Raw genomic sequence first — 144179 nt, 5'->3', positions numbered from 1 at the left:
ATACACCTAATCTGTGCTATGAGCGAATCCTGCGTTATTGCTTGTTGTCACTCCTCTGTGAATTGAGTTAAATAAATAATTTCATGGTTAAGTTCAAGAACTACTGGCACCCTTCTTTGTGAACACTGGTCTCCACCATATGCGAGGACTCACACATCACTCTGGGAAAAGTATCGGTGTATCTTACAGTTGTGTGAGTACCAATTTTTTCCTATAGTTTGAATTGGTCCAGCTAATAAAGGCTTCCTTTTTAACAGACCCAGTTCTAATAATGTGACTATTGATAGCTGCTTACATGATAGATTTTGCCAGACCAACTGAATTTCCTTCAATGAGGAGGTGAGCAGATACCTAGACATTGGAGCGGCAGTATAATAAGTAATTACCGCAGGGGTCTGTCCTTGGCCCTTTGCTGTTTAACTTGTTTATTATTAGTCTTAGGTTGGCATCATAATCACTGTCCCTATATTTGCTTATGATACAAAACTGTGCAAAACTACAAGTTCCAAGCAAGATGCTACTGCTTTGCAGAGAGACTGGAACTGGGCAGCAGACTGGAAAATGAGGTTCAGTGTTGATTAATGGAAGGTTATGCACTTTGGTAGAAATAACATAAATACTAGTTATACACTAAATGGCACTGTGTTGGGGGCTCCTTAATTAAGGTGGATTTGTTTTTTTTGTGGATAACAATCTGTGTCACTCAAGGCATCAACGGCTGCTAAAGCAAATAAAGTGCCGTCTTGTATAAAAAAAGATCATTAGCTCGAAAGATGAATCTGTAAATTTGCCTCTTTATAGAAACTATGTACTTATGTTAGAATGAGTTACTGTGATACCCTTTGATACAGTGAAATCTGTTTCTACAATTGCCAATGGTATATAAAAAAAGATATATGTGATTAATTCTATTCTCACAGACAGAAGCCCAGATTTGTTCTGAATCCCATTCAAACATGTTAAGAAACCCTATTCTAATCCATCACAGTAGATTCTCATTGCTCATACCATACCAACTGATAAATATGTTTTGTTGATATTGTATCATCTTAATAACCATACCTGGGGGTGTGGACCAGACCATCTCCATAAATCTACAGGCAGTCAGGACTCTCTGCTTGTTAAGGCCCTCATTGTTGCTGGCAGCACCTTAGTCTTATTTTACTGCTTTTAATTTATATTATTTCACCCATTCTTTCTGTATTTTTTTATTTCTGATAGAACCCACACCATTCTCATAACAGATGAACACATTCAGAAAGAATGATTTGTGCCCATACACAAGTATAAAGCATTTCATATCTCTGGCAGATGGTTGGCAGCTATATGTTTCTTTTGAATCTGCAAGACATTTTCATTTCTTTAATTCTTGGCAAACTTAGAAAGCACAATAGCAGACATGGAAGGTGTGTGGCTCCTTTCCAGGTTTCTGCACGTCTGGATGTCAGCAGAAGGCAAAGACAAATACACACACAGAGAAAGGGAAATGCAGACCAAAGCCGACAAATATTTTTCACTTACAGAATAAGAAGAATGACATTTTATCCGCTAGATGCAGTGAAATGCACTACCAATATGTGTTACAAATGTAAAGAATGAGTAGGGGAGAGTAGGTACTTAAGGACTATAGCTATGTGGTTACCAGCTCTACACTTTTCTAATGTGTCTTTTGAGTAGAGTAGGAGTAAAGGAAGAATCCTATATTTTACTGATGAAAGTTAGGCCTTATTTACTGTTTGGGGCTCATATAAAAGAACAACTGTAGGAATCTATCAATTACTGGCGTAATTATAGAGTAAGCAGACCCTGTGGTTGCGGCGGGACCATGGGGTTTGCTTCCCTAGAGTAAATTAAAAATATCCAGAGCAGAGAGAGAGAGTAAGACCAGTTGGTTATCTGATTAACAAAAAATTTGGCAGATACTCACAAGTCCCGTGAAAACGTCTTATTTAAACAAATGTAAGACATATAACAGCCTTATGCATTTCATACACAGGGCTCTTAAAGAGACACTGACACCAGAAAGCTTTTTTACATCTATCATAACACTGTCTTTGCATGCTATTTATAATTTTTCCTTAAAAATATTTGCCCCTACCTATCCTATCCCCCATGTTCCCCTATGAGGGGGCGGCCATATTTGTGCAGCAGTAGGCTGTTAGAAGCTGTAACTGACAGGCTGAGAAGGGACAGTCAGGTTTAGGGACTTCAGGTAACAATTACTTACAAAAGCAGCCCTATCAGTTAAAAACCATCAACATGACCTATAGGGAACTTTTAATGTACATTAACATTTTGAAGAGTCATTTTTTAGTGTCAGTATCACGTTAATCTTAAGTTATAAAACCCCCCTGAGGGGCCTACCCAGGGGACGACTCTGACAGGGGTGACTGTGACGCAGTTGACCAGTTTGAATGTTAACCAGCCTCTCAGTCTTCCCCTGTTATGTTTTTCCCCATTTTACCCTATTAACCTTCCTGCCCATCTTCCCTTGTCAACTTACTGTATCTCCCCATCTTGCCCTACTAACCTTTCTACCCATCTTCCCCTGCATCCTACCTAACCATTTTTGCCTGTTAACTAACTTCCAGTCTTCCTTTGTAACCTACCTCACCATCTCCCCCTTTTAATGTATCTTTCCATCTTCCCATTGTTACCAACCTCCTCATGTTCCTCTTGTTAACCTACCTTGCCAAGCAGAGCCTGTTTCCTCCAGGCTTTATCATTATGTGTGATGGCTTTGGAGGTGGGTGAGGGCAATGCAAGTGGCCCGTGACTGGCTAATCTCCAGTCTAAGGGCAGTCACAAGCCACCAGTGGCTAATGCATAACCTCTTCTAACCTCACCATTTTCCTGGTAACCTACCACCCCATAATCCCTTTAAAGTGCCTCCCCATATTGCCCCATTAACCTACCTCCTCATCTTTCCGTTAACTTTCTACCCATCTTCCTGTTACCTACCACTCCAACTTTTTCTGTTAACCAACCTCTCAATATTTCCCCAATCGTCCTGTTACCTACCTCCCCATCTTTCCTGTGAACAAACCTCTCCATCTTTCCCTGTTACTTAACTCACCATCTTTTCATGTTAACCAACCTCTCCATATTCTTCTTTTAAACTATCACCCATATTTCATGTTAAACAACCTCCTACATCCTACCCTGTTTAACTACCACCATGTTTTGCTACCTTACCAACCCCTCTTCCTATTTGAACATACCTCCCCATCTTCCCCTTTAAATGTTTATTCCCATCCTTTACTGTTAACCTTTCTAAACTAATTCCCCTGTAATATTTCACCCCATCTTTGCCAATTAACCTTCCTGCTCATTTTCCCCTATTACCTTCCTCCCCATCTTTTAATTAAAGAACCTCCCAATATTCCTGTTACCCTTCTTCCCCATCTTCCCCGTTAACCTACCCTCATCTACCCTTTTAACCAAACTGTCTTCCCCTGTTACCTACCTCCCCTATTTTACCCTGTTAAAGTACCTTCCAGTTTCTTTTGTTAACCTACCTCTCCATCTTTCCCGGCTTGTTAAACTATTATTTACATCTACCTTATTACCGTATCTCCCCGTGCCCCTTTGTTAACCAAATTCCACATTTTCCCATGTGAATTTACCATTCCCTATTCCTTGCCAAGCACAGTCTGTTCCCCCAGGCTATATACAGCACAGTCTGTTCCCCCAGGCTATATACAGCACAGTCTGTTCCCAGGCTATATACAGCACAGTCTGTTCCCCCAGGCTATATACAGCACAGTCTGTTCCCCCAGGCTATATACAGCACAGTCTGTTCCCCCCAGGCTATATACAGCACAGTCTGTTCCCCCCAGGCTATATACAGCACAGTCTGTTCCCCCAGGCTATATACAGCACAGTCTGTTCCCCCAGGCTATATACAGCACAGTCTGTTCCCCCCAGGCTATATACAGCACAGTCTGTTCCCCCAGGCTATATACAGCACAGTTTCCCCAGGCTATACAGCACAGTCTGTTCCCCCCAGGCTATATACAGCACAGTCTGTTCCCCCCAGGCTATATACAGCACAGTCTGTTCCCCCCAGGCTATATACAGCACAGTCTGTTCCCCCCAGGCTATATACAGCACAGTCTGTTCCCCCCAGGCTATATACAGCACAGTCTGTTCCCCCCAGGCTATATACAGCACAGTCTGTTCCCCCCAGGCTATATACAGCACAGTCTGTTCCCCCCAGGCTATATACAGCACAGTCTGTTCCCCCCAGGCTATATACAGCACAGTCTGTTCCCCCAGGCTATATACAGCACAGTCTGTTCCCCCCAGGCTATATACAGCACAGTCTGTTCCCCCCAGGCTATATACAGCACAGTCTGTTCCCCCCAGGCTATATACAGCACAGTCTGTTCCCCCCAGGCTATATACAGCACAGTCTGTTCCCCCCAGGCTATATACAGCACAGTCTGTTCCCCCCAGGCTATATACAGCACAGTCTGTTCCCCCCAGGCTATATACAGCACAGTCTGTTCCCCCAGGCTATATACAGCACAGTCTGTTCCCCCAGGCTATATACAGCACAGTCTGTTCCCCCAGGCTATATACAGCACAGTCTGTTCCCCCAGGCTATATACAGCACAGTCTGTTCCCCCAGGCTATATACAGCACAGTCTGTTCCCCCAGGCTATATACAGCACAGTCTGTTCCCCCCAGGCTATATACAGCACAGTCTGTTCCCCCAGGCTATATACAGCACCGACTGTTCCCCCAGGCTATATACAGCACAGTCTGTTCCCCCCAGGCTATATACAGCACCGACTGTTCCCCCAGGCTATATACAGCACCGACTGTTCCCCCAGACTTTATTAAGCATAACTAGTGGCCACCAGCGGTTCTCCTACAATGACATCACACATCACAAACTACATCCACCCTTTAAGTTGACTGTGCAGACAGGTGTCACCACAAGCTCACAACAAGCCACAACACGGACAAATACAACTCATTAAATGATTCCCTTTTCTCTGTAATAATAAAACAGTACCTGTACTTGATCCCAACTAAGATATAATTACCCCTTATTGGGGCAGAACAGCCCTATTGGGTTTATTTAATGGTTAAATGATTCCCTTTTCTCTGTAATAATAAAACAGTATCTGTACTTGATCCCAACTAAGATATAATTACCCCTTATTGGGGCAGAACAGCCCTATTGGGTTTATTTAATGGTTAAATGATTCCCTTTTCTCTGTAATAATAAAACAGTACCTGTACTTGATCCCAACTAAGATATAATTACCCCTTATTGGGGGCAGAACAGCCCTATTGGGTTTATTTAATGGTTAAATGATTCCCTTTTCTCTGTAATAATAAAACAGTACCTGTACTTGATCCCAACTAAGATATAAATAACCCTTACTGAAGGGCAAAAATCATATTAGGTTTATTTAATATTGAAATGATTTTTAGCAGACTTAAGTTATGTAGAACCAAATTAAAGAATGATCCCTTATCCAGAAAACCCCAGGTCCTGAGCATTCTGGATAACAGGTCCCATACCTGTATAACAATTAACAGAAGAAAATACACTGAACGCCAATCAGAAAAAGTGGGTGGAGCCACCAACTGTCAATCAGATTTCAATCTTTGACTTTCAGTGCTGCCATTCAGACTATTAAAACCAGGGTCCCCAAACTTTGCACAGTGGTTTTTACTATATAACTGTGGGTCCAAGGTGAGAAAAAGTGGGCGAAGTTTTTCAACCCAACATGAAGTTTGTTCTCAAACTTCCCTTTCTAGTTATTATTACATTTATATCAGTTGTTCTCAAACTTTGGGGCTGCCCCCCCTCCAAGGGGCCCGACCAGCAGGGCTCTAGTAGACTGGGCCGACTAAGGTAGAATCCTGCTGTTCGGGGCCCCCTTGCAACCACGGGGCCTGCTGTATATATAGTTACGCCACTGCATACTGTATATATGTAGATAATAAGAAGGGGTTTGTTAATAACCGTCCCCCCCTAGTACTGTATACTGAAGGCTATTGCATTACAGACCATTCATACAGCAGGTGTGTTATGCTGCGCAGCTATGTTCTGCAGCTTATTAAATTCTATATAAATGATTAAACAGTCCATAGAACATTACACAGTTCACAAAGTTAATGACTGCAGTTCACAGACTGGGTCAGGTTTAATTAGACGATACATTAAAATAGATTTGCAGAACCACTTATTCTGATTTAATTACTTAAAATGATAGTGTAATGAGCGCGCTTTCAGGAGAGGGAAGAAATTCGAAGTATTTTAATGGGCTCTTTTGAAGTTAATAAGAGGAAGAATGAATCTTTAACTGAAAATGGTGTCTGACAAGTTCATTTCTGAAACCATTTTCCTGAGCCAAAATAGTTTTATTGCATTCAGGTCGGAAGTGGCTGAGATGTGGGGGCAGAACAGGGGTGTTACTGGGTTTAACCAGGGTTAGCCTTGTATTAGCTGTCAGCCCAAGGGTGGTATTAATACATCTTTTACCTGGAAAACATCATGTCCAAATGGGAATAATTAAAATTTGTCCCCCACACAACACAGAAACCCCTAATATCCCTATGACTATAATCTGTTCTTTCAAAAAGTAGGAATAAATACCATTTTATATGCTGAAATCCAGCTGCAAAACAGTTCTTCTCTTTCCGCATCAGTTGAAATCCTGGCAGGGGAGGAGGGACTAAAACACTGATGTTACAAATTGTAACAACTTCTCCACAGCTTACAGACAGCATGCAGAAACTACATAACCCACAATGCATTGCACTGGGATGTTCCTTTCCTTATTGACATCAGTGTGCAGCAGGGAATTGTGGGATTGGGAGGATGCAGGCTGAAGGCTGGGGACAGGCGACTACTGTTACATTTTATTTGAGTCACAAAGTAGCCAGCCAGACCAGCAGGGGAACAGGGGGCGGGGCTTAGGGAACTGTTCCAAACCTCATTATTACATTAAAAATCAAAAAGTCTGCATATTTTTTAAATGGTTTAAAATGCAGAGTCGAATTGGGGCTGCTGCCCTAGGGGCCCCAAGGGAACTTTGGCTTTCCTAGGGTAGAAAGCACAGTTGCACTAGAGATGCAGCTCCCTTCTTGACATACTCCGAAGCTAAAAAGTTAATTGCAGGGGACGATTGGTTGGTGGCCCTGGGAAAGCCGCCTAGGGACGGCACAGAGACCAGAATCACCCCTGGTTACATTACCAATCTACAACCCCCGGTTTTGTGACTGTTCTCACAAAGACCAAACATGGAGTAACTTCCATTCTCATTCTCAGCTGCAGGCAGGGCAAATGGTTATCCCGAGTAAGATATGATATCCTGGTTGTCAGATGTTTTCTGTTGAAGCCCCTGTAGAGGGAAAACACTGGTCATGTAATCACTTAGCAATGATGGCCAGGTCTCCATGAAACTCGCTGGTTGGGTGGGTTTGGGCAAACAAACCATCACTGATATTGCATCACTGGTGATTTGTGATCCTCATTTCCTGAATGCCCTTCTTTACTGGCGACATTGTTGCCCATTCTCCAATGTATGAACTTTGCCCCTGGCCATCTCTGATGTCACCTGAGGGGTCATTGTAGGATGTTCCCTTTGGACTATGTTGGCCAATACAGTTACTATTAGTGATGAGCGAATCTGTCCCGTTTCGCTTCGTCATAAAATTTGCGAAACAGCAAGTAAATTAGCGAAGCGGTGGTAAATTTGCAAAACCGCATTTTGTCGCCCGCGTCTTTTTTGGTCGCCCTCGTCTTTTTTTTTTTGTTGCCCGTGCTTTTTTGCTGCCACCGTGCCCTTTTTTGCCGTGACTGTGCCCAATTTTGACGCAATTTTTTTTATGCGTGCCACATTTTTCGGCCAATGGCGAAATGCGGAAATTCGCTGCGAATCCATGCCTGGTGAAAAAAATAATTCATCACTAGTAACTATACAGTTCATTGAAATCATTGGTGTATCAGTCATTCAGCCATAATTCCAACAATAGATTTCACCCAAACTGACCATCAGGCTGAGCCCCTTTCTGCCAATAATCCAAGCCCAACCCTAGGGGGGGGGGGCAGTCTCACAGTTTTGGAGCCCCTGCTCTACACATTGGGGAACCCCTCGGTCTGTTGCTCACATCTAATGCGCTGGCAGATTAATTAGGGTAAATTACGTTCCCATATTCTGTTATTCCACTGCACACATACAGCGACTTGTGTATTATTGCTTATTATTTTGCTTTTGTGTTTGCAAATACTTACAGTTTCCGTCACAAAGACAATATTCCCTCTGAATACCCAGAGAGGCAGCATTAATTAGCTCTGGCTGCCTTACAGCAGAGTCTGACAGCCATACTGAGAATGTGCCAGAAGTAGACGGATGAGCAACTTGGCAGAAAAAAAAAAAATTAAGATTTTACTGTTTTGTCACATGAACATGGTTAGCGTAATAAAATTACAGCTTTTTGAAATGTACAAAAAAAATGACTGCAAAAAGCAATCTGTAAGAGGTTTTATTCATGATGGGGTCTTTAAGACATAAAAATGGATAAAAAGGCATTTCTAGGCAGTTAACAGATGGCTCCACTCCAGAAAACTATACCCCCTGAATTAATACTTAACCAACAGTATTTTACCAAACTGGAATATATATCAGTAAATATTGCCCTTTTACATCCTTTCCCTTGAGCCGCCATTTAGTGATGGGCTGTGTGCCCCCTCAGAGATCAGCTGACAGGAAGTGATGCAGCTGTAACTGTAACAGGAAGTAGTGTGGGAGCAAAAGGCAGAACTCTGCCCATTCATTGGCTGATGTGACCTAACATGTATGTGTGCCCTTGGTTTGTATGTGCACTGTGAATCCTATGATCCCAGGGGGCGGCCCTTAGTACAGGTATCGGACCCCTTATCAAATAATTCAGAATTTTAATACTGATTTCCTTTTTCTCTGTAATAATAAAACAGTACCTGTACTTGATCCCAACTAAGATATAATTACCCCTTATTGGGGCAGAACAGCCCTATTGGGTTTATTTAATGGTTAAATGATTCCCTTTTCTCTGTAATAATAAAACAGTACCTGTACTTGATCCCAACTAAGATATAATTACCCCTTATTGGGGCAGAACAGCCCTATTGGGTTTATTTAATGGTTAAATGATTCCCTTTTCTCTGTAATAATAAAACAGTACCTGTACTTGATCCCAACTAAGATATAATTACCCCTTATTGGGGGCAGAACAGCCCTATTGGGTTTATTTAATGGTTAAATGATTCCCTTTTCTCTGTAATAATAAAACAGTACCTGTACTTGATCCCAACTAAGATATAATTACCCCTTATTGGGGCAGAACAGCCCTATTGGGTTTATTTAATGGTTAAATGATTCCCTTTTCTCTGTAATAATAAAACAGTACCTGTACTTGATCCCAACTAAGATATAAATACCCCTTATTGGATGCAAAACAATCCTATTGGGGTTAATTAATGTTTTATTGATTTTTTAGTAGACTTACGTCAGTGATCCCCAACCAGTGGCTCAGGGGCAACATATTGCTCCCCAACCCCTTGGATGTTGCTCCCAGTGGCCCCAAAGTAGGTGCTCATTTTTGAATTTCTTGTAAGGAGGCAAGTTTTGGTTGCATAAAAACCAAATATAATGCCAAACAGAGCCTCCTGTAGGCTGCCAGTCCACATAGGGGCTATTAAGTAGCCAATTATAGCTCTAATTGGCACCCCCAGGAAAATTTTTCATGCTTGTGTTGCTCCCCAACACTTTTTCCATTTAAATGTGGCTCACGGCGTTTAAAAGGATGGGGATCCCTGACTTAAGGTATGGAGATCCAAATTATGGAAAGACCCCTTATCCAGAATACCCTTGGTCCCGAGCATTCTGGATAATGGGTCCTATACCTGTACTTAAATTGGCAATTCTTTAGTAGGATAATTTATAAAATGGAAATTAAAAGTGTGCAAAGTAACATTTTGCCCTCTTTATAAACTTGCAGGCCCAGACCAGAGTATGAAACTGAAAAGTGGAGTTAAACCCAACCCAGTCTGTAGTTTGAAACCCAATAAACGAAATGCCCCGGCGGTGCTTTAAAACCCAGTGGGCAAGCTTCAGCCTTTGGAGTTTTACTTGTAAACAGACGCGTTATCCTGACACTTCAGTGCTCAGTTCTATCACTGCCGTCTTATTGACTCATAGAACTGCAGGGGGTGCTCTGGTTACACAATGCTCATATTAGCAGCGTAACAACAAAATCTAAAAAATATTCTTATTTCAAAAGTGCTCAGAGCAATTATACATTGTTATTTGTAGGGTGAATGTTCCCCTTTGATTCTAATCACTGCACTGATGCACAGTTTTGCCTGTATTGGGATTATTCCATATTAAAGGGGAAGATAAAGTATATGTGTTTCAGAGGATCGCTACTTGGCAGAATCCAGGACGTGGTAGAACTGTGTAAAGCTGGCCATACACGCTGAGATCTGCTCGCTTGGCGAGGTCACTAAGCGAGCGGATCTTCTCCTGATATCCCCACCTATTGGGTGGGCAATATTGGCCTAATTCAGGCTAATTCGAATTAGAACGACGGCATAGGCGCAGTTGGTTCAGGGACCACATCAACGAGCCGATTAAATCTTTTAACCTGCCCAATCGGTATCTTGCCAATTTCAGGCCAGATATCGGTCAGGCAGGCCCGTCGTTAGTGCCCATACACGGGCCGATAAGCTGCCGAATCGGTCTAAGGGACCGATGTCGGCAGCTAAAATCGGCCCATGTTTGGCCTCCTTTACACTAGATTACCTCTGGCAGAGTGATAACACGTTGGGTATATATGTTTATATGCACAGCATGTTGCAATGTGCCAGCCTTCCAATGTCCCTAACTCACCTGCCTGGCACAAAAGCTAGTTTTTTATTTTTAAAAAGAAAAACTTAGCTTTTATAATAACTCTCTGTAAAGGCTATGAGCAAACTTAGGGGGCTGTTCCTGCTGAATTGTGCTTAGTACAGGGGAATCCCTATGCTGCCATAGTTTTATGGTATCTCTCTGTACAGGCTATGGGCAAACTTAGGGGGCTGTTCCTGCTGAATTGTGCTTAGTACAGGGGAATCCCTATGTGCCATAGTTTTATGGTATCTCTCTGTACAGGCTATGAGCAAACTTAGGGGGCCGTTCCTGCTGAATTGTGCTTAGTACAGGGGAATCCCTATGTGCCATAGTTTTATGGTATCTCTCTGTACAGGCTATGAGCAAACTTAGGGGGCTGTTCCTGCTAAATTGTGCTTAGTACAGGGGAATCCCTATGCTGCCATAGTTTTATGGTATCTCTCTGTACAGGCTATGAGCAAACTTAGGGGGCTGTTCCTGCTAAATTGTGCTTAGTACAGGGGAATCCCTATGCTGCCATAGTTTTATGGTATCTCCCTGTACAGGCTATGAGCAAACTTAGGGGGCTGTTCCTGCTGAATTATGCTTAGTACAGAGGAATCCCTATGCTGCCATAGTTTTATGGTATCTCTCTGTACAGGCTATGAGCAAATTTAGGGGGCTGTTCCTGCTGAATTATGCTTAGTACAGAGGAATCCCTATGCTGCCATAGTTTTATGGTATCTCTCTGTACAGGCTATGAGCAAATTTAGGGTTGCCATTTTTTTTGAGAGCCAGTGGGGGGTGGGGACAAAGGGGACGGTCTGTGACATCAAAGGAGTGGGGCAATGACAGAAGGGACTGAGCTATGATGTCACTGCTGAGTCAAGGAGGATCAGGGAAGACAAGAAGGAAGAGAAAGGGTAAATTTCCACTAGCAGTGCTTCTATACACATGATAGAACTTCAAGGTGACTTATGCTCGTATTGGGAAGTAAATGGTACCATATTTCTTCTAATACACACATTTCTGTGATTCATGTGACTCAGGAGACATCACTATGGGGGGCATATTTTAGGGGTATATAATTATTTTAAATAATGCATAGAGAGTGACTGTGCATGAATACAGACAGGTGTATGAAATACGTCCCTGCTTTATGGCGCACCCATGAGCAGAGAAAAGGTTAATTAGAAAAGCGGCGGAGAGAGCGCTCAGTCAGGGAAGGGAGTATATTTAGAAAGTAGCAGTGAATGTGCGAGACGGGGGGCTGCGCTCTGCATGTGGGATTCCTGTGGATCGCAGCCAGCGCCGCTCAATCAGCCCAGGTGTTTGCCAGGCGAATACAAATGAGAATTCTCTAATCGCCGCTACACGGCGCAGCATTGCTTAATATGGAAGGCTGTTTATTTCTAATAGGAAAATAAGAGCTCAGCTGTGCCTGCTTATCACCTCCCAATTATCTCTGCTGTTCTCCGAGGGAGAACGCGGAAGGTCAGCGCGCATCTGCATAGTATCCGCCATATATTTTCATTAATGGAAACAGTAAATTCTGACAGCCAGGAGGCTGACGCCTCTTTATATCCCAGCTGTACTGATAAAGCCCTTCGTTTTTATTGAGCCCCACTCGCTTGTGTAAAGCAGCGGAGCCTCTCATTCACTTTCATTGCTCTGCGGCTTCACCACTAAAATATTTACCATTGGAATCAAGCAGCACAGAGAACATTTACCCCCATATGTATTAAAAGGCACTAAGTTTGCCCAGGAGCGGTAACCCATAGCAACCAATAAGATGTTTGCTTTTAAACAGGTGACCAGTAAATTCTACCTGCTGAGTGGTTGCTATGGGTTACTGCTCCTGGGCAAATGTAGTGCCTTTTATTACATAAGCCCATTAGGCCCATGGCACATGGTGCGCATTCTCCACCTGGTGCCTTTGTGCTGGCAGTCACAGGCTTGAATGTGGCATATGGAAATCGTGTGACACTGGCTGCGACAAGTGGATTTTGGCCACGGCCAGGTTCAGGTGCTTCTTCGCTGGTATAAAAAAAAACCATATCAGGGAGCACTTCAGCGAACAGTAGGCCTACAGTATTAAGTATCTCTTTTTCCTTATCCCATATGGCAGCATGTACAGGTATGGGATATGTTAACCAGTTCAGAATTACAGGCCATCTCCCATAGACTCCATTTTAATCAGATAATTCAGATTTTTACTCTGTAATAATAAAACAGTGCTTTGTACTTGAACCCAAATAAGATATAATTACCCCTTATTGGGGCAGAACAGTCCTATTGGGTTTATTTCATGGTTAAATGATTCCCTTTTCTCTGTAATAATAAAACAGTACCTGTACTTGATCCCAACTAAGATATAATTACCCCTTATTGGGGGCAGAACAGTCCTATTGGGTTTATTTAATGGTTAAATGATTCCCTTTTCTCTGTAATAATAAAACAGTACCTGTACTTGATCCCAACTAAGATATAATTACCCCTTATTGGGGGCAGAACAGCCCTATTGGGTTTATTTAATGGTTAAATGATTCCCTTTTCTCTGTAATAATAAAACAGTACCTGTACTTGATCCCAACTAAGATATAATTACCCCTTATTGGGGGCAGAACAGCCCTATTGGGTTTATTTCATGGTTAAATAATTCCCTTTTCTCTGTAATAATAAAACAGTACCTGTACTTGATCCCAACTAAGATATAATTACCCTTATTGGGGGCAGAACAGCCCTATTGGGTTTATTTAATGGTTAAATGATTCCCTTTTCTCTGTAATAATAAAACAGTACCTGTACTTGATCCCAATTAAGATATAATTAAACCTTATTGGAGGCAAAACAATCCTATTGGGACCACATTGGCTCGTTGATGCGGTTCTCTGTCTGAAGGCGCCAGTGGGGAAAGAAATTGCACAACCGCCCTCCCAACCTGATTATGTGTTCATTCATAAATATAATTTTATGTTAAAAATGTTTCTATGGTGAAAACAAACTGTTGCAGCACAAATTATACAAAGGGGTGGAATGTGTTGTTCCAAAAAACTAAGCATAACTAAAAAAAAATGATGTTAATATTTTGAAAACGTTTGATTTGACAACTAATGAATGGATGGGCGGAATGCTGGGATACAATGAGAGGCTGGGCAGCTTGTTATCCAAAAAAGTTCTCTTTTCTCTTCTACTGTTACATACAGAGAATAATTCTAATAAAATAGTGCTGAGGCCTACCCGCCAACCAACATATATCTCCAGTGTTGAGTGCGATAATTTATATATATATATATATATATAAAATTTGAAAAAGATGCAGCACACGGGTTACTTGCAAAAAAAGTGTATTAAAAAGAATCACATCACATATGCGACGTTTCGGACAAACTACATGCCCTTTATCAAGCCTGTAATAACGTGATCCATCCAGTGAATCACATTTAAAGGGATATACAGGAAATGACATCATACATTGAGCGTTACCATAGCGATACATTTCAAGTCATAGCAAACATTTTACATATGCAGCATATCAGTCAAGTAGCAGCATTACATGGAGGAAAACTATATAAATGCATACAGATATTTACAAAAAAAGAAACAAGTCATAATCCCTATTCAATCCTGTCGGAGAAAGCGATTGTAATTTATTAATCCACCACACCTCCCTTTGTTTCAGCTTAAGTTCCCTATCCCCTCCTCTTTTAAGAGGCGGTATAGATTCCAATACCATGAACCTGAGCTGTTCTGCAGTGTGGCCTTTTTCACAAAAATGCTTAGACACCGGTAATGTAGTATTTCCCAGATTAATAGCTGATCGATGTTGTGATATACGGGATTTTACCATCTGTGTGGTCTCCCCCACATAGATGAGACCACACGGACAGATCAACACATAAATTGCATATTTGGTGACACATGTAAAGTGTCCCCGTAATTGTATCCTTTGGCCTGTTTTTGGATGCACAAACTGGCTCCCTTTTGAAACATATGAACATTGCGTACAATTTAGGCATGGATACATGCCCTTAGTTCTAGCTCCTAAAAAGGTATACCCTAGTTTGTTTTTTGTTCTCAGTGTAGTAGAAGTAACCGAAGCACCAATGGTTCTCCCTCTGCGATATGAAATCATAGGGGGTGCCTCAAATTCTTGTATCAACGGATAAGCCCTTCTAAGGATATACCAATGTTTACGTAACGTTTGAGCAACAATTTCACTATAGTCTGAATACTGTGTGACAAAAGGTATACGTCCACCTCCCTGTTTTCTCCTTCCAGTAGAATGCTGTACTCTATATTGTGCCTTGTTAATCACCTTCTCAGGATATCCCCTATCTCGGAATTTCTGGCACATCCTATTCTCCTGTATTTCTCTTTCTCCTGTCTCACTTACCAATCTCTTGACTCTAGAAAGTTGACTCACAGGAATTGAGCTTTTTGTATGTGGTGGATGTTGACTTCTAAAATGTAAAATCTGGTTTCGATCTGTTGGTTTGGTAAAAAGAGAGGTGCACAAACGGCCTTCACTATTTCTATATATTCGTACATCCAAAAAGTGAATTTGTTGGAGATCATGAGTAAGTGTCAAAGTGATAGAGGGATGTATATCATTCAGTTTACTGTGGAACCGTTTCAGGGAGCCAACGTCACCCCGCCATAGTACAAACACATCATCGATGTATCTCCACCAAGCCAAGCAATGCTCTGTGAAGTCTACATCGTGATAAATGTACTGATCTTCTAGCTTGGCCATAAAGGCATTAGCATATGATGGAGCGACGTTGGATCCCATCGCGGTTCCACGCAACTGTGGATAAAACTGATCCTTAAAAGTGAAATAGTTACAGATCGAAACCAGATTTTACATTTTAGAAGTCAACATCCACCACATACAAAAAACTCATTTCCTGTGAGTTAACTTTCTAGAGTCAAGAGATTGGTAAGTGAGACAGGAGAAAGAGAAATACAGGAGAATAGGATGTGCCAGAAATTCCGAGATAGGGGATATCCTGAGAAGGTGATTAACAAGGCACAATATAGAGTACAGCATTCTACTGGAAGGAGAAAACAGGGAGGTGGACGTATACCTTTTGTCACACAGTATTCAGACTATAGTGAAATTGTTGCTCAAACGTTACGTAAACATTGGTATATCCTTAGAAGGGCTTATCCGTTGATACAAGAATTTGAGGCACCCCCTATGATTTCATATCGCAGAGGGAGAACCATTGGTGCTTCGGTTACTTCTACTACACTGAGAACAAAAAACAAACTAGGGTATACCTTTTTAGGAGCTAGAACTAAGGGCATGTATCCATGCCTAAATTGTACGCAATGTTCATATGTTTCAAAAGGGAGCCAGTTTGTGCATCCAAAAACAGGCCAAAGGATACAATTACGGGGACACTTTACATGTGTCACCAAATATGCAATTTATGTGTTGATCTGTCCGTGTGGTCTCATCTATGTGGGGGAGACCACACAGATGGTAAAATCCCGTATATCACAACATCGATCAGCTATTAATCTGGGAAATACTACATTACCGGTGTCTAAGCATTTTTGTGAAAAAGGCCACACTGCAGAACAGCTCAGGTTCATGGTATTGGAATCTATACCGCCTCTTAAAAGAGGAGGGGATAGGGAACTTAAGCTGAAACAAAGGGAGGTGTGGTGGATTAATAAATTACAATCGCTTTCTCCGACAGGATTGAATAGGGATTATGACTTGTTTCTTTTTTTGTAAATATCTGTATGCATTTATATAGTTTTCCTCCATGTAATGCTGCTACTTGACTGATATGCTGCATATGTAAAATGTTTGCTATGACTTGAAATGTATCGCTATGGTAACGCTCAATGTATGATGTCATTTCCTGTATATCCCTTTAAATGTGATTCACTGGATGGATCACGTTATTACAGGCTTGATAAAGGGCATGTAGTTTGTCCGAAACGTCGCATATGTGATGTGATTCTTTTTAATACACTTTTTTTGCAAGTAACCCGTGTGCTGCATCTTTTTCAAATTTTGTATGGTGGAGGGACGTAGCGGCGTCCTGAAGTTGCGGAGCACCGGGGTTCGCATTATGGATGAGTGCGGTGACAGTATTATATAAGTATATATATATATATATATATATACACACATATATATATATATATATACATATATAGTTGTGGTTATATATAACAGCTACAGCCTACCTCCCCCATGAGATTGATAGAAAAATCTGATGTGTAAACGACACAGGACGCAAACGCTGCTTCCTATGGTGTCGGAAAGATTCGTTTTTCTCATTGACTGTTGGATGTAGACGCTTTAACCAAAGACTCTGACTTTATCTGATCCGAATTATATTACAGCTGTGGGGATCAGGTTTTATAGGATTCTAAAACACGTAATGCTGTTGCATTGTAAGGCAATCTGATCATAATCTCCTGTGTAGTTTAGCCCAAATAAGCCTCCAATTGAACACAGTTACAGAGCCCTTAAAGAGATTGGGCTCAGCAAGAGCTCTGTGCAAAATACTTGATGCATTTTGGGGCCCCAATTTAAGTATTTTTAAATAAAATCAGTTCCCTAAGTTTTCTCTTTAAATCAAATTCAATCACATAAGGGGGCTGAAATCTAAAACACAGGCTAAGTTGCCAGCCAAATTTTTAATAAAGATACTGTACGGTCAGGCACAGTCACAGTGCAGTCAGGCGATTGGTGCTGCCGTATTCGGCCCGCGGGCCTTGTGTTTGTTGTGCTTTAAGTGCAGTAACCATGCATTTCCTAGCAGTGTATGTTGCCTAAAGGAAAAACAAGAAAGTAGAATTGACGGTGCTGGCCCACTGGTGCTTCATTGTCAGAGCCATAGACTCTATGATATGCAGCACTTAAGGAGTTAAGTTATTGGGTTACTTGTATTTTAGTTGCAGTTTTAGAATCATGCTCATTAAGTATGTCGCTTGGGGTTGCCAACTGTCTTGTTTTGACCCGGACAGCCCAGTCTTTGGAATAGCTGTCCGGGTCAAAACTGCCCGCCCCGTTTCCCCAATTTGGAAAACCAGGCAGGACTCTCTGGACTTGATGTGGTGATTGGCCAATTGCTGATCGCCATGTCATAATCCCACCCCCAGTGTCACAGTTCTACCCACATCACAACCCGCCCCCCTGGCCAGAGATAGCAACCCCAAAAAGGTGGCAACCCTAATGCTGCCTTGACAGGGGCTGGCCAAGCCGACCGGGCGCCCTAGGCAACCCAGTCGCCCCCCGGGCTTTGCCGCGCATGCGAGTTCAGGGGGGGGGGCAATGAAAAGCGGCGGGGGCAATGACAAAGGAGGAGGACTAGGGGTAGGCAGGAGAGGCTCCTGTCTGGCGCCCCCTAATCATTGCGCCCTAGGCAGCTGCATCTTCTTCCTACCCCTAGTTCTGGCCCTGTTCCTACGCAATGGCGTAATTAGATATTCCCAAGCCCAATTCTACTAAGATATATTGGAATTGCTCTTTAATTTTGGCCTTACTGGGCCCCCCTACTCGGGGGGTTGCCACCGGCCTGGCTGGTTAAATTGTTGCTTGATGCCAATGTTACAAATAGGGGAGAAATTACAAAAATATAGCAAGGTCGTAATTTTTTTTCCAGAAAAGATGGCATCCCTACCTGCGCCCCCTGCAACAACAGGGTGTGCTTCCTCTGTAGTTACACTCCTGCTCTTATGGTAATTGGTAAGTGAGACAATTTTGTGCCATAGGGCTCATACACATGGGCATTTCGGCCTGTGTAACCAGGGTTGGACTTGAGGGTTCAAGGGCCCCCTCCACGTGTCTGACCCCCCTCCTCCGAGAGTGCGTAAATGAAACTTACCTTCAGGGAGTCGAGGGAAGGAGAGCTCCCTGCAGGGATTGGGTCTTGGCCGCCGGGGCCCACCGGGTCGGCCCAGTCTGACCCTACGTGCAACATGTATGTATAACTTTATTTATAAAGCACCATGATGCATTCCACCTGCGTTTGGCGCTTACATGCGCCTGTGTCAGTACAGGCCAGCAAGAAAGAATGGGCTGGGTTTTGTTCTGCGGTGGAACGCAGGAGAAAAGGCGAAAAGCCTGTGTGTATGAGCCCTTATGCTGACCACACTTGTATGGCACATAGTGCTGCCACCTCACCCCTTTAATACTGGCCACATATAGAATCCATATCCTGCATGGCTAATTAGCAATTAATTTAGTTGCATGCTGCAGTCCGAACTGATTTATGTGCAGCCATGCAGTATGCATCTAAATTAATTGCTATTTAACCACGCAGGATGTGGATTTTGTATGTGACCGGTATTAAATGGGTGAGGAGGTTGCAACCCCAATGGCACATACTGTAGAAGGAAACCGCACACAAACAGGGAGCTTCAGCCTCACAATGAAAATGTGTATCACTTTAAAACGGCTCTCTCTCTGCCCGGGTAAAATGAAATCTCATCTGCCCACTCCGAAGAACAGAAACGCGCCATCATTCCAAGTGATAACATTGGAACAAAGCCTCTTATAACTATTTCATCGCCGCTGCCTTTTCTTCTCGACGGTATGGATCAAAAGTAACTTGGAGCTAGCGCCTCGGTACTTTTATGCCGCTGCTGTAGTTTTTCCATTTGCAAGCAAGTAAAGAGTTAAACACACAAGTGCAAACATTTACGGCTCGTTTCCAAACAAAGTGATCTCTTTACATAGAGATACCTGCAGAAATGCAAATATTTGTAGATTGTAAGCTCTTTTGGGCAGGGCCCTCTTCACCTCTTGTATCGGTTATTGATTGCTTTATATGTTACTCTGTATGTCCAATGTATGTAACCCACTTATTGTACAGCGCTGCGGGATATGTTGGCGCTTTATAAATAAATGTTAATAATAATAATAAATACTCCCCGTTACAGGGAGCGCTTTCCCTTTCGCTGCACTAATCCTTTGATGCAGTCACGGCACAGAGATTAATGGCTAACGTTTGCGCAGGGGTTTGGGAAGCCCCTTGGAACCGAGCGGCTTGTACATGCTAATGCATTTGTTTAGTATTACCAGGGCTTGAGTTTCACAGCTTGGCAGTCCCGTCCCGCCGCCGTAACCCGAGTACGAGACGCAGAAACTGTTGAAACAAGTAACGCTTTTACAGTGTACATTTCCCTCCAGCCTCATACAAATTAAGATTTAATCGCTGGCATTTATAAAATAACAGCGCGTAGCTTTCCTTTGTAATTGCAAAATGATTCTGCAGAATAAGGGTAAGATGTGATGAGTCAATAAAGCTAATTGCAAACACATGAAACTGGGGATTAAAGGGGCAGTTAAACTTTAAAGAAACTTTAAGTTCATGCCATTCTTTGCAGCTTTATTTTGGGTCTCCATTTTTTCAATTATTTGCCTTCCTCTTCTGCCTGTTTCCAACTTTTAAATCGGGGTCACTAGGCCCGGACTGGCAATCTGTGGGTTCAGGCAAATGCCAGAGGGGCTGCTGTAAGATGCCATAGACAGTCACTATTTATTGGGCTGGGGGGGCTGTTTGGGCCTCTGTGTACTTGAAATGCTATTTTATATCCTAGTCCGGATAGGGTTGCCACTTTACCCCTTTCATAGCGGCCACATATTGAATACACATCCTGCATGATAGATTAGCAATTAATTTAGATGTATGCAGGTGGAACACAACATAGATTATACTGAGGTACAGGTATGGGATCCCTTATCCAGAAACCCGTTATCCAGCTCCGAATTACAGAAAGCCCATCTCCCATATACTCCATTTTAATAAAATAATTCAGAATTTTAAAACTGATTCCCTTTTTCTCTGTAATAATAAAACAGTACCTGTACTTGATCCTAACTAAGATATAATTACCCCTTATTGGGGCAGAACAGCCCTATTGGGTTTATTTCATGTTAAATGATTCCCCTTTCTCTGTAATAATAAAACAGTATCTGTACTTGATCCCAACTAAGATATAATTACCCCTTATTGGGGGCAGAACAGCCCTATTGGGTTTATTTCATGGTTAAATGATTCCCTTTTCTCTGTAATAATAAAACAGTACCTGTACTTGATCCCAACTAAGATATAATTAACCCTTATTGGGGCAGAACAGCCCTATTGGGTTTATTTAATGGTTAAATGATTCCCTTTTCTCTGTAATAATAAAACAGTACCTGTACTTGATCCCAACTAAGATATAATTACCCCTTATTGGGGCAGAACAGCCCTATTGGGTTTATTTAATGGTTAAATGATTCCCTTTTCTCTGTAATAATAAAACAGTACCTGTACTTGATCCCAACTAAGATATATTTACCCCTTATTGGGGGCAGAACAATCCTATTGGATTTAATTAACGTTTTATTGATTTTTTAGTAGACTTAAGGTATGGAGATCCAAATTACGGGAAGACCCCTTATCCAGAATACCCCCGGTCCCAAGCATTCTGGATAATGGGTCCTATACCTGTAGTTTTACCAATTTATATACACCATTTGTACATAATTCTGCATCTAACAGCTCTGTTTCTAAGGTTCTGTATATTATTTAGCCTGTACATTTCTGGGGAAAGAGCCATCCCAGCTGTGTAAATAGGGGCCCATAGGCTCAAATGCATATTTATTTTTCCTACGGTTTTGCTTAAGAGTTGAATGTGTATAAACAAAAATGTTTTTGGTGTATTTTCCCTATGAAGGTGCTACTGTCTCAATGCAGTTTCAGCTTCGCAAGCTCCATATATTAGGAACTTGTATTGATAAAGGATAATAATTAGTCCAGGGGAGTGACATAATATTTGGGGTGTGCCAACTGACCAGGGCTGTAAAAGGCACCAGGTACAGACTCAGCTTCAAAATAGGCCCTGCCATTCCAAGTACACAGAGGCCCAAACAGCCCCCCCCCCCAGCCCAATAAATAGTGAGTGTCTATGGCACCTTACTGCAGCCCCTCTGGCATTAGTCAGAACCCACAGATTGCCAGTCCGGGCCTGAAAGTCACTCTGTGTAGCACAGAGCCATAGCAGGGCATTTGATGCAGGATAGGTTACTATACAATTCATCTACGTTATATTCAGGATTTAGAGAAGTTTCAGACGTTTCTAGAGGCAAATAATGTGCAAGATATGAAGAAATGCTCTAGGAGATTATATGGAAACATAGGGAGTGCAGTTCTAATTTCTTTTACGGTGCCTGCTGGAGAAAGTAATAAAACAGCTAATTTCCTTTTGGCTTTTCGCCTCATCCACAGCGAGGTTCTTTCCAACCTCCTCTCATTCGCAGCTCCGTGCCTTTTCCTATGCTGCTCTGTTAATCAGACGATCATCCGCGCTCCTTCGATCCCTCCAGCCGTCGTCTTATCACAACAGATGCAGCTTCGTTCCTTTCCAGTTCAGATACTGGGAATGATTCCCCATGGCGTATTCTCTCAGTTTTAACTTCTTAATTATGAAATCAAGCAGGGAAGCTTCTTCTTGCTATGACTGATGAGTCTGTTGTGTACAAAGCCCGATGCCTCGGCACTCCTAATGCTATGTTACAATATGAAGAATGGAAAAACCATGTAGAGGCATTGCTAATCATGGACATTTAGGGCTTGTCTGGTAGGCATGGTTTTATTCTCCTTTCAAATAAAGCAAATGTTTAAGAGCAAACGGAAGCAAAAAACTCATCCAGAGCTCTAGAATGAATCACCTAGAACTTGGCAAAGCTGTTGACAACTAGTCGCTTCTGAAGAAGGGTGAATATGTTGCCCATATGTCTGAGAACAATTATGGACCCATCAGCACTAACAGAAGAACCTTGCACCAAAAAAGGAAGATAAGATTTGGTTGAAGTTTTGCTAGAATGAAGTCTAGATTAAATTCCTTCAGTAATCCCCAACCAATGGCTTATCAGCACATGTTGCTCCCAAGGTAGGTGCCCAATTTTCAAACCTTTGGCTTGGAGACAAGTTTTGGAAGCAAAGAGACACAGTTTTACTCCAAGCAGCGCCTCCTGAAGGCCATCAGTCCACATGGGGCTACCAAATAGCCAATCACAGCCCTTATTTGGCACCCCCAAGGAACTTTTTTCGTACTTGTGTTGCTCACCAACACTTTTTACATTAGTAAAAAAAGGTTGGGGATCCCTGGTCTACAAGAATGCTCACCAGGAGGCCAATAGGATTCAGCAGTGGCTCAGAAGTAAATGTACCAGGACCACAGCACAAGGATAAGAGTCTCTGAGAACTCTCTGGTAGTTTCACAAAGACTGGGTGAATCTAAGAGACAAATATTACGGTGGGAAATGGTAACAATCTAAATGGAAACGCACACAACCCTCTTTACTGCTGTCGCTGACACCTTTGTATCTCTGATAGGATTTGTCAGTATCAATATCGCTCCATTTGCTCAGGACATGGTTACTGACAGGTTCTGCTGTTAAAACAAAAGCACTGGATTACATTCAGTAAGCTGGAGTACTATTTTCTACCCTATACTTGGATATTTCTGCATCCAGTGCAACATGACTGACAGCATATAGGACTTCTAAATCAGAGTTTAGATATATCAGTGGGCCGGTAATGAGCAAAGAGTTTATATTTAACAAAAATACAGTACCCTGGTTATTTGTTAGTGATACTGCTCATTATCACCAATAGGAAGGTATTAGGCCAATGAGACACAGATTATTGTCTCCACTTGTGTAAATATGCAAGCGGAGAAAACCCATGTCCCTAGCATGTACTGTATGTGAACTGGGAGGCAGGGGTTCAGCCTTTCAACACACACACACAGGGTCGGACTGGGCCACCGGGAAAAATCCAGTTCGACCCATTCCGGCACTTCCCCTGCCCGACTATTCCTCCCCTGACGTGTTAATTTTATATGCACTCGGGGAGGACATCTGGTAGGGGCCCTGGGGGGGGGGGTTAAGGGGGCCCCTGGGGGGGGTTAGGGGACACGGCTGGCGGGGGCACCTACAGGGCCCCTGGGCCGGGAGACCTGGTGGGCCCTGCACCCCCCAGTCCGAACCTGCACACACATAGAGCCTTAGTAGCACTTTAAGTTGCCCTTTCTTTTTAGTCTTGCAATTCTGACTCGGGGAGGCCGGGTTTATATATCATAGTGGCGGTCAGCACCTTGTTCCATAGGCCAAGCTGTTGGATTAACTGTAACAGGTTACAGTGATAGGGATATTAGGGGTTTCTGTGTTGTGTGGGGCTCTTTTACACATTTTGGTTGGGAAGCCAGAGCTCCCCTTTAATATTTGTTAGAGTCAGCAACTGGACCAGGAACGTTGAAGGCTCAGCTTTGCATTCGCATGTAGTATGAATCTCACTTATTTGCTAAACTTTAAACAAAAACAAACAAACAAAAAAAATACTAAGATATAAATAAATTTTACTATTTTATTTGTGGAAAAAAACTACAAGCAGGATTCATAAATAGACATTTCTAAGTAAAGCAAAAAAAAAATAAAAAAAGAATAAAATAAAAATAAAAAAAGAATAAAGTGGCCTCTAGGACAGCCGTGCACATGCTAGCAACAGGAATATATTAACATCTCTTATTTGCTAGACAAAAAGCAGTGTTCAATAGAAATTTCCCCAAAACATTAAAAGACCTGTGATTTTATTTTTTGACCAGTTCACAAAACCACCATTGACACTTTTAGCATGAAAAATGGGAAAAAATGAAAAGCAGGGAAGAAAACCCCCCCTAAAAAAACAACTGTTAACGGTAAAGACTATACAGGGGGGGTTTGTAAAGCAGAGTACGAGCGGCTTCCGGGGGAACTGAAATACAGAATCCATAGGTTACACCAACGAAGAATAGAAACGAGAGATTATGCTTTGACAGAAACGAGCATTCGATAGGAGCCTCCCATGAAGTCAAAATGAAAATCTAAGGACAATAATGTAACCATTTTTACACAGTAAATAAAGGTTACAGATCATTCATAATAACAGGACTGCGCGTTTATATACGGCTCCGCTCCATCGCCATAGCTCCTAACGGGCACGGTAATATTCCCACCTCCCCTCCAGCTGTTTGAACTGCGACACGGGGCTGTTAGCTCCCTACTGGCATCAGGACTGGGATTTAAATGGACCCTGGCATTTAATGTACACAGAGGCCCAAACAGCCCCCCCATAGGCCCAATAAATAGTGACTGTCTGTGGCACCTTACAGCAGCCCCTCTGGCATTTGCCTGACCCACAGATTGCCAGTCTGGGCCTGGTCGTCACACCACCATACAAAAGAGACATGATGGCTCCTATGTGAAATGGGAGGCGTGTCGATTGGTTGATTGACAAAACATAGTATTACCCAGGGATATCTCCAAATTAAGCGACATTCTACTGTAAATGCCTTTTGGCCTAAACGTAGGACATTAACTGACAGAATTAACAAGACTGTAAATGCCCTGAGCCATCTAACAGCTGGAGGGACACCAGTTAGAAATCCCTACGCTAAAGACAGCAATTGATCTTATATAAGAAAGCAGTTTCAGTCATTCATACAATCCCATTCATGACATTTTCCATACGTTGATAGCACTTAAATTTAACAATACTCGCAGGACACTGGGAGAAATCTGATGGAAATTAAAGACTAAATATAAGCATTTCAAATTTTTGTATTGTGCCTGAAATAATCGAGTTAATGTGGCCATAGACTGCGAGACCCACTCACTTGGAAAGGTCCAAAGTAGGTCTGATTTGGACACCCATATGCAGCACAAAATTGGACTGATCCAATTGTTGCCAATCGGGATGCAGACTAGAGGGCTGTGGATACCTGTCCAAGAAATATCTTTCTGATTTCTGGCCAGAGGGACACCATACACAGGCCAATAAGCTGAGACTCGGTCTGTGTATTTTTTTTTTTAAAGACCGTTACCTCTAATACATCTAATCAAAAGGGGCAAAGACCAGTGAAGTGTTTGACCTAATTGTCCATTAAAATCTGACTCCATCTCCTACATTAATAGAGACAGATCTGGAGTGGGGAGGGAGATACTATAGACTAGACTGATTATTTCTGAAAAAATTACTATATTGAAAAAGTCTCTTATTTCAATGAAATAACGCTCGTGGTCAATTTATGTTTATTGACAGTCTATATACATTCCCTCTGGCTGGGCTGGCAGCAGTAGATAGTTAAAATGAGATGACATAACCTACCTTTCTAAAACCAGCATAAACAACAGATTTTAGCTTAAAGGGCAACTGAAGCACTCTCAGCAGTTTGCTTCAGGTAAATGTACCCAAGTCATACCACCAAAGCAACATGTCCAACCAAAGCAACATGTATCAATGTCCATTGAATGGTTCACACCTACCTACATTCCTAATGGAAAGTGTAGAGCTATTTAACCACACCCCCAATACACAGCCTAGGTATGTCATGGAATGACCCCACCACACTCTAAACTCCGCCTACTTTCTGCTTATCCCACTCCTATTTCTGGGAATAAGTCCTGTTCTTATATTGTTGAGTGGGTTGACCCAAAACCTCTGGCACCCATGGGCTGGGTGAAGAAGGCAAGCCCAGTTGCAGGTTCAGGTGTGGCAAGTCAAATATCAAGCAGGGCCCCTCCATGTTGATGATGTTATAGTGCTGACCCCTCTAATGTGGTGGCTGATCAAACCCATATATGAGCCATCAGAGCAGAGTTGGGTGTGGACCAAAAGGTGGGCGGCAGGCAGGTACCCATTCTTTCACTTATACCCCTATTTCCATGCCTTTTACCCCCACTGCACACCCTCCTCCAGCAGCCCCCGCCCCATGTGTGTGCATAAGTGCTCTCTCACGCGCATGCACCTACGGGAGTGGGGTGGGCCAGCTGTCTGGGTTCCCTTGGGCGCCCAGCTGGCTTGGCCCAGCATTGGACTTCAGGCAGGGTTGGATGCAGGTTGGGAAGTAATGAGTTGGTGGGAAAAGTACAGAAAAGATTTAGCACTCACCCATGTGCAGGGAGCACCTATGATTATGCACCAACACATAGCAATATGCATTATAGATTTCTTGTTTGGTAAGACTGTATGACTACGGCACATTTGTTTAAAGCTTGGTATTACTGAGGATTTCTTTGCCCTACGCACTGTTTTTTGCCAGAAGACTTAAAAATTCTCTTCCATATCGTGTGTTGCTGCTTCTTAATTCCACTGGTACAACATATATATCTGGCAGCTCAGACATATGGGATAGGGTCGGCCAATTAAAGTGAAAAGAGCTTGAGCGGAACATAGCTTTTGCCTATTGTTTTATTTATGAAAGTCTTTTTTTATTGCACTAAACAGAGTTAAATGTGAAGTTAATAGGAAACACCCACTACTTCGTACCTACATCAAAACAAATCAGCAGCCCACTATAAAGCTCTGTGTATAATGAGCTGCTCCTTATCTGAAAGCCTAACACAGGCTGCAGCTGGGGGCTTCTCAATGGACTGGGGGTTACTGGTTATAACTTCTGCTGCAATACAATTCCCAGCATGTCCTGAACATGTCACTATCACTATAAGGACAAAACATATATATGGCACACTGGAAATTTTAGATCAGCAGAAATGGTTAACACAGTAGGTGCAGGAAAAATGTGGAATATAGGAGTGCAGAAAGCAATTCGGAGCAGATAAAAGGACTCCTTTGCTATAACTGACGGCTGAAAGAAGTCACTAAAAGTCAATAAAACTTACAGTGTCAAAACTGTAGTTCGTAATATCATGAGCATGAAGATGGCCGTACATGCCCAGAATCTGCTGGGCAAACAATAAGGCTATAAGGGCTCTTCCTAATGGGTAGACGCACCTTTGTGCATTGAACGCACGTTTGTACCCATGTTTGTTCAGAACTGCATTTCATTGTAGTCAAAGTTTATTGCATTTTTTTAGTGCTTGACTCCTGTTCATAAGACAATAGAGAGTTGCATAATTTTTGTTTGAAAAAAAATGCATATAAACGGAATACATGTGTTTAAACACACATATAAGACCAGTGTGTTAGAGCCCTAAACGTTGTACGTTTACTGTACCAGCCCAGAGATTCAGTTGCCTATGATACGTCTAGGAAGGTTTTCATTCATGTCATGGTATATCCAAGCAGAACTAAATATAGAGTGACTGGACTTGCTGAGTAATCAATGAAGATCAATGAAGACATTTCACTACTCATCCGAGCAGCTTCTTCCATCCAACTGGCTGGTATGGGAAGTCCTTGGCATATAAACTCTTCCACTAATCCAATCACAATGGGACGATATAACTATTCAGTGCAGTGACAACTGAAACTCGCAAGGGTTATTGTTATAGAATTACCAAGGGGTCATGCAACTCTTAGGGGGGGGGGGGGGGTTACAAAAGTGTTGCCAAATTGTAAAACGTCTTGACAAATTCACAAAAGGTATCTTATAGTTTTATGGATTTGTTGTAATGCCGGCAAATTTTAACATGGAGCTCAGTCCTAACCAAGCATGCTTGTTGCTAGCCTAAACACCACATACATACTTGGCCCATGGATTCTCTAGTATTCTCCATTGTGGCCAACATGGAGGAAGTGGATAGGAAGTCTTTACATAGATTCAAGGGAACTACACCAAGTCATGGGATCAGATATGTAGATGACACTTGGGCCAATCAGTGGCAGCCTTTATGGAACACTAACTCGGTGGAAAATAACATCAAGTTCACAAGGGAGGATGTCGAAGAGAACAAACTTGACTTTTTGGACTGTTTGATATCCATCCAAGAGGGGGGAAACTTAAAAACAGAAATGTACAGGAAACCCACTTGTACGAATCAATATCTGTTGTTCGATTCCCACCATCCGCTGGAACACAAAATCGGTGTCGGTAGAACTCGGCACCACAGGGCGGAAAGTGTGAGAAAAGATACAGAATCCAAAGACAAGGAGAACAAACATCTCCGTGAAAAGCAGTGTAAGCTTGTGGCTACGCAGACTGAAGAAATAGCAATGTTGTATATGCAGTCCAGTGTAGCGAGGGGGACACCGATCTATACATTGGGGAGACAAAGTAACTGCTCACCAAGCAAATGGCTCAGCATAGGAGTGCGGGGATGGCTGTTAGTCTGAGAAATAAAAGAGGCAATTCACGTTAAGGTGGAGAAACCATCCCTGTCTGCTACATACAATGCTGTTCTAACATCTTTACGCTGGCGGTTTTGAAACACTTCACACCTCCATTCATGCAACTCTTACAAGTAACACCTGTCTCAATGAGTTGCATGATACGCTGGTAATTCTATCACAGTAACCTCACACCATTCCCACCTCTCTGAATAGTTACATTGCACTATTGAGTTTAGATTAATGGAAGTGTTTATACACCGCGGACTTCCCATACCAGTCAGTTGAACTGAAGAAGCTGCTGAGTAGTGAGATGCCTTCAATGATTACTCAGCAAGTCCAGTTGCTCTAAAAATACTTCTACTAGATAGTCATAGAACAGTATTGTCTCTTCAAGGCTGACCACAGCAGTTTCCCATCTTGGCTTTTATTTAATCTTTTGAGTCAGTGACACTGCACATGCTCAGAGTGATCTGGTCTGTTGTCAAGAAGTTAAGCTTACTGCTTGCCTGGAATAATCAAAACAACAGAAATTATGGGAACATCTGTCACAGAAATGATCAATTCTGAATATAGGGCTCCCATAGAAACAACCAAATTAGGCTAGAAATGCTACACCTTGTGTTTTGGTGCGGTATTTCTGCAAGGTCACTACAGCTCAGCAGTGAAGGTCTGTACCTTTAAATATACCCCCCAGTGGCCCCCAATCTTCTTTTCAAATGATTCACACCACAACATAACTCATAACATGCTGTATATACACAATATGATCATTAACTTCTACAACATATGTAACTTAACTTTCTGCTAAAAATTTTGATACTCTCTGTCAATGCCAGCCCCTGAGCACACTGAGCATGTGCAGTGCCACTGACACGGACAAGATGGCCTAACAATCCAAGATAGGGAGCTGCTACAAGCAACTTTAAAGACCCAGATCATCATAGTTATAAAGCTGCTGAACCTCCAGGCTGGTACAGAAGAGTCAGTATATAACATACATTTCTAGCCATATTCTTTTTATGTTTTACTTATTCTTCCTTTTTGTGTTTTACTTATTATTAAGTGCTGTAGACTGTAGAATTCACTGGCTATCAAGTACCTGACTGCTAGCGTTGCCACCTTTTTCATGGCCCCTTACTGGCCAATCATGAGGTGGGCGGCAGGAATGGAAAGGCAATGAGGTGGCTGGGGGGGCAGAGCTGCTAAACTGTCAAAAAAACTGGAGGGACCTGCGGGGTGGAAGTGGTAATGAGTTGGATGGGGTGGAGTTGGGATAGACTGTGATCCCGGCCCTGGCTAGTATTTTACAAACTAGGCTGGTGAAACACAGGCCAGATGGCCACCCTACTGACTGCCAACAATATACTGACACATAATTCTGTGCGTCTGGGTTTGTCTCAAATTTATGCCACGCAGTGTACTGGCAACAAGAAGCACAGTGTTAAACTCTATCAAGGTATTGAAAGGTTATATATACATACATACATACATACACACAGATACTTACGTACACACATACATACAAACATACAGTGGTGCTTGAAAGTTTGTGAACCCTTAAAAATATTTTTATATGAACGAGACCTAAAACCTCACCTGACTTTCAAACAACTCCTAAAAGTAGATGAAGAAAACCTAGTGAAACAAAAATGATTATATGTAGCCATGAGTTTATCGGAAAGAAATGATCCAATAACATATCTGCGTGTGGCAAAAGTAAATCGTGCTCTCAGTATTTGTGCAGCAATAATGGCAACTTGACATTTGCGGTAACCGTCGATCATAGGAATTTTAGTCCATTCCTCCATACAGAACAGCTTCAGCTCTTGGATGTTGGTGGATCTCCTCACATCCACGGCCGGCCGGCCAGAGGCGAACAGAACTGCTCTGCATTCCGAAGGGCAGGGAAGCAGAGAGGGGTTGTTTTGTTTGTTTATTTATTGTTGCGGCTAATCTCAGTGAGAAGCAACCCCGGCTCCGCTTCCCTGCCCTTTGGAATTTACAGCAGCGCTGATAGTTTTCTTTGTAGTCTGGCCAGACTCTGATTTCACCTTCAAATTATTTGATAATCCTAAGGATTCACTTTTGCCACACACAGATATTTTATTGGAACATTTATTTTTAATAAGTACATGACCAACTACAGGTATAAGACCCATTATCCAGAATGCTCGGAACCAAGGGTTTTCCAGATAAATGTTTTTTCTGTAATTTGGATCTCCATACCTTAACTCTACTAAAAAAATCAATAAAACATTAATTAAACCCAATAGGACTGTTCTGCCCCCAATAAGGGGTAATTATATCTTAGTTGGGATCAAGTACAGGTACTGTTTTATTATTACAGAGAAAAGGGAATCATTTAACCATTAAATAAACCCAATAGGGCTGTTCTGCCCCCAATAAGGGGTAATTATATCTTAGTTGGGATCAAGTACAGGTACTGTTTTATTATTACAGAGAAAAGGGAATCATTTAACCATTAAATAAACCCAATAGGGCTGTTCTGCCCCCAATAAGGGGTAATTATATCTTAGTTGGGATCAAGTACAGGTACTGTTTTATTATTACAGAGAAAAAGGAAATCAGTTTTAAAATTCTGAATTATTTCATTAAAATTCTGAATTATTTCATTAAAACGGAGTCTATGGGAGACGTTATTTGGAGCTTTCTGGATAACGGGTTTCCGGATAAGGGATCCCATACCTGTATAATAATTTTTGTTTCATTTGTTTAACTCTACATCTAATTTTTGGACTTGTTTGACAATCAGATGATGTTTTTGGTCACATTCATATAAAAATTATAAAACAAACTTCCAAGCACAACTGTATATATCTATATATATAGTAATGGTACAGAATGCTCTACACCATACAGTCACTGCCATTTTCTGTTCATTTATTTAGCAATAAGTGCTCCTTCAGTCTTTGCTTTTTAATAATCTGGGGCCCCGAAAACATCAACACAATGCAATAATAGAATAATAGCCCCGGAGGCGTAAAGCCATTTTGAGTTACAAACAAGCAATGGTTATTTTGATATAATTAAACAATTCATCTTTTTTTAAAATAATTTAAAGTACAATAGTTTACAAAAGTAGACTTAGAATGGTCTATATAAGGCAGGTTGAAGGTTTTCGTGGATAATTACGTCGGGGAGGGGGGAGGGGGGGCGACTGCCAGATTTTCAAAAACATTCAGTTCAAACCCAAGTCATTTATTACACTGGAGATTAAGACGTTCCTCCCATTGAATGCTATGGTCTTCTCGCGATAGGACCCGGTTCAGATTGCACACTGTAAAGCAAGATGGTTAGCTATGAAATGTGAAAACGTAACACTGTGCTCTTTCTACCTGCTCATCCGTGGCAACACGCCGGGCAACCCCCGGCCACGGAAGCTACGCTAGTGTCATTACATTGCCGCTGCGAAAACCCACAACGTCTCGGGCTCTCTTTAAACAAAAACAAAACTTTCATCACAGAAAACAGCTGAACAGGTAGCATTAGTCAGGGAAACTTGTAAAATTCAGTCTGTACAGAATCCACAACACAAATCACAAACAGTTTATAGGATATAAACATACTAAGTAATTGTGCTCAGTATCAGCCATATATGAAGTTACATACCAGCCAGTCTGCTTCCCCAAAGAAGGGAAACATTACATAATCCTTTATTGCTACCGTTGCACAATTTAAAAAATAAAGTTTGACTCCGGTGTCAGATCTTAAAAAAAAAAAATACAATTGGCACAACTGAAATTTGTGGGAATGCCAACATCATTTAGAAGCTACACAATTGCCCTGGTCTGAAACCAACACATACGCTATAAAATATACACAGGATTTGGGGCCGTTTTTATTTTGTAATGTCACAATGGAGGCCAATTAAGGTGGGATTTATTGATGGACAGGGAACAAGGATCTGTGGTAATAGGAACTAATTCTATTTAGATGCTTTTAGTGAGCCTTTGGGCAGGTTACAATTGATTTGAAGATGCTCTTATACCATATAAAAATGTGTCACCTTCTTGTATACTGCAGCCTATGGGGGGGGATAGGACTGTATCAAGGAAACCCACCATTCACAAATGCAAATAAATCTGTCAAAATATGACTTCAATTTTAGTGGTATGGAACACCGAAAAAATGCTTTAAGTAATAAAGCTTTCTATGTATTCCTGGATGGGGTGGGCATGTTGGCTAACCTGGGCTAAAGCTGATGCCCTATGCAATGGCACATACAATGGGTCTGTGCCCCTCTCTAAGCTTTTGTTTGGTGCCAAACTGTAATTTCACATACTAGCATTAGCCTTTACCTGTGCCTCACCCACAGCCATTGTGTCGGCAAGTATGCATTGCGAAGCCAACACAATGGCTCTGGGTGCGGGCACAGGGAAAGGCTAATGCCAGCGTAGGGGGCGGATACTCGGCCTGCATTTATCCACTGGCTGAGAATTACCCCCGTGTGGCCTTATAGCCATGATCGACACTGATCAAATCTTCAAAGAAGGCATCTGTAAATGTTCTTTGTCCTGAGCACCCTCAGATACAGGCCAGTTTGGTTGTGTGCTTCTAATGGTAGTCAGTATTTGATTTACATTTACATTTTTTTTTAATAAAGAATAAAAAAATCAAGAAGACTTCCCAGGATGATCGTAACATTTGCGGTGGCTGCCATCACTATTTCCAGGGCCTATGCTGTTAACATAAACCAGAAGCATGCAAATCTCATTTGCTAACTGACCAACAGTTACTCATCCCCTTTAAAGAAAAAAAAAAGTGATTGGGGAGCAGAGTACAACCGGAATACCTCCTAGCCATGATGGATATGCACAGTCTTCAATGTCAGCCCGGAAAGATTTATTAACTCCGCAGGATTCAAGTCTCTGATCCCAATATAACTCTAATGGGGTTATGTCATGAAAGGCAATACATTTGCCCAGGAGCAGTAACCCATAGCAACCAACCAGAAGGTAGCATTTAATGGTCACCTGTTTAAAAGCAAACATCTTATTGGTTGCTTTGGGTTACTGCTCCTGGGCAAACATAGTGCCTTTTCTTACTTATGGGGGTAAGAGGATGTAGTAGGTGGAGGAGACAGGCTTCAATGGGACGGGATTATTTACCTGCAGGAAATTCCTCTAGAATGCTACCTACTTGTAGATACAAATATTTTTTGTAGCAAACCTTCATCAGACATTTCATTTAATTAAAACCTCTCTTTACAAAGCACAATAGTATGTAACATCATATAACGGCTGACATCTCTTCGTCTGGAAACCCAGAGACTCAAAACTCAGTACCAGTTCCCAACAAAATTGTCCCATCACTATGATTTTGGAAGGTAAAAAAAAAAAACAAAACTACATACATTTCTATTGTGATTGTGGTATATATGCCTAAACCAATGTTCCAAAGTGAAACGCCCGAAGCGAACAAGCATAGGGCGAGCAGAGATCACGCGTGGGCGACTTCTGACATCAGAGACCGATGACAGGGCACATGATGCTTGCCGTGCCTTTGGAACTTACACTTTAACCGGATGATTTGGGGACAGGGTGGGAGGGGGTTAAAAAAAAAAAAATGCAGGAAGAGAAACGGGAGCTGGAAAAGGTGACATCCTCTCAGAGGTCTCAACAGTTTTGTTTTATCTTACATTAACCCCTTCGCTGCTGGACAAGCCATCGGCAAAACACAAGTGGCGAATGGGTTAAAGATCTTTCTTCAATCATCTGTGCTCAACTTTTTTTTATGCTTCACAGTGTATCAAGCACCAGTGTTTTTTTTTTTTCTATGTATTGGTTTCAAATAACCATTTATTTATATATATTTATATATATATATATATATTTATATATATATTGATGTATAAAAATCGATAGTATGCTGTATTACAGGAAGGGGAAGGGGGGAAAAGAAAACAGAAAGGTGGGGGTATGCAGGAAGTGGACAGGAGGTTGACGATGCAATAAATAAAAGTCAAAAAGAAAAAAAATAACACAAGAGAAAAAAAAAGTTATCATGTACATGGAAAAAAAATTGTGCACAGCAGATCTGTATAAAAAAAAAAGTAGATTTAGGCGCACATCCAATTATAAATGATTGTTAAGAAAATCATATAAAATAATGGAATACGCAAGTGTCAAGGGTCATTGTTGAGGGTAGGAAATTCCTCGGTAGCCCAGATGCCCACGTCACGTAGAAATGATCCCGGAAGCATAAGGAAGAGGCTTGTTGTCCAAAAAGGGGAGGAAAAGAGAAAATAAAGTCTCCTTCTCAAAACCAAAGTAATAATTATAATAATAATAATAATAACAATAATGCTCCGGGGGTATGCGGCCAACACAGGCAACTGGGTGTCTGGGAATTCCGTACCCAGTTTGAGAGTTTCCATCAATTTGTGTGCAATATTGGCCTTCTTCAGAAAGACTCGTCATTGACAACAGACAGGTCGCCCTTTGGGGTCGACGAGCGAGAAGATCCCTTGTCTGTGCACTCAGAGCCGGAACTGCTCTGGTTCTGTTGTTCTGAGCCCGCACTGGAGGTCACTGTGGATGAAGATGTGGAAGAGGAGCGAGTCTTTTCTTTAAAGTCTGTGATTATTACAGTTACGTTGCCCACTGTCACTGCTAGTTGCTGTGCGGTACTTCTGTCAATGTTTTTCAGCCTGGGTCTGGTTACAAAAAACAAACAAAAAACAAATGAAAATTTGGTAGAAAAAGGCTCATCTGAAAGGAGTTGTTCATCTTAGTACAGCATTCACACATCTAAAGGTCCCCATACACTATAAGATCTTCATCCGATATCCCCACCTACGGGTGGGCGTTATCGGGGGGCATGTAGGCGAATTCGATCATTTGACCCTGGGGCCAAACGATCGAATTCTAAACGCTGCAATGGGGCAGTCGGTTCGATCCGACTGGATTTTCTAACTTGGCCAAATCGATATCTGGCCAATTTCAGGCCAGATATCGGTCAGCCAGGCCCCTCGGTTCTGCCCCTACATGGGCAGATAAGCTGCCGAATCTGTCCAAGGGACCCATATCGGCACCTACTATCTGCCCGTGTATGGGGATCTTAACAGTTCACATTAATAGAACAATCTTTGCCAAAAATTGTGCAGCTGAAGGGATATTGACCTAAGAATCATCCCCTGCTGATCCTTCACTTCTCCACAAACCCTGTGCTGGGGGGGGGGGGGTAGTATGAACACTACAGTTGCTTTTTTCCTTCCTTATATGATGTCACACATAGTAGTGGCAGCAGGCTTAACTTCTATTGGCTGTGTCTCCTGTCAGTCTGACACTGCTTCCTGTGCCTGTGACAGAATGCGGCAAATCTAAAAAAAAAAAAACAATGATGTTCCGCACAAGCCCTGTTCATTAAATTCATAATAATAAATAATAAGTCATTAAATTCATACTGATATACTTCCCCTTTAACATGATATGGACCCTGGATGTTTAATATTGTTTCCAAGGCAGAGCATTTCAGTAATCTAGGTGGAAACCTGGTGGATCCACTTTAACTGTAATTGTTTCCTTTCCTTGTCATAGTTTTATCGACCTTTACAGTCCTTCGCTGTGTCCCTTTCTAACCTCACCTTGAAGTGTGATTAAAGTTGCTGATCTTTGTGTTGGGGTTTCCAGACTGAATACTGGCGTCGACTGATGGATTCCGTAAAATGTCCGGCTTTGGTCTACGGAAAAATCACAAACAATGAGGGCGTATAGCAATGGAGAATGACGTTATCGCACCGAACGCACAGGTCAGACAGGTTGGCAGAAACCTTATACAAGTACGGGACCTGTTATCCAGAATGCTGGGGACCTGGGGTTTTCCGGATAAGGGATCTTTCTGTAATTTGGATCTACTACCATAAGTCTACTAAAAAAAATATTTAAACAGTAATTAAACACAATATTATTGTTTTGGCTCCAATAAGGATTAATTATATCTTAGTTGGGATCAAGTACAGGTACTGTTTTATTATTACAGAGAAAAGGGAATCATTTAACCATTAAATAAACCCAATAGGGCTGTTCTGCCCCCAATAAGGGGTAATTATATCTTAGTTGGGATCAAGTACAGGTACTGTTTTATTATTACAGAGAAAAGGGAATCATTTAACCATTAAATAAACCCAATAGGGCTGTTCTGCCCCCAATAAGGGGTAATTATATCTTAGTTGGGATCAAGTACAGGTACTGTTTTATTATTACAGAGAAAAGGGAATCATTTAACCATTAAATAAACCCAATAGGGCTGTTCTGCCCCAATAAGGGGTAATTATATCTTAGTTGGGATCAAGTACAGGTACTGTTTTATTATTACAGAGAAAAGGGAATCATTTAACCATTAAATAAACCCAATAGGGCTGTTCTGCCCCCAATAAGGGGTAATTATATCTTAGTTGGGATCAAGTACAGGTACTGTTTTATTATTACAGAGAAAAGGGAATCATTTAACCATTAAATAAACGCAATAGGGCTGTTCTGCCCCAATAAGGGGTAATTATATCTTAGTTGGGATCAAGTACAGGTACTGTTTTATTATTACAGAGAAAAGGGAATCATTTAACCATTAAATAAACGCAATAGGGCTGTTCTGCCCCAATAAGGGGTAATTATATCTTAGTTGGGATCAAGTACAGGTACTGTTTTATTATTACAGAGAAAAGGGAATCATTTAACCATTAAATAAACCCAATAGGGCTGTTCTGCCCCCAATAAAGGGTAATTATATCTTAGTTGGGATCAAGTACAGGTACTGTTTTATTATTACAAAGAAAAAGGAAACCATTTTTAAAATGTGATTTATTTGATTAAAATGGAGTCTATGGGAGATGGGCTTTCCATAATTCGGAACTTTCTGGATAATGGGTTTCCGGGTATCAATACTTGTATATCTGCAGGAGAACAATTATACATATTATATATGTACAGATGTTATGACATTACACTTTATCCCCCACCACAATATCCAAGAATTGATTAATGCACACACACAGTAATTGGGTGTAGCAGTTGAATAACAATAGAAAAATTAGACCCTCCGGGTGTGGGGGGGGCCTGGAGGACAGTGGGGGGTTTCTGTATTGTTATATATAAATCCCCATGCCCTGCCAGCACTCAGGTAGGAGACCAGGCAGGGAGTAGGGATTAATGCAAGCGGGGGGGGGGGGGGGGGAGACAAAGGGGCCGGGTAGGGTTTGTTGCTCTGTGCCAGACCCCTCTGAAGAAGATTGTTTTTAGCACCGAGGTGCTGGGTTGGTAGAGAGCCCTACACTGGTGCTGGGCAGAAGAAAAAAAAGACATGCCAATAAAATCCTCTGTGCTCACAATCAAATGAAATAAATATCCAATCAAATGAAATAAATGTTATCATATCAATTGCTATAATGTGCCATTAGTAATTTTATAAAACAATGTACACCAAATTGCTGGTTTTGGCACAGAACTTGCAGTTGAAGTTTTGGGGGCATTTTGTATTGTTTTTATCAGATATCTACGCTTTCATTTTTATCGTTTCCCACTAGAGGGAGCTTTTGACCCTGTTATACCACTGGGCACAGGAGGTGATCTCCCATGACGGATGGGACATCTGGATTTTGCCTGTGAATGCTTTACCTTATTTATTCCACAGCTAGGATAGCCTTGTGTGCAGCCAAGGAATTCCGGCATTTCCCCAGCTACTCTGCTAACATAGTTCCATGGATCCAGCCATATAAACAAAGTAGCGCTTCCAATAACCGCCTCTCACTCCTAATCCCCCTTATTTGCAGGCTCTTTAACTTCCAAAGACTCTCCCAGCCCTGGATATAACTCTTACGAAATATCTTAAAGGGGACCTGTCACCCTAAGACATAACTCCAAATTATTTTCTATATTGTTAGTTGAGCAAAATAAACTTTACTTACACCATATAAATAATATAAATCTTGTTTCCTTCCGTCTTGGAATTACTCAATCAAAGCAAGCAGGCAGGCACCATTTTGTGGACACTGTTATGAAGACACACTTTGTATCATGCCAAAATCTTGTTTATGCCCCAGAATGGGGGACCAGATGCCCATGCCCATGTACTGGCTACACAATCAGATAAGGAGGAGGGAGGGGAAAAGTGAGATGTGCAGTGACATCTAGGAAGTGCTGAATGGAAAGCTAAAGTTATTGTCTGCCCCACCTCTATGCCTAAGGCATAGAGGTGGGGCAAGCAATATATGATTGACAGCTGGGATTTTTAAATGCCTTTATAATGGGTTTGGATGTGTTAATATAAAAATGAATTTGGGTTTCATGTTTAATTTAAAAAGGACTTTTATTATACAGCTTTTTATGTCTGGGTGACGGGTCCACTTTAAGGAAATAAAGGCAAAGTGCCATTCTTTTCCCCCCCATTAATATGTTATAGAATGACCAGTTCTAAACAACTTTTCAACTGGACTTCATTATTTATTTTTTTTATCAATTATTTGCCTCCTTCTTCCAACTCTTCTGCAGCTTTCAAATGGGGGTCACTGACCCCGGCAGCCAAAAACTATTGCTCTGTGAGGCTACAATTTTATTGTTATTGTTAATTTTTATTACTTATCTCCCTATTCAGTCCCTCCTTTATTCATAGTCCTGTCCCATTAAAACAACTCCCTGGTTGCTAAGGTAATTGGGACCCTAGCAACCCGATAGCTGCTGACATTCCCTACTAGAGAGTTGCTTAACAAAAAGTGAAATTTAATAAAACGAAAAATAAAAAATGAAGACCAACTGCAAATTGTCTCAAAATATTACTCTCTACATCATACTAAAAAGGTAAACAACCCATTTAAAGTTACAAATACAGTTTTCAGTGGTTAGAGGGGTTATAGGAAGGATTTACTTTCTAGAATTGCACTGTCTATGGGTCAAATTATCAATTAAAAAAGGGCCACATATTGTTTAAATCAAAGGAAGACCCCTATATTTAAAGGAGCAGTATAAACAAATATATACATATAGTAAACCTTTTTCTGATCTTGAGTACAATAAATAGGACTTGTGTTGAGAATTTGTTCTGCCTATCCTTTACAATTGAGAAAGAAAACTGAAGTACTCCTAGATTCCCAACTATCTCTGTAAACAGGTTCATTTGTACAAATGGTGACAAGGAGTTCTGTATAAACAAACCCCTCCTTTCCTATGCGGAACCTTCATTAGGCTGTGCAATAAGGGGGCAGATGGCTTATCTGTGGACTGGTAATTTGGTTTAACAGTGACTTGTTGGAACCAGGAAGTGATTTTCAACAGAAATAAAGAATAACCATAGTAATTTCTTAATGGAAACAAGTGGCAAACACTCTATTCCATGAGCTCATGTTGAGAAGGGGGTATTGTGCCCTTTAAATAAAGTCCCCTGTCTGTAATTGTGTGCTTATTGTACAGCTTTTCCTGACCATTCCTTCATGCTGTGCCCCTAACCCCCAGATAAGCCAATACCCACTGCCTCTTTATTGACATACCTGGTCTTTTTATTAGCCGTCTTCTTAACGACACTTGAGTTGATGTCTCGCTCTGTCTTTTCCTTGTCCTTTTCATGTCTCTCTCTGTCTGTTTTTTGCTCTTTTTCTGGCTTTTCCTTCTCTGGTTTTTCCTTCTCTGGTTTCTCTCTGTCCAGTTTCTCTCTATCCAACTTTTCTCTTTCCAGCTTTTCCCTGTCATTTTTCTCCCGGTCCAGCTTTTCTCTGTCGATCTTATCCCGGTCCAGCTTTTCCTTGTCGAGCTTCTCCCGGTCTAATTTTTCCCGATCCAGCTTTTCTCTATCCAGTTTCTCCCGGTCCAGCTTTTCCCGGTCTAATTTTTCTCTGTCTAGCTTGTCCTTTTCTGGTTTTTCCTTTTCAAGTTTCTCCCTGTCTGTTCTCTCCTTTTCAGGTTTCTCCACCTTCTCTTTCTTCTCTTTTTTGGGGGGTGGAGGGGAGGCATATTGTTGCGCCACTTGCTGTGCAACTAACTGGGAGTTTATTCTGGGTTTCCTATAAATATAAAGAAATACCATAAATTATTAAAAGGAGGCAAATAGGATAAATGAAAAAAACCTTTTGTAGGCAGTTAGGAATAATATATGGTGCTGGTTTCACTAAAAAATCTTACTATCTGTAAAAATGGCTCCTTCATTGGCGCTCCCTATAGATCCTCTCTGGTCCCTGTCTGTATTTCAAATGAGGGGTGGGCGTGTCCTAATGGTCCCTGCCAGCACAGTAAAGAGATAGCCAATCACAGCCCAGCAGTCACACAAGCAAAGACAGGCTTCAGTTCCCTATCAGGTCAGCCTAGCTGCTGATTGGTTCCTATTATACAGTGCAGGGGAAAGGAGGCAGCAGGAAGTGGAAAAGATAGGTGGGACGTGGGGTTTTTGGAGGCAGAAGCAATTTCAACATACACTCCACATAACATTAAGAAATTAAGATACAAATCAGAAAAAAAAGTCTGATGGGACTACAAAAAGTTGGCCAAAGTCACAACTTCTGTCATTTTCTGCAAGACAGCACTGCGATATAGCAAAAGGAAATCTGAGAAACACTCGAGCCCTCCTCCCACTGCAGTCAAACATTTGGTCAGGCCCCCCAAGCCAAAAATCAGAGTTAAAGCAATGTAAAAATACAGCCATATCAGGCACCCTGCCACAGTTCTAGGTAGATCCATTGGGGCACCAAATAAGCATTCAGATGAGTCCCTTTTGTAGCCTTACAGTTTTTGGCTGCCGGGGTCAGTGACCCCCCATTTGAAAACTGGAAAGAGTCAGAAGAAGGAGGCAAATAATTGATAAAAAATAAATAAAATAATGAAGTCCAATTGAAGAGTTGTTTAGAAATGGTCATTTTTTTTTTTCGTTTTTTAATTCTTTTACTTTTTGTTCAGCAATTCGTTCAGTAGCTCGGAATGTCAGCAGCTATCGGGCTGCTAGGGTCCCAATTACCTTAGCAACCAGGGAGTTGTTTTAAAGAGACAGGACTATGAATAAAGGAGGGCCTGAATAGTAAGATAAGTAATAAAAAGTTACAATAACAATAAAACTGGAGCCTCACAGAGCAATAGTTTCTGGCTGCCGGGGTCAGTGACCCCCATTTGGAAGTTGGAAAGAGGCAGAAGAAGAAGGAAATCATTGATAAAAAATAATGAAGTCCAATTGAAAAGTTGCTTAGAACTGGTCATTCTATAACATATTAAAAGTTTGCTGATGAGGCAGAGAATACTAGGGGAGCATTAATGGGGTAAAAAAAGAATGGCAATTTTCCTTTATTTCCTAAAGGTCCCCAAACACATTAAGATTCGCTCGCTTGGCGATGTTGCCAAGCGAGCGGATCTTCACCCGATATCCCCACCTACGGGTGGGCGATATCGGGGAGCGTGTTGGCTAATTCGATCGTTTGGCCCTGGGGCCAAACGATCAAATTATATTGGCAGCAATGGGGCAGCCGGTTCGGAGACCGCATCAATGAGCTGATGCGGTCCCCGATCTGACTAGATTTTCTAACCTGCCCGATCGAGATCTGCCCAATTTCAGGCCAGATATCGGTCGGGCAGGCCCGTCGGTAGTGCCCATACATGGGCCGATTAGCTGCCAAACCGGTCTAAGGGACCCATATCGGCAGCTAGAACCGGCCCTTGTATGGGGATCTTAAAGTCAGCTTATCGGCCTGTGTAGGGGCAGAAACGAAGGCCATATCCGACCAATATCTGGCCTGAAATTGGCCAGATATTGATCGGGCAGGTTAAAAGATTCAGTCGGATCGGGGACCGCATCGGTTCATTGATGCGGTCCCTGAACTGACTGCCCCATTGGCACCAATATAATAGCCTACACATTCCCCGATATCGCCCACCTGTAGGTGGGGATATCGGGAGAAGATCCGCTTGCTTGGCGATCTTGCCAAGCGAGTGAATCTTCACTTGTATGGACACCTTAAGGGGGAGCATTAATGGGGAAAAAAAGAATGGCATTTATTTCCTTAGTCAGAAGATGAAGGCAAATAATTCAGAAACTATAAAAAAAAAATGAAGACCAATTGAAAAGTTGCTAGGAATAGGCCATTCTATAACATACTAAAAAGGGGTGAAGCACCTATGTATAAACCACTGAAATTTTTTAAATGAATGAATATTGGAAAGTTGCTTGGAATTACTTGGAGTTCCCCTTTAACCGGGGGGGGGGGGGGGAATAAAAGTGGAAAACACTTGACGGAAGGAAAAGTAAATGGCTTCCCCGTAATCTCTGAATTCAGAGCGCGCAGATAGTGCGCGGTGTCTCTATCACAGGACAGCCATGCTTGGCACAACAATAGCTTCTGTGTGTCTCCAAGGGATCTCAATGATTATTTTGTCTCACAGCCAAAAGAATTCCCTACATATCAACTGAAAAATCACAGTTAAGAAAGGAGGAGAATGAGCAAAACCGTCTGGAATTTTATTGGCCAAGAGAAAAAAAAAAGCATTAATGAAAAGAAAAAATAACGATAATTTATAGTCGGATCCCCGGCACAAAAACGCAGTCATTTTACGAGCTATTATTCCACACATTGACTTAATTCATCCGAAGCCGCTGCTAAAGGAACGTATAAAACACCTTTAATCTACGAGGCTCAAGAAACGCAGTCATCCTCCCGCGGGATATTTAATGAATTTATCAGCATTACGTTTCAGAGGAAGCGAGGACAGTGAGGAATGGCTTCAAATACTCTCCCCACATGTGCAGTTTAGACTTCTTTAAATGGGAACATATGTATCTGAGTATGAGCCAAATGAAATTAGCCAACATGCTGATGTAGAGATTTCCGTGCCCCCCACACCCCATACACACACTAACCCCATTAGAAAATCCCCGGAAATAATGCCCGGATTTGCCCAGGTCAATAACCACAACATCAACTCCCAGAAACCCATATTAAAAACATACAAACCCCAAAATACGCTACCGCGTATTTTGGGGTTCGTATGTGTTTAATATGGTTTTCAAATAAAATGATTCTTCTTTTTTGAATTTAATCTGAGCTTAAACTTTGCGAATTTTTGTGGGATACATTTGGTAAATTGGTAAATTGCTTGACTTGTCCTTTAATCTGGGGGCTGTGTCCCAATCACTCTGGCCCTGTGTGACTGGCCATTAGGGATCTTTCTTGATAAAGTTCTAAGGCTGATGCCACACGTGGCGTTTTTCCGCTGCGTATTTTCTAATTCTCTCGGCGGCTGAAAAACGCCCGATATCATCATCCATAGAAATAACTTGAAAAGACGCGAAGCAAACCACACAATGCGGAAATACGCTAGAAAATGCCTTAGCACGTATTTTTCAAGCGTTGGCCGAAATACGTCAGTATTTGCAAAGCAAGCTATTCCTATGTATACGCAAAGGCAGATGCCAGACCTAGCGGAAATACGTGGCATTTTTTGCTATTTCACACTATTAGCACCATGGAAACGGGATTTGCTACGTCACCAGTACTAGGCTGAAAAACGCCATAGTCAGGGGCTGTGTGGCTTGTGCGGCGTTTTTAGGCCGAGAAAAAAATGCAGCGGAAAAACGCAACGTGTGGCATCAGCCTAAACTTAGATTAAACCTAACTATTGCCTTAGGGCCGTGACACACGCGGAGACTAGCCACACGACTAATCTCCCCGCAATGCCATCCCACCGGCTAGAATGTAAATCCCCGGTGGGATGGCATATGCAGTACCGCGATTTGCCGAAGTTGCCTGTAGAGGAAACTTCGACGACTTTGGAAAATCACAGTGCCGCGTTTGCCATCCCACCGGCGATTGCGATTCTAGCCGGTGGGATGGCATTGTGGGGGGTTTAGTCGCCCGCGACAGCGGTGATTTGTCGCGGCACGACTAATCTCCGCGTGTGTCATGGCTGTTAACGAACAGTTAAGATTCCCACATTGGAAAACAGATTAATTTGAAGCTAGCCATGCCCAGGCAGATCCAGTTGTTTGGCAAGAACTAGGCCTGATTCGGCCACCCACATGCTTTGTCAAATCGGGCAGATCCTAGGGTAGGGTTGCCACCTTTTTACAAAAAGGGCATGAGTGAGCGGGCAGTAATGTAAATGGGAGGGGCAGCAATGTCACAGGGCGGAGTTGGGAGTCAAAGGGGCAGAGTCAGGCCAGCAAGGACTTAATACGGAATTAGGTATCAGAGCAAAAACTTGACAACTTTGTAATACCGGCCCCAGCCCTCGCTGGTATTTTACCTAGGCCGGTAATGTAGTGGCCAGGGGGGAACGTTATCCTAGGGACATAGATCATTTATTGGGGCCAGGGTCAGACTGGGGGGTGCCCACCTGGGCTCCCGCACCCCCCCCCCCAAGGTACGTGCCCCCTGTCCCCCCACTGCCTGACGTCCTCCCCTGAATGTGTATATGTGAACTCATCAGGGGAGGACATCGGCGGCCAGGGGAAGCGCCAACAAGGTCGGTTCTGGGGCCCACCAGGTACTACAAAGACCCGTCAGACATGTTCCTTGTGTGACAGATTTTTTTTTAAACCTGCCCAATTACTACATGAGTAAAAGCAGGACTCTCAATTTAATGATGAAAAATTAGGTTATTTACATCACAACCCAACGCGTTTCAACCTCCAAAACACTGGGGAACACGGACATATTATATTGCTTATTATGTAAATAAACTAACTTCTACTCATTAAATTGAGTGTCCTGCTTTCAGGGATAGAGCGATTGGCCGGGGATCTTATAGGTCACCCCTGCAGTGAGCACCATACATCACTTTTGGCAGTTAATAGATGTGCACCACCGACTATTATTCTTCCTGCCCAATTGCTACCCGGACATGGGTTGGGCAGGTCCATACACAGGCTGATAAGCTGCCAACTCGGCCTGAAGGAGTCAAACTGCAGCTTAGCCCTACCCATGTATGGTCACATTCATTCCTTCCAAACCAAGATGGCAGCTTACCATCCCATGTAAGCAGACTGATACATGTGTATTGAGGCACGGTTGATGCAACGTTCTCCCAATAGGTCTCCATTGGCATAAAAGCATGACATCACGATAATAAGTCTATGGAGCCCTGTTGTAGGCTGAGGCCATAAAAATAAATCCAAGGCAGGCCTCTCCTAGTCAGAACGAAGCACAGAAACATTCTGAAGGTTCCGTTAATTCTTTGTTCCTGGAAATAGTGTTCCATGGAAATGAGCACCATGTGGAGACGTTCATATTCCCCCCCCCTTGCTTCTCCCAAACCCAAGATAAGGAGGGCCCCAAACAAACGACATTGGCTGTACTATTGACCTCAGTGGAACAGCACGCGCTGCGCCCGTATATATCTGTACCGAGTATATCATCTTGGAACGGTCTCTTAGATGATGTGGATGGAATTGATTAACAGGTTTCGCTCGCTGTAAACATCTTCTTTCCCTCTCCCCTTCTCCCAGCAAGAAAGCCAACTCACCAGGCAACATCAAAAGCATCCGCTGGCAATGTGTCTCCCCGGCGTTCGGCCAGATAGACGTCTGCTGCGATGGAAAGTGAAGTCAGAGCACGACAGCTACACTCGCGGCCCTTCGCTGCCAGCACAAAAGGTAGGACTTAAAGGGGAAGTTCACCCAGGTAGAGAATAAGCAACGCAACGAACCTTCACTTTTATGTTATTGTATTGGATGATTTAATCAGGGTAAACATAAGAGCATACGGGCTCCATGAACAGGGTGAGCACTATTCCCTGGAGAAGAGTTTGCCATATAAAGAAAAAGCATCAGCTTCTTGCATTCATTTTACCCCAGGGGCAAACACGGCATTTCTGTCTAACTAAACACAAATAAATGCGGAAACATTCGTACTTATGTTTTCTCTGCAAGGAATTAAGGATCTTTTTCAGTAACTGGAAGACATGGAAATGATGTTGCAATACTAAAAAGGTGAGCTCTACAGTCTGCCACTAGAGGGTGCTATAACGCTACAGAAAGTAGACCGCTGGCCAGGCTCTCAGCAGGAGGTGGGGGTAACAAGAGGGTATCTCTTGGCTATTAATGACTGGTGACTTCCCAGAGATAAGGATCGGGTAATAGAGATTTATCATATAGAATATTGTGCCACCATCAAAGGGATATTGATTACGAGAGGCAGCCCATTGCTTCAGCCCAGCTCTCTGTAGAGGTATCAGGCTTATATTACTTATGCACATAATAAATTGCTCCTAAATCTAAAGGTTCCCATACACGTGAAGATTCACTCGCTTGGCGAGATCTTCAACCGATATCCCCACCTACCAGTGGATGATATCAGGGAACGTGTAGGCTTATGGGCCAAACGATCGAATTATATTGGCGGCAATGGGGCAGTCGGTTCAGGGGACCACATCAACGAGCAGATGCGGTCCCTGATCCGACTGAATCTTTTAATCTGCCCAATCAATATCTGGCGGGTATAACCTGCCGAATCGGTCCAATTGGCCCGTGTATAGGGATCTTTAGTATAGTATATATTGTTCAGTGCCTGATTCTCCTGCCCTGGGTTTAGGTGTTCCAGAGTGTTGTGCTTCATAGCCCAAGTCAACATATACCGTGTTGTCCCTACAGCCAATCACTACAGAGCATCAGCCCAATGTCACTAATACTTCCATTTAATGGTCACACTTACCCATGTAGCTGCAGGAGCAAACTGCATATCACTACTAGAGACATCCATATTGTACTTCTATCTGTGCTGGCCTAGAGCAAAGTGACAGGCCCTTGTGTACCAGTGAATTTTCAGCCTTGTAGCCCCTTCTAAGCCTAAAATGGCTGACCAACATCTAAACAGCTAGTGTAAAAACAGTCTAAGGTATCTCGGGCTATGTCAGGATACGGGAACATTTATAAGTTTATTTGTTTAGTGAGGCAAGAGGCCATTTAATGCCATTTAAATGTGTTTAAAGCTGTTAACATTTATTGGCCCTTAAAAAGCAAGAGGTTCTTTTTCAATGTTTTTAATGGAGGATCAACAGGTATTTTCCGATTTAAAAAAATAAAATAAAAAATACTTTGCATTACATTAGTTTAAGTCAACATTAGCTTCATACATTGCTGGACAGAAACTCCCAGTACCTTTATCATAGACTCGGCAGTCACGCTGAAAGCTTTAGTTTAGTGATGTCCTGAGTTTTTATTCTGTGGTTAAGAGCGGTCTCAGCCCTTATACAGACTCGGGGTCTGCGGCTGGGTATTCTTGCAAGAGGTTATGCAACTTCTAGAAGACTTTTAGTATCTATATATTTGCCAAATATCATTACTGCATATTGGATAAGGGACCCCTTTTGTTTCTGTCCCCAACTTTGCAGGCTGCTCAGATCCAGGCCAAGTGGCGCCGGTACCTGGTACCCTGTTTGGCCCCAACCAAATCAACCCCCTCTTTCTGGCTGATCCACAGGCAAACCCCCTTCAGCCTTCACAGTCCCCCCAGTTATCCCTGACGTTCTCCTTGTTTCCCTCCCCCACTAATAGCTCCCCTCCAATTAGTCCTGCCTATTATTATTATTATTAACATTTATTTATAAAGCGCCAACATATCCCGCAGCGCTGTACAATAAGTGGGTTACATACATTGGACATACAGTAACATATAAAGCAACCAATAACCGATACAAAAGGTAAAGAGAGCCCTGCCCAAAAGAGCTTACAATCTACAACCCCTAGTTTCTGCAGCTCTGGGGTTCTAGGTTTGATCCACCCAGAGCTTGATCTGCAAGGAGTTTCTCCCTGTATCTGAGTTTCCTCCCACAACCCCAAAACATGGAGGCAGGTTGATATAATTGACCCTAGTGTGTGAATGTGACAGGACCTTTAGATCGTAAGCTCCACTGCAGCAGGGGCTGATGGGTATAAGGAGCTCTCTATTTATAAATATAAATATGCCATGCTAGCATACTATATATGTAGTTGCAGCCATATTTACTGAGCAATATATTTAATAACATATATATGGCAGAGATACATTGGTTACGGCAGAGGTCTGGCCTAAATAAAGGATCAGGAAAGTAAAATAAAGGTCTCTGAGTGCAAGACACATGCCCCCCACTATTCCCCGGCGCCTCTGCCGACCCAGCAACTCTCTCTGCTGGAATCTTGTTACAGGGGGCGACGCTCTTGACCCCAAGTTTCTAATTAGCACGGTCCCATAGTTACAGATAAAGACCAGGACAAAGACCATCTCAGCCGGAGAGAAGAGACAGCTTTAGGTTCCCTTAAGGAGCAAAGTGCACTCTCACAGGCAGCAGTCACAATGGGTCCAACTTAAGCACTGTTTGTGTTCAAAACATTCAGAAATGTTAAAGCGACAGGCTTCTTGCTGTCATAAAAACGATATTCATGAATTATTTGCACCTCTGCCCTGATTGTGCAAAGCAGAACAGCCCTATTGGGTTTATTTAATGGTTAAATGATTCCCTTTTCTCTGTAACAATAAAACAGTACCTGTACTTGATCCCAACTAAGATATAATTACCCCTTATTGGGGCAGAACAGCCCTATTGGGTTTATTTAATGGTTAAATGATTCCCTTTTCTCTGTAATAATAAAACAGTACCTGTACTTGATCCCAACTAAGATATAATTACCCCTTATTGGGGGCAGAACAGCCCTATTGGGTTTATTTAAGGTTAAATGATTCCCTTTTCTCTGTAATAATAAAACAGTACCTGTACTTGATCCCAACTAAGATATAATTACCCCTTATTGGGGCAGAACAGCCCTATTGGGTTTATTTAATGGTTAAATGATTCCCTTTTCTCTGTAATAATAAAACAGTACCTGTACTTGATCCCAACTAAGATATAATTACCCCTTATTGGGGCAGAACAGCCCTATTGGGTTTATTTAATGGTTAAATGATTCCCTTTTCTCTGTAATAATAAAACAGTACCAGTACTTGATCCCAACTAAGATATAATTACCCCTTATTGGGGGCAGAACAGTCCTATTGGGTTTATTTAATGGTTAAATGATTCCCTTTTCTCTGTAATAATAAAACAGTACCTGTACTAGATCCCAACTAAGATATAATTACCCCTTATTGGGGCAGAACAGCCCTATTGGGTTTATTTAATGGTTAAATGATTCCCTTTTCTCTGTAATAATAAAACAGTACCTGTACTTGATCCCAACTAAGATATAATTACCCCTTATTGGGGGCAGAACAGCCCTATTGGGTTTATTTAATGGTTAAATGATTCCCTTTTCTCTGTAATAATAAAACAGTACCTGTACTTGATCCCAACTAAGATATAATTACCCCTTATTGGGGCAGAACAGCCCTGTTGGGTTTATTTAATGGTTAAATGATTCCCTTTTCTCTGTAATAATAAAACAGTACCTGTACTTGATCCCAACTAAGATATAATTACCCCTTATTGGGGGCAGAACAATCCTATTGGGTTTAATTACTGGTTAAATAATTTTTTAGTAGACTTAAGGTAGGAGATCCAAATTACGGAAAGTAAAAACCCCCAGGTCCCAAGCATTCTGGATAATGGGTCCCATACCTGTACCTTGCTCTTAGCCCCCGGCCAGTCTCCAATCCACCCCCAGTCTGCCTCTGATCTGCCCACAGCCAACCCCCTATCCACTCTCTCAGCTCCCAGTCTAGCCCACCCTCAAACTATTTCACCTCAAACGTAGCCCACTGACTTCATGCCCCGCCCCTATAGACACCATAGCTTCACCCCTGATGTCATGGACCCGCCCCCCCCCACCCCGGCTGGTAAGAAGCCTGAAAGGTGCTGGGAGTCCTGGCGCCACAGAAATGATTACAGGGGTAGATCACTTTTAACGTAATTGTTTCTCTTTTTTTGGCAAGTGAACCTGACGTTGGCATAGGAATTTTATAACCATAAAGTGATTATGATAAACTGTGAAAAAATTAAATGATAGTGTTATTATTACGTGTTCCAAAAAGCAACAAACAATATTTCTCTAAAAACCAAAACACAACTTGTTTATATGCACAGCATGTTGCAATGTGCCAGCCTTCCAATGTCCCTAACTCACCTGCCTGGCACAAAAACTTGTTTTTATTTTTAAAAGGAAAAACACAGCTTTTATAATAACTTTCTGTACAGGCTATGAGCAAACTTAGAGGGCTGTTCCTGCTGAATTGTGCTTAGTACAGGGGAATCCCTATGTGCCATAGTTTTATGGTATCTCTCTGTACAGGCTATGAGCAAACTTAGGGGGCTGTTCCTGCTGAATTGTGCTTAGTACAGGGGAATCCCTATGCTGCCATAGTTTTATGGTATCTCTCTGTACAGGCTATGAGCAAACTTAGGGGGCTGTTCCTGCTGAATTGTGCTTAGTACAGGGGAATCCCTATGTGCCATAGTTTTATGGTATCTCTCTGTACAGGCTATGAGCAAACTTAGGGGGCTGTTCCTGCTGAATTGTGCTTAGTACAGGGGAATCCCTATGTGCCATAGTTTTATGGTATCTCTCTGTACAGGCTATGAGCAAACTTAGGGGGCTGTTCCTGCTGAATTGTGCTTAGTACAGGGGAATCCCTATGTGCCACAGTTTTATGGTATTTCTCTGTACAGGCTATGAGCAAACTTAGGGGGCTGTTCCTGCTGAATTGTGCTTAGTACAGGGGAATCCCTATGTGCCATAGTTTTATAGTATCTCTCTGTACAGGCTATGAGCAAACTTAGGGGGCTGTTCCTGCTGAATTGTGCTTAGTACAGGGGAATCCCTATGCTGCCATAGTTTTATGGGATCTCTCTGTACAGGGTATGAGCAAACTTAGGGGGCTGTTCCTGCTGAATTGTGCTTAATACAGGGGAATCCCTATGCTGCCATAGTTTTATGGGATCTCTCTGTACAGGCTATGAGCAAACTTAGGGGGCTGTTCCTGCTGAATTGTGCTTAGTACAGGGGAATCCCTATGCTGCCATAGTTTTATGGGATCTCTCTGTACAGGCTATGAGCAAACTTAGGGGGCTGTTCCTGCTGAATTGTGTTTAGTACAGGGGAATCCCTATGTGCCACAGTTTTATGGTATTTCTCTGTACAGGCTATGAGCAAACTTAGGGGGCTGTTCTGCTGAATTGTGCTTAGTACAGGGGAATCCCTATGCTGCCATAGTTTTATGGGATCTCTCTGTAAAGGCTATGAGCAAACTTAGGGGGCTGTTCCTGCTGAATTGTGCTTAGTACAGGGGAATCCCTATGTGCCATAGTTTTATGGTATCTCTCTGTACAGGCTATGAGCAAACTTAGGGGGCTGTTCCTGCTGAATTGTGCTTAGTACAGGGGAATCCCTATGCTGCCATAGTTTTATGGGATCTCTCTGTACAGGCTATGAGCAAACTTAGGGGGCTGTTCCTGCTGAATTGTGCTTAGTACAGGGGAATCCCTATGCTGCCATAGTTTTATGGTATATCTCTGTACAGGCTATGAGCAAACTTAGGGGGCTGTTCCTGCTGAATTGTGTTTAGTACAGGGGAATCCCTATGCTGCCATAGTTTTATGGGATCTCTCTGTACAGGCTATGAGCAAACTTAGGGGGCTGTTCCTGCTGAATTGTGCTTAGTACAGGGGAATCCCTATGTGCCATAGTTTTATGGGATCTCTCTGTACAGGCTATGAGCAAACTTAGGGGTCTGTTCCTGCTGAATTGTGCTTAGTACAGGGGAATCCCTATGTGCCATAGTTTTATGGGATCTCTCTGTACAGGCTATGAGCAAACTTAGGGGTCTGTTCCTGCTGAATTGTGCTTAGTACAGGGGAATCCCTATGTGCCATAGTTTTATGGCAGTGCTGTCCAACTTCTGCGGTGCCGAGGGCCGGAATTTCTCTTGCATATATGGTGGAGGGCCGCTAATGGAAGCTAGTTTTGGCCACTCCCCCATTTTAAACCACACCCACTTCAAACCACACCCATTTTATCACAATGGTCACTGCAGGGATATCAACCATCATTCATATGTTAAAGAATTATATTATGTCATATTAAGACACACTCTTAAATCCATATGCCTCATCCTCCCCTGTGGATAGCACAGCAACCCCCAGCATAAAATTACACACCTTAGAGACCATTTAATGGCTATTTCCAACTGCTAACAAACTCCCAGAACAAACCCCTGCCAGGTTCACCTCCCACAGGCAGCATAGGGTAAGCAGAGTATGGCACACAAAGGCAGCATAGGGTAGGCAGAGTATGGCACACACAGGCAGCACTCTGCCTGTCCTATGCTGCCTGTGTGTGCATTACTCTGCCTGTTTGTGCCATACCCTCCCTGCCCTATGCTACCTATGTGCCATATTCTGCCTACCCTATGCTGCCTATACACAGGCAGCATATGCCAGGCAGTACATACAATGAGGTGTGAAGAGGTGAACAATGTGAGTGATTACAGCCCGAGCCTGAGATGTGAACACTGCAGGGGGGGAACAATGCAGAGATTAAAAGGTGTGAACAACACAGGGGATTAAATTTTTAAACAATACAGGGGGATTACAGCCTGAATCTGAGGTGAGAACCATGCAGGGGGCCATTTAATCTCAGTACTGATACCATTTAAAGCTAACACAAAATGAAGTCATCAAAGCTGCCAGAGAGGTGGGGGGCCACACAGAGGGGGGTCGAGGGCCGCATGCGGCCCGCCAGTTGGACAGCACTGTTTTATGGGATCTCTCTGTACAGGCTATGAGCAAACTTAGGGGGCTGTTCCTGCTGAATTGTGCTTAGTAAGGGGGAATCCCTATGCTGCCATAGTTTTATGGTATCTCTCTGTACAGGCTATGAGCAAACTTAGGGGGCTGTTCCTGCTGAATTGTGCTTAGTACAGGGGAATCCCTATGCTGCCATAGTTTTATGGTATCTCTCTGTACAGGCTATGAGCAAACTTAGGGGGCTGTTCCTGCTGAATTGTGCTTAGTAAGGGGGAATCCCTATGCTGCCATAGTTTTATGGTATCTCTCTGTACAGGCTATGAGCAAACTTAGGGGGCTGTTCCTGCTGAATTGTGCTTAGTACAGGGGAATCCCTATGCTGCCATAGTTTTATGGTATCTCTCTGTACAGGCTAAGGGGTTTTACATACCTGCGGGCATCTTGCAATGGATAACTCCCCCAGTTACCTCGAGCAACACCCACCGCTGGCTCCTTGCAAGGTTGATTAGAAGAAGTAATAACATGCGGCTGGCTAAATTGGACAATTTGCAACCGTTTGCCTGCGGGCACTTCCTTTTCACGTCGAAGGGAAGCAGTGCGTGAAGGCAGCGGCGGATTCCAACATTGCCATTATCAAAACGCCACATCCAAGCGCCGCAACACATTGAAATGAACTGACACAACGCTGCACATAGCGGTACATTCGAAAGAAAAAAATGAGCAATTAAACACATTTGTTAAAAAAAAAAAAAAAGAAAAACGAAATCTCAGCAACGTAATTTCCACTCCGGGTTTTATCTGTTGCGCTTTACGCCGAAGCGAAGTGAGATTGCAGCTTAATCTGTGACATATTGTAAATCTCCCCGGGGAAATTTTATTGCAGGATCTTGAAGTCTCATTTACAGAGCGTGCAAATAAGCGAATTCTATGGGTTAGCAGCCCTCAATCAGGGACAACCGTGGAGCTGCTAAACAATAACCCCACGCTGTCTGAGGAGACTGTCAGATAAGAGTTTACGAGAGTGATTTATTGCCGGAAGGGAAAGCCGGGCAGAATGTTACAAATGACCTGCTATGGGGCAGCTGTAAGGATACGTGTCAGCGAGAGGCGCTAGTGAGCCAAGCTGCCAGCCAATCACTGGGAGGATACAGGCTGTTTAACCAACCTTTGCTTCCAACCAACAACTGACTGATTCAAGTTTCTGCTGACCGACCTACTGCCTCCAACCTGGCCAAAAACAGCTTTCTCCCTGCCAGGGCCAGACACAGACCTAGGAAATGATCAGCCAGTTACCCATTGGGGCATGATTAAACCCGAACCCATTAAGCTCCTTCCTGACAGGTCTGCCTAAGTGCCTTATTGATCCCCGGGGTCAAACCATCAGATAGTCCCCAATTTGGCCCACCACCAAACAACTGGACCTTCCTGCCCCTCACATTTGGAATGCCCTCCCTGATTTCTTCCGGAGAGAATCCTCCCTAAAGGTGCCCATACACTGGCAGATCCGCTCGCTTGGCAATGTTGTCAAGCGAGCGGATCTTCTCCCACCTACGGGTGGGCGATATCGGGGGAATCCAGGCTAATTTGATCGTTTAGCATAGGGGGCATAGGCAAAGTCGGTCCCCGATCCGACTAGATTTTCTAACCTGCCCAATCGAGATCTGGCCGATTTCAGGCCAGATATTGGTCAGGCAGGCCTGTCGGTAGTGCCCATACACGGGCTGATTAGCTGCCGAATCGGTCTAAGGGACCCATATCGGCAGCTACTATCGGCCCGTGTATGGGGACCTTAAGTCTTTTCAAAAGTAAACTTAGAGACTCCCTTTTGGAGCACTCACCCAGCACAGCACCTGTATTGTAGTGTGACCTACAGCACTTATATTTGCCTATTTGTGTCTGTAAGTTACCCTCCCATATAGATTGTAAGCTCTACGGGGCAGGGATCTCCATCCTCTTGTGTCTTTGACTCTCTTAATAACCCCGTTTGTATTAATGTATTCTACTGTACAGCGCTATGTACATAAGTAGCACTTTATAAATAAAGAAATACATACATCTTCCTGCAAAGGGCCACAGATTTGTTTCCTCCTATCTTTAGCCAAACTCTTTGGGGAGCATATTATTTAAGATGAGGTTTGCCATCAGGCTGGTAAATCACCTGCAGGGGCCAGGGCCGGTATTACAAATTTACCGGCAATATAATTAGTATTTTCCACTTTTTCCTAAGTTTCTCCCCCCTCCTGCACTTACTTTTAAGCACAACAAGGCCCCTGCTCTGTATGGGCAGAAAATCCCCACTGACCGGACGTGCCTATTCCTCGCCCTCAACATGCCTTCTCCCTGCCTCCACCACCCCTCCCTCAACGCAGCTGGTAAATTAGGGGGGCAAACCTATTCCCAATAAAGAGGAGATTGGGAGTAAGAGCTTTCCATAAGCACGGCTTTTCCCAAAGATTGTTGTTTGGGGGCTTTTCGGGCCATTTTATGCTTTTTACAAAAAAATTAACATGTTTGGCAGTGATATACGCAGCAACCATCTAATACACCGGCCAACATGGAAGGCCAAATAACCTTCAACTTGAAAACAGATTTGAGTGTGAGCTTTATGTCATATGGTACCATTTTTTTAGGCAAGGAACACAATTGGACAATGCCACAATGGGCGAGTTTATGGGGTTTGACAACAAGCTTTCATGTGTCAAAAAAATGCAAAACACCAGAGAACTGCCCCATTTGAAAAAGCCAAGCAAACAGATCATTGCCCCATTTAACATCCATGTGTTGGGTCAATTCTTGCTATCAGATTGCTTGGCCTTTAGGCTCACAATTGGATCCTAATCCAGGTCTATGCAGGGCCCTAAACCCTCTATCTTTGCTCAATGAGATTTTCAAAACAGCCAGGTATCAGTTGGGCAGGTCATTGGGCAGCCACCATACACACAGCCCATTAAGCTGACAACTCAGTCTGGAGCGCCCATGTCAGTAGCTTTTATTGGCCTGTGTATGGCCATGTTTACTTTAACATCTGCCAGTGCCCTATCCACCTGCTGAGTTGATTGGCAGATAAAATTTTTCAGTTTCGACAAAACAACTGTGATCTGTGTCAATACCGACACCTCCTGAGCTGCCCCACATACCCAGATAGGGCAGTAAGTAGCAAATGGGCCAAAATGCCAAACCAAATACAAGCCTTTGTTAGCGCTAATCCACTTTAGGGTAATGTCCCGCAGGGGAGATTAGTGGCCCTCGATAAAGCTCTGCTACCACGGGCACCTAATCTACCCAATGGAAAGGCCTATGCATCGCTAAGTTGCATGAATTTGCCTGCAGGAGGAAACTTTGTGCAACTTTGAAAAACCAAAAGTGATGCATAGGCCTTTCCTTTGGCAATTCCCTTTATTGCCAGTGGAAAGGCTTTTTGGGTAGTTGCCCATGGTAGCAGAGGTTTATTGCGACTAATCTCCCCATGGAACATTACCCTTAGTCTGACTGCTCCAGAAGGTAAGTGGCCAAACCGTCTCGGTTCATAAACCACAGGCGAAATATCTACCCATCTCCAGCATTCGTAACACCAGGCAAGCAACACAGGCATGCATATGGTTAAGCAGAGTACGAACGCCTGCATGAGGAAAATCCAGATATCATCTTGGCATACCAAAGAAACCACACCGCAACATTAACAAGTCTATCGTGAGAAAACAAAATCATAGTTTTCAGTCTCAGGAGAGCCATCTCAAGTGTTAAGAGCAACCTGCACGTTACCCAGAGAAAGTGCTTCCATTATAAATCCAAAACAATAGAATGAAAAGGAGGAAAACGAGCCAATATTCATCTTAAACCAAGGCCCCTGGCCACATCCCTTTCTGTATCCTTTAGGCCAGTGATCCCCAACCAGTGACTCAGGGGCAACATGTTGCTCCCCAACCCCTTGGATGTTGCTCTCAGTGCCCCCAAACCAGGGAGTTATGTTTGAATTCCTGACTTGGGGACAAGTTTTGGTTGAATAAAAACAAGATTTCCTACCAAATAAAGCCCCTGTAAGCTGATAGGGTGCATAGAGGCCCCTAATAGCCAATCACAGCCCTTATTTGGCTCCTCCATGAACTTTTATGGTGCTTGTGTTGCTCTCCAAGTCTTTTTTCATTTGACTGTGGCTCACGAGTAAGAAAGGTTGGGGATCCCTGCCTTAGGCTAAGGACCCACGGAGCGGTTCAGTCTCTCGCAATAGATCTCTGCTATTGTGGGCGACTAACCTTTCCACTGGCAAAGGATTACCACTGGCAACAATAGGAGTCACCAGTGGAAAAGCCATCGCATAGCTAAGTTATTCCGAAGACACAACTTTGCAAGCAATGTGATGTAATGGCCTTTCCACCAGCGAATCCCATCGTTGCCAGTGGAAAGGCATTTTGGCGTGGTTAGCCGCTTGCCACAGCAGAGATTTTTGTGGGCGACTGAACCACTCCATGGGTCCTTAACCTTAGGGTAAAGACACACGGAGCTACATGGTAGCAGCTACTTTTCAAGGCTACTAAACCTTAGAAAATCCCCTGCCATACACAATACTGAGAATTGCCCCTTCTAGCCGTGACAAGTAGCTGCTACTAGTAGCTCCATGTGTCTTAAACCTTAGTTTGCACAGTGTGTACTGGGCCCCCAAGGGCCCTATCTGAGAAGCAGACATCAACTATTTCAACCACTTTCTCAACCATTTTAATGTTGACAGTGCTAAACATAATAAGACCTTTCCTTTTATTTATATCTTACCATCATATTATGTTGAAGGAAAAAAAAGCACATTGTGACAACTACATGTATTCCCATTGGCCAGCTCTTTCACTGGCAGAGTAACAGAACAGACTGTATAAATGTAGACAGCTATTATCTGTGGAATTGCTAACCAGACCCATTTAAACAGACAGATAATAGGCAAAGGATTAAATGAAAACTAAAGACTAAAAATGAGTATGGTTAGAAATCATGTATTTGATATATTGTACCACAGAAACGTTGAGCAGCCTTATATCAGTATTTGTCACAGGAGCTAGCCATCTTGGATCATGTATGGCCAGTTATAGAGTGTCAGTGGCACTGCACATGCTCAGTGATCAAAACAACAGTTCTCACATGCACTACCCTACTGTAAGAACACATGGATATAAGGATCTAGACACCATGCTATTAGGAAGCTTAGGGGGAAACTAGATTATCTGGACCCCCAAGGCCAATTAAAAACATTATATACAGCGGAAGAACAAGGAATACAGCATGGTAAGGTGCACCTTCACATCCCCAATAGAGACAAACAAATAGAACCGTTAAAGGGGAACTGTGGCTTCTGAGCCAACATTTGTTAGTGCCCCACACAACACAGAAACCCCTAATATCCCTATCACTGTAACCTGATCATTCACAAAGTAGGAATAAATACCATTTTTATATGCTGAAATCCAGCTGCAAAACAGCTCTTCTATTTCTGCATCATTGGAAATCCTGGCAGGGGAGGAGGGACTAAAACATTGATGTTACACATTGTAACAACTTCTCCACAGCTTACAGACAGCATGCAGGAACTACATAACCCACAATGCATTGCACTGGGATGTTCCTTTGCTTATTGACATCACATGTGCAGGGAATTGTGGGATTGGGGGGATGCAGGCTGAAGGCTGAGGACAGGCGACTACTGTTACATTTTATTTGAGTCCCAAAGCAGTCAGCCAGATCAGCAGGGGAACAGAAAAGGCTGCATATTTTTTTTTATTGATGTATATTGCAAAGTTGTTTAAAAATGGTGCATTATTTTTAAGTTGCGTTTGGGTGGAGTTCCCCTTTAAGTCTAAAGTTGCACAGCATATTGTCACTGACGTTTCCGAAGCAACTGGAACTGCTGAAGACCTCTATCTATTCTCAACCACTGGAGATGTCTAGGGGTAACAGGCCACCTCCCCAACACTTGAATGGCTGAAAAAAAGCCATTGAAAAAAAAGCCATGTTTTAAGGCTGTGCCATATTGGTTTTGAGGCATGTCACCTTACCCTAAGTTTTTGGAAGTCACTCTGCTTTGCCTCCTCCCAACCAGTCACCCGAAACTTACTTACCCGCCACCACTGAAAAGTATTAAACAAAAAAAAAAAAGCCACCCCAAATCGTCAAAAATAGGCAGAGCAGGGAGGATGACCTGTTTGGAACAGGGGCGTGCCAGGGGGGCTGAACAGGGGCGTGCCAGGGGGGCTGAACAGGGGCGTGCCAGGGGGGCTGAACAGGGGCGTGCCAGGGGGGCTGAACAGGGGCGTGCCAGGGGGGCTGAACAGGGGCGTGCCAGGGGGCTGAACAGGGGCGTGCCAGGGGGGCTGAACAGGGGCGTGCCAGGGGGGCTGAACAGGGGCGTGCCAGGGGGGCTGAACAGGGGCGTGCCAGGGGGGCTGAACAGGGGCGTGCCAGGGGGGCTGAACAGGGGCGTGCCAGGGGGGCTGAACAGGGCGTGACCAAGCCACACCCAATTTATAATACAACCAGGTACAGTGTTTGGGTTTCCTTTGCAATGTAACATGTTGATATGAACTTTATGCCTCTGCCCCAATACTGCTCTGCCAGCTACCCGTCAGCAAGAATAAATATCTACTGGAATTCAGAGGGCAAGTGGCCCGATTACCCACCTCCGCACACAGACACCCACCCAGCATCACTATACTCACTACTGTCACAATTAGTCACCTGTCCCCACCCAACCCCTTACCTACCAACCCTTAACATCCTTTTCATAAAGCTTTTTTATAACATATAGTATTATGGCCACTCCAAAACAGGTTTATGAACAGCCATCATCTCCTTCTAGAAGTGCAATTTCACAGATACTTTATGCCTTTTCTGCTTAAAAGGATTACAACTCCTTACAAGATGAATCATACAGATGAGATTTCATGTTATAGTAAATGACTAGAACACTAGTATGAGGGAGGTCTTTATTGTCCAATGTTCTTTATGTAAATAGGCAGTTATTACCCAAGGTGGCCGTGTCTGGCCTATGGAATCTATGGAAGTCAGCCAGCAGGTGAATGGCCAAACCGCATCAATCCCAGTTGGCCAACTAAGGCTCTGAGGCAGTGGTTTTGGACTTTTGGATTAGTTAAAGCCCCACACTAAGCTTCAACCTTTGGTCAGGGTTCCCCTTAGCTCATAATAGGGTACAGAGTATCTAGGGGAGCAGCCTATGTCGTCCCACACATACACTACTGCAGTGATCCCCAACCAGTGGCTCAGGAGTAACATGTTGCTCCCCAACCCCTTGGGTGTTGCTCCCAGTGGCCCAAAGTAGGTGCTTAGTTTTGAATTTCTGGCTTGGGTGCAAGTTTTGGTTGAATAAAAACTATATGTACTGCCAAACAGAGCCTCATTTAGGCTGCCAGTCCACATAGGGGCTATTAAATAGCCAATCAGACTCCTTATACGACACCCCAGGGACGTATTTCATGCTTGTGTTGCTCCCCAACTCTTTATACATTCGAATGTGGCTCACAGGTGATATGTTGGGGATCCCTGCGCTATAGGGAGACTTTGGCTGGAATTTATATCCACAGAACCCAACTAAGATCTGATGGAATCGCACAATTGTCACAAAGGGACAACCAAAAGCGATAATAGAGTGTTTACAGTGTTCACAAGAGGGTTGACAACTTTTCGTGTTTTTTTTAGTGTCTGGCAAAGGGGGGGGGGGGGAACCAATGACATCAATGGGGCACGGTATGGGTAGGTGATGTCATAAAGGGCGGGGCTATGGTGTGTCGGAGGCTAGAGGGGAGATGGTAGGATTGGGTTCAGGTTGAGGGGTTAGGTGGGCAGGCCAGGAGCTAAATTAAGGGATATTACCAATTTATATTGCCAGTACATTTGTAATACCTGCCCCTACCGGCTGGGTGGCACCCCCAGTTTACAAGAAAGACCCTGTGCTACCCCTGATTTATACTGGGAGCCCTAAAATCTAAATTTATCATTGCACACTGGTACAATATTGTACAGTATTATAACATATTTAAGGTCTATACAAAAATGATAATCTGATGCAAGAGTAATATTTTTTTATTCCTTTTATATATAAGTTTAGAACTGGAATAAAACGTATCCAATCATTACGCTGGCAATGTGGCCACTGCGAAACCCTGGCAGGGCTGATCCAATAAGCAATATTGTTCAGTAATTTAGCCCACTGCGGAACATCACATCCTCAAGAAAAGATATTATTCATATATGACTGAACTCAATTACTTGCACTGTCAGAAAGGAGGAAAAAAAGAAGCAGATTGCTCTCCAGGTATAGGCGCACACCGGCATTATCTTGTATATTGATATTTAAAAGGGCAGAGAATTCAATTTTTTGCTGCTAGTTCTAAGAGAAACCCACACGTCTGATTAATTGGGTAACCCAGACAGTCTAATGAATTCTCTCGTCGCCTCCCCGGGTCTGAATTTAAGGCTCGCTCTGCCTCTTGACTAAATTCTCCTCCATTGCTCTTTTATTAGGATTTTAAAAGCAAAGTATACCCTGTTAATAAGCAATATTTATATTAGACAAGGGCCTTCAGATTTAAGTAGAATGCAGGGAGATGTATTTAATTGAAGGGCTGCAAGTATAACTCAGCCTGCAGCCTTGTCTCTTATGTATATGGGCACAGAACCCCTCAGTGACTGCTAATATCCTTATCATTTACAGTAGGGGGTACATTATCCCTTATAATACATGAGTGATACTCAGAGATCCCTGTATAACTCAGCCTGCAGCCTTGTGCCTTTATATGGGCACAGAACCCCTCAGTGACTGCTAATATCCTTATCATTTACAGTAGGGGGTACATTATCCCTTATAATACATGAGTGATACTCAGAGTTCCCTGTATAACTCAGCCTGCAGCCTTGTGCCTTTATATGGGCACAGAACCCCTCAGTGACTGCTAATATCCTTATCATTTACAGTAGGGGGTACATTATCCCTTATAATACATGAGTGATACTCAGAGTTCCCTGTATAACTCAGCCTGCAGCCTTGTGCCTTTATATGGGCACAGAACCCCTCAGTGACTGCTAATATCCTTATCATTTACAGTAGGGGGTACATTATCCCTTATAATACATGAGTGATACTCAGAGTTCCCTGTATAACTCAGCCTGCAGCCTTGTGCCTTTATATGGGCACAGAACCCCTCAGTGACTGCTAATATCCTTATCATTTACAGTAGGGGGTACATTATCCCTTATAATACATGAGTGATACTCAGAGTTCCCTGTATAACTCAGCCTGCAGCCTTGTGCCTTTATATGGGCACAGAACCCCTCAGTGACTGCTAATATCCTTATCATTTACAGTAGGGGATGTACTGGGGCTCCATTACTTACAAAATGATGAATGATACTTTAGATTTAAAAAAAAAAAAAAAAAAAAAAAACTTCTAAACAAATCACGGATTATATTATTAGTATCCTTACTAGATATAGTGCCAACATGCAACACAAAACACATCAATCCCTCTCCCATGGGAGCTTGCGAACAACAGACCTCACGTCGAGGGAAACAGTGCCAATCCCCACACTACACAAGGTTCTTGTTGAATTAAGCAGAATGATTGCTAAAGGCTGGAAGACTCAGTGCTGGATGATATGAAAGGATTCCCCTGCTGGTCTGGCTGACGACTTTGTGACTCAAATAAAATGTAACAGTAGTCGCCTGTCCTCAGCCTGCCTTCAGCCTGCATCCTCCCAATCCCACAATCCCCTGCACACATGATGTCAATACGGAAAGGAACATCACAGTGCAATGCATTCTGGGTAATGTATTTCCTGCATGCTGTCTGTAAGCTGTGTTACAATTTGTAACACCAATGTTTTAGTCCCTCCTCCCCTGCCAGGATTTCAAATGATGCAGAAATGGAAGAGCTGTTTTGCAGCTGGATTTCAGCATATAAAAATGGTATTTATTCCTACTTTTTGAAGGAACAGGTTACAGTGATAGGGATATTAGGGGTTTCAGCGTTGTGTGGGGTCTTTATCAAACTTTTTCTAGGAAGCCGGTGTTCCATTTGAATTCTGTATACAGAGAAACTGACCCACTGGGCTTCACGCTTTCCTTGGTGCCGATTCCCCCATGGTACAACAAAGCATCTCCTACAACTAGCCATGGCTGGTGGTTATGGAGCCACGTCTAGCCACTGCTGCTCCCCAATCGTTAAACTGCACTAAAAAGTACCATTTTCTCAGCAAGAAGAGCCCCGTGAAATCAATCAGAATTGTTTTCTCAATCGATAACTGCCCAGCACAATGCCCTGTTCATTCCAAGCCGATGTGCGGCCCCCGACGTTGAGATGTGAAGAAACCCCAGCAGCGCCGATGCCTCTTTCCGAAAATAATCTTTTATTATTCAGAGGACGGCGTCGATGTATTTACCCACGCACGCTTTGCATCAGCGGGCAAGTAAACACCGCCAGTTTGCAATATGCCCTGAGGGGAAGGGAAATCTCATTTTCATACAAGGACGCGCGCGGTGTAGCCGAGAAGCTCCGATATATGCACATCGGCTGCTGCTCTTTTCCTCTCCCCATTCCTGCGGCTCCCTACCAACCAGATCTGTCAGAAGGAGGGAAAAAAAACGCTTGGTATTCTCCGTTGTCCTCGGGTGACCTTTGCCCAGCGGGGAGAGAATTTCCTGTTACTGGATACCTGATCTCCAGTTTATTAGCCAGGGTCACGGCTGAGCGGGCTGGCTAATGATTGAGCCCACGTACAGCAGCGAGCCTTGGGCTGGGATTCTGCACAAAGCCCACAATGTAAAGCCACATTATGACGCCGCTCAGAAAAGAAAGGAATAGAAAAACAGCAACAAAAATGATATAAAAGAATAATAATAAACAAGGACGAACTTCTAATCAATCCGATTATCCAGCCCACAAGCTGCATTTAGATTGTAAGCTCCACGGGGCAGGGACCTCTATCTTAGTTTGATTCTTAATTTATTGCAGCCGTCCCTTGTATCTATATTTATTTATCATACTTTGTATTTATCCATTATTGTGATAACCCCTGTTTTTTTGTATTAATTTACTGTTCTACTGTGCAGCGCTGCGTACATTAGTGGCGCTTTATAAATCAAGATATACAGGTACGGGACCTATTATCCAGAATGCTCAGGACCTGGGACTTTCCGGATAAGGTAAATCCTTTTAACATTAATTAAACCCAATAGGACTGTTCTGCCCCCAATAAGGGGTAATTATATCTTAGTTGGGATCAAGTACAGGTACTGTTTTATTATTACAGAGAAAAGGGAATCATTTAACCATTAAATAAACCCAATAGGGCTGTTCTGCCCCCAATAAGGGGTAATTATATCTTAGTTGGGATCAAGTACAGGTACTGTTTTATTATTACAGAGAAAAGGGAATCATTTAACCATTAAATAAACCCAATAGGACTGTTCTGCCCCCAATAAGGGGTAATTATATCTTAGTTGGGATCAAGTACAGGTACTGTTTTATTATTACAGAGAAAAGGGAATCATTTAACCATTAAATAAACCCAATAGGGCTGTTCTGCCCCCAATAAGGGGTAATTATATCTTAGTTGGGATCAATTACAGGTACTGTTTTATTATTACAGAGAAAAGGGAATCATTTAATCATGAAATAAACCCAATAGGGCTGTTCTGCCCCAATAAGGGGTAATTATATCTTAGTTGGGATCAAGTACTGTTTTATTATTACAGAGAAAAGGGAATCATTTAACCATTAAATAAACCCAATAGGGCTGTTCTGCCCCCAATAAGGGGTAATTATATCTTAGTTGGGATCAAGTACAGGTACTGTTTTATTATTACAAAGAAAAATTAAAACATTTTTTAAAATTAGAATTATTTGCTTATAATGGAGTCTATGCGAGATGGCCTTTCAATAATTCGGAGCTTTCTGGATAACGGATCCCATACCTGTACATATATACTTGCCGTCAAGGGCACATCCGCAATCCCCCCTTTTCCCTGCTCTGCCATCTGTTCAGCACCTAAAGCAGGGATCCCCAACCTATTTTACTCAGGGCCACACTCAGATATACAAGTGTTCGGGAGCCACACAAGCATGAAAATAGTTCTTTGGGGAAGCCAAATAAGGGCTGTGATTGGCTATTGGTAGCCCTATAGGTACTGTAGGCCTGCGGGAGGCTCTGATTGGAGTAAAACTGTATCTTTCACATTTCAAAATGTGCCTCCAAACTTGAAACTTAAAAACGGGCCCCTATTTGAGGCCACTGGGAGCAACACCCAAGGGGTTGGTGAGTAACATGTTGCCCCCGAGCCACTGGTTGGGGATCATTGAGCTAAAGTCATGCACCAAATTTGGTAGGGATAAATAACCAAGCAGGAGTACATAACTATAGACAGGTCAAGGTTCACTGGGCTGCAACCTTAAGGCCCCTCTTCTAACGTCTGAACCCCTCCCAGTTGTGTTCCCCCCAGCACTGCATCCCTTTTGCCTCCGTGGCTCTTATTGGGGGCGAAGGAACAGAGGAGCACTGCCGGCATTTAGGGGAGTGGGCTTAGGTTGGCAGAGCCCATTGGGTTTTTCCCCCAGTGTCGTACTAGCCCAGTCCGACCAAGATGAAACTGTAACCTACCAGAGACAATTGGAATGCCATGACCTGCCAGCGCTCTCCCTCTGCCTTTAAGCCCTCAGCCTGGCACAAGGGCAATACTGGCAGCCAAAGGTGTGCCCTCCTAATGCTGCCAATAAAATACTTTCATAAAAAAGGACAGCTTTACTGATGAGTTTATAATCTGCCGGTACTGTGAATTACCAGCCTCCTTACAGCCAGATAAGCACTGCTGTAAAACAAGGTCATCAACAGAAATGAATGGCGCTTTCTAATATTTATTATTTACCTACAGTTAATCTATTTTATAATCAGATTAGCCAAATGCCATGTATGAAGATTATCAGCTGCTATTTTGTTTTGTTTGACAGCTACAGTTAGGTGTGGCTCCCCCTCTAGTGCCTTGGCTTGTACCTCAGTGGCTGGGGGAGAGATGGCCCCCACAGGACAAATGAAATCTACTTAAGGCTATGAGGCACGGAGCTACTTGTCACCGCTACAGAATGCAAGACAATACGGAGAATTGCCTCTGCTAAAACACACGTAGAGACAGTTATCTCTTAGCTCTTAGGATGAAGACACACAGAGCTACTAGTAGCAGCTACTAAACACCAGAAAATCCCCTGCCATAGACAAAACTGAGAATTGCCTCTGCTAAAACACACGTAGAGACAATTATCTCTTAGCCCTTAGGATGAAGACACACTGAGCCACTAGTAGCAGCTACTTGTCACTGCTACTAAAAAAGACAATGTTTATCATTTACTGATAATTGTCTCTGTGTGTGTTTAGCAGAGGCAATTCTCAGTATGTCTGTGGCAGGGGATTTTCTGGAGTTTAGTAGCCTTGAAAAAGTAGCTGCTACTAAGTAGCCCAGTGTGTCTTCACCATTAGGGAGGTGGCAGATGGGAAGATTAGTCGCCTGGGATAAATCTTCACTACCGCGGGAGATTAATCTCCACAAAATGCCATCCCATCGGCAAGAATGGAAATCGCCGGTGGGATGGCATACACGTCACTTTGGTTTTCAAAAATTGCCTGCTAAGGGAACTTCGGGCGACTTTGGACAACAGAAGCAATACATATGCCATCCGACCAGCGATTCACATTCTTATCAGTGGGAAGGAATTGTGGGGAGATTAGTTGCCTGCAGTAGCGAAGATTTATCGCAGGAGACTAATCTCCCCATGTGCCAGTGCCCTTAGGGACACCAACAAGCCATACATACCACATAGACTCGCCCGGACCCTCATCCGCAATCCCACTTTGTGACCAAAAACCATCCGACCTGCAGGTATCCGATACACCCCCACACGTCACTAGCCTAGATTTTAGACAGAAAATGCCACTTCCAACGTATAAACAGCATCCCGAGTCATTTAATCTCCATCAGATTCCAACTCCACAGAGGTAAATGTAGATTGCAGTAAAGTTGCTGCAATTCCTTGGCCTGTGTGCTATAGACATTGATCCTTGCCCCCCGCTGGCACGTATGGAATGCCACTATCCGACCCGTAGGCCCAGCTGATTATAGTTCAATCAGTCGGATCCTAGTCGCCATGCAAGGGGCCTCAGGAAACGCATCATTGCTTCATATAAAAGGACCCCCGTCTCCAAAATGAAAATACTTATTCTCCACTTCACATGGCTTTGCTCTGGAACGAATCCTGCCTCCCCGACAGCCTAACCATTCATTACCCATCCCACTTAATACCCACAATCTCCCCACAGTTCGCTCGTTCAGGCAGCGCTGGCCGAGAGGCGCGCACGGGCGGATGTGTGGATTACTGGGAATCCTAATGCTTATTTTTCCCTGCTGGCTAAAGGCAGAACTCTTGGCAGCGTGCCTGACCCAGAACACGTGTGGAATTGTTAAACTAACACAATGTGTCATCTGGTGGAGCGAACGGAGAGCTGAAGCAAAAACCTGCCTGCTTAGCAACAGCCCAAGGGTTCCCGAATGCATAGCGACTAAGGTTTCATTCGGCATCCGTACAGCTGCGCGAGTCTGGCTTGGCTTCATTGGGAGAGGAGGCGTGGGCTCCATCAGTTTCACTGAGCTAACAGAGTGATGAAAATGCGTTTGGCAGGGCTGGAAAAATCCCAAGGGTTTGCCGATCGGAACAAAGTAAGTTAGCGTGGTATCCTTTGCGCACTACAGTGTTCTACAGGGAGGAGGGCTTATTATTTCACTTACTGATAATCAACGTAATCACTAAATCCTTGGCACCCACCTTCTGGGTATTAACAGGATTCCTGCGGCGCATGTAGCGTATTCTCTAATGGCATTTTTTTAGCCAACGGGGAAGGTACCCAAACATAGCCATGCAGCTTTAATGGAAGCCACCAGTGACCAATAGAAATACACCAACGAGCCAAGTGCTACAGCCCGTGGCCCATGGGACATATTCTGACCACCGATGCTCCCCAGTCGGACAGTAGTGGTGGACAAAGTGTCCCCTTTCTCCGTGAGTCAGACTATTAAGGGGGCCATACACCATATCTGCTTATTTCATAATCGGTGTTAAAGCACGTGTAAACCGCCCACAAAAATGTAATCAGTGAACAGCCACTTTCAAATCTTTAAATATCTGCCACTCCAGTTGTTAAAATGTTAATAGTAAGGCTGCAGTAATCACTTAAGGTCCCCATACACGGGCTGATTCTAGCTGCCGGTCCCTTAGACCCTTAGATTCGGCAGCTTATCGGCCCATGTATGGGCAGTAACGACGGGCCTGCCCGACCAATATCTGGCCTGAAATCGTCCAGATATCGATTGGACAGGTTAAAAAATTTAGTCGGATCGGGGACCGCATCGGCTGGTTGATGGGGTCCCCGAACCGACTGAACCTAGGGCCAAACGACCGAATTAGCCTGAATTTACCTGATATCGCCCACCCGTAGGTGGGGGATATCAGGAGAAGATCTGCTCGCTTGGCGACCTCGCCAAGTGAGTGGATCTGAACATGTATGGCCACCTTTACGAATCAACTTTGGCTCTTGGCTAACTGAGCATGCTCCATTCTTCTCAAATCAGGTTACCAAACACACCCTCCAGTCTAGCAGCCAATGAGAACCTCCTCTACTGAGCTTATTTTACCCATTACAGTGCTCAATTCAAAAGCTGGACTTTTTATCAAAGTACCAATGATATCGGCGAAACCTCGTTTTGTACAATATTCGGTGCATGCATTGCCGCTCGACCAGACGACTGATATAGCAAAGGCTGCGGATGTCGTCTCGTTGATCGGGCAGGTTAAAGGATTTCGATTGGGCACCATTAAAGAAGCCCAAGCAAAAGCTGCATTTAGGCTCAATTGGCAGGGTAAGGTAGAATTTCTATTGTTTCTACCTCCATATCTGACAATTCAGCCCTGAACGTCAGTGGGGAAAACGAATGATCTTTCCTGCGACCAATTGTCGCAGAAAAGATAGTTATTGCTACATGTATGGCCACCTTTAAGCAAACCTACCAGGTTGGCCTAACTTGGTTGAACTCATTCTCTGGCCACCAGATCATAATAGGGGCCTATACAGACTCACTGAGAGAGGACTGCATCAACAGGCGGAGGCAGTCTAATGAGATAAACCTGCCAAATAGATATCTGGCTGAACTTGGCACTCAAGAAATTACCCCCATAGACTTCATTATAAGCAAATAATTCAATTTTTTTCTATGCAATAATAAAATAGTACCTTGTACTTGTTCCCATATAGGCAAAACAATCCTATTGGGTTTATTTGATGTTTAAGTTATTGTTTAATACACTTAAGGTATGGACATCCAAATTACAGAAAGATCCCTTATCCGGAAAACCCTGGGTCCCGAGCCTTCTGGATAACAGGTCCTATACCAGTAAAGGGTAACTGTGCATTATATTCACATTTATTGGTGTAACCGGTCCTTTAAGTGACAAATTGGTTCTAACCCAACCCACATCAACCAGAGAGTTTAGAATGTTCAGAGCACAAAGGTTAACGGAGGCAGCCGTCAAAAACAATGAAAACTACACGTCCGCTGTATAAAGCCAAGTTCCTACGTACGACTTGTTCTGCCTCAAGGGGTTGCAGATCCTTTTTCAGGACAAGAGAACAGCAGCCAAAACACTGTGCGATTGCCTAATGCAAAGGAAGCTCCGCTACGATCCCATGAATACATACATATTACTGCAAAAATCTAATTGGTGACTTTAGGCTTCATGTACAGGAGAATTTTGGGGCAATTGCTTCATAATAGTCTTAAAAAAGCACAAATGTTACAAAGTTAACATGTTATAGGACTGTTCTGCCCTCAATAAGGGGTAATTATATCTTAGTTGGGATCAAGTACAGGTACTGTTTTATTATTACAGAGAAAAGGGAATCATTTAACCATTAAATAAACCCAATAGGGCTGTTCTGCCCCCAATAAGGGGTAATTATATCTTAGTTGGGATCAAGTACAGGTACTGTTTTATTATTACAGAGAAAAGGGAATCATTTAACCATTAAATAAACCCAATAGGGTTGTTCTGCCCCCAATAAGGGGTAATTATATCTTAGTTGGGATCAAGTACAGGTACTGTTTTATTATTACAGAGAAAAAGGAATTATTTAACCATGATATAAACCCAATAGGGCTGTTCTGCCCCCAATAAGGGGTAATTATATCTTAGTTGGGATCAAGTACAGGTACTGTTTTATTATTACAGAGAAAAAGGAATCATTTAACCATGAAATAAACCCAATAGGGCTGTTCTGCCCCCAATAAGGGGTAATTATATCTTAGTTGGGATCAAGTACAGGTACTGTTTTATTATTACAGAGAAAAGGGAATCATTTAACCATTAAATAAACCCAATAGGGCTGTTCTGCCCCAATAAGGGGTAATTATATCTTAGTTGGGATCAAGTACAGGTACTGTTTTATTATTACAGAGAAAAGGGAATCATTTAACCATTAAATAAACCCAATAGGGCTGTTCTGCCCCAATAAGGGGTAATTATATCTTAGTTGGGATCAAGTAAAGGTACTGTTTTATTATTACAGAGAAAAGGGAATCATTTCCAAGAATCTGAATTATTTGATTAAAATGAAGTATATGGGAAATACCTTCTCCAATCCATCTTCCAGTCTCTCATTGAAACAATTGCCCTGGCTGCTAGGGTAAACCAGATAACTTCTCAAAGTCCAGACTGGAGAGGCTGCTGAACATGAAGCTCAATAATTCAAAAACTACAAAAATAAACAAATAAAGACCAATTGCAAACTGTCTCAATATCACTATCTACATCATACTAAAAGTTAATTTAAAGGTGCAGCAAAGGGAAAGGAACAATAAAAACAAGACTGTTAAGGTTGGGGTTGTTTTCTCAGGAGAAGGGGCACATAGATAGGATTACTGTGTATAAATACAATAGTGGTGATTATAGACAGATAGCAGGGGGATCTTTTTTCCCATATTAAAGAACAAGAGGCGACCCCTTTAGTATACAGCCCCGCCCCCTGTTCCCCTGCTGGTCTGGCTGACTACTTTGTGACTCAAATAAACTATTAACAGTAGTCGCCTGCCCTCAGCCTGCCTCCTCCCAATCCCACAATCCCCTGCTGCACACGTGATGCCAATAAGGAAAGGAACATCCCAGTGCAATGCATTGTGGTTTATGTAGTTCCTGCATGCTGTCTGTAAGCCGTGGAGATACAATTTGTATCATCAGTGTTTTAGTCCCTCCTCCCCTGCCAGGCTTTCAAATGATGCAGAAAGAAGAACGGTTTTGCAGCTGGATTTCAATATAGAAAAATGGTATTTAGTCATCCTTTTTGGAGAAACCGGTTACAGTGATCAAGGTATATCAAGGGTTAATGTGTTGTGTCTGGCTCCTTGACAAATTTTGTTTGGGAGTTCCCCTTTAACTATGTGAACTACCCCTTTAATGAACGTTGCAAAACAGCCTTAGTACACCCTAAAGGGATCATGTTTCTTTATAGAGCGGCAGAGACACCTTGTATCACTTGCAAATAAACATGTGCAGATGTGACTGCAAGCTCACGTGCCTTCCATTCTGAACCCTGTGCTGCATTTCATCCAAGGAAAACTACTATGTTTATTTATTCCGTGTGTTGCTTCTTAGGCAAAAGGGTTAATAAGGCTTACAAACAAACTCTTCCCTCCAGTTGGGTGCCTGTGTCTTTTATAACAAGTCCACTAAACTCTCTCTCTCTGCCCCCCCCCCCCACCCACCCAAATGAATTCTAGATCAATACAAATGTTCCTTTTAAGTGTTTCATCCAGTTGTCGGGTCAATCAGAACCATATATACTAGAAGCACAATCTCGATAAGGAGCGCCGTTTTAGGCTCTCTTCTATAAAGCGGCAGGGGAAAGAGAAGAGTTTAAAAGACAAGCAATTAAATTAATAATGGGGACGGCAGAGGAAACCACTAAGAAAAGGCCTGGCATATGGAACTAATCTGACCAACATGAAATATACACAAGGTTCATAGATTTATCTGCCTAATGAAAAAAAAAGTGGGGGTCCAATTTAAGACTTGAAAGGCCAGCCAAGAGGTGGGCTTCACTGATTCACCGGCTGCATTTAAATCTCTGTTTGGATAGCCTTATAAGTACAAAGGGAATATTAAGCATCATTAAATAAAATTAATAGTGGGTGCTCAAGAGAATTACCCAATCGGTTTAACGGACATAAAGCTCTGGGATGTGTTCTAGATCAGCAGGAAGGATATAAACTGGGGAGATTTACTCTTTAATTGCATCATATAGATTTCTGCCTATCGATGAAGAAGTTAAAAAAAAATCATGGGCCTTCCGGCAGATAAAGTGGTGACTAAGCTTTTTCCCCCCCCTCGCTTTTTTCTTTTACTGTATGGTATGGCCCATTAGCAAATTCACCCATGTGACAGCACATCTGACTGACCAAAGCCATACACGTAACCCAGGGATCCTCAACCTTTAATACCCGTGAACCACATTCAAATGGAAAAAGTGTTGGGGAGCAACACAAGCATGGAAAAAGTTTCTGGGGGTGCAGATAAGAGCTATAATTGGCTATTTGGTAGCCCCTATGTGGACTGACAGCCTACAGAAGGCTCTGGTTGGCATTATACTTGGTTTTTATGCAACCAACACTTGCCTCCTTACCAGAAATTTAAAAATAAGCACCTACTTTGAGGCCACTGGGAGCAACATCCAAAGGGTTGGGGAGCAACATGTTACCCCGAGCCACTGGTTGGGGATCACCGACGTAAGGTAAGCTGCCCATTAACAGTGATATGCTCATTTGACTAGTTCACCCAACAGGTGGATCTTTGCCCAATTTGGCTACCCATGGCAAACCAGTCTGACCCTGGAGTCAACAACTGAATTATACAGTAAGCCTATGGAGACCCTTTGGAGGAGGGCCGAGTCCACATATTGATGCAGTCCTTACCCAAGATCTTCAAACCTCTATGGGCTCCATACACCAGCTGACTCGATCTAGAGGGGCAATCGGCAGCTTTTATTGATCCACATAAGGCCAGCATTACACAAGGGTGTTCATGGACTTCATGCCACAGTTGGAAGAAGGTTCAGCATGGTGGCTCAGCGAGTAGCACTTCTGCCTTGCAACTGAATTCCGGCTTAGGCACCTGAAGGGAGTTTGCATGTTCTCCCTATGTTGTGGTTGTTAGAAATAATTATACCCTCAAACATGTCCTCTGGCCACCATTTAGCCAATAAGCAGCATTCATAATCCATGTTTTTGGCAAATCAAGTCAAAGGTACCCACCTTCTAAGGAATAGATTTTAGACTAAAAATGATTTAAACTTAACGTATAAGGCACCGTGTAGAACCCACAACATCCGGTATTTCTCTGCACATAAAATATCCCAGATCTTCATTTACTACAAAACAGAAAACCTTTTTGAATTACGCTCTAATTCCAGTGATCTATGTGTTTGGCCAGTAATTGAGCCCATCATGGCACTAATGTAATAGTGTAAGAGCAGAGAGACTGTCTCTTGGAGCCCTCCGACATCAGTTAAATAGAATTATCTCCCAATGCAGACAGGCAGCGGCGGCAGGATCTCGGGAGCAGTAGAAGCATTGCTCGGTAAGAGCTGCACTTCATTGCCTAATGATATGCTCGACGCTGGGGTCCTCGGAGACAAATGACTCTGATGGCAGATTAACTCCATCACGCAGCCGTTCACTCAGTAGGTTACACGCACCATAGGAACCTCCGGGAAAAACACAGAGCTTGGAGTTTTCCTGAAATAAGCCTATTGCTACCAGGAGATTATGTCAGTGATGTTCTACTTGGAGTATTCAGACAGCCAGCGTTGCTGGGAATTCAGGTCAGAGTCAGCCAAAGCCTTCATTTTCCTACCATGTGTATAAGTCTCCCCCACCCAACTAGTATCATTTCTACTGCATATATCTCCTCCATTTGCCACCGCCATCACATTTTCCCAAAATAAACAGCAGCTTTCACCCGGTGGCCATTTTCCCTCTGACATCATCAGTGACATTTACATCTGCAAACAGCAATTGTGCACAGTAGATGCAAAAAGAATGCAGGCTTACACAGGCAGATAAAAAGTCCTGCTTGGATTGAGAAATGTAATGGTTAAGATGAGCTCAGAGAGGAGGCTAATAGAAAAAATAGGAGCAGACAGACAGCTAGAGCAGAGTTTCTATGGGAACTAGCAATGCCTTCTTTTCGTTGGCTGCTAAATTGAAGGGGGTGTTTAGTAATCTGAACTAAGAAGCGCTTAAGCATGCTCTGTAGCCAATAGCCAAAGTAAATTCCTGAGGGAGGAGGCCAAGTGGGTTAGATGAGGACGAAGAATCCTAATTAAGGGGATGCTGCAGCCTTAGTATTAACCTTTGAACAACCAGAGTGGAAGGTATTAAATGATTTCAAATAGGCTGCTGGCTGGTTACATTCGTGGGGGGGGGGGGGGGTTACATGTCCTTTAAAGGGATACCATCATTATGTTTATGGTATACTTTTCATTTCTCAATTACATGTTTACATAGCAAATAATTCACTCTACCATTTAAAATTATATTGTTTCTCCTACTCCCATGTAACAGGAGGAGTCCCAAGCCGGACTTGGATTTCTTACTATTGAGGGCTATTCTGATACCTACTGGGAGCTGCTATCTTGCTCCCTTCCCATTGTTCTGCTGATCGGCTGCTGAGGGTGAGGGGGGGGGGGGATATCACTCCAACCTGCAGCGCAGCAGTAAAGTGTGCCCGAGTCTGAGCTTTCAGAAGGAGCCAGGACTACACATTAGAACTGCTTTCAGCTAACCTATTGTTTCTCCTACTCCCATGTAACTGGAGGAGTCCCAAGCCGGACTTGGATTTCTTACTATTGAGTGCTATTCTGATACCTACTGGGAGCTGCTATCTTGCTCCCTTCCCATTGTTCTGCTGATCGGCTGCTGGGTGTGTGATATCACTCCAACTTGCAGCGCAGCAGTAAAGTGTAACTGAAGTTTATCAGAGCACAAGTCACATGGCTGTGGCACCCTGGGAAATGAAGAATATGGCTAGCCCAATGTGAAAGTTCAGAATTAAATATAAAAAAATCTGTGTTTTTGAAAAACAGATTACAATGCAGGATTCTGCTGGAGAAGCTCTATTAACTGATGGGTTTCGCACAAAAACAAGGTTGTCCCATGTCAGTGTTCCTTTAACTTGCCTCATAACGGCCCTGTGACTATGGCCTAGAGAGTACCATAACTTTTGTAATAGTATATATAGTAATTGCCTGTCCCTGTGGTATCCGCATTCCCATAGTCCCACAGCCTTCCGTCAATGTCATCGCCCCCATCAGGAATACAAGGGCACCTGTTTCCAATTAGGGCTATAGAATAACATTTACTGCGGCACGGGAGTAGCAAACAGTAGCGAGGGAGCCTTTCAACAGGACGACACCTGAGCGAGTCTGAAATAAATACATACCCTGAAGCCAACAGGCCAATACACAACTGCAGCCAGGTCAAGTACGTAACTATTCTATTTGATTATGACACATGTGGAAACAATATGTACAATAGATACATGTTTACCAAAACATTAATTCAGCAGGCTGGGAAATGCGCACTATAAAGCACTGTGGCGACCTGGTGGCCGTAAATACGGAATAATATTCTGGGATACTCCCAACCGAGAGCCCTCTTCCCCCTGCAGGAATGCTACCAAACCACTATAACCTGAACTTCCAGCCCTATGTTGGATCCCTATCAAAGCCACACATCTGCCCACTAATACCACAAGAACTAATGTGGAACACTAAATAAAACATGAACCAGGAAGAAACCTATGTATTTGTCATTGGAGCTCAATGTGTCACTTTGCACCTTGGAATTCTCCTTTTTCCTTTTCTAGAGATGCCACGGGTGAGTGTAAAGGTGCCCATACACTATAAGATCCGCTCGCTTGGCGATGTCGCCAAGCAAGCGGATCTTCACCCGATATCCCCACCTATGGGTGGGCGATATCGGGGGGCATGTACGCGAATTCGATCGTTTGGCCCTGGGGCCAAACGATCGAATTCTAAACGCTGCAATGGGGCAGTCGGTTCAGGGACCACATCAACGAGCCGATGCGGTCCCCGATCCGACTGGATTTTCTAACCTGGCCGATCGATATCTGCCCAATTTCAGGCCAGATATCGGTCGGCCAGGCCGCTCTGTTCTGCCCCTACAAGGGCCGATAAGCTGCCGAATCGGTCCAAGGGACAGATATCGGCAGCTATAATCAGCCCCTGTATAGGGACCTTAAAGGCAGCTGTTCCTCCTTCCCAGCCCCACCTCACAGAAGCACTACATTACCACAAAGCGAGGTGTGTGGAGAAACCGAAGAACATTTAATTATTTAGAAAATAAAACGCTTACAATAAAATGCCTTATTAGCGGCATCGCCGTTATTCAGCTTCTCCGAGCTTGCAGGTTTGTTCCCATTCCTTAATATATCATCGCAGTTTATCTTGTCACCTTATTAGCTGTTGGGAAAACAGGCCTTGCCACTAGTAACACAGCTGGGAAATAAAAAAAAAAAAAAAAGTGCGCAAGGGGGGTAGGAGAACATTAAATATTTTTTTTTTTGGCAATAAAAAGTTGCTTTATTGCCTGGAGAACAAGGAGAAGAGACGGACTCCTGAAACAAACACAACCCAAAAAAATGGGGTTAAGTCTGCTCTTGTTATATAACATGGTCAGTTTGTGTTAGTAGTGGTTTCGTTTTGGCTGGGGCACTGTCTGTTCTGACTCACGACGGAAGATACTGCTCAATTTACATTTCTACAGGTTCATTTGTATGAAAAGAATCACATCAACAGTCCCTACTGCACCTCTCACTTCTCTTTTTGCCTTGTTCCCATACAGCCAGTTCTGTGCCGCTGCCCCTCTTCGGTCCCCTTGTAGCCGCTCTAAAGGGGACCACACATGGGGCGATTTTTGATCTGAACATAGATTTTGCTTGGGCATCTTCAACGGCGCCCAATCAAAGTCTTCAAACCCACCTGACCAACGAGTCGACCAATATCCGCAGCCTCCTACGAAACCGGCACCTCGCTGAGTTGCCATACAAGCACCGAATATCGCATGAAACAACGTTTCCGTATTATCGGTGCGTGTATGGCCAGCTTAAGGTCCCCTTCATGCTTGAGTTGGATGTTGTGGGGGTTATATATGTTAAAGTGAAGGAAGAAACACTTCTCCAGCCTATCAGGGGGCAGCAATGAAGGGAGAATAGACAGCTCCAGTCCGACTGTAAGAAGACCAGAGACCATAGGCAAGTGTCAAGTTGCCAAGATGAGAAAGAAAACAGTTTTTATAGCAATGTTGGTATCACTTAAAGGGCTCTGGCACACGGGGGAGATTAGTCGCCCGCGATTAACTCCCTGTTCGCGGGCGACTAATCTCCCCGAGTTGCCTACCCCTGCCATCCCACCGGCGAACATGTAAGTCGCCGGAGGGATGGCAGACGCGGCGGCGCGATTTCGCGCAAATCGCCGAAAAAGACTCGCGAGTCTTTTTCGGCGATTCCCTGAAATTGCCCCGCCGCGTCTGCCATCCCTCCGGCGACTTACATGTTCGCCGGTGGGATGGCAGGGGTAGGCAACTCGGGGAGATTAGTCGCCCGCGAACAGGGAGTTAATCGCGGGCGACTAATCTCCCCCGTGTGCCAGAGCCCTAAGTGTGAAGCAACCTACTAGCCCCTGTATGGGCCCAAATTACTGGCTTCCACTAGTGAGAAGGTCTTACCAGCTTTCAAATGGGGCATCACCCACCCCGACAGCCAAAAGAAACTACTAGAGGTTTGTAGAGGCTACAATTGTATTGTTACTTTTTACTACTTATCTTTCTATTCAGACCCTCTCCTATTCATCCTCCAGTCGCTCAGTCAAACCACTGCTAAGGTAAACTTGACCCCTGCAACTCCAAACTGGAAAGCTTCTAAACAAAAAAAAACAAATCGAAGGGGAACTCTGGCTTCCAAACAAAAATTTGTTAAAGAGCCCCATCAACACGGAACACAGAAACCCCTAATATCCCTATCCCTGTAATCTGTTCCTTCAAAAGTATAAATAAATACCATTTTATAGGCTGAAATGGAGCAGCAAAACAGCTCTTCTATTTCTGCATCATTTGAAATCCTGGCAGGGGAGGAGGGACTAAAACACTGATGTTACATATTGTAACAACTTCTCCACAGCTTACAGACAGCATGCAGGAACTACATAACCCACAATGCATTGCACTGGGATGTTCCTTTCCTTATTGACATCACGTGTGCAGGGAATTGTGGGATTGGGAGGATGCAGGCTGAAGGCAGGCTGAAGGCAGGCGACCACTGTTACATTTTATTTGAGTTACAAAGTAGCCAGCCAGACCAGCAGGGGAACAGGGGGCGGGGCTTAGGGAACTGTCCCAACCCATATTATTACGTTAAACATCATGAAAAGGCTGCATTTTTTTTAACTGGTGTATATTGCAAAGTGGTGTTTGGATGGAGTTCCCCTTTAAGACTTGTGTCAGACTGTAACTGTCTATAGAGCTTCTAATGGTTCCATCACATGACAAGGAAACCAGTACGGCAGCTGTGTTCATATCTAACATTCAGGTGCCGGGGCCGTATTCAAAAACGGAATTAGATTTAGTACATTTCCTCTTAGTGATTCGTTAGCACTGCCCACGATCGGTAAATAAAGTTTATAATCAAACAAAAGAGTCTGCACTTCTCATAATGACAATTTCATGCTAACTGCCATCATCATGAAACTGAAACTCTGCCATTTATTGTGGGTAACCATGGTTTCCTTTTGACACGTATGTAGATTCTCTTTCTGTGTTTAACCCCAGGGGTATTTCTCTTAGTCGCTCGCTACCCGGCAGTAACCCCCGGACTAACGCAAAACCACCAAACAACAAGGCAGTACGTCTCCGGCAAACGAACACGTCAGGACACTGAAATCAAGAAGCAAAAAATTGCTGACTGGAATTACTGAAAATTGCACGAGCTAAAAATAAAGCGGCAGAAAATTTTAACTTGAAACAACAGTCACAATATTCCATTAAAGATCCCGAACACAGAAGTAGCGGCTTCTATAAACCTGGCATTAAAGGAAATATAGTGTGTCGGGATGCACGGAACCCTAGCACTTTTTAAAGGAGAAGGAAAATTATAATCACTGGGAGGGGGGGGGTTTATTCCCCAGCACAAATGGACTTCAGCTATCAAAACAGTCACAACAAAGGAAGGAGTTGTATATCGGTATTCTACTTGTCTACCTCGCAAGGACCGAACATGGAGTAGCTTTAAATTTCCCCAAGTGCCCCGTTTTGCTGAATTGCATTACCCAATGGATAACCAGGGTTGACATGGCCTTTTTAACCATACCGACTCCTGCTTACAATACAGTCACAACAAAGGGAAGGGTTGTATACAGGTATTCAACTTGTCTTCCTCGCAAGGACCAAACATGGAGTAGCTTTAAATTTCCCCAAGTGCCCTGTTTTGCTGAATTGCATTACCCAATGGATAACCAGGATTGACATGGCCTTTTAACCATACCGACTCCTGCTTACAATACAGTCACAACAAAGGGAAGGGTTGTATACAGGTATTCTACTTGTCTACCTCGCAAGGGCCAAACATGGAGTAGCTTCAATTTCTTTCCAACTTTTAAAATAGGCAAGTTTGTTTCCCTGCCTCCTTGCAGAAAAGCATTTGAACAACTGTTCCCTTGTGCGTTTTTTGATCGGCTAGTGACCGATACACAGGGACCAACTTGTCGAGTTATGTTCAGAACACATTAAGGACATCTTCCCTACATGGCTTGCAAACAAAACAGTCACAACAATGGAAGGGGCTGTATACCAGTATTCTAATTGTCAACCTCGCAAGGAACAAACATGGAGTAGCTTCAATTTCCCTACTTGCATTGTTTTGCTGAAGAAATGATAAAAACCATATCTTTTTCATGGTGGAAACAACGGGCACAATTTATGTTCAGCAAAAGCTCTAATCATTGAACATATTGAATAAGGGGTTAACTGCCCCTTTAAAGGACCAAACATGGAGTAGCTTCAATTTCCCTAAGGTTTAACTTGAAACAAGCAATTTTGGACCATCGCCCTTGCAGAAAAGCATTTAAACGACTGTTTGTCCTTCGTTACATGTCAAACCATTGTGCGGTTTTTGATCGCCGCCATAATAAAAAGCAACTGACCAATACACAGAGAGCAACTTGTCGAGTCCTGTTCGGAACACAAAGGACATCTTCCCTACATGGCTCCTCTACCTGATGCGACTTTGTACTGTCACCAGTTGACTGAATTCATTACCCACTGGATATACAGGATTGACAGAGGGTTTTAACCATATCGAATCCTGCAAACAAAACAGTCACAACAATGGAAGGGGTCGTATACAGGTATTCTACTTGTCTACCTCGCAAGGACCAAACATGGAGTTGCTTCAATTTCCCTACTTGCACTGTTTTGCTGAAGAAAAAATAAAAACCATATCTTTTTCATGGTGGAAACAACGGCCACAATTTATGTTCAGCAAAAGCTCTAATCATTAAGCATATTGAATAAGGGGTTAAACTGCCCCTTTAAAGGACCAAACATGGAGTAGCTTCAATTTCCCTAAGGTTTAACTTGAAACAAGCAATTTTGGACCATCGTCCTTGCAGAAAAGCATTTAAACAACTGTTTGTCCTTCGTTACATGTTGTTCTCAAACTCTCGTGCGGTTTTTGATCGCCGCCAAAATAAAAAGCGAGTGACCGATACACAGAGAGCAACTTGTCGGAACACAAAGGACATCTTCCCTACATGGCTCCTCTACCTGACGCGACTTTGTACTGTCACCAGTTGACTGAATTGCATTACCCACTGGATAACCAGGGCTGACACGGGCTTTTTAACCACCCCGACTCCTCAGATGTCTCTTTTCAACTTCTAACAAGTCGGCGCTCACAGAGAAAGGTTCTCAGGAGAGACTGCAGCTTTCATTTTTCCCCTAGTATTCCCAGTTATCTCTTTTCTTAACTGATTACATTTCCTTCTAATGTGCAGCACTGACAGGCAGCGCTTTGCCGTACGAGCGCCACTTTGATACGGTCTCGCATCCCGTCATGTGCCATTGTTTTTGCATTTGTTGGCACCATTACAGACCAGCAAACAACAATAATACATCGGGTTTTTTTTTGTTGGGCTACCAGCCCGGTTTAACGTCACCGTGTGATTGGTCACAAAGCAAGCTTAAACAGATGTTAATGAGCCCCACAGCAGAACCAATATAGGGTCCACTTGAAGTTTGAGAATAAAAGCTGCCTACCAGTCAAAACCCCCCAATACTTCCTGGACCCATATGCCATCACAGAGTCTGCTTCTTTTGTCGTTACCCCCCAGCCTGCACAATAATTAACTGTTAAAAGAGTCCCCCCAAAGGTTGCCAGGGATACTGAAAACTGTAGTCCATTAAGGGACAAGAGAAGGCAAAAGTGTAAACGTCTATTTATCTGCGTCCTATACAAGTCTTTATTTTGTGAATGGTCATTATCAGCTTTGCTGTGTTCAGGCATCTTTCTCAGTTGTCTTAAAGAGACAGTACTCACTCCTTTTCATCATGAGCTCAACTAAAGGAACAGTAACACCAAAAAGTGAAAGTGTTTAAAAATGAAAGTAATTAAAATATAATGTACTGTTGCCCTGCACTGGTAAACATGTGTGTTTGCTACAGAAACCCTACTATAGTTTATATAAATACCCCGCTGTGTAGCCCCGGGGGCAGCCATTCCTGCACTGGTACAGTTGGGGTGTTTGCTACAGAAACCCTACTATAGTTTATATAAATACCCCGCTGTGTCGCTCCGGGGGCAGCCATTCCTGCACTGGTACAGCTGGGGTGTTTGCTACAGAAACCCTACTATAGTTTATATAAATACCCCGCTGTGTCGCTCCGGGGGCAGCCATTCCTGCACTGGTACAGCTGGGGTGTTTGCTACAGAAACCCTACTATAGTTTATATAAATACCCCGCTGTGTAGCCCCGGGGGCAGCCATTCCTGCACCGGTACAGTTGGGGTGTTTGCTACAGAAACCCTACTATAGTTTATATAAATACCCCGCTGTGTAGCCCCGGGGGCAGCCATTCCTGCACTGGTACAGCTGGGGTGTTTGCTACAGAAACCCTACTATAGTTTATATAAATACCCCGCTGTGTAGCCCCGGGGGCAGCCATTCCTGCACTGGTACAGTTGGGGTGTTTGCTACAGAAACCCTACTATAGTTTATATAAATACCCCGCTGTGTAGCCCTGGGGGCAGCCATTCCTGCACCGGTACAGTTGGGGTGTTTGCTACAGAAACCCTACTATAGTTTTATATAAATACCCCGCTGTGTAGCCCCGGGGGCAGCCATTCCTGCACCGGTACAGTTGGGGTGTTTGCTACAGAAACCCTACTATAGTTTATATAAATACCCGCTGTGTAAGCCCCGGGGGCAGCCATTCCTGCACTGGTACAGCTGGGGTGTTTGCTACAGAAACCCTACTATAGTTTATATAAATACCCCGCTGTGTAGCCCCGGGGGCAGCCATTCCTGCACCGGTACAGCTGGGGTGTTTGCTACAGAAACCCTACTATAGTTTATATAAATACCCCGCTGTGTAGCCCCGGGGGCAGCCGTTCCTGCACTGGTACAGCTGGGGTGTTTGCTACAGAAACCCTACTATAGTTTATATAAATACCCCGCTGTGTAGCCCCGGGGGCAGCCATTCCTGCACTGGTACAGCTGGGGTGTTTGCTACAGAAACCCTACTATAGTTTATATAAATACCCCGCTGTGTAACTATGCAAGCTATGTATGTGCCATTTTGCCCTATTTCAGTTGCAATAGTTATCCCCATGGCTACACAACAGCTTTGTTTATATAAACTATAGTAGTGCTCTGAAACAAACACATTACATTCTATTTTAACTACTTTGATTTTCTGGTGTTACTGTTCCTTTAAAAGGGCTTGAGCTGAACATGTTTCTTTCTTAAAACAGGCACATGGTTTTTGTTATTTTTGGCACCAAGCAAGTGAAATGAAACCAGTTTCACTTTTAGTACTTCCTGATCCCACAAAGAAATGGAGCATCAGATAAAACGAATTACCAGGCCACTGCGAAGCCCCTGATAATGTGCTGTTCAAAACCTGCTGCTTGGAGGAGGAAGGGGTTAGCTCTGAGTTAGTAGATAGGGAGCTCTGAATAAACCTCCCTGTCAATAAAGGAAAGATTGTGGAAGTTCAGTGAAAATTTGTGTTTTATAAAAGCAAATAATGAGAAAATGTGTTAATTAAAAGCACAGGCAGAATGTAATTCAACACAAATCTTGTGTTTCCATTCTTAGTAAAGGCGTTTTTATGTGTATACTGCCCCTTTAACAAAGCATCTCCCAGCCTGTTGTATTCAGTACAGCTTTATATAATAAATATTCCTGAACTCTCCCTCCAGAACCCCTACAACAAAAGCCACAAGTATTTTCAAATAAAAAATATTCCACTTAGTGGAAATGGTGCCAGTTTCTAATAGTGCAGACTAAGTGACCCTTTTAAGCAACTGCCATCGGGGAATTTTCATTTTCTGTTGTTACTGCCCCTTTAAAACCTAAAAAAAAGCTGCAAAGAAACCCATTACAAACCTACTTGACCCAAAAGGGCCCTGTACAAGTACAGCATTAACACCACCTGTTCTTTACCATACTACAGCTATGGGATCCTATATCCGGAAACCTGTTGTCCAGAAAGTTCTGAATTAAGGGAAGGCCATCTCCCATTGATTCTATTACAGGTATGGGATCCCTTTATCCAGAAAGCTCCGAATTACATAATGCTCGTCTCCCATAGACTCCATTTTAATCAAATAATACAGAATTTTAAAACTGATTTCCTTTTTCTCTGTAATAATAAACAGTACCTGTACTTGATCCCAACTAAGATATAATTACCCCTTACTGGGGCAGAACAGCCCTATTGGGTTTATTTCATGGTTAAATGATTCCCTTTTTTCTTTAATAATAAAACAGTACCTGTACTTGATCCCAACTAAGATATAATTACCCCTTATTGGGGCAGAACAATCCTATTGGGTTTATTTCATGGTTAAATGATTCCCTTTTCTCTGTAATAATAAAACAGTACCTGTACTTGATCCCAACTAAGATATAATTACCCCTTATTGGGGGCAGAACAGCCCTATTGGGTTTATTTCATGGTTAAATTATTCCCTTTTCTCTGTAATAATAAAACAGTACCTGTACTTGATCCCAACTAAGATATAATTACCCCTTATTGGGGGCAGAACAGCCCTATTGGGTTTATTTAATGGTTAAATTGATTCCCTTTTCTCTGTAATAATAAACAGTACCTGTACTTGATCCCAACTAAGATATAATTACCCCCTTATTGGGGGCAGAACAGTCCTATTGGGTTTATTTAATGGTTAAATGATTCCCTTTTCTCTGTAATAATTAAACAGTACCTGTACTTGATCCCAACTAAGATATAATTACCCCTTATTGGGGGCAGAACAGTCCTATTGGGTTTATTTAATGGTTAAATGATTCCCTTTTCTCTGTAATAATTAAACAGTACCTGTACTTGATCCCAACTAAGATATAATTACCCCTTATTGGGGGCAGAACAGCCCTATTGGGTTTATTTAATGGTTAAATGATTCCCTTTTCTCTGTAATAATAAAACAGTACCTGTACTTGATCCCAACTAAGATATAATTACCCCTTATTGGGGCAGAACAGCCCTATTGGGTTTATTTCATGGTTAAATGATTCCCTTTTCTCTGTAATAATAAAACAGTACCTGTCCTTGATCCCAACTAAAATAAAAATAATCGTTATTGGATGCAAAACAATCTATTGGGTTTAATTAATGTTTTGATTTTTTTAGTAAACTTAAGGTATGAAGATCCAAATTACAGAAAAACCCCTTATCAGGAATACCCTTGGTCCCGAGCATTCTGGATAATGGGTCCTGTACCTGTATAAGCAAATAAATCTAATCTTCAAAAATGATTTCCTTTTTCTCCATATTAATGAAACAGTACCTTGTATTTGATCCCAACTAATATATAATTAATCCCTAATGGAGGCAAAACAAGTCTATTGGGTTTAATTAATGTTTATAGGATTGTTCAGTAGACTTAAGGTATAGAGGTCCAAATTACAGAAAGACCTCTTATCTGGAAAACCCCAGGTCCCGAGCATTCTGGATAACAGGCCCCATACCTGTATATGGTTTATTGCTTTGAGGGCCATTGTATATTGTACCCGCTGATGCCTGAGGGCAGGGCCCTCTTCACCTCTTGTATCGGTTATTGATTGCTTTATATGTTACTCTGTATGTCCAATGTATGAAACCCACTTATTGTACAGCGCTGCGGCATATGTTGGCGCTTTATAAATAAATGTTAATAATAATAATAATAATCTTTCCATTATCTATCTCTCTTCACCTCTTGTTTCGGTTATTGATTGCTTTATATGTTACTCTGTATGTCCAATGTATGTAACCCACTTTTTGTACAGCTCTGCGGGATATGTTGGCGCTTTATAAATAAATGTTAATAATAATAACCTAAAGATGGCCACACACAGGCAGATTTAAGCTGCTGATTTGGGAACCCCCGACGGGTCTATGTGACTGATATCTGGCCGGATATCGATGGGGCAGATCTGGTTTTCCCGTTGGATCAGGGACCACAAGGAGACTGATGTACTTGCAGAGTACTGGCAGATACAGTAGATAGTTTCAAGAAAAAATTGCTGCTCTCAGAGTGTCAGCACATTGGGTCACTACTCAGTATATGGTGCCCTGCGGCATGTTCCTGAGTTTCAACGAACCCAAAGTCTGATAGCTATAGTTCTGCGGTAGCTGAAGGGTCAAAGCTGGACATCCTTGGCCTACAGGATAGGGGAAGAATGTCCTCATTCCAGATTCCTTCAAGCGTAAAAGGTTTTGTGTGCGCGTGTGAATGAGGGAGAAAGGGGGAGCACTGATCCAAGACACTTCAACTTTTTATTTCAAAATCCATGCCTTTCCATGTTCACGGGTGTCTAGCACAATGCCGGCTTTCCATTTTCCCATGCACATAAATTAAGTCGGCATTATTGTGCACGCTTCTCAACTGGATCCTTCTGAAAACCCTACACTTCCACCAGGGGTGGACAAAATGACATAAAAAGTTAGGAGCCAGACAGACTATTATAGGAGCCAGACAGAATTTATTTAGGAGCCGGAGAGGAGGGACAAGCAGTGTAACATAAAATATTGCTGAAAGTTGGGAGTCAGGAGTGAAATTTTAGGAGCAAATGGCTCGCTGCCTGCTGGAAACTTTCCAGCGCTGGGTTTTCTAACATCGCACTAAAACAAAAGTACAATAGATGCAAATCCATCCAAATAATAATGGCTTATTTTCCAGCCCCTCCTCTACAAACCCATGTGACTGTCAAAACAAACAATTTATACATGAACGTGTACACAAATACCCCATTGGAGGCATCAGGAAGGAATCCCGGCCAGAAAGGCACTCAAACAAGGATCTTGTTCTAGGGACAATAAATTTATTTATTGGAAAAAATTGCAGAATTCATTTGGAGCAACAAATGACTCAAGCAGCTGCATCTACAGGGACGGCAAGGCTGTCTGGTATTTGGAAAATGCAATTTATTAAAAAATGATGATTTATGTAGCGCCATTGTCTCCCACAGTGCTGTTTAGAGTAAGGGGATACGGATCCAATCTTAACTATTCCAAAGAATAAAAACAGCTACATAACAAACCAGACACAAATATCACTATATTGCCTGTGGCTATGGGATAGTCAGCGGTGGGGAAAATAGCCTCTGGGAAAGGACTGTGGCTCTGGGATAGCAGGTATAGTAGGGAGAGATGGTGCCTATAGTAGCAGTGGGGGGATAATAGCCTCTGGGAAGGGACTGGGGCTGTGGGATAGCAGGTATAGCAGGGAGAGATGGTGCCTATAGTAGCAGTGGGATAATAGCCTCTGGGAAGGGACTGTGGCTGTGGGATAGCAGGTATAGTAGGGAGAGATGGTGCCTATAGTAGCAGTGGGGGATAATAGCCTCTGGGAAGGGACTGGGGCTGTGGGATAGCAGGTATAGTAGGGAGAGATGGTGCCTATAGTAGCAGTGGGGGGCTAATAGCCTCTGGGAAGGGACTGGGGCTGTGGGATAACAGGTATAGTAGGGAGAGATGGTGCCTATAGTAGCAGTGGGATAATAGCCTCTGGGAAGGGACTGGGGCTGTGGGATAGCAGGTATAGTAGGGAGAGATGGTGCCTATAGTAGCAGTGGGGGATAATAGCCTCTGGGAAGGGACTGGGGCTGTGGGATAGCAGGTATAGTAGGGAGAGATGGTGCCTATAGTAGCAGTGGGGGGATAATAGCCTCTGGGAAGGGACTGGGGCTGTGGGATAGCAGGTATAGTAGGGAGAGATGGTGCCTATAGTAGCAGTGGGGGGATAATAGCCTCTGGGAAGCCATGTAAGTGGTGTTTAGGTTAATAGCCTTTAGGCATCCAAACATAAGCCCCATACAATTTGCTAGGGGTAAATGTAAGAACTTAGTGTATGGTGGTCTAAGGAGGACAATTCTGCACCCATTATTGAGCTCCAGCGCTTGTGCTTGCCCGTACATACATACATACATACATACATACATACATAAGCCTCCTTTGCCTCTTGCACAGTTCAACTCCTGGATCATACACTAAGTACAGGAGTACAACATAGCAGAAGAGAGAATTCTGTGCTGGCACACTCAAATCCATAAAATACCTATAAAGGACAACCTTCCATTAGTGGCATCCACTGGGGATGCCAGGAGTTGTCGGAATAGTGGGCAGTTATTATTGGTTATTTACCAAGCAGCTGTGGCCTCAATGCCCAGACTCCCGGTACCTTAGGATACGGGCAACACAGAAAGTTTATTGCAAACCCAATAAAAGCCACTTCCCAGCTGCAGGAGAGGGTAATATACTGAATTTACTGCTTATAAGGAACCAGTATTTGAATCTGTGCAGAAAGTATTTGTTTGTATATCCCGGGCTCTCGTATCCCCTCCCAGACAATGCCCAGAGCGCTCACATTTTACCGAGAGATGCGTAATGCCTATCGTTAATACGCGTAGGAGATGCACCCTGTTCCGCACCGAACCAGGGATATCAGCCAATCCTGTGGCTTCCCAGCTATTGCTCCAACTCAAGGGAAAGCGATCCCTAACCCTAATTCAGGACATGGCAATCGGATTGGCTGGTCGTCAGGTTGCCCGCCCCTATCATCTGATGCCACAGTGTATAACCCAGACGGAAGCAAAGCCCCATTAAAACATTTACAGCATGAGAACTAATCCCAACCAGGGATTTCAAATTGGAAGCATTCGAATTGCAGGTCACACCAAGCATCCAATCAGAGCCGTCAGAGAGGTCCAAGCCAAGGACTGAGCCCCATTATCACACCTAGCGCCATGAAAGCAGCAATACAGGCACATTTTGTGATTCTTACCCCTTTATTATCATCATCATTAACCCTTTAGTTGCTTCTGAAGTTCGACAGCAGCTGAGGGACTATAGGAAGGGCCCCCCCCTGTTTGGGCCCGAGCCCCTCCGCTGCTAGAGACACCCTGCACATTAGCAACATTTGCTGAGCAGATGACAAGTCCGATTGTGATGAGCTTTCGCAGGACGGGGGGGACGAAGATACATTTCCTTGTATAGAGAAAACAGATAAAGAGAGACTTCGGCAACAGCCATGAAATCGCTTCAGACATCCCGAATGCAAAACAGGTGGCCAAGCAGGGGGAAAATTAGCCCTGAAACCTGCATAAATCAGACTAAGCCCACAACCTAATAACAAAACAACACAAAAATGGGTTCATCTTATTTCCCAATGACACGCCCGCGTTTCCAATGTCTGACTCCTTGGCAACAGCCAAAGCGGCAGGCAAAGGGTTACCCATTAACCACACATCAGCGTAATCACTTCGAGACCGCTCCTTCTTTCATATGACAGCACACGTGAGTATGCCAAAGAGAGGTGCCAAGCCAGAACTAGGTGAGAACGCCCATGATCTGAGCTATTTACTATCTTACACACCAGCCAACGGCCAAGGGTTCAACCAACAAGCCCCATCCACGTGCACCGATGCCAGCGGGCAGAGTAACACAGTAGGGGGGGTACAGTACCTGGTCGAGGTGCCTTTCCGGACGTCGCAGATGCTACATTTGAAGGCTTCGGCGCTGTTCTTGAAAGTGCAGACGCTACAATCCCAGTAACCTTCATCGGCCGAAGGTTTAGCTTGCCTTTTGGGCCTAGAAACATCAAGAAACAAGAGTATGTTTGCAGTCCAGCCATTTATAATAAATATATATATTTATATATAATCCTAACGCCATTGGGTTGCTATACCCACCCCCCGGCAACCTGCCCTGTGCTCAGGGAGCCCCTCGCTGTCCCAGGCAGTCCCTCGCCGGCCCGGGCACTATATAAATGTATGGACTATGGAAATCCCAAGGAGAAGGTTAAGCCATTACTGAGCGTGCCCCCCACACATACATGGAGCAGGGTCTGTGGGGGATAGGGAGCAGCACCTGTGCCCCATGATTATTTTACCGTCCAATAGAGAAACACCTGTGCCCCATGATTATTTTAAAGTCCTTCATTTAATGGGGAGAGTAGCTGAAGGGGGAAGGAAATCTTCCAAGGACAGAAGGAGTTAAAGCAAAACCAATGTAACCCATTCCCACCCCCCATATCTGCCCTGCCATCACTGCCGTTGCATTCACTCTGCCCCAGTTCGGAGCCACCCGGGTACAATGCATGGTGCCCACATGTAAAGCAAAGAATGTGCCACTGGTATGCCATGAAGCCGTGCCAGCAGCCCCGGTGCTCCCCCCCCCCCTTCCCTGCGCACACACCATTAACCTGTTCCTGCCAAGTCTCCGCTCTAATCCAGGCTTCCATCTCAATACTGGGGGGGGGGGGGAGGTGTACAGTACAGCAGGGACATTCAACCTGCAGCCTCCTGTTCTACCCCCCCCCCCCCTGCTGTCAGAAGATGCCAGGAGGCTAGTAGTTCACCAACAGCTGGAGGGCCACAGGTTGGATGTACCGAGATCCCTCCCCACATCATTAACCCCTCACTGGCCTCCTCCCATGTCACCGAGACAAGAGGCTTATTACATGCAGCCATAACCAACAGACAGCAGTGTAGGAATAGCAGACAAAAGACAAGGAAGGGGGAAAGAAAAAAACCCTTCCTCTTTAGTACATTCCCCCCCCCCCCCCCCAGGCTGCCATGAACCCAGAGGTACCAGGCACATTGCACCCATCAATAATCCATAAAGAGTCAGCAGAAAAGCCTGCACCTTTTTGGGGTGGATTTCCCCTGCCTATTATTATTTATCTGCTTTTTAAAGGGCAGTGTAGGCGTTTCTATCCTCCACCCTGCCCTCCTTTCTTTCCTCTCCTCTCTCTTCTGCTAAATATTCTCTTTGTCTGAGGCAGGGAGTCAGAGTGTTGTGTGTCTGAGCCGCCATAGCACAGCCGGGCCCCTGGCACACACACACACACTCACACACACACTCACACACACTCACACACACACACACACTCACATTCAGGGCAATACTAATACATGGGGAGGGGGGGGGGTTGCCAGGGGTCGGAGGGGGGGGGTGTAAGTGCTGCAGCCCCCAAGGACACAGGATGGGGAGGGCTGGAATATTTATACACAAACATATATAATATGGGGGGGGGTATATAAATGACCCAACTGCCACCCTCCCCCCCCCCCCCCCCCCCCCAAATCCCCCGCACCCTTCACTGTACCTGGTCGGGCTCTTCTTGTCGCCCATAATCATGAATGTAAAATCCACTCGTGGATCTCCCTCCCCCCTAGGGATTTCTGCAGGGGGCCCCCCGCACACACCTATAAATAAATAGGAATTGGGTGAGGGTGGGAGAAGGGGGAGGTGGTGCTTTTGGGGGGGTTCGGATAGAGCCAGTGGGGGGGTAGATGTGCTGTTCGGGAGGTGGGAGGGGGTAGATAATCCGCCTTGCAGAGCCCCAGCCGTGTGTTGCTCCGCCGCCGCCGCCGATCTGCCGCTGCTGCCAGACTGCACACAGACCAGTCACCCAGGGACGGAAGGAGGGGCGGGGCCAGGCCAGCGTGATGTCACTCTCACAGGCAGCCAATCGCGCCGCAATGGGGCTTTAAAAGTCCGCGACTTGGGGAAGTAGTGAAGGTTAAACACTGGCAGGGGCTGAGGGTGAGAGCCGCCGGGCATGGGGGCACAAGGGGCACAAGGGGTCAGGGGTAGAGAGGGTATTTCCCCCCCTCACAGAGCCCCTATGGGGGACAGAGGTGAGGAACCAAAGAACGTTTCACATTTGTGAGGCAGAATATCCAGCAGGTAAGTCCCACCTGAGCCTCACACGTTGTTATTCACCTGTAGCTCCCAGGCTTCCCGCCCACAGCCCGTCTGGCAGGGGATGCTGGGAGCTGTAGTTAAACCTGGGCTGGGAAATGGTGGAGCCAACCATCCTGCATTGAAAGGGGGGTCCTTTGAACCCTGATTTTGGCTTTGGATGGGGAATGGTGGTGCTTGTAGAGGATGCTGGGAATTGGAGCAGGTTGAATCCCTGGGGGAAAAGTGCTGTGTAACAGGGTTGTTCCACATAAAGGTGCTGGGAGTTGTTTTCAAGGGCAGCTGAAGTGCTGCAGGACTGAGGTTCTATCCCATTTCCCATCAGTCCCTGCCCCAGTGAGCTTACAATCTAAGGTCCCTATCCCATTCCCATCAGTCCCTGACCCAGTGACCTTCCAATCTAAGGTCCCTATCCCATTCCCATCAGTCCCTGCCCCAGTGGAGCTTACAATCTAAGGTCCCTATCACATTCCCATCAGTCCCTGCCCCAGTGAGCTTACAATCTAAGGTCCCTATCACATTCCCATCAGTCCCTGCCCCAGTGAGCTTACAATCTAAGGTCCCAATCCCATTCCCATCAGTCCCTGCCCCAGTGAGCTTACAATCTAAGGTCCCTATCCCATTCCCATCAGTCCCTGCCCCAGTGAGCTTACAATCTAAGGTCCCTATCCCATTCCCATCAGTGCCTGCCCCAGTGAGCTTACAATCTAAGGCCCCTATCACATTCCCATCAGTCCCTGCCCCAGTGGAGCTTACATTCTAAGGTCCCTATCACATTCCCATCAGTCCCTGCCCCAGTGAGCTTACAATCTAAGGTCCCTATCACATTCCCATCAGTCCCTGCCCCAGTGAGCTTACAATCTAAGGTCCCTATCCCATTCCCATCAGTCCCTGTCCCAGTGAGCTTACAATCTAAGGTCCTTATCACATTCCCATCAGTCCCTGCCCCAGTGAGCTTACAATCTAAGGTCCCTATCCCATTCCCATCAGTCGGCAGGCCCAGTGAGCTTACAATCTAAGGTCCCTACCACATTCCCATCACTTGCTGCCCCAGTGAGCTTCCAATCTAAGGTCCCTATCCAGGGTTGGACTGGGGGAGTGCAGGGCCCACTGGGGCTACTGCTTCAGGAGCCCCTGCACCACCCAGTTTGCCCCCAGCACCTACACTACCCCCGCAGGGGCCCCCACCACCCATTGGATCCCTTCCCCTAATTGCACATAAGTGAAACTTACCTCCAGTGCATGGGGGGGGAAGGGATAGGGGAAGCACCCTGCAGGGATCGGGTCTGGCCTGCCGGGGGCCACTGGGTTTTTTCGGCCCAGTCCGAGCCTGCCTCTATCACATTCACACACACACACACACACACACACTGATCAACTGTTCATTTAATCAGGAGCCAATTACCCTTCCTATGTGTGATTGGAGTATGGGGGGAAACCCCTGCTGGAATCAAAGCTTGGACTAGTGGTGTAACTATAGGGGGAACTGCAAGAATTTAGTTCTCCAGTCTAGTATGTGTCCTGCAATATTCTACTACTGCCCTCCTCCCCCTGCATTTAAATAGATTGCTGCTTCGTGCAGTGAGCCAGGAGTTGGCAAGTTATGACCCCAGTGATTGGTAGTACCCTCCATGAGCTGGCAGGTGGCCAGGACTGGGACACTGGGAAAATACCTGGTTGTCTCTGGCGGCCCAGACCCGACCCTGTTGCTGCTTCCCCTGGCCGCCGATGTCCTCCCATGATGCGTTTCACATGCGCACATTCAGAGGATAACGTTGGGGGGGGTTAGGGGTGCACGGCAGGGGCCCCTGTAGGGGATGCGTCTGGCAGAGGTACCTTGGGGGATGTGGAGCCCCTGGGGTGGTAGCCCTGGTGGGCCCTGCACCCCCCAGTCTGACCCTGCAGGTGGCTGGTGTGTGCTATTGCCAGTGGGTGGAAGGGTGGTCATTGGCTTCAGCAGGTGGCAGGGCCCTGGAGGCTAGGTTCTCCTGTGGGTCCTTTGGTCTCCAGTGCGACTCGAACACTGATCCCTGCCAGTACATCACCATGCTGCCCTATGCCTACAGTTTCTGAATCCTCTGACAATAAGAGATTGACTCCCTTTCTACACTCAAAACTCCCCCCCCCCCCCACCCCTTTGCTTATTTATTCCATAGAGGAGGCAGAATAAAATGGAACCAATTCGATAATTTGTTTAGATGCATTTAAACCTGTGTCAGATGCATTAAAAAGAAACCTGTTTCTATCTCTATAGTTGGGGCCAATGGTGAAACAGCAGACCGGGCAATGCATCCGTATACAAGTGGCACAATTTGCATGGATTGGCAGCCCCACGAGTACAACATAATGTGCAGTAAATATGCACCCATGGATGGATATTAGTTCAAGTTGGCTGCACATGAGGACCAGTCAGGAAATGGGGGGGGGGGGGGGGGCTACTCTCTGTTTCCAGCTTGACTAGCAAACTGGGTTACTAGTTAGTCACATATTTTTATTGTCGGGGCAAGCATGTTGCATGGCGATTTTGTCACAGAGTCGCTGCTATCAGTGGGGTTTGCAGTACATCAGTCGTTACATGTGGGACAGGTGTAGGGGGGACTTACCTGCCCAGTGGCTTGGCTGCCACATGATTATGTACACGATGCTCCGTTGGATTGTTCATGGCACTTCCCACTGCTATGGGCAATTAGTAGGGTAACTGTGCAGCAGCTCAACCAAATAACCCTCTGGGCATGACCCCTGTTTGCGCCTTCCCATTCATTTGTTGGAACAAGGTCCCATCATGCTCAGATGTGTGTACAGTGCAAACATTAAAAATACATCTGAATGGTGACATTTTGTGCATTCTGAAAAAAACACGTTTGAGGGGATTGTCATGCAAATTGTCTTGTGGTTTTGGAGCGAATTAACCTTCCCCTAATCAGCGGTGTCCAAGGGAGAGCATCTCTTGTATAGGCTCATTGGGAAAGACCCTGGTTTCCCCAGGTCCATGTGAATTGTAAGCTCTAAGGGACAATTAATGGGCCAAGTGAGAAATCTGGCTGAACGAGGAACCCATGGGGTTGTGCCAGTGGTTTCACTAACCCCAGGCATGTACCAGCGGGTGGGTGGTCAAAGTATATTAAAAATATACTGAGGGGAGGTGATAGTAGCCTAAAACACTGGAGTTTCAGTGGAATCTATGCTGAGTCTTTCCATTTCTATACTAAAGCTACACATGTGAGAGCAGCTGTTGACCACCATGGCAGCCTGTTGGCTCACATATATGTCCAGGCATATCCCCTTCCAGTTCCTAAATTGTGCACACTTAAGTTTCAGCTACTTAGGTAGCCTAAATGGGCAATAATGTACAATTTGAGATTAGGCCAGATTAGTGGGGATCAGGGTTGGTTTTAGGGTACGGTGGAAAAGAGGCCCTTTGGGAACCAAAATGTTGATAAAAGTACAAAGGGCATAAGACTATAGCCTCGCACCCCCCCCCCACCAAACTATAGTCAATCTATAACTGTTGGTGTTTGCAGTTTATATATTTCCCTTTCCTTATACGAAGGGACCCCCTGTATTGTGGGGGACCCCAGTATTCACCAAGCCTAATTGGGGAACTCCTATAGAAGAAGCCCACAGGAAGTTTCAGAGACAAGGAAAGTCTGTAAGGAGAGATAGTGAGGGCACAGCAGTAATAACGTACTAATGGAAACCATAAGCTGGAAAGAGTTAATGGGGGGGGAGGCAAGGGGGAAGTAAGGAGGGAGGATGTGGGGAGAAGGATGAGGAAGAACGATAACGTGAGCAGGAGAGAGAATGAAATTTAACAGAGGAATTTAAGGTCAACAATAAATGGATACAAGCGAGGAAAAAAAACAAAACTGTCACTGTCTGTTAAGTGGCAAAACAATAATAAGGGACTGGGCCCTGAAACTTCCCCCCCCCCCCCCAGCCCCCAAACCTTTGGAAAATGATTGGTACATAGATGAGGGCCCCTTTGCCTTTCTACTCTCCTCCCTGGGTCGGCTGCCTCTATTGCCCCGAGAGGGTGAGATTTGTTTTGTTTGACTTCTAAAGCATATTCTTTAATATATATTATAACCCTTTCACTACCAGCGGGCACTTTGGCACCGCACATTGTCATCAAAAACGTAGAATCTACATCACTGCAGCAATTTTTAATGTCCCTAGCAGCGAAAGGGTTAACCCAGCCTTGTCCAAATGTTGGACCTGAAAACCACTGTTGGCATCCCCCAACCCTGACATTAAAAGATTCATATGCTGTTTCATATGATACAGGTATGGGATCCCTTATGCGGAAACCCGTTATCCAAAAAGCTCCGAATTACGGAAAGCCCGTCTCCCATAGACTCCATTTTAATCAAATAATTCAGAATTTTAAAACTGATTTCCTTTTTCTCTGTAATAATAAAACAGTACCTGTACTTGATCCCAACTAAGATATAATTACCCCCTATTGGGGGCAGAACAGCCCTATTGGGTTTATTTCATGGTTAAATGATTCCCTTTTCTCTGTAATAATAAAACAGTACCTGTACTTGATCCCAACTAAGATATAATTACCCCTTATTAGGAGCAGAACAGCCCTATTGGGTTTATTTAATGGTTAAATGATTCCCTTTTCTCTGTAATAATAAAACAGTACCTGTACTTGATCCCAACTAAGATATAATTACCCCTTATTGGGAGCAGAACAGCCCTATTGGGTTTATTTAATGGTTAAATGATTCCCTTTTCTCTGTAATAATAAAACAGTACCTGTACTTGATCCCAACTAAGATATAATTACCCCTTATTGGGAGCAGAACAGCCCTATTGGGTTTATTTCATGGTTAAATGATTCCCTTTTCTCTGTAATAATAAAACAGTACCTGTACTTGATCCCAACTAAGATATAATTACCCCTTATTGGGAGCAGAACAGCCCTATTGGGTTTATTTCATGGTTAAATGATTCCCTTTTCTCTGTAATAATAAAACAGTACCTGTACTTGATCCCAACTAAGATATAATTACCCCTTATTGGGAGCAGAACAGCCCTATTGGGTTTATTTCATGGTTAAATGATTCCCTTTTCTCTGTAATAATAAAACAGTACCTGTACTTGATCCCAACTAAGATATAAATAATCCTTACTGGATGCAAAACAATCCTATTGGGCTTAATTAATTTTTTATTGACTTTTTAGTACACTTAAATTATGGAGATCCAAATTACGGAAAGACCCCTTATCCGGAATACCCTTGGTCCCAAGCATTTTGGATAACGGGTCCTATACCTGTATATACTTATAGAGGCCTGCAATAATCTGGGCTATAGTTTTCCTTTAATGCAGGCACAGGTTAATTCATAAAGCCTCAGTTAGGGAAAGAGTACTTGGTCCATGTGCTTGCAATCTAATTGCTTGCAATTGCGTAGGTATGTTTGGGACTCATGGTAAGGCCAGCAGGAAGGGCTCTACGTGTTGATAGATGAGACTGAGCGGGGAAGGTACGTCTTTAGAAAGGGTTTGAAGCTGGGAGCTAGGCAAATGTATGTCCGTAATGCATTCCAATGGCACGGGGCGATCAATGAAAAGGGCTGTAAGTGAGAAAGGGCTCCCGCTGTGAGCAGAGACGATAAAAGGTATTCTAGAGCGAGCACAAGTGGTTTGCCTTTAATGGGAGCAGAAACACATGAAGTGCAGAAGAATGATTAGCCTTAAAGGAGAAAAGAATAATTTAGTACATGATGTAGGACATAAAGGGAAAGTTGGAAGTAAGAGCCATGTTACAGGAGAGAATAGAATGATGAAAGGCAAGAACTCTAGCAGGTAAGCATCTACGGGCATTTCCATTAATTGTCATCAGTAGGATTGCTCAACTGATGGCCCTTCAGCTGTTGTTGAACTACAACTCCCATACCCCCCATCAGATTGTGGTCTCCGGATTGTTGCTGCAGGTTTAGGCTACTGCGACACTTAGTATGCCCTTACCTTCCAATGAAAACCATGGGAATGCTGTGTCTGTTTTATATATTGCTGTTCCCAAGTGGTGCCAGGGCCTGCCATAAGCAGGGTATTCCCTATGCTTTTCAGTGGAAAATGGTGACAGACAATTCAGATTTAATTGTGACTTCTCTCCCAGACAGCATTGGGCCGTGGAAATACTGGTGGTGAAATTAGCCTTAAGTTGACCATACGCAAAACGGTTTTTCCTTCCTTAACGACCAATTTCAGTGTTATCCGACAAAACCTTTAAATTTTTTGCGAGTTTAGTGGGCACTGAGTGCAGTGTTGGACTGGGCCACTGGGGTACAGGGAAAAAACCCCAGATCCGATCCCACCCAGGGCGTTCCCGAGATCCACCGCCTCCCTCCCCCGAAGTGCTGCAGGGAAGTTTCTTTTAGGAGCGCTCGAGGGAGGGGGTCGGAGGGTGTTGGGGGGTGCAGGGACCCCTGAGGCAGAAGCCCTAGTGGGCCTTGTACCCCCCAGTCTGACCCTGACTGAATGATTGTACATGTAGCAATTTTTCATCTGACATTGGTCAGAAAATCGATCAATCGATCGTCAGGTTTGAAAATGTTCGTCTTTAAAATTAAATTTGTCTATTGTCCAATTGTTTGCAGGACCAAGCGGAGAGTTTCCCTGGCTTCAGATATCGCTTGGAATGGTTGATGGACAAATCAAACTTTTAAACAATCATTTCCAGATAAGCTTGATCCTGCGATAATGAAAAGATCTTTTAAAAATCTTAACATGTCTGACCTGATGGGCCAAACACGCGGTACTGGCCTGATGGGCCAAACACGCGGTACTGGCCTGATGGGCCAAACACGCGGTACTGGCCTGGTGGGCCAAACACGCGGTACTGGCCTGGTGGGCCAAACACGCGGTACTGGCCTGGTGGGCCAAACACGCGGTACTGGCCTGGTGGGCCAAACACGCGGTACTGGCCTGGTGGGCCAAACACGCGGTACTGGCCTGGTGGGCCAAACACGCGGTACTGGCCTGGTGGGCCAAACACGCGGTACTGGCCTGGTGGGCCAAACACGCGGTACTGGCCTGGTGGGCCAAACACGCGGTACTGGCCTGATGGCCAAGCACAGGCAGATAAAAGCTGCTGACTTGGTCCTTTGAGACCTGGCCTGTGTATGGGGCCTGCAGATGGGTCTGTCCAACCAATATCTGGCAGAAAATTGAGCGGATGTATAACATGCAGGATTGGTTTTCCTATCAGACCAGTACCATATGGTCCTCATTAAATGGGTTCAGTCTGATTTGGCACAGTGTGTGGGTGGCCAAGATGGGCCACATCCCTCCTCTGGTGACCTTGCCAAATGTGTGTATCTTGCAGTGTAGGGCCAGCTCTAAATTCACTATGAATGGAAAGTACTGAGAATAAAGGGGCAGCTGGAATGGCCTAACAGCATTGGATAGAGAAGGTTGCTGTGCCCACAGCTCTGTGCTGTTCCACTATTTCCTCAACCAGGGCCGGGCCAAGCCAACAGGGCACCCTAGGCAACCCAGCCAGCTTGGCTTGCCCCCCTCCCGTGGTTGTATGACCATGCGCAAGTGAGCATACACATGGGGGGGCCGCTGGAGGGGGGGTGGTCGGGAAAATGGCGTGGAAATAGGGGTAAGTGAAAGAAGGGGTACCTACCTGCCTGGCGCCCACCCACTGTTGCGCCCTAGGCAGGTGCCTCTTCTGCCCACCCCTAGTTCCGGCCCTGCCCTCAACCCCCATGGTAATGTAGTAATAAAACCTCATAGAAACCAAACAAGCATGGAGACCATGGATGGAGGGCACTGGTGGCCTATCACAGGGCCCTATGGCAGGAAGAGGCTAGGCATACTGGACAGCCCACTTCATGGATGCAAAAGAGGAGTGGTAGGTTCGGAATGGTATTCCATACATTCTAGAGGAGCTTCTGTAGTTGGTAAGGCCCATCACCCTGGGTGACCAGCTGGTTTAGTATGGGCCTCTAAGGGGAGGGCATTGTTAACTAAGTAGTATGGGCCCCTATGATATCAAGTGGCAGCCCTGCAAACAGGTGGCTGGTATATGGTAGCCACTAATTGGTTGTTTTGGGTTACTAAACTTGTTTCAGAATTTGCACCTCTAATTATATAACCCCCAGGGCAATAGAGCTACTACCACCCAGAAGTGGTCAGACTAACCAGCTCTGAACTAGTAATAGGGCCCATAAGTCTGTTTTGTGCTAAATACATCAAGTGCAGGAGTGTTTCATTCGCTCTTCAATGGACCCAATTCTCATTTGTTTGTACCTAAAATGCTAGAAAACAATAGAAGGGAGGAGACGCGAATGAGAGGAAAATAAAAGAGGCAGAAGGTTTTGAACTGGGGAAAGATAAAGGGAGGTGAGAAGACAATAGAGAGAGTGGGAAAGGAATACACGGAGGGGAATGGGCTGCCCGGGAGTAGAACAATGCCAGGGGGAAGGAACACAAAGGCACATGTGGAGGCTTTATAGAGATGCAAATGGAAACCATTCGTGTAAACTGGTCATGTACAGTCTCTGCCAGGGCTGAGTCCGACTACCAAACTCCCAGCTGGAGGCTGTAAGTCTCCGCTCCACTAGGGAGTCACTGATTGGCTGCCTTGATTGGAAAATATTTAATTTTCCGGTACTTTGCAAGTAAGTGCAGTTATTTACGTTGCTGTCACGTCACAAAGCGCCAACTGGGCCAGAGCTGGAAAGCTACAACTGGGGCTGACTGCCTGTAGCTGTTGTTAAACTACAACTCCCATAACTAAGTTACTAGGTTTACACCAATGTCCTATGTTCCTAGTACACCCTCCCCTCTGTGTTTATGTATAATGGGTAGAGCTGCCCACGAGACAGGGCTCTCTAGGCTGGTATAAGTGGCTGTAATGGCAACGGGGCATGATCTGATAAATACACAATAATATCACTTACATCGCTAATTTCCGTGTTTTATTTTTGCCTTTTAATGGGGTGATTTATTTTATAGCACTTCATTGTAAGACGAGCAACTAAAATCTACTCAAATTATCTTTATCTGACTAATAATTGATAGGGCTGAGGAGATAATGAGAATAGAGCACTTAAAAGCCAACCACTTCAGAAAAGTGAATTGAGGAGTCTGAGAGATACATCCACTCACGACTACAAACAGAGCATTCATGAGAGGCCAGGCCTTTCTGTCTAAATAAAAAAAAAAAAAATTACGGGGCAAGGAAAGCCCCCAATAAACATACTTACTGTAATTAATCTTTATTGCACAGTGCGGCCCACAGCACTATTCCAGCCGACATACACTTCCCTGTATGGACATTGCTTATTTTTTGGCTTCCAATAGACTGCCTTTTTTCCTTCAAGCCCCTGGTGTAGCTCGCAGATTAGCCCATAAGGTGCAGTGATGGATGGATGGATAGATAGTAGATGGTCACAATATTGGCAGGGACTTTCTCTATGCAAGTTGTATAACACCACTTCACTTACACCTAATTTTATTTACATGAGTGGATTTTATTGAGGCCTTGGGGGGCTAAGCCTCCCCAAACCAACATTAATAAATTTCCTTCTATGTGGTGGTGGTGGTATACATGAAGTTGGCATTTTTTACTGTCTTGTGTTCTGGGGGCATTGTATATGGAATTGGCACTGTATTTATCCTGCCGTGTGTTCTGGGGGCATTATATATGGAATTGGCACTGTATTTATCCTGCCATGTGTTCTTGGGGCATTATATATGGAATTGGCACTGTATTTATCCTGCCATGTGTTCTGGGGGCATTATATATGGAATTGGCACTGTATTTATCCTGCCGTGTGTTCTGGGGGCATTATATATGGAATTGGCACTGTATTTATCCTGCCATGTGTTCTGGGGGCATTATATATGGAATTGGCACTGTATTTATCCTGCCGTGTGTTCTGGGGGCATTATATATGGAATTGGCACTATATTTATCCTGCTGTGTGTTCTGGGGGCATTATATATGGAATTGGCACTGTATTTATCCTGCCATGTTGTCTGGGGGCATTATATATGGAATTGGCACTGTATTTATCCTGCCGTGTTGTCTGGGGGCATTCTATATGGAATTGGCACTGTATTTCTCCTGCCGTGTGTTCTGGGGGCATTATATATGGAACTGGCACTGTATTTATTCTGCTATTGTTTTAATCGTATCATGTTTTCTGGGGTGTTCCTGCCATAAGGCAATGTGAGAACCATGGTAGTGCCCCGCTAGTTACCAGAGGAAGCAAAAAATAAAATAGCTGTTCCTGGTAACTATAAGAGCTGAAATTCTGGTTATTAAACTGGAAATTCAGCACCTCTAGTGTAGAGAGCAATGTAACCAACCCCTTACCATGCACATATGTGCACTTCAAAATAGCTGCCTCAGAGAGGCCTGGGGAGCAGAATCACCACTTTGGCTATTATATCTAAAAATGTCAATACATTTATGCTGAAGGTTGTTCTGGTTCACGTGAAAATCCCATTTATCCTGCCATGTATTCATGTGTTATACGTGGAACTGGCACTGGGATCATATAAAAAGCATGTAGAAAATATCTTTAATAGTCTTCCCCATACAAAAACTGCCAGTGGTAATGTGTTTTATTCAAAATCAATGCTTTTCTAGTTAAATTCCCTTTAAGGATCCATTGAAAGGGATGAAGGGTCAGAAGGAGGGGAAGGAAAACACAGATGGGGCAGTATGTGCACTCACCAGACTTTTGCCCCAGACTGACCCAGGCCAGACTCCACGTGGAAGTTGATCAGCACGGGCTGCTAGTAAGGCTCTAATGTGTGGCAGCAGAGCTTGACTTTTTGCATTCAATGGAAGGTAATGATCCATTAACAGAAAGGCTTAAAGCAACTAAACAGTTTAACTCATGAATCATCTCCTGCCTATGGGACTGATACACACTGCAGGGGTGCCCCAGTGTGCAGGGATGTGCAGGGGTGCTCCAGTGTGCCGAGATGTGCAGGGGTACCCCAATGTGCAAGGGTGCCCCAATGTGCAGAGGTGCTCCAGTGTGCAGGGATGTGCAGGGGTGCCCCAATGTGCAGGGGTGCTCCAGTGTGCAGGGATGTGCAGGGGTACCCCAATGTGCAAGGGTGCCCCAATGTGCTCCGTTGTGCAGGGGTGCTCCGTTGTGCATGGGTGCCCCAATGTGCAGGGGTGCTCCAGTGTGCAGGGGTGCTCCAGTGTGCAGGGGTGCCCCAATGTGGAGGGATGTGCAGGGGTGCCCCAATGTGCAGCAAGAGAGCCGCTTGGTGAGATTTCCACCTACAAGGAAATTACTCATCTCAGGCTTAGGGTGGCCGCACCCTGCTTGTATCCGCACTTGGAGAGCCAAATTGCACCGATGTGGTCGATCCCACAAATCTGCATCATAGCAGTAAATGATGCCAACCAATCAGACCGATAAAATCTCATTCCTGAATAGCAGTTATGGGTTATTACACTGCAGCAAAGTGCCCCATTGTTAGTGAAGGTGGCCGATAAAAGCTGCCAAAGGGCCAAGTTACCAGCTCATCAACTCGTGTATGGCGCCTTGATCCAATAACCTGCATAGCGGCAATTATGGTCTGATCGTACAACCCGAGGGAAAAATGACTGGATTAACCCAATATCACTCACCTCAAGGTGGCCATATTGGGGAAAGATCCACTTTTTTGGTAACCTCGCCAAATAAGTGGTTGTTATAGTGTATTGCCACATTGAGTGAGATCCAACCTACATAAGGTTTTAGTCTTATTGATATTTAATACCTTTTTCCAAGTGACTCTATGAGCTGCATATGATACATTTAAAAGTCTAGTGTTCATCATTGCTAAACACATTGTCTGAGCTATAGCTGTCAACTCCTATACCCTGAATTATTAACATAGTGTCTGATCACATGTATCCCCTATAGGCCTATACGTGTGAGCTGCTGCCCTTGTCTTGCAGAGCAAAGATCTCTCTGATCTGGTCTTTTCCAACCCAGAACAGAGACCTAACAATAAAGGAAACAACAGTAGGTACCGGAGAATAAAGATTGCCAAGATCACAGCATTGGTTCCACAGGCTTAATCCTTGCACAGAGCTACTAGTAGCAGCTACTTGTCACGGCTACAGAAATATACTATGCTCATCATTTACTGATAAATGTCTCTCTGTGTTTTAGCAGAGGCAATTCTCAGTATTTTCTATGGCAGGGTTCTAGAGTTTAGTAACCGTGAAAAAGTAGCTGCTACTAGTTTCTCCGTGTGTCTTCGCCCTAAAGGAGAGAGACTGCCCAGACCTTCACCCAAGGCATAAGACCACCATTTAAAGGGACAGGTTTGGGGGTGTTGCAGCAACATCAATGTTTAGCAGAGTTTCTCTGAAGAAAGAAAGTACAAAAATACACAAAAGGGGTGGATATGGGAAAGAGGCAGAAGAGGACAGTAAATAATTCTAGAACTATTACAGGGGGGATCTTTCCATAATTTGGATCTCCATACCTTAAGTCTGTTAAAAATCATTTAAAAATTAATTAAGCCCAATAGGATTGTTCTGCCCCCAATAAGGGGTAATTATATCTTAGTTGGGATCAAGTACAGGTACTGTTTTATTATTACAGAGAAAAGGGAATCATTTAACCATTAAATAAACCCAATAGGGCTGTTCTGCCCCCAATAAGGGGTAATTATATCTTAGTTGGGATCAAGTACAGGTACTGTTTTATTATTACAGAGAAAAGGGAATCATTTAACCATTAAATAAACCCAATAGGGCTGTTCTGCCCCCAATAAGGGGTAATTATATCTTAGTTGGGATCAAGTACAGGTACTGTTTTATTATTACAGAGAAAAGGGAATCATTTAACCATGAAATAAACCCAATAGGGCTGTTCTGCCCCAATAAGGGGTAATTATATCTTAGTTGGGATCAAGTACAGGTACTGTTTTATTATTTCAGAGAAAAGGGAATCATTTAACCATGAAATAAACCCAATAGGGCTGTTCTGCCCCAATAAGGGGTAATTATATCTTAGTTGGGATCAAGTACAGGTACTGTTTTATTATTACAGAGAAAAGGGAATCATTTAACCATTAAATAAACCCAATAGGGCTGTTCTGCCCCAATAAGGGGTAATTATATCTTAGTTGGGATCAAGTACAAGGTACTGTTTTATTATTACAGAGAAAAAGGAAATCATTTTTAAAAATTGGAATTATTTGCTTAAAATGGAGTCTATGGGAGACGGCCTTGCCGTTATTTCGGAAGTTTCCAGATAAAGTAAGCAAAACCTGTACAAATACAAAAGGAAGATCAATTAAAAAGTTGCTAAGAAATGTCCATTCTATAGTATACTAAAAGTTAGCTTGGAGATGAACCACCCCTTTAATATATTCTCCAGAAATAAATTAGATGAAATTATTTAGTTTTTAAAGGGTAAGTAAACCTCAGACTGCTGTTGGGTAGTGATGAGCAAATCTGTCCCATTTCCCTTCACCATATAATTTGCGAAAAATTCGCTAAACACATTTGTTGCATGGTTTTTTTTGTTTTTTGTCGCGGCCGCGGGCAATTTGCCAAGACCTCGGCCAATCTTGACGCGACCACGCCCTATTTTTCCACGCAACTAATTTTTTTTGACGCGCGACTAATTTTTCCGCGTCGAATTTACACGGAAGTTTCCCAAACAATTCTCTAATGGCAAAATGCGGAAATTTGATGCAAATCCATGCCTGGCGAAAAAAATCGCTCATCACTACTGTTGGGTGGGGGCTCACAGGTTCTGCTACCTCTATAGCTGAAAAGAAGTGCCTCCTACCCAGCCGCTCTTCTATCTGTCAGCGGGGAGGGGAGATCGGCACATAAGGTTTGGATAGCTGTGCAACGGGCCCCTCCGAGGATATTTTTTTGCTGGGGGGCCCAGCCGAGCTAGTTCCGCTGCTGGTCATAGAGCAGGAATCGTCAGCTTGTGGAGAGGTGCAGTAAGAAGATCACTATCATGAGTATAAAATGAGTATATTAAAGCTTGGTGGAAGCACTGTGAAAGCATGAGAAATGTAAAATGGCAAATAGCAGAGTTCTTTGGCTCTCCAGCAGTGCCACTTACGCAGCCACTTGTGGGGGAGAAGAGCGTGGCGCTGTATAATGCCTTTTGAGCAATGCTAAGTAGATAGATCAGCACTTAGGCTGATAAGCATCTTCTCCGGCGAGGGACTACTTCTCCAGTCATAGCAGGTAGTGCCGTCTCCTCCGCTGTCTCTGTGGCAACCAGACAGGCGACTTATGCTCTTATTAGACGTATTCTCTTAGCCCTGATCGGCCATCCTCTTGGGTGAGATTAGTGAGAAAAAAAAAAAGCTTTTATGTAGATGCAGCAGCGGCAGACAATCCACTATTCTTTCTTTTCTGGCACGGAGCGGAATTAGCTGCACCCACTGCTGCCATGCAGAGCCTTCAGCCGTGAAAAAAGATTTGCGGGGGGATCGGGGGGATGTCTCAGTCTCGCTGCAATATTTCCCAGGGCCTTCAAAGAGAGAGTTTTTGGACAGCGCTGCAGAATATGTTGGTGCTTTATAAATACTCGTTAATAACAATACATTTATTATGCTCACTAATCAGTGGCACATAAGCCTCCATGCCCAGTATATTGAGCTATAATTGTCTGTGTATGGGGTCCTTGCATCCTTTTCCACCAAAGTTCCAGTTTCGACTTTACATTACCTTGTATCATGTCATGGATGGACCAGTCCGTAGCAACTTTTCAGTTGGTCTCCATTATTTATTTCACAGTTTTTGAATTGTGTGCCCTCATGTTTTTTCTGCTCCATAATAAAAGTTGATTTTAGGGCAATTTCACTTGCAGCAGTTCCACGTGTTTCATTGCTCGGTCACCGAGTATCTCCGCTGGTGAGTGACGAAATACCAACAAATCACTTCCCATTCATCTCAACAGCAATTGCTTGGACTTGCGCAGGTCACTGGCCGCTGTATTTTTAAGCAATTGCCACTTAGATGAATAGAAAGGTTTTCGGAAGGGCTGTCCGGGTCAAAACCTCCTGCCGGTTTTCCAAATTGGGAAAACAGGGGACTCACTGAGATTGGCCGATCGCCGCGTCATAGCTCCACCCAGTGATATCACTGCCCCACATCTTCCCTGATCCATGACATCACTGCCCCGCCTCTTCCCCCCCATGACATCACTGCCCACCCCCTGCCCACCAAATAAAGCCGGCAGAGGTGGCAACCCTAATCTCAGCCATAAAGCATGATAAAACTGCTGCTATGAGAAAGGAAGGTGATTTAACAATTGGGTTAACATTCCCTTTGCAAATGTAGTAGAGTAGGGATTAGGTTTTGTGTTAATCATGGGTGGAAGGAGCTATAGGCAGGCCATTTAGGTAGGTACCCCATAGTTACAAGTGTGTCAAGCTGTTTGTCTAGCAGTATAGAGAGTAGCTATTTTCAGAATCTTAGCCTCTGTTTATGGAGTAAATATGGATATATGGGGAGGCTCTAGGTTACTAGATGAAGGGATGAAGACATTACTCCACTAGTAGTTTTTATCCTTCTCTAAGGTCCCATTGTCTCTCAGGGAGGCTAGTTAGCCTAAAGCTGGCCATACACGCACCGATAATATCATACAAAACCTTGTTTCGTACGATATTCAGTGCGTGTATGGCAACTCGGCGAGGCAACTGATATTGCAGAAGGCTGCGGATATCAGTTGACTCGTCGGTCGGCCAGGTTAAAAGATTTTGATCGGGCACCATAGAAGGCGCCCGAGCAAAATCTATGTTCAGGGCTGAATCGACAGAAGGCGGTAGAAATCCTATTGTTTCTACCTCCATATCTGATGATTCAGCCCTGAACATCAGTGGAGGGTGGGAACGATCTTTCGGTCACACGAAAGTCGCCACGTGTGTGGCCAGCTTTAGTTTTTCTTATTTTCCATATCCTTCCTATTGTTTTAAACCCTAACGCAGGGATCCCCAACTTTTTATACCACATTCAAATGGGAAAAAGTGTTGGTGAGCAACACGAGCATGAAAATGGTCCCTGATGGTGCCAATAAGAGCAATAATTGGCTATTTAATAGCCCCTATGTGGACTGGCAGCTTACCTTAGGCTCTGTTTGGCATTGTACTGGGTTTTTATACAACCAAAACTTGCCTTCAAGTCAGGAATTCAAAACTAAGCACCTGCTTTGAGGCCACTGGGAGCAACACCCAAGGGGTTGGGGAACAACATGCTGCTTATGAGCCACTGGTTGGGGATCACTGCCCTAACAAGAACCCAGAAGTGGGCATGGCCTTGCAACCCATGAGTGAGTTGGCATTTTTGGCATGGACTGCATGGCACTGCCCCTAGCAGGGACAACTCTCTAGACTGTCACATAGCCTGTACAAAGAGATCCCATAGAATTCTAGCTGTATACGCGTTTCCTTATACTGAGCACATCTCTGCTGGAAAGCCTAAGGGCTGTGGCCCTTTAAAGAGCCTCTCCTTTAATGCTCTAATTATTAGAATAGAAACCAACATGTTTATTTGCACATTCCTCCGGCAGCCAAGTCATTTCTGCGCCCACATCTACTATTACCTGCGCTGCTTACATAAAGGTAATGGATATGTCCTGTCCCTTATACACAGCTCTCCGTCTCGCTAACACCAGGCTGTACAAAAATGTTAAATCACCCACTACTGGCTAAGCCTAATTAAGTTAAATTGCTGTTAGAAATTCCAGGTAATTAGATAATTAGATGAATTAGCTAATTAAATAGCACGGCTGTAAGATAAAGGCAGGTAGAGCCTCAGTGGTGATAAGTACGCTGAAGCCCCGGGACCAATAAAGGGAATCGGTTGAGCTGCACTTCTCAGCCGCCACGTGACGCAAGAAATCTTCTTTATCCCCATGGCTGGAGTTGAAAAATAATGATACGGTGACACCGAGTAACTTGCTGTAGGGAGAACAAGACTTGCACGGTGTAAAGCAGGGAGAAAGGTGGCGATTTTGGCTCCTAAATTTGCTATAATTTTTTCGCTAAGCACAATCAGGGCAGACTTCCCCTTTAATTGCTGACTATAAACTTAAGGTCCCCATACACTGGCAGATCCGCTCGCTTGGCGATGTTGTCAAGCGAGCGGATCTTCTCCCGATATCCCCACCTACGGGTGGGCGATATCGGGAGAATCCAGGGTTTGGCCCCAGGGCCAAACGATCGAATTATAATGACCGGGCATAGGCAAAGTCTGTCCGGGGACCGCATAAACGAGCCGATGTGGTCCCCGATCCGACTAGATTTTTTAACCTGCCTGATCGAGATCTGCCCGATTTCAGGCCAGATATAGGTCAGGCAGGCCCGTCGGAAGTGCCCATACACGGGCCAATTAGCTGCTGAATCAGTCCAAGGGACCCATATCGGCAGCTACTATAGGCCCGTGTATGGAGGCCTTAAGACTGTGCTTCAGAAATTAAGTTAAATAGGAGGTCCCAGAAGAACAATCAGTCCCGTTCTGCCCTTTCTGCACTTTGCTTACCTTTTAGAATGTAAGCTCTTGCGAGCAGGGCTCTCCCCCTAGTGTCTCCGATCCCCATCCAAATGCAACTGCAAACCATTTTTGTGAATTGTTTATATGTACATGTTAACTGTTCTGTCTTTTGTACCCCTCTATTCTGTAAAGCGCTGCGTAAATTGATGGCACTATAATATTATTATTATTAACATTTATTTATAAAGCGCCAACATATTCCGCAGCGCTGTACAATAAGTGGGTTACATACATTGGACATACAGAGTAACATATAAAGCAATCAATAACCGATACAAGAGGTGAAGAGGGCCCTGCCCAAAAGAGCTTACAATCTACAAATATATAAATAATAATAATAATTGCCAGGCACACAGGGGGGTGAGTTGCTTTGCTCTGTAGTTGAATATGGACATATTAGGCCTTATTTATAGGGGTGGATCACCTTCAGGTTAACTTCTAGTATGTTACAGAATGGCCTATTTTTTAGCAACTTTTCAATTGGTCTTAATTTTTTTTCAGACGGGGGCCACTGTTCCCAGCAGCCAAAAACAAATGCTCTGTGAGGCTACAATTTTGTTGTCATCATTACTTTTTATTGCTTATATTTTATTTAGCCCCTGCTCTATTCATATCGTTGTCTCTCTTTCAAACCACTGTCTGGTTGCTAGGTTAAATTTGGCCTAACAACCAGATAGCTGTTGACATTCTAAACCGGAGGACTGCTGGACAAAAAGCTAAATAATTCAAAAACACCAAATAATAAAAAAAAAAATGAAGGGCAATTGCAAATTGTCTGTCTGAGAATAGCACTCTCTGTATCGTAAGGTGCCCATACATGTTAAGATCCGCTCGCTTGGCGAGGTTGCCAAGCAAGCAGATCTTCTCCCAATATCCCCCACCTACGGGTGGGCGATATCGGGAAAATGTAGGCCAATTTGATTGTTTGGCCCTGGGGCCAAAGGATTGAATTCTAACGGCAGCAATGGCACAGTCAGTTCGGGGACCACATCAACGAGCCGTTGCGGTCCCCAATCCGACTGAATCTTTTAACCTGCCCGATCGATATCTGCCCAATTTCAGGCCAGATATCGGTTGGGTATGGCCTTAGTTTCTGCCCCTACATGGGCCGATAAGCTGCCGAATCGGTCTAAGGGACCAATATCAGCAGCTACAATCGGCCCGTGTATGGCCACCTTTACTAAAAGTTAATTTAAAGTTGAACTGCCCCTTTAAGACCACTAGGCTCTAGAATGAGAGAATGGATAAGCACAAATCACAAGCAAAGAGATGCCGAAGTCCTGGCAAATCGCACAGCGCTTATTCATCCCCGTTTGGCACATTTCCATGAATATTCTCCTGCCTGTTTTTATGAGCGTTGCAATAAAGGGATAAATAAACTGCAAGGAAATCTTTGCATTGTCTCCCCAGCGGCCCGTTGCCCTTGTACAGGAATCCTCCCATTATTTCACCAAGAGTGACAGACAATAAGTCTCCGTGGGGAAATAATACGCGATGGATCCATCCCCAGACTTCTTGCCTATTGATCTGGGGAATTAGATACAAATGACAGGATTGCCCAAAATAGGTTCTTCCGTCCTGCAAAAGGAAAGTAAATGAAGTGCAGAATGATTGGCCATTATTGTTGTTGTGTTTCTAAAATGTAATTTGTATACTGTTAGGAGAGGACAACAACCACTGCCTGACCACCTGGTACTGGACCAAGCCACAATCACATATGGGTCAAGGACATAGGCCAATGAGCTTCCAACTTGGTCAAGAGTGGCAGACAGCCAATAGTGGCCTGGGTATGCCCAGCTTTGGCCTGTCTGGATCAAGTAAATAGCCCTTTGCCCCATGCCAGTGCCAAACATAATCCATGCCTTGATTAAAATCTTATCGAGGTTTGCAGAAACCTGTATGGATCTATAGCTGACCACAGAGCAGTGATCCCCAACCAGTGGTGGCAAGTTTTGGTTGAATAAAAACTAGATTTCCTACCAAATAAAGCTCCCTGTAAGCTGATAGGGTGCATAGAGGCCCCTAATAGCCAATCTTAGCCATTATTTGGCTCCTCCATGAACTTTTATGGTGCTTGTGTTGCTCTCCAAGTATTTTTACATTTGACTGTGGCTTACAAGTGAGAAAGGTTGGGGACTCCTGCCATAGAGGATGGAATATCCTATCATCCGAGGACAGCTCGTGTGATCAAATTGGCCAAAGGGTTGAGCCATTGGATTAGCCTTATATTGCTCCCGATATGGGGGTTAAATGGGGTTAGACTGGGGCATGCAGGACACACCACAGCTGCTGCCCCAGGGGCTCCCGCTGTGCCCCTACACACTCTAAGGGGCCCCCATTATATGTCCAACCCCCTCCCCCCGAGCATTCATACATTACACTTATCTTCAATCAGAGATTGGCAGGGAGCGAGTCTGGGTCAGTCTGGGGATCGAGTCTGGGGCCAAACGATCGAATAAGAGCGACGGTAATAGGCGCGGTCGGTTCGGAGACCGCATCAACGAGCCAATGCGGTCCCCGATCCGACTAAATTTTTTAACCTGCCCGATCAATATCTGCCCGATTTCAGGCCAGATATCGGTCGGGCAGGCCCATCATTACATCCCTACAGCTGATAAGCTGCGAAACGATCTAAGGGACCGACATCGGCAGATAGAATCGGCCCGTGTATGGCCACCTTAAGACAGGGTTTGTGGCCAGTCTTCTCCTTGTTTACAGCAAAGTTTACTGCTGCAATTGTTTTGGGGAAGCCAACTGGGCTACAATTTTTCAAGGTGCAAGACAGGACGCAAAGTGCAAAAAAAACATGGTGGATTGCACAGTTAATAAATGGAATTATATGTAACCCTAACTAAACAAATGGCTGAGCAGATGGCACCCTGAGTATTATAATTCCCCAGTAATCATGTGAGATGAACCTGCCATGGTCAGCCTTGGGCAAATGGCTCGTTTGTTGATAAGGGAACAATTTTTGCCTGGTACAGGTATTGGACCCCTTATCCGGAAACCCATTATCCAGAAAGTTCCGAATTACAGAAAGACCCTCTCCCATAGACTCCATTTAAATCAAGTAATTCACATTTTTAAAAATGATTTCCTTTTTCTCTGTAATAATAAAACAGTACCTGTACTTGATCCCAACTAAGATATAATTACCCCTTATTGGGGGCAGAACAGCCCTATTGGGTTTATTTAATGGTTAAATGATTCCCTTTTCTCTGTAATAATAAAACAGTACCTGTACTTGATCCCAACTAAGATATAATTACCCCTTATTGGGGGCAGAACAGCCCTATTGGGTTTATTTAATGGTTAAATGATTCCCTTTTCTCTGTAATAATAAAACAGTACCTGTACTTGATCCCAACTAAGATATAATTACCCCTTATTGGGGGCAGAACAGCCCTATTGGGTTTATTTAATGGTTAAATGATTCCCTTTTCTCTGTAATAATAAAACAGTACCTGTACTTGATCCCAACTAAGATATAATTACCCCTTATTGGGGGCAGAACAGCCCTATTGGGTTTATTTAATGGTTAAATGATTCCCTTTTCTCTGTAATAATAAAACAGTACCTGTACTTGATCCCAACTAAGATATAATTACCCCTTATTGGGGCAGAACAGCCCTATTGGGTTTATTTCATGGTTAAATGATTCCCTTTTCTCTGTAATAATAAAACAGTACCTGTACTTGATCCCAACTAAGATATAATTACCCCTTATTGGGGCAGAACAGCCCTATTGGGTTTATTTCATGGTTAAATGATTCCCTTTTCTCTGTAATAATAAAACAATACCTTGTACTTGATCCCAACAAACAAACCCTTTTGGGTTTAATTACTGTTTAAATACTTTTTGTAGTAGACTTAAGGTAGGAGATCTGAATTACAGAAAGACCCATTATCCGGACAACCCCAGGTCCCAAGCATTCTGGATAACAGGTACCATACCTGTATAAACAATAGTCCCTGCTATGACTGTGGGGTTTGGGGGAGCCGGCGCCTTCCTTCTGTGCAGTTTCATATGTGTATTGTTGAACTGGAATAAAATCCAGTGAAGCATTTTATTGCTGGGTTGGGATTGGCCCGCTCACCACATATATACTGAGTTTCCCCGTGCTTCACTAGAACAGTATGAATGTATTATTCATGGAGAGTGGGAAGGGAACCTTGGTACCAATGTAATTAGTGATAATAAAAACACACATAGGCAGGAACGTCAGTGATCACTTGCAGTCACGGGGGGCGCTTGGCTGGGCTGCTGGGCCTATAATAGATGGGACTGGTAGGGGCTTAGTGAATGTAATTCCTGATCATTACCTAATGCATTCCAGAGCCATGGAGCAGTCAGTGAGAAGGTGTGAGGGGAGGCCCCAGAGCCCATTGCCGGCAGCACTGGAATATCAGATGGCAGAGAGGAATCATTAGCCGTGGAACCTTAGTTTTTTCTCTTTTGGTTCTGAGGAGTCGCTGGGCTTCAGGAGGCACGGACAGGAGAGGGGAACCGGGGAGGTTGGGAAAAGGGCAAATTATTTCTGCGTTTATAAACAAACCACATTTGCTAGCAATGAATTCGCTGAGCTATTATTGGTTCCTAAGCTACGTATATAAAGTACAAACTGCTGAGCAAAGCCGGCTCCACTCTGTAAGCTGTCATCATAAAATTCCAATACTTCGCTTGAGTGCAACGATATTGGCCAAGGGCACAATGTGCTTACCCGCCAGCATAGCAGGACTCCATGAGTGGCCTGGGGTATTGCCAGAGAGGGCACAGAGGGGTAGAGACAAAATACAGTGTCAGATTTGTTACCTGCCCAGGCAGAGGGCTCAGGTGAGTGGTACATACAGAGTGAGTAGCTGTGCCTAAACACACATATGTGCCCATTCTTGCCACTCGGCTGATATTTCTTCAGCTTGGCTAATAAAACACCAGCCAGGACTGGGACTAGTATTATAAATTTACTATCCAGTAACTTGTAATGCCCTCTTATTCCCCCCCCCCCCCCCGATCCACCCCAATTCCTGCTCATACCTTATCTGTCCTGATTATCCAGAATCCACCCCATGACCCGCCTCTATATGTAATTGACCCACCCCTCCTATATAATTGGTCCCCCCCCCATCAGGAGTCGCCAATGCCACTCCAGTACATCCCAGGATTAGCCAAAGGCATTAGAGGCACATGCCTAGGGTACAATGGGGCAGAGGGGGCACCCTGTATTTTTGCCCCTGCTCGGCTGACCAGTATACTTCTATTCAAAAACTGTCAGAGTAGATTGCAAAGTAAGTGGTACATACAAAGTAGAGGGCAAGGCGAGTGGCACATACAGAGTAAGTAGAGGGCAAGGCGAGTGGTACATAGAGAGTGAGTAGAGGGCAAGGCGAGTGGCACATACAGAGTAAGTGGAGGGCAAGGCGAGTGGTACATAGAGAGTGAGTAGAGGGCAAGGCGAGTGGCACATACAGAGTAAGTGGAGGGCAAGGCGAGTGGTACATACAGAGTAAGTGGAGGGCAAGGCGAGTGGCACATAGAGAGTGAGTAGAGGGCAAGGCGAGTGGCACATACAGAGTAAGTGGAGGGCAAGGCGAGTGGTACATAGAGAGTGAGTAGAGGGCAAGGCGAGTGGCACATACAGAGTAAGTGGAGGGCAAGGCGAGTGGTACATACAGAGTAAGTAGAGGGCAAGGCGGGTGGCACATACAGAGTAAGTAGAGGGCAAGGCGAGTGGTACATACAGAGTAAGTAGAGGGCAAGGCGAGTGGCACATACAGAGTAAGTGGAGGGCAAGGCGAGTGGCACATACAGAGTAAGTGGAGGGCAAGGCGAGTGGCACATACAGAGTAAGTGGAGGGCAAGGCGAGTGGCACATACAGAGTAAGTGGAGGGCAAGGCGAGTGGCACATACAGAGTAAGTGGAGGGCAAGGCGAGTGGCACATACAGAGTAAGTGGAGGGCAAGGCGAGTGGCACATACAGAGTAAGTGGAGGGCAAGGCGAGTGGCACATACAGAGTAAGTGGAGGGCAAGGCGAGTGGCACATACAGAGTAAATAGAGGGCAAGGCGAGTGGTACATACAGAGTAAGTAGAGGGCAAGGAGTATTTACTCTGCCCCAACGAAATGTAAATGGCACATACAGACTGAGTAACCACGAGTGTACATGGCCCACACGGCACGGCACATACCTCTGCTGCCTTCTCTAACTGGAGGTAGTGGTGGCTGCAAGGGACTTGTCTTGGGCACCCAGTATTTTTGGCCCTGTTTTTCTAACCATTCTATTGAAAAGGTGGCAAAGTGAGTGGCACAAGGAGTATTAACAGATGAACCCTGCCCCAACAAAATGTAAATGGTACATACAGATTGAGTAACCAGGAGTGTACATGGCCCACACAGAGGGCAAGGTGAGGGGCAGACTGGGACTGGCAATCTGTGTAATTATGGCAAATGCCAGAGGGGCTGCTGTAAGATGCCATAGACAGTCACTATTTATTGGGCTGGGGGGGGGGCTGTTTGGGCCTCTGGGTACTGGGAATGCCAGGGACTATATAGACAGTCACCCCGGGCCTGCTGAGAGCTGTATATACAGAGCGAGTACTCACTACTCTGCCGTTGCTACAATAGGAGCGTTTGCTTCTAGCTATTTGTAAAGCCAATCGGAGCAGTTAAGTCATTCACTTAACCACTTCCAACAGCTGCAAAACGTTATTAATTCGGCATTTCATGGGCCACGGCAGCCTCGCAGCCTTGTGAATAGCAGGGAACTGATATGTATACACAGTCCAGAACAGGATCTTGTTTTACAGGGAGCTCCAGAGAAAAATGTAATCCAAACCACAGCGATACAAGAGGTGGGGTGTCACCGGCTCAATTAAATGTTGCGGAGAAAACCTTGGCATGTGGAGAATGTAATCTGCTTGAACGCCGTATTAGCACAAGCTTGTGTTTAATATCACATTTACGCCTGCAGTCAGCAAATGCGTTTAAAGGGGAAGTAGTCTATTTTTTATAAGTAGGGTTTAAAAAAAGAATTATACTGGTTTATCTACATCCATGAAGGATTCCCCTAAGTTATATGGAATTTAACCAGCTTACATTTTATATGTGTTCAGTGTTGAGGTAGAAAACTTACTTTCCTATAACCGTCCAGTAAAACGTACTGATACGGGTGTCTCTGCACAGAGAGACCTATTTACCTTCACAGTTATCACGCAGTAAATGTAATTTATCATGGAAAATAACTGACTCCTTCCTGCGACTGGATAAACAGCGTTGTGGTATTTTTAAGAGATAAACACTCCCACCCTTATCCTGTAGGTTGCCTGGGTTTACCTGTGGGCCAGTCCTGTTTAGGTTCCAAGAAAGTTTCCTTGTTCTTCTTATAGAGGCTTAAAGGGGTCATTTATGTCCGCAAGTGGAGTGAGCAAAGTGCAATTTCCAGTATAATAATCATGCTGTTTCCTAGAATTCCAGCGCCATTAAAATGGCTGTACTCAGGGGAACTACTACCATGAGGGGAGTTGAGAAACGTTATCCTGTCGTGTGTTCTGGGGGCATTATATATGGAATTGGCACTGTATTTATCCTGCCATGTGTTCTGGGGTCATTATATATGGAATTGGCACTGTATTTATCCTGCCATGTATTCTGGGGGCATTATATATGGAATTGGCACTGTATTTATCCTGCCATGTGTTCTGGGGGCATTATATATGAAATTGGCACTGTATTTATCCTGCCATGTGTTCTGGGGGCATTATATATGGAATTGGCACTGTATTTATACTGCCATGTGTTCTGGGGGCATTATATATGGAATTGGCACTGTATTTATCCTGCCATGTGTTCTGGGGGCATTATATATGAAATTGGCACTGTATTTATCCTGCCATGTGTTCTGGGGGCATTATATATGAAATTGGCACTGTATTTATCCTGCCATGTGTTCTGGGGGCATTATATATGGAATTGGCACTGTATTTATACTACCATGTGTTCTGGGGGCATTATATATGGAATTGGCACTGTATTTATACTGCCATGTGTTCTGGGGGCATTATATATGGAATTGGCACTGTATTTATCCTGCCATGTGTTCTGGGGGCATTATATATGGAATTGGCACTGTATTTATCCTGCCATGTGTTCTGGGGGCATTATATATGGAATTGGCACTGTATTTATCCTGCCATGTGTTCTGGGGGCATTCTATATGGAATTGGCACTGTATTTATCCTGCCATGTGTTCTGGGGGCATTATATATGGAATTGGCACTGTATTTATCCTGCCATGTGTTCTGGGGGCATTATATATGGAATTGGCTCTGTATTTATCCTGCCATGTGTTCTGGGGGCATTATATATGGAATTGGCACTGTATTTATCCTGCTATGTGTTCTGGGGGCATTATATATGGAATTGGCACTGTATTTATCCTGCCATGTGTTCTGGGGGCATTATATATGGAATTGGCACTGTATTTATCCTGCTATGTGTTCTGGGGGCATTATATATGTGAAACTGGCAGTTGGTGAGTCCAGACTGCACATTCAGGCCTTTAAAATTGTTGCCCTTTGTGGGTCTAATCCCCACTCATCACCCATTATTAATCCATTTTAGTATGACCACATGTTAGCTGTAGGGGTTCAGATATGGGTCCTATGGGCACAGGGAAACAGGTGAGTGGAGAGATGAGAAACTGGTGGTCATTGGGGTTTGGAAGTGTGGACCCTGCACCATAACCACATAGACCTCTATCTACACATTTCCAGTCAGCTCTCCGATCCATGCCGTGTGTTTGTTTACATGAAAATATGCAGCATACATCAAAGAACCACCGCTTTGTGTGACCCTGGTAAATAGCAATTAGAACGTGCTACAAAATGACATCTGAGCTAATGTTCTCTCCATCTGCTGTTTCATTTTACAAGGGAATAGTAAACTCCTAGGGTGGCCCATTGAGGGATGTGTCAGGGACACATCTGCATTCCCCCCACCCCCCGTGTTCTTAATGGCGACATTAGATGCAATAGACTGGGAATGGATAACATGCAGAAAGATGAGGTTATACAGTAAAAACACCTTTTCCACCGTGAAGCTGCAGTTGGTTGTCTATGACTCTTCTTACCAGGTTAATCCCATCCCCGCGGCCACTGGTGTGACTAATTAACCGCTATTCTACAAATTCAAAGGAATGTTTATAGGCCACCCAATGAGGCAGTAATCGTAATTCCATGGATCATCAGCTGGTGTCTGACTACAACTCCCATTGGCTTCTGCTGTGATGATGGAACCTATAAGCTTGGAAAGCGCTGCTTGAAGCTCACTACTCTATTGCTTTAATTGTCAGACCGATATGCCAAGTTGTATAGGGATCACTGTCAAGGAGAACCTTGGACCCTCAGTGCCTCCCAGTAGCTCCTGGGTTGTGTTGTCCTTGAGATTTAATGTAGATTTGAAACAGCAAGAAATCACTGCCCTCGTCATCACAATGGGGCCGTGTCCATCGTTTAATTGTGTAGGCTCGCGCTCACTATCCATTTCCTCCTCTTTTGTTGGGCTCAGTGGAAAGTAAATCTTCTCTCAGCAGGAAATCGTCTTATTCCCTTGTTCACAACATTCCTTTGTGTCCCAGGATGAGAGTCGATGAGTGAAATCTCTGCTCCAACTGAACTTATTCCCTAGGCTAGCCCACAAAATGAATCCTAAAATGCCCTTCCTGTATATATGTTGATAAATGTAATGCTACTTTCATATATTATACCCCAGAAAACATAGCAGGTTCAATACAATGCCAGTTACAAATGCATCTATAATGCTCCCAGAACACATGGCAGTATAAATACAGTGCCAGTTCCATATATTATGCCCCCAGGACAAATGGCAGGATAAATACAGTGCCAATTCCATATATAATGCCCCCAGAACCCATTGTAGGATAAATACAGTCCCAATTCCATATATAATGCCCCCGGAACACATGGCAGGATGAATACAGTGCCAATTCCATATATAATGCCCCCAGAACACATGGCAGGATAAATACAGTGCCAATTCCATATATAATGCCCCCGGAACACATGGCAGGATAAATACAGTGCCAATTCCATATATAATGCCCCCGGAACACATGGCAGGATAAATACAGTGCCAATTCCATATATAATGCCCCCAGAACACATGGCAGGATAAATACAGTGCAAACTTCATATGTAATGTACAAATGTATAAATACAGTGCTAATTCCATTTTAAGTACCCCCAGAACACATGGCAAGTTTGCGGTGTGCACTGTTTATTGGAGACCAAAGATATTATGACTGCCAGCTAGCAGCTAGCTGCCAGTTTTATCCAAAGTGTAATGAAATAGGGTTGGTTTGGTCAACAGGGATTTTAATAGGCTGGTGAGAGCCAAACTACTATATAGATCTCTACTGATATCCCAAAGGAATATAAAATCCTGATAGCTGTAAAAATCAGTTGCAAACAATTCCCAAAGGGTAACTGTCGGTATTAGCGGTGATGCTCTCTGGGAAATCAGCGAGGGAACAGCTGCTCTATAAAACCCCATTAATTTCTATTGATTGGAATGACGTGTTACTCCCAGAGGCATGCAGTACATACACTAGCTCTGCAGGCAGATTCGATACAGAGAGAAAACTAGAATATACTGCATCCCCCCAACATACCTTTGTGAAGTTTATAGGGGTCATTTACTTAAACCTGGAGCAGCGGCCGCTTCTGTCCCGGGGGATGCGCTCTGCACCTCGTGCTGGATAAGAGCATAAGATATTTGGCATGGGATACAAAGCTTAGTGCCGGTGGGTGCTGGGCAGCCCTGTCTATAATGCCGTAGGGCAGCCCTGTCTATAATGCCGTAGGGCAGCCCTGTCTATAATGCCATTGGGCAGCCCTGTCTATAATGCCGTAGGGCAGCCCTGTCTATAATGCCGTAGGGCAGCCCTGTCTATAATGCCATTGGGCAGCCCTGTCTATAATGCCGTAGGGCAGCCCTGTCTATAATGCCGTAGGGCAGCCCTGTCTATAATGCCGTAGGGCAGCCCTGTCTATAATGCCGTTGGGCAGCCCTGTCTATAATGCCGTTGGGCAGCCCTGTCTATAATGCCGTTGGGCAGCCCTGTCTATAATGCCGTAGGGCAGCCCTGTCTATAATGCCGTAGGGCAGCCCTGTCTATAATGCCGTAGGGCAGCCCTGTCTATAATGCCGTTGGGCAGCCCTGTCTATAATGCCGTAGGGCAGCCCTGTCTATAATGCCGTAGGGCAGCCCTGTCTATAATGCCGTAGGGCAGCCCTGTCTATAATGCCGTAGGGCAGCCCTGTCTATAATGCCATGTAAAGGCACGGTGCAATGTGCAAAAAAAATTGTGAATTTATTAACTGGTTGCACCTATCATAAGTCTCATTTACTATTACCTGGCGCAGTGCCACTGGCTCTTGGTGGATGCTTTGAGTTGTAAATAAACAATGGCTGGAGGCTGTGGGTAGAAAACACCTGATATAAATATGAATGAATGTTTTTTGTTTTTTTTTCTCCTTATACAACTTATTATCTTAATTTAGGCAAGAACACCACCCTGCAATGTATTTTTATGCAGCTAGAACTGGGGTTTTTTACCTCTTATATATAATATATATAATTTTATTTATTTATATTTTATCAGGCACATTGTTTCTCTTGGGGACTGAAGCAAGTAGTACCAGCAGCACAAGGCAGGAATTAAATTCCCCTCTCTAATAACCCTCACCGCTGGAAACTTGGCACTGGTATCTCACCATTAAGAACATTGTGCAGTGAAACACGATGCCCGGAGAACAGGGTGTTAAGACCTCACCTTTCAGCAGGGGACACTTATAGAGAGTGCTGCTGCGGGGTGATATGTGCCGGATACCCACCCACACCGTGCCATGCTCCCAAGCCCCCGTGCATAAAGGCAATGTCAGGACACCTTACCGAAAGCACGGCAACAATCCAAAATCTATAATATCCTTTCTGTTCTAGAATGTCAGCTCTTTGCCGCAGGGCCTCCTTTTGCCGCGTTGGTTTATAGTTGCTCATCACAAAAAGTCCTAATCATTGAAAGTTATTTTTTCTGCTAAGGGTTTGCCACCCTGCCAGTATTTCACCAGCTTATAATATACCAGCCTGGGCTGGGGATGATACTACAAATTTAGCCACAACGTAGTTGCTGGTAAATTCCTAATAACTTGTTCTCCACTCGCCTCCGCCTCCAATCTGCCCCTGGCCCAACTCAAATCTGCCCCTGGCCCAACTCAAATCTGCCCCTGGCCCAACTCAAATCTGCCCCTGGCCCGCCTCCAATCTGCCCCTGGCCCGCCTCCAATCTGCCCCTGGCCCGCCTCCAACCCTCCCCCATTTCACCTCCAACCCTCTCTCCCAGTTTCCTTTCTAATCTGCCTGGCTCCCTTATTCCCCTTGAATGTGATAGGGGATAGGGTTGTCACCTTTTATTGGGAATAATACGGTTCAGGATATAGGGGAGGCGGGGGCGGAGTTATGTCACAAAATGGGCGGGTTATGACGCAACGGCTTCAAAATGGGTGAAGCAATGACGTTAAAAGGGCAGTGCAAGACAGATTTGGCTTCTGTAGACAGAAGAGAGCTGACCTGCCATCAAGAATTAGGGAGGCACAGGGGGCAAATACAAACCGGATTCCAAAAAAGTTGGGACACTAAACAAATTGTGAATAAAAACTGAATGCAATGATGTGGAGGTGCCAACTTCCAATATTTTATTCAGAATAGAACATAAATCACGGAACAAAAGTTTAAACTGAGAAAATGTACCATTTTAAGGGGAAAATATGTTGATTCAGAATTTCATGGTGTCAACAAATCCCAAAAAAGTTGGGACAAGTAGCAATAAGAGGCTGGAAAAAGTTAATTTGAGCATAACGAAGAGCTGGAAGACCAAATAACACTAATTAGGTCAATTGGCAACATGATTGGGTATAAAAAGAGCTTCTCAGAGTGGCAGTGGCTCTCAGAAGCCAAGATGGGGAGAGGATCCCAATTCCCACAATGTTGCGCAGAAAGATAGTGGAGCAATATCAGAAAGGCGTTACCCAGTGAAAAATTGCAAAGATTTTGCATCTATCATCATCAACTGTGCATAACATCATCCGAAGATTCAGAGAATCTGGAACAATCTCTGTGCGTAAGGGCCAAGGCCGTAAAACCATACTGGATGCCCGTGATCTCCGGGCCCTTAAACGACACTGCACCACAAACAGGAATGCTACTGTAAAGGAAATCACAGAATGGGCTCAGGAATACTTCCACAAACCATTGTCAGTGAACACAATCCACCGTGCCATCCGCCGTTGCCAGCTGAAACTCTACAGTGCAAAGAAGAAGCCATTTCTAAGCAAGATCCACAAGCTCGGGCGTTTTCACTGGGCCAGGGATCATTTAAAATGGAGTGTGGCAAAATGGAAGACTGATCTGTGGTCAGACGAGTCACGATTCAAAGTTCTTTTTGGAAATCTGGGACGCCATGTCATCCGGACCAAAGAGGACAAGGACAACCCAAGTTGTTATCAACGCTCAGTTCAGAAGCCTGCGTCTCTGATGGTATGGGGTTGCATGAGTGCGTGTGGCATGGGCAGCTTGCATGTCTGGAAAGGCAGCATCAATGCAGAAAAATATATTCAGGTTCTAGAACAACATATGCTCCCATCCAGACGTCATCTCTTTCAGGGAAGACCCTGCATTTTTCAACAAGATAATGTCAGACCACATTCTGCATCAATCACAACATCATGGCTGCGTAGGAGAAGGATCCGGGTACTGAAATGGCCAGTCTGCAGCCCAGATCTTTCACCTATAGAGAACATTTGGCGCATCATAAAGACGAAGGTGCGACAAAGAAGGCCCAAGACGATTGAACAGTTAGAGGCCTGTATTAGACAAGAATGGGAGAGCATTCCTATTCCTAAACTTGAGAAACTGGTCTCCTCGGTCCCCAGACGTCTGTTGAGTGTTGTAAGAAGAAGGGGAGATGCCACACAGTGGTGAAAATGGCCTTGTCCCAACTTTTTTGGGATTTGTTGACACCATGAAATTCTGAATCAACATATTTTTCCCTTAAAATGGTACATTTTCTCAGTTTAAACTTTTGTTCCGTGATTTATGTTCTATTCTGAATAAAATATTAGAAGTTGGCACCTCCACGTCATTGCTTTCAGTTTTTATTCACAATTTGTTTAGTGTCCCAACTTTTTTGGAATCCGGTTTGTACATTGCTGGTAAATTTGTAATACTGGTCCCAGCCTTGACTGGTATTTAACCAGCTAGCCAGCCGGCCAAGTAACAACGCAAGCCTAGGTGTTTTGGGGTGGGACAATGATGTCAGAGGGACAGAATGATGACATTACAGTCGGCATTGGAGCATTTTGGGGGGGTTTTCTGAATTTCTGAGTTTTGAAACCTGGACTGGCCAAGTGAAAACTGGACATAAAGTTACTTCCATGTACTCGGGGGTTCCTCCCACACCCCAAAAGCATACAGACAGGTTAATTGGCTTCTGATGAAACTGACCCTAGTGTGTTACTGTGATAGGACCCTAGATTGTAAGCTCCACTGGGGCAGGGACTGATGGGAATGTGATAGGGACCTTAGATTGTAAGCTCACTGGGGCAGGGACTGATGGGAATGTGATAGGGACCTTAGATTGTAAGCTCACTGGGGCAGGGACTGATGGGAATGTGATAGGGACCTTAGATTGTAAGCTCACTGGGGCAGGGACTGATGGGAATGTGATAGGGACCTTAGATTGTAAGCTCCACTGGGGCAGGGACTGATGGGAATGTGATAGGGACCTTAGATTGTAAGCTCACTGGGGCAGGGACTGATGGGAATGTGATAGGGACCTTAGATTGTAAGCTCCACTGGGGCAGGGACTGATGGGAATGTGATAGGGACCTTAGCTTGTAAGCTCACTTGGGCAGGGACTGATGGGAATGTGATAGGGACCTTAGATTGTAAGCTCACTGGGGCAGGGACTGATGGGAATGTGATAGGGACCTTAGATTGTAAGCTCACTGGGGCAGGGACTGATGGGAATGTGATAGGGACCTTAGATTGTAAGCTCACTGGGGCAGGGACTGATGGGAATGTGATAGGGACCTTAGATTGTAAGCTCACTGGGGCAGGGACTGATGGGAATGGGATAGGGACCTTAGATTGTAAGCTCACTGGGGCAGGAACTGATGGGAATGTGATAGGGACCTTAGATTGTAAGCTCCACTGGGGCAGGGACTGATGGGAATGTGATAGGGACCTTAGATTGTAAGCTCACTGGGGCAGGGACTGATGGGAATGGGATAGGGACCTTAGATTGTAAGCTCACTGGGGCAGGGACTGATGGGAATGTGATAGGGACCTTAGATTGTAAGCTCACTGGGGCAGGAACTGATGGGAATGTGATAGGGACCTTAGATTGTAAGCTCACTGGGGCAGGAACTGATGGGAATGGGATAGGGACCTTAGATTGTAAGCTCACTGGGGCAGGGACTGATGGGAATGGGATAGGGGCCTTAGATTGTAAGCTCCACTGGGGCAGGGGCTGATGGGAATGGGATAGGGACCTTAGATTGTAAGCTCACTGGGGCAGGGACTGATGGGAATGTGATAGGGACCTTAGATTGTAAGCTCACTGGGGCAGGGACTGATGGGAATGTGATAGGGACCTTAGATTGTAAGCTCCACTGGGGCAGGCCCGGACTGCTAATCTGTGGGTCTGGCAAATGCCAGAGGGGCTGCTGTAAGATGCCACAGACAGTCACTATTTATTGAGCTACTGGGCGGCAGTTTGGGCCTTTATGTACTTGAAATGCCAGGGGCTAATTTGAATCCCAGCCCAGACCTGCCACTGGGGCAGAAACTGATGTGAGTGAGGTATAATCTCTGTAATAATAAAGTGAGAAAGGCACACAGGGAGTACTAATAGCCGCCAATGAGCAGACTATTTACCTAGATCTTAGGCCATTGGGCCCCCGCACGTGAGTCGGGCAGGTGGCAGCAGGGAGGCTGCAGGATAAATCATGGTTATTTAACTAATAGCTAGCAATCACTGATGTGTACTTACAGACATTACGTTTTTTGCTTCTTTCTCATAGTCAATTACCTGAGAAAAGTACATAATTATGAGCTTCTATAAACAAAGCAAAGCAAACACAAGGTCTGCAATTCATGAACATATATATATATATATATATATATATACACCGGCTTTAGCTGGGAAGCTAACAGGAAAGGGTTTCAATATTTCTCTCATTAAAACTTAATTGGCTCATTTACTGGAACTGCCAGCACAGAACCATCTCAGGTAGCGCTGAAGCCCAAAGAATCGGAGGCTGCTGTTTTTTTCTTTGTATTTACCAGAATCTGCAACTTAATCAGAATGGTCCAACGTAAGGCCAAATATTTCCCTGCACAGAGCTTTACATTTATAAGTGGGAGCTGCCATGTTGGTTGTTGCTCACAGCGGCCTTAGTGCTTGATTTTTCCCAGTTCGGGTTCATTACATATATCACCATGCCTTACACCCAGTGCCGGATTTGTGGGCAGGCCTAGGGTGGCAAAAAACTGTTGTTATAAGTCCTAGCATGGTTGGACTGGCCCACCAGAACACCAGAAGAACTGGTCCTGGTGTGCCCTGCAGCGCCGCATTTCTTATCTGGGCGCCCCCAGGCAGCCCCCATTTGTCGGCACCCCCCCTCCCGTGCGCATTAGAGGTCCCTATTGCTCCAAATGGGAGCAAAATTTCGGAGCAGCGGGGTGGCATATCGCCCCTAAATTTGTGCCGCCCTAGGCCCGAGCCTCACCACAAATCCGGACCTGGTGCCCTGCCACCCTTGCTTCATCAGAGGGTGGTGTCTGGGGGCAGTGGTGTGCAGAACACTGAGCGGCTCACAAGGTTTTGGGTGCTGATGTGCAGCAGTGGTAGCCTAGGGGGGTGGGGTAGTTTGGCAGCTGCATCGCATGGTGAAGTGCAACAGTGGTGGCCATGGGGTAGAGTAGGTTTCCCACCTCTCCTGGTCAGTAACTCTGGGCAGGTGGGTGGGTTGGGCGTCACGGGGGCGGACCATGCTGTCACAGGGGCGGGGTTATGTCAATCTTAGAGAATGCTGCCTGGTTTTCCAAATTGGGAAAACCAGGCAGGTAGTTGTGACCCGGACAGCCCTACCAAAAACTGGGCTGTCCGGGTCAAAACCAGACATGTGGCAACCCTAGGGTAGGGTCCTGCGCAGAACCAATTTTTGAGACTTGTACATAACCCGGACCCGCAACCCGCATTTTTACTCGCTTTGACCCTCTACCTGACCTGCAACTGCCTTATTCCCAACCCAATCTTTGATGTTTGGCAATGGTAGCCATGGTGGGAGGGGTGAGGACCAGGGTCACCAGGGTGGTGAACTCCAGTATTTGTATGCAAAACGCTGAAGATTAGTGGAAGGGGGGTTGGTTGGCAAATATCTCTAGGCATTTGGGGCACAATACCAATTTTGGCCAGCAGGCCACTGAAATTGCAGGACAGTTATACTGGGGTCACTATGCCATTTAATGTTGGGGCCTATTTTCTGGTGATGACTGAACCTAGTTGGTTTCTGCACAATATAGAGCCTAATGTGTTAGATTATATATCTAGTGTTTGTGTGGCTTCAGTGGTGGGTGTGGCCAATTAAAGTGGGCATAATCTATGCTGATTTAGCATGGTTCACCTTGTGGTCCAGATCAAAGGTAATTTAAAAGAAATACAATTATACCAAATAAAATATATCCAACCAAAAGTATTTGTAGTTAAAAGCAGTATTCTTCTGCTAATTCTGACTTTTGACACAATGTAGCAGATGTTCCACAATGAGTCTTACCCCCAATGCCTAGCATACTACTTGACTGTTTTGAAAGTCAGAACCTTCAGTGCAGAGATTAGCAATGGGCAGACTGACAGACTCTGCTTTTAATGGCAATTACATTCACACATAACCTTGAAACCACTGAATTGAATTCAAACAAAAATAACCAGTGTATTTGTAGGTGCTGGATAAACCAATAAACACTTTTTTTTTCATTACTTGTCCTTTAATCCTGTGGATTTGGTTACATTTTCCATATCCCATGATGATATCAGTGATCTGAATGAACTCCGCTAAAGGTCCAGTTGGTCTGGGTGTATTAGATGGCAAAGCTATGTATTTCTGGAGAATAATCTAAAGGAAATATGTACAGAATTACTGCTCAATGTCTGTCATATAAGTGGGGCCTTTGTTCAACTGGGCATACATGTTAGGATGGCATGGTCACCAAATGATCTTTACCCAGTTTGACAACCAACATAGTGGGCCATATCAGGATGAACCATTGGATCATGATGGGGGACTACAGAGACTCGTCGGAAGAGAACCACCTTAACATGCCAATATGATCCTTGCCAGATGGGATTTTCAAATCTCTCCAATTTATATCTGCCCAATTTTTGACCATATGGCTATAGAGCAGGGCCACTTAAGAGCCCCATACCCTGGCGGATGAGGTGGAGGGGCCAAGTCAGCAGTTTTATTTGGTTTGTGTATTCCCATCAGGACAAAGGAAAGATTAGCAATGGGAATTTGTGATTGTGCAGCCCAGACAGCATTTGACCGGACAAAGTCCTCACATGAAGAAGGAATGTTGTCTGACATTTATATAATAAGAAGGTGTGACCTGGGCTTGGACATATGGGCCACTTAGTCCCCTGAGCTGTAATGGGAGGAAATTAACTTTCATTGGGAGTGAGCCTTGGTTAATTTCTTACAAAAAGTCTCCTGGTGGAGTTTGATAATAAGAGGTCAGACTTGACTCAAAAAAGTCTGTTTGTGACCATTTTATTGCTTTGTTATCCTTCTGGTACATTGGCGCCTTAAGCTGGTGGGGTTTGTTTATTCAGCTTCTAAAAAATCTGCAACATCTTCTCTAAGGATAAAACTTGGGATAAACTTTTTCTTTATGAGTGGATAGGATAATGAGCACTCTCCTACCAGTGAAATTTTGTAATTAATGTGTTTTGGAAAGTCGCTTAAAATGACATTTTCTTTTATTATGCTAAATGTTATCATGGGGTTTGCATTGCCGGGCCAGGCAAGGCTATTGCAGATTTACGTACTGTTATTCCAGCAGTTGGCTGCTAATCTGAAAGTGTTGGAGAAAGCCAGATGGTTTATGGTCTGTGTCAGGGATCCCCAAACTTATTTTTACTTGTGAGCCACACTCAGATGTACAAAGTGTTGGGGAGCCACACAAGCATAAAAAAAGTTCTTTGGGGGTGCCAAATAAGGGCTGTGATTGGCTATTTGGTAGCCCCATAGGGACTGTAGGCCTGCAGGAGGTTCTGCTTGGAGTAAAACTGTATCTCTGTGCTTCCAAAACTTGCCAGAAATTGAAAATAGGCACCTACTTTGAGGCCACTGGGCACAACTTCCAAGGGGGTGGAGAGTAACATGTTGCCCCCGAGCCACTGGTTGGGGATTACTGGTCTGTGTGAACAGAACTAAGCCAGAAGAACAGGTCATGTACAGCAACCCATCTTCCCATCGGGCGCTCTTATTATCAGGTATAATACTTGGAATTCTTACTGACCTGCTTTACAGAGATGCTTATGTTACCCATGTACATATGTGGCTCCGGCAAGGAGAGGCTGGTTGGAAATGGCAAACCAGATAAGGTTGCCACCTCGCCAGTATTTGCCCAGTCTAGCCAGTATTTTACCATCTAGGACAGGGGTGGGCAAACTTTTTGGCTCACGGGCCACATTTACTCACCCCCGGCCCCCCGGCTCAGGGGTGGGCAAACTACGGCCCGCGGGCCACATCCGGCCCCTTTGCCTTTTTAATCCGGCCCGCCGACGAGGCCAAGTCTCATCACGCGAGACTTGGTGTCATTGGCGCGCCGGAATTAAAGAGAGAAGGGGGCCCAGGGCGGGCCCCCTTCTCTCTTTAATTCCGGCGCGCCAATGACACCAAGTCTCGCGTGATGAGACTTGGCCTCGTCGGCGGGCCGGATTAAAAAGGCAAAGGGGCCGGATGTGGCCCGCGGGCCGTAGTTTGCCCACCCCTGATCTAGGACCAGCACCGGTATTACAAAGTTACCAAAAACATGGCACACTGCACCCATTTCTTGCCTGTATTGCACATAGTATATGACTCCCTTGTCCAGAATGAGATAAATCTGTTTCACTGGGGCTCTCATGTGAAGACACACGGAGCTACTTAGTAGCAGCTACTTTCACAGCTGCTAAATGCCAGAAAATCCCCTGCCATAGACAATACTGAGAATTGCCTCTGCTAAAACACATGTAGACAATTATCAGTAAATAATCAGCATTGTCTGGTTTTGTAGCTGTGACAAGTAGCAGCTACTATTAGCTCTGTGTGTCTTAATCCTAAACCAGCATTGTACATGGCAACATATTAGACAATTGCATACACACACACATATATGTTGTATATATTGTATACCCAAATTTTATATGATTTTCCATTCAAACACAGAACATTTTGGAAGAAACTCAGAGCCACAGACACTGTTTGATGTGAAAGTTCTGAGTTGTGTTGTCGCTGTGGGAGAGTCGTGCGTTTAGCCTTTGTTCTATTGTTTGTGCGAGGCTTCTCTGTTGTTTGCAAACTGAAACAAACCCGCATTAGGTATTTCCTCCAATGCATTCCTTCCCGTGATGGATAGAACTCAACTGTCAAGATCCTTCTTTCTCGTGCAGTTGCGGCGGCCCAGGCCTCGCATACAGGCCTTCTTTGGTATTCAGTGAAGATCAATGGCACATAGATATATTATTAATAATGAATAGCGAGAAATGATACCTGGTCTGGGGTTTTATTTTTTGGCATTTATACAACTGTATGAAATACGAGATGAAATAATATTTACTTCTTTGTTCTATATTTTTGTATATTTTCCACAGAGCTGTAAATATACGAATTATATACAAACAGTGATCTATACACAAAGTAAGGAGGACCCTGCCCATAAGTGCTTACAATCTAAATTATTAGTTCTACAACTGGGAATAAGTTGGTCTCACTTTGTGGATGTTCTAACTATTTTAATGGCTATAGGCTTCTTGTAGCACCGCCCAATTGGAAAGCTGGTTACACACATGCTCACAAATCAAAGTAGAGGCCCTAAAACTCACCCTAACTGCCCTTCAGGCTGGACTCTTCATCCACAGATATGGGCCCCCATGGACAAGACCCTCCAGATCTAGTCCTGTCCATTATAAAACTTCCCACCTACTGCCCTGCTTAGGGTTGCCATCTTCTTTTTGGTTTAATACCGGCCTTCATTTTGGGGGCAGCCGGTGACATTATCTGGTAGTAGGGCTATGACGTAAGGGGTGGGGAAATGGGCAAACCAGACAGGAAAAGGATGAATGTGATTGGCAAATGGGGAGAGTAATGGGCAGGGCAAAGGTGGGCCCATGAGTATAAAGCCTGGTCATCACAGAGAAGGTCAGGAAAGAGAGGAGATTTATAGGGTATTCAAAAATTACCGGCAAGTACATTGCCGGTAAATTTATAATACTGGTGCCAGTCTTTAGCCTTTAGCCCTGCTTGGCCCCGAGTCAGACGAGGGTAAAGGTGACCAAACAAACTGAGTTCAGCTCGCTTGGTGAGGTTGCCAAGCAAGCGGATCTTCTCCCGATACCCCCACCTGCAGGATTATAATGACAGCAATGGGCGCAGTCGGTTCGGGGACCGCATCAGCGAGCCGATGTGGTTCCCGATCCAACAAAATCTTTTAACCTTCCCGATCGATATCTGGGCAATTTCAGGCCAGATATCGGTCGGGCAGGGCCATCGTTCCTGCCCCTACATGGGCCGATAAGCTGCCGAATCAGTCTAAGGTAGGGACATCCTGGCCCTATTCTATACAACAGAACTTCTTGGATTTATATTGGCATCCAGTGGAATTCCATTTGTTTCTACAACCCGGATTCCAAAAAAGTTGGGACACTAAACAAATTGTGAATAAAAACTGAACGCAATGATGCGGAGGTGCCAACTTATAATATTTTATTCAGAATAGAACATAAATCACGGAACAAAAGTTTAAACTGAGAAAATGTACCATTTTAAGGGAAAAATATGTTGATTCAGAATTTCATGGTGTCAACAAATCCCAAAAAAGTTGGGACAAGTAGCAATAAGAGGCTGGAAAAAGTAAATTTGAGCATAACGAAGAGCTGGAAGACCAAATAACACTAATTAGGTCAATTGGCAACATGATTGGGTATAAAAAGAGCTTCTCAGAGTGGCAGTGTCTCTCAGAAGCCAAGATGGGGAGAGGATCACCAATTCCCACAATGTTGCGCAGAAAGATAGTGAAGCAATATCAGAAAGGTGTAACCCAGCGAAAAATTGCAAAGATTTTGCATCTATCATCATCAACTGTGCATAACATCATCCGAAGATTCAGAGAATCTGGAACAATCTCTGTGCGTAAGGGTCAAGGCCGTAAAACCATACTGGATGCCCGTGATCTCCGGGCCCTTAAGGTGGCCATACACGCACCGATATTATCGTACGAAACCTCGTTTCGTACGATAATCGGTGCGTGTATGGCATGTCAGCGAGCCGACCGATATCGCAGGAAGCTGCTGAAATCGGTCGGCTCGCCGATCGGCCAAGTTAGAAAATTTTGATCGGGCGCCATAGAAGGTGCCTGACCAAAATTCTCCCTTCAGAGCTGAATCGGCAGAAGGAGGTAGAAATCCTATTGTTTCTACCTCCTTACCTGCCGATTCAGCCCTGAATGGTGTGTGGCGGATCTGACGATGTTTCGTGCGACCGACGGTCGTACGAAACATCGTGAGATCGCCACGTGTATGGCCAGCTTAAAACGACACTGCACCACAAACAGGAATGCTACTGTAAAGGAAATCACAGAATGGGCTCAGGAATACTTCCACAAACCATTGTCAGTGAACCCACCGTGCCATCCGCCGTTGCCAGCTGAAACTCTACAGTGCAAAGAAGAAGTCATTTCTAAGCAAGATCCACAAGCTCGGGCGTTTTCACTGGGCCAGGGATCATTTAAAATGGAGTGTGGCAAAATGGAAGACTGATCTGTGGTCAGACGAGTCACGATTCGAAGTTCTTTTTGGAAATCTGGGACGCCATGTCATCCGGACCAAAGAGGACAAGGACAACCCAAGTTGTTATCAACGCTCAGTTCAGAAGCCTGCATCTCTGATGGTATGGGGTTGCATGAGTGCGTGTGGCATGGGCAGCTTGCATGTCTGGAAAGGCAGCATCAATGCAGAGAAATATATTCAGGTTCTATAACAACATATGCTCCCATCCAGACGTCATCTTTTTCAGGGAAGAGCCTGCAAAAATATGTTGATTCAGAATTTCATGGTGTCAACAAATCCCAAAAAAGTTGGGACAAGGCCATTTTCACCACTGTGTGGCATCTCCCCTTCTTCTTACAACACTCAACAGACGTCTGGGGACCGAGGAGTTTCTCAAGTTTAGGAATAGGTATGCTCTCACATTTTTCTCTAACTGTTCAATCGTCTTGGGCCTTCTTTGTCGCACCTTCGTCTTTATGATGAGCCAAATGTTCTCTATAGGTGAAAGATCTGGACTGCAGACTGGCCATTTCAGTACCCGGATCCTTCTCCTACGCAGCCATGATGTTGTGATTGATGCAGAATGTGGTCTGACATTATCTTGTTGAAAAATGAAGGCTCTTCCCTGAAAAAGATGACGTCTGGATGGGAGCATATGTTGTTCTAGAACCTGAATATATTTCTCTGCATTGATGCTGCCTTTCCAGACATGCAAGCTGCCCATGCCACACGCACTCATGCAACCCCATACCATCAGAGATGCAGGCTTCTGAACTGAGCGTTGATAACAACTTGGGTTGTCCTTGTCCTCTTTGGTCCAGATGACATGGCGTCCCAGATTTCCAAAAAGAACTTCGAATCGTGACTCGTCTGACCACAGAACAGTCTTCCATTTTGCCACACTCCATTTTAAATGATCCCTGGCCCAGTGAAAACGCCCGAGCTTGTGGATCTTGCTTAGAAATGGCTTCTTCTTTGCACTGTAGAGTTTCAGCTGGCAACGGCGGATGGCACGGTGGATTGTGTTCACTGACAATGGTTTCTGGAAGTATTCCTGAGCCCATTCTGTGATTTCCTTTACAGTAGCATTCCTGTTTGTGGTGCAGTGTCGTTTAAGGGCCCGGAGATCACGGGCATCCAGTATGGTTTTACGGCCTTGACCCTTACGCACAGAGATTGTTCCAGATTCTCTGAATCTTCGGATGATATTATGCACAGTTGATGATGATAGATGCAAAATCTTTGCAATTTTTCGCTGGGTAACACCTTTCTGATATTGCTTCACTATCTTTCTGCGCAACATTGTGGGAATTGGTGATCCTCTACCCATCTTGGCTTCTGAGAGACACTGCCACTCTGAGAAGCTCTTTTTATACCCAATCATGTTGCCAATTGACCTAATTAGTGTTATTTGGTCTTCCAGCTCTTCGTTATGCTCAAATTTACTTTTTCCAGCCTCTTATTGCTACTTGTCCCAACTTTTTTGGGATTTGTTGACACCATGAAATTCTGAATCAACATATTTTTCCCTTAAAATGGTACATTTTCTCAGTTTAAACTTTTGTTCCGTGATTTATGTTTTATTCTGAATAAAATATTAGAAGTTGGCACCTCCACATCATTGCGTTCAGTTTTTATTCACAATTTGTTTAGTGTCCCAACTTTTTTGGAATCCGGTTCGTAGAATACAACACCTTCTTACCCAATAGAAGACCAGGTGGTGCCTAATTTTATAGAAAAAACAGAAAACAATTAATTTTAGATTGGAATGCTCTATATCCTTCCCTTTCATATGAGCTATATGTCATACATCTATGTTTTATATCACCTACCAGCCATATATCTATGTGCTGAATCACCTACCATTCATGCATCTATGATTTATATCTCTCAGCAGTCACATATATCATCTTTGTATCACCTCCCATCCATACATCTATGGTTTGTATTGCCCACCAGTCAAACATCTATACTTTGTAGGCCCTACCACTAAAACATTCTAGGGGTCATTTTGCCACCAAAAGTGCAGTAGTGGTCGCACAACGTTTGCCCCACTCTTTGCGCAATGAATTCTGTTCAGTAAAGGTACTTGCTACCAAAGTCAATTCTTGCACTTCCGTACATCTGCCCCTCTCCCACCTCCTGTTACAGATTTTGTGCAACTGGCATAGGGGACCCTCAATCTACCGCCACCTCCAAAGGTGGGGGTGCAGCCTGGAACCATATAGTAATAAGTGGAATATATATAGACTGAACTGCTCCTCCTGAACTGCTTCTTCAGAGTTCCTCAATAATACTGACGATAGTCCGGCTGGCTCAATAAGTACCTGAAGTAGCTATGTGGGGACTGCAAATGGAGTGACTAAGTGATAATCTATAGAGAATAGAACACTATGTTACCTGCAATTACAGCTGAAATCCAATTTGCATGCTAAGCGACTGCAAAGCGCCCCAGTACCAATGTAACAGAGCGGAGCGGGGATCTCAGCCTCAGAAGCTTGAGCCCCTCTGACAGAGAGTACAGCAAGTGTTGGAGAAGGGGCTGGGGTCCCCTGAGAGACTTAAAGGGTGTCCATATGGGTAGAGATATGGTGCAATGCCTGAGACAGATGAAGTTGCTGTGTCTCGTGAATTTCCAAGCATTCTAGGAGAGCACCTAGGACACTTTTCAAGAAAGCGGCTGGACCAGCAGCCAGGGGGGGCTCCATACTGGCCCAAGCTATCACAAATGGGAGGCAGGAACCCTGAGGCTGTTTGGGAGATTGTACCCCCTTTAGTGAGCAGGAGATCCCTGCTGGAACTGGTCTTCACTGACACCTTTTTGGGGCCTTGGATATTTTTTCTGCAAAGCAACAGGGAGAACCTGAACACTGCAGACTATAATCCAAAATTTTAGCACAGGCAAGGGTTAACCGAAATCAAAGACCAGCAAGAAGTCAGGGCAGGCTGAATACTTTTAAGGTCAGAAGTCAGGCAGAGAGTCAAAAGCCAGCGGACCAGAAGTATAAAGAGGCTTGGAAAGGACCTGTAGACACAGAGCCAGCTTGGCAATGTTTACAAGCTAAAGGGGCCAATTGTCAAGACATGAGTGTGGATGCGTGCGTACAGACGTGCCCTTGCCAGGATGCACTGAGAAGTAAGCGTGCGCGACAGTCCCCCGGAGCACTTTACAGCAACATTACGTTTACGTTTAACAGCATGCATAATAGCACCAATACAGTGTGTGTATCTGCAGGGTGCTACTAAGGGACATACTGGCACTCTACTTACTAAGAGGCTAAACCTGGATGATGATATCATAACTGCGCAAGCGTCTAACTGAATTTATCCTGAAGCCAATCTATGTCCATATGTACTGTATGTAAAACAACTCTTTATTAGTAAAATAACTCTTTATTTGAGGGATGTTTTCCACGCTCTTTGGTGGTACTATTCAGTTGGTACAATCATCAATCACTTCACAGGTACTTCAGACAATGCCTTTCACTTTTAAGATGTTACACGGGCGTAGCAGTTGTAGACACTCCGAGGTAGTACTCACACATAGGTGAACTCATCCCCAAAGCAAGCTGATCCTCACTGTGGTGCTTTACTCCAGGGATCTCCTATTCCTGAGCCTTAAGGTGGCCATACATATTCTCCCAATATCCCCACCTATGGCTGGGCGATTATCGGGTGAATTTAGGCTAATTTGAATTAGAACGCCAGAATAGGCACAGACAGTTCCCTTTAGTCGGGTCGGGGACCGCATTGGCTCGTTGATGTGGTCCCCGATCCAACTAAATTTTTTAACCTGCCCAAACAATATCTGGCTGATTTTAGGCCAGATATCAGTCGGGCAGGCCCGTCATTTGTGCCCCTACACGGGCCGATAAGCTGCCGAATCGGTCTAAGGGACCAATATCGGCAGCTACAATTGTCCCGTGTATGGCCACCTTAAGCACTTGAATCCCTGTACTGAAGGGTGACACCTTGGGCACTAACCCTTCTGGTCTCCTCCTTTGTGCCTCTGGCTGCTTAACCAATTACCCTAGTGCTGCCTCTCCTCCCTAGAGTGAGGTATTGCTGGAACTGCCCTCACACTCTCTTCTCCTACTAAGGCCAACCTCTACCTCCAGCACCAACCAACTCCTCCAGCAAGTGGGGATCCACAGAAAGAGGCCAAGCAGATGGTGACTTGTGTTTTTACAGACGAGGGAACCTTGACACCTCTGACAAACTACAGAATTACCAGGTAAACACTTTGACCTAAACAGGGAAACAACACCCTTTCCCAACTGTAAACAGAACCAGCTGTCCTAACCCTTAGGATAATCGGCCATGGGGAGATTAGTCACCCACGGATAATCTCCATCACCACAGGTGACTAATCTCCCTGAAATGCCTTTCCACCAGCAATAGTGGCCCGCGATAGCCAAGATTTAACCCCAGTCGACTGATCTCCCCGTTGGCCATCGCCCTTATGGGCACGGCCCAATGTACAGGTGTGCAAAACCTTTACCCTCTCACATGGAGACTGGGAACAAGGCCACACACTGAGTCCAGGATTTTATATGTACTCAAAATATCCTTCCACAGCCGTTGTACAATCTGTGGTTTTATAAAAAATGTATATTAGAGAGCACAACTCCGCTCCTATTGTAAATTTCTTATTAAGAGATGATCATTGCCTTGGTTGGTGTTTCAGAATCAGGATTTCCCTATATACTTTTGTCCCCCCCTTTAGTCACCGCCGTGAAGTCATTACACCTTGTCCCCACGTAATTACATGAGGCTTAGGAGAAAACAGGTCGTAGGTCGATCAAGTTCAACTCCTGCCAGATCTCCTTTCTGTTGATCTAAGGGAAAGCAAACAAAAACTCTGCCGCAGCCATTCCTAATTTCACTTCTAAGTGGGAAGGAATTCCAGCCTCTAAATATGGCAAAAGCATTTCTCCCCGGACTGACATAATATCCGCGCTGGAACTGACATTTGTTTATGGGGCTAAAAATACCCCTCATTCTTTCCTTAATTAGATAGAACTCATTAAACATGCACGGCAAGATCTCAGTGTCTTCTGCTGAAAGCATCACCACGTATATTTATATACTCTTTTCCTTTATTATTCGTTGGGTTATCCATCCATGTAATCTTTTTTTCTCTTGTGTTGAGCAGCTGATCTTAACTCCAATTCCTCGGTGGGCACACCAGTGGGACATGGGACAATGACAATAATCACCTTGCAGGGAGACCTTTGTCACTTCCCATTCATGTCAATGGGAAGGAATCCACAGCAATAAAATCCCTAGGGCTAATTCATGAACACGGTGCAATGTGTAAAATTCGGATGCAAAACACCAAAGGATTTTTTTTACCTACAATGCAGCCTTGTTCCCAGAATTCCATGTGCAGAATAGCCTATGGCTATAGGAAGGGCTAGTTAAACAAGCAAAACTCAGCCCTTTCTCTTTGCCGTTTGTCAGCCTTTGATTTTATTTCACCCTTCCCCAGTTAATTGCTATCAAGGTCCTCTGGGGGCTTCATTTATGCTGAAGGGGGCCTGCTTATTTGTAGTGGTTTAAATTAGCTCCTTCTGACTCCCGCTGAGGGATATAAATGCCTCCAGTGTAGCATTTAAGCCTCTAGCAATAGTTATCAAAGCAGATAGAGCTGCTTGATAAATAATTAGTGGCGGGCAGGAGGTAGAGAGGGATTAGTGAGACTTCAGAAGCGCCAGTCATTTCTCTTGCTAATCATAGAGGTGAGATTTGCACCTTGGTGATAAGTCGGTGTGTAACCAGACTTTATTGCACAGATGGAGCGAATGTCAGAGACAAGATGATTTCCCTACATGGACAGAAAGTTACTGTTGGATACATAAGCCTTGAGTCAATGGCAGCCTTCTGGCTTATGAACTCGTTCATAAGTGTCCCTTTATGTCTCTATCCTACAGGGTAAGGGAGATACCAGAACCGGGGGGCATAAATATAGAGGAAGAAGGCCCAGCAATTACTGGGGAGCACAGGAGATATAGGGGGCCCACTAATAAGAGGTTTCAGTAAGTGTCATCTTCTCAAAGTTTAGAAAGGACCAAAATGATTGTGCTGTGGAACTGGTAGCTTCTAGGTATGCCCCTGGCCTGATCATAGATTAGTTGTTTCCAGACAATTTGGGCTGGGTCCCCTCAGTCAGCCTGTAGCCTTATTTGGGGGGGGGGGGTCATCCTGAAGGCCAGTTAGAATTAGATATAAGGAGAATTCCCATGCTGTTTTGCACAATGCAACATTTTCTCCCATACTTTCAGCATTATTGCATGCATGGGGGGGGGGGGGGGGGAATGCCCTTGACCCAGTTCCAGGTGAAGTTTCCAAATTTATGCTTTGAGATGAATCAGATGAAATCACCCTGAAAAATTATCAAGTCTGGGTGGCATCCCATTCAGAGCTTGGCATTCAGAGCTTGCTATATTGTCCCTCCCGTGTAGGTGACCAAACATCTGAAAATAGCAGTTAAGGCTCCAGCATATTCTGTGTGCCCTTTCCCCAAAAAGTAACTACTAGGAATTGTACCTTAAGCAATGGTAAGAACTGTAAGGCTTCCGTCAAGTTTGGCCTTTCTCTGGTGGGCCCAGCATTGAGGCCAAGTAGGGTGAAATTTGAGGGTAAATGTTTATTGATGTTCTTGGATATCAATGGGACCTATTTTCATATATCAAGAGCTAATTGGAGTACAACACAATGATCACAAATGGGGGCCATATCAAAAAACTCAAGGTTCATTTCTATATATATATATATATATATATATATATATATATATATATATATATATATAAATCTTGTTTATCAAGAAATAAGCTGTGAATGTGTCTGCTTGCCACACCTTGAAGATGGAGGATAGACCATATGGTAGGAAACCAGGCACGCCCATCCATGGATAATACAGCCTGAGCCTACCCTGCCTATATGTCCTGCTCTGTGAATCATTATGGAAACTATTTGATGTCTCCCATTGCATGAAGCTGTCAGATGTATCCAACTTGCTACATAAATAACAACAGAGCATGACATTAATTAACATGATAATGACAATGTCTCCTTGGGACGGCATCTCTTACTGTAGCTGCCAACAGTGAACGTTTAGAACTGTAATTAACTGCTTGGCTTTATCCTCCTCTGAGCTGCTAGTTGTTACCCCAAGGATGCCTCCAAGGGGCAGATAAAGTTGGGGGCTCCCAGCCTAAGGACCAATTAGGGCAAGTTCATTGAAACTATAGGAGAATGACTATTCACCCATAATGTCATATATTTGTAACTTTGTAATGAGCAAAATAGGTGCCCAACTAAATGTTTGACTAGGGGAGCCAGAACCAAGAAGATCTGAAGACCTATGCTTTTAATAATACATTTATATGATATGATGGATTAAACAGGGTGCCTTATATGGGTTCTCCCTCATTTCTAGGTATATCCTGCCTGCATTGATTTCATTATACAATATGTGACTCATTCATTTGGAGCCATTACGGCAATATTTGGGTCATGCCTCTCCGAATACAAACCTTAAACCGCGGACTGGCACCAATGAAAGAATTGATTGTTATGTTTCTTATTGTTATATGATAATAACCAGAGTAAAGGTGCCCATACACCATAAGATCCTCTCGCTTGGCCAAGCGAGCGGATCTTCTCCCAATATCCCCCACCTACGGGTGGGCAATATCGGGAGAATTCAGGGTAATTTGATTGTTTGGCCCTGGGGCCAAACGATTGAATTACAACGGCAGGTATAGAAAAAGTCGGTCCAGGGACCGCATCAACGAGCCGATGCGGTCCCCAATAGTGATGGGCAAAAAGTTTCTCCAGGCATGGATTCGCGGCAAATTTCCGTGTTTCACCATTGGAAAAATCCGCCACACGTCCAAAAACCGTCGCAAAAAAAGAATAGCCGCGCGCGACGAAACAATAGCCGCGCGCGACGAAACAATAGCCGCGGGCGACGAAACAATAGCCGCGGGCGACGAAACAATAGCCGCGGGCGACGAAACAATAGCCGCGGGCGACGAAACAATAGCCGCGGGCGACGAAACAATAGCCGCGGGCGTCGAAACAATAGCCGCGGGCGTCGAAACAATAGCCGCGGGCGACAAAACAATAGCCGCGGGCGACTTTTTTTGTCGCACGACATTTTTGCCGATTAGCTGGCTGGACCAATATTGGCAGCTACTGTCGGCCCGTGTATGGGGACCTTAAGATGCCCTAAACAAAGGAGCTAATGCTAAACCAGCTTGGCCAGTAAAAACGATAATTTATGCCAATGTTAATAGGGAAATTAAATGAAAATATAGGAAGGCCAGTATTTACATTCTTTCCAGAAAAGACAGCACTCCTACTTACAATATACAATACAACTTACAATGTAGGTTGAACAAAGACATTTTGAGTGTGTCAAGCAACTCCTGTGGTTCCAGACCCACGAGGCCAATGAGCACTTGCCCTAAGCACTTGGCCTAAGCAACCCCTCTCGTTTATTGTCTGAGCACCAATTATATTTGATGGTATCAATGTATGAACTATAGGAAATGATGTACCCCCAACTGTTAAAAATAAGAATATCGGATGTCATCAAGCAGTTCTGTAACCATAATGATGGTGCAATGCTGCAGGGCAAGTGCTTTTATCAGGGCAGGGACTAGGGTTGGCAGCAGAGATCTGGGGGGGGGGGGGCATAATAAGTCATGAGTCATGTGACACAAATTACATCACTAAGCACTATTAATAAGGATATATGTTATAGGATATTCATAGTCATATTTGCGATGATAATAAGGTCATTGCTTTATGGTGTTATTATACAAGCAATAGTGGAAATACACCTAACGTAATGAAAAGAATATTTGCACTTTCAAAAATTTGCCCCAATGAGAGAAGCTGCTGCCGGGGAACTTGCACAATGGGAGCTGCTCCCAGCCTAACGCTGCACAGTAAAGGATGCACGTAACAAAAGCGGCTCACCCCATTTCCCCCCTGTAAACGAGCACCGGGGGCCATAAATATGATGCCCCTGAGAACATGGCAATGCCTGAGCTCTCTAAGAGCCGACTTTGTAAAGGGATCAACATTTCCCATTAAATATTTGACATTCCTTATCCACATCTGGAATCAATTTGCTCAATGAAAAATAAAGGTCTTCTATTCTTGGGTTTCTTTGTAACTGTTTGGATAAGGGAGAGTTTGGGACTAACGCTGTTGCACATGGTGGTGTCTCGCACGAGACCCTACGGAGGAAAAGACTAGCCGAGGATGCTGGGAGTTATAGCCTGGGTAACGATGAAACTCGAATGCTGATTGGTTAAGGTCTGCAATGTCGCCAAGCATGCGGATCTTCTGCCGATATCCCCACCTATGGGTGGGCGATATTGGGAGTATCCAGAATAATTCGATTGTTTTATACGATTGAATTATAACGGTGGGTATAGGAAAAGTCGATCTGGGGACCACATCAACGAGCCGATGTGGTCCCCGATCCGACTAGATTTTTTAACCTGCCCAATCGATATCTGCCCAATTTAAGGCCAGATATCGGTCGGGCAGGCCTGTCAGTAGTCTCCATACACGGGCCAATTAGCTGCCGAATCGGTCTAAGGGACAGATATTGGCAGCTAGAATTGGCCTGTGTATGGGGACCTTAAGTTGATAATGAGGACAATTTTGGCCACTTAGACTATCCATATTCCTGCTTGCTCTATAGTTAGCCTCAAAGGGCAGGGTTAAGCTACTGGGCCCTGTAGGATGATACGGACTCAACCCATCTCAACTCCAGGCTGGGATCACTTCATAAACATGGTAATTGTGTTCATTGTATGGTTGAGTTGTATGAGTCCCTCTGCTCAGGAGAGCCCATTGCACAGCCTGTACATAACATCCATAATTAACAAAAAAAAGCCAAAGTCCAAAAAAGACCAATTGCAATGTGTCTCAGAATATCACTGTCTACATCATACGAGAAGCTAATATTACAATAATAAGGCAGTCTGTCTCTTTAATTAACATCTAATCCCTATCCTTTTCCCTCCCAACAGATTTTTTTGTTTATTTTACTTTATTCTTTTCGTTGTGACGTCGGGAGAAATGTTTGTACATCTGGTGGGCTCCATGGGCCACGCTCGCTATTCTGTGCAATTCATTGTGCAAAATAATCATGTTTTCTAAGCCGCTCGTCGCTGCCTTTAAGGGTTTACACAAAAGAAACGAGCAAAGGTGAGGATAAATGATTGCTTTTATAGCAGCAAACTGATTATTTTCCGCCGTTGAGAAAACAATGGGAGATTATAAACTGTAGCTCGTGGGGATGTTCAGCCAATCCAGGGAGACATGTCTCTTAGGCTTCATTGGCTCTAGCTCTGGTGGAACCCCAAGCTAAGGCAGGGTTATTCTACTAGTCACAATTAAGCTTCTACTAGTCACAATTAAGCTTTTTTTGTTCACAGACCCACAATTGGGGGACCGGCCATTGGGGGGGGGCAACCAAGACTGATGTAGGAACCCTTGTGATTTAAGGTTGGTGGTGGACACAGGTAGCTATATCTCAGTTCCAGCCAAGCAATATCTGGAACCTAATGGTGCTAAAAAGGGCCTGCTGCAGTGGTCAAGGGCTAAGGGGGGATGTGTGTGGGGGAGGGAGGGTGAGCTGATAATTTTGTTTATGGAGCATCAAGTTTACTGACGGTGGCCCAATCTGTTCAGAAGCCTGTGATGACAGCTGCCCATTGCGTATCACTGGGGTAGGGCCATAAGGTCTAATTGAATCGCTCCCTGTGACCCTAGCTATTTGAACAAGCTAGAAATGCTACAGGTTACATACGAACTACTTTGTGTGACCAGTCTGCAAGTCCAGCCCAAAGAGACTTAAAGGAGAAAGAAAGGTCTATGTAAATACAGCCATAAGCACTCACAGAAATGCTGCACTGAGTTCTCTGTCAAAAGATTTGTTGTGTCTGTTTTCCTCTGCCAGAGACACACAGCTCTCTGCTCTCTCCCCTCTCCTGCTTCCCCCTCCCTCAAGAATGCTAAGGACTTACTCCCCCCCTTAGGAATGTGGATCTGAGCCAATCAGCAGGAAGCTGACTCATAGGGGCACATTTACTAATCCACGAAAGTCCGAAAAGCGTCCGAATGCGTTTTTTTCGTAATGATCGGTACTTTGCGACTTTTTCGCGAATTGTCGCGACTTTTTCGAGCTCTCAATACGAAAGTTGCGATAATTCGCGAAAGTCGTAATGGCTATGAAAAAGTCGCGACAAT

General features: G+C 44.2%; 1 protein-coding gene across 1 annotated transcript; it reads right to left on the bottom strand.

The window, feature by feature from the left end:
* Positions 1-34727: 34727 nt before the first annotated feature.
* On the bottom strand, positions 34728-91877 carry rybp (RING1 and YY1 binding protein). The gene is given in 5 exon segments (NM_001016846.2): positions 34728-35621; positions 36552-36647; positions 40443-40952; positions 89971-90096; positions 91616-91877. Coding segments are annotated over 5 exon segments (1017 nt in total). The 5' UTR covers positions 91648-91877; the 3' UTR covers positions 34728-35368.
* Between the last annotated feature and the right edge of the window lie 52302 nt (positions 91878-144179).

The sequence above is a fragment of the Xenopus tropicalis genome, chromosome 4 (assembly GCF_000004195.4).
Source record: "Xenopus tropicalis strain Nigerian chromosome 4, UCB_Xtro_10.0, whole genome shotgun sequence".
NCBI classification, from domain to species: domain Eukaryota; kingdom Metazoa; phylum Chordata; class Amphibia; order Anura; family Pipidae; genus Xenopus; species Xenopus tropicalis.
The sequence above is the reverse complement of the archived record's forward strand: the minus strand, read 5'-3'. Positions and strand labels throughout refer to the sequence as shown.